Source organism: Dysidea avara, chromosome 3 (assembly GCF_963678975.1).
Source record: "Dysidea avara chromosome 3, odDysAvar1.4, whole genome shotgun sequence".
Lineage (NCBI taxonomy): Eukaryota > Metazoa > Porifera > Demospongiae > Dictyoceratida > Dysideidae > Dysidea > Dysidea avara.
The window spans coordinates 9,844,187-9,988,365 of NC_089274.1; the positions used below are offsets into that span (position 1 = coordinate 9,844,187).

Genomic DNA, 144,179 nt, shown 5'->3' on the forward strand with positions numbered 1-144,179 from the left:
TGAACTCTCTACAATGTAACTTCTTCTAGCTGAACTCTCTACAGGATGACTTGTTTCTAGCTGATCTCTCTACAAGGTGACTTGTTTGTAGCTGAACTCTCTACAAGGTGATTTGTTTGTAGCTGAACTCTCTACAAGGTAACTTCTTCTAGCTGATCTTTCTACAGGGTGATTTGTTTGTAGCTGAATTCTCTACAGGGCAATTTGTTTGCAGCTGAACTCTCTACATGGTAGTTTCTTTGTAGCCTAACTTTCTACAGTGTAACTTATTCTAGCTGAACTCTCTACGGGTGGCTTGTTTCTAGTTGATCTCTCTACAGGGTGACTTGTTTCTAGCTGAACTCTCTACAGGGTGATTTGTTTGTAGCTGAACTCTCTACAAGGTAACTTCTTCTAGCTGACCTTTCTACAGGGTGATTTGTTTGTAGCTGAATTCTCTACAGGGCGATTTGTTTGCAGCTGAACTCTCTATATGGTAGTTTCTTTGTAGCTGAACTCTCTACAGGGTGATTGTTTGTAGCTGAACTCTCTACAAGGTAACTGATCTTTCTACAGGGTGATTTGTTTGTAGCTGAATTCTCTACAGGGTGATTTATTTGCAGCTGAACTCTCTACATGGTAGTTTCTTTGTAGCTGAACTCTCTACAACGTAACTTCTTCTAGTTGAACTCTCTACAGGATGACTTGTTTCTAGCTGATCTCTCTACAGGGTGACTTGTTTGTAGCTGAACTTTCTACAGGGTGATTTGTTTGTAGCTGAATTCTCTACAGGGCAATTTGTTTGCAGCTGAACTCTCTACATGGTAGTTTCTTTGTAGCTGAATTCTCTACAATGTAAGTTCTTCTAGCTGAACTCTCTACAGGATGACTTGTTTCTAGTTGATCTCTCTACAGGGTGACTTGTTTGTAGCTGAACTCTCTACAGGGTGATTTGTTTGTAACTGAACTCTCTACAAGGTAACTTCTTCTAGCTGATCTTTCTACAGGGTGATTTGTTTGTAGCTGAATTCTCTACAGGCGATTTGTTTGCAGCTGAACTCTCTACATGGTAGTTTCTTTGTAGCCGAACTCTCTACAGTATAACTTATTCTAGCTGAACTCTCTACGGGTGGCTTGTTTCTAGCTGAACTCTCTACAGGGTGATTTGTTTGTAGCTGAACTCTCTACAAGGTAACTTCTTCTAGCTGATCTTTTTACAGGGTAATTTGTTTGTAGCTGAATTCTCTACAGGGCGATTTGTTTGCAGCTGAACTCTCTACATGGTAGTTTCTTTGTAGCTGAACTCTCTACAATGTAACTTCTTCTAGCTGAACTCTCTACATGGTGACTTGTTTGTAGCTGAACTCTCTACAGGGTGATTTGTTTGTAGCTGAACTCTCTACAAGGTAACTTCTTCTAGCTGATCTACTTTTCTACAGGGTGATTTGTTTGTAGCTGAATTCTCTACAGGGCGATTTGTTTGCAGCTGAACTCTCTATATGGTAGTTTCTTTTAAGCTGAACTCTCTACAGGGTGATTTGTTTGTAGCTGAACTCTCTACAAGGTAACTTCTTCTAGCTGATCTTTCTACAGGGTGATGTGTTTGTAGCTGAATTCTCTACAGGGCGATTTATTTGCAGCTGAACTCTCTACATGGTAGTTTCTTTGTAGCTGAACTCTCTACAATGTAACTTCTTCTAGCTGAACTCTCTACAGGATGACTTGTTTCTAGCTGATCTCTCTACAGGGTGACTTGTTGGTAGCTGAACTTTCTACAGGGTGATTTGTTTGTAGCTGAACTCTCTACAAGGGAACTTCTTCTATCTGATCTTTCTACAGGGTGATTTGTTTGTAGTTGAATTCTCTACAGGTGATTTGTTTGCAGCTGAACTCTTTTACATGGTGGTTTCTTTGTAGCTGAACTCTCTACAAAGTGACTTCTTCTAGCTGATCTATCTACAGGATGACTTGTTTCTAACTGAACTCTCTACAGTGTGATCTGTTAATAGCGGAACTTTCTACTGGGTGATTTGTTTGCAGCTAAACTCTTTGCATGATTGTTTCGTTGTAACTGAACTCTCTACAAGGTGACTTCTTCTAGCTGATCTCTCTACAGGATGACTTGTTTCTAATCGAACTCTCTACAGTTTGATCTGTTCATAGCGGAACTTTTTACTGGGTGATTTGTTTGTAGCTAAACTCTTTGCATGATTGTTTCTTTGTAACTGAACTCTCTACAAGGTAACTTCTTCTAGCTGATCTCTCTACAGGGCAATTTGTTTGTAGCTGAATTCTCTACAGGGTGATTTATTTGAGCTGAACTCTCTACATGATGGCTTATTTGTAGCTGAACTCTCTATTAGGTACCTTCTTCTAGCTGATCTGACTACAGGGTGACTTGTTTGTAGCTGAATTCCCTACAGAATAACTTACAATGTAATATAACTGAGTAAATTATAAATGCAGCTGAATGCTTTATTAGGGTGACTGTTCTATTAGAGTATCTCGATCTCGCATTTGCTGCACCTAGTTGCCTTTCGAATCATAACTCAGTGATTTGTAATCTGATTCTTCTGTACTACTGCAAGGACTTTCTATGATGATTATTCCAGCTACATACCGATTTTCAGCTCGTTGCTCTAAGCGGTTTGCCTGGTAGACACGAAAACTAATAGTTTTTTTATTCATAAAAATCGATCGCGTAATTTTGACACAGGTTGGGTTTTGTGTCATATCTCCGTGGTCTTTATCCCGATTCGTTTCAAACCACAAAAAGGCACTCCTACGATGGTTGCTCCATCTACATATCAATTTTCAACTGATTCCTCCAAGGCGTTTACCCTGTAGGCGTGACAGACCTTCGACCTTATTTTACGCAAATAATCGGTCATAACTCCGTGAATGTTCATCGGATTCCTACCAAAGTTGGTACGGAGATCCGCCTTAATGAGCCCTTTAAGTGTGCCAAATTTCAGCCAAATCCGAGCACGCATTCGTGTTTTATGGCGAATTTTGCGAAGTGTGCGAAATGAAGAAGATGAAGAAGAAAAAAACGAAGAAATTAAAACGAAATTTTGTTCGCTCGTATCTCGGAAATGGCTGGAGCGATTTTCTTCAAATTTGGTATGTAGACTACCTTAACTGGGCGGCACGTCTCCAGCAACTTTGGTTCCAATCGGATAAGGGATCACAGAGCTACATAGGTGTGAAAATTGCGTTTTCTTTCTTCCTGTTAATATACTCACGGTGTGGCGCGCCGGCTTCTTGGGCCGCACGACACACTATCGTGTGTCTTGATTTCTGGGCAAAAATGGCCGTAAAGGTTACCTATGATCAAATCTGCAGGCACTATATCAAAAAATACATGTCATGCATAACATTTATGTGGAAAGTTTCATGCTTTTATGAAAAAGTGCAGGAGCTACGCCATTGTACCATAGGCAGTGTATACAAGTGTTAAAAGCATTATCCAAGACAGTGACCCATTGGTTACATGCATGTACACTGAAACTTCCAACACCTCTGTAATCCAGAATACCTCCATAATTTAAATGACATTGTTTTGTATACCCAAAAGACTTTTCTATGTAATACTACCTCAATAATCTGACATCCTCACTAATCCAACACAATTTTCTTATCCCAACGAGCATCAGATTATAGAGGTTTCACTGTAGACTGGTACCAGACATATACTATCTCTACTAACACTAGCTATAGATCTAGCTAGAGCATTAATCATAATAATCAATATGCATAATTAATTTGCAAGCGTATTATTGTACATGTGGTCATACATAGGCCTAGCCTATTGATATATATATGCACAAGTAAGAATCGATCAAGTGGTCATTTATGTACTAAGATAATCAATCACTTACAATAGATCAGACAGATGAAGTTTCATGCATAGCTATAATAGTAGCTTATATTGACAAGGGAAGTCATAAAGTCATACATGTACTGTACATGTACATGTGGTCTGGGTAAAGTCATGTAATGTGCTGTGTGATGTACTGCAAAAGAAAACCATGAACACCAATAAAATTATTTGCACTGCTAGTATATATTAAAATTATAAAAATTTATGCAGTTGAATTTAAAAATCTTTATATAAGTCAGTTGTTTTTATAGCCCTGTAGGTCAAAATTACAGTAGCAATTAATAAAAAAGTGCTATAGTGCAAATCATAATAATTAATTTACAAAATATTTACACTTTAATTCCAGTCAACAGTGCTATTTTGTCAGCTTCACCAGTAGGTGGTTTCTGAGGAGAAGGAGAAGGTGACTCAGTAAAACTGGACTCCACTAAAGCTCGGTTAGTTGCTGCTGATGGTATAGTACTGTATTTCATGGTCCATCGCTTTGAGCACAAAGAACTGATGTTGGCTCGAAGTTCTTTCTCACGTAAACAATAAAGAATGAAGTTCACGAATCCCTGAATGTTATCACCAACAGTCTAGAAAAAACAACACAGCACATTTAGTAGTTTTATAGCATGGGCAAAAGTAATATACATGCTTTATGTGTCTAATAGTAAATAGAGCATTGATCAACCAGACCCTACATTAACTGAACAGCTATTAAAAAAATTAAAAATGTTAAAAGGAAGTAGGGATTGATATAATCCACAAGCTACAAAAAGTTAAGAAACAAGCTCAAAAATGTTACAGCTGTAATGAGAAACAATCCGCCCAACAAAAAGTAAGGAAACAAGATGAGATGGCTGCTTGCTAAAATGAGACACATTTTATTCTACTTTTGGCTAACATCTTGAAATGAGACTATCAAATTAGCCAAAAGTAGGGATTAAAATGTGTCTCATTTTAGCAAGCAGCCATCTAATCTTGTTTCCTTACTTTTCGTTGGGCGGATTATTTTTCATTACAGTTGTAACATTTAGAGCTCGTTTCCTTACTTTTTGTAGCATGTGGATTATAGCGATCCCTACTTCCTTTTTAAAATTTTTAAATAGTTAGTTTGTTTACTTTTTATGTCCAGATAGCTACATTACACTACTACATAGTGCAAATCATTTTCGTACATGATAAGCACCTCTAAAATAATTATCGTCTTTGTCTTTAGAGCTATCACAGCAACTGTTAAAGGCTTCAACAGGCCTAAATGGTAAGATTTAACAGTGGAACATCACTGGAGAGTTTATCATTAAGAGTGGAACCCCAATTTTAGAAGACTGTATCCACCCCTGAAAGGAATGATTACCTCGCAAATAACTAAGCTGGTAAGACTATAAAATGACTATACAGCATTAATAAATGTTAGAGACGACTCCTTGACTACTAACCTAGTCTTACGGTACACCTTGTTAAAATCACATGTTCAGGCAGTGATGCATGCCGCATATTGTACTTTGAGTGGGAGGATCAAGGTGTACTGTATTTTTGACACAGTACCAATTATCAACATAACTATATCTGCCCATATAGTACCAGTCATGTGGGTAATGGGGCAGATACAGTACAGTCATGCAAAAATAATTACAGTTATGAAAGGAATATTACCAAATCAATACCACTCAGACAGCAGTATAATAATATTCAGTTATGGAACATGTGTGATGTGTTCCTCTATCATGTGTATGCATACTTGTACATTTAATAATCAATTCCTTTTTATTCTCGGTACAATTAGTACATCATTAAGTTTCAATTACATTCAATATCACCAGATCAGTATTATGCTACACGTTGGATGACTATCAAAGTACAAACCATTTTAAGAAAAATTTGCATATGTCAAAGTGTAACATTGCATGCATTACTCTAATAGAGCAGTCAGAATAAAAACATAGAATAACCCATACAGTGTTTAATGCTCAATAGTGAGACCACATATCTTGCCATTCCTTTAGTAGCACTCCCCTATTTTGGTGACATAGTATTATATATTTTGTGCGATGTACAATTATACAAATATTATGAAATTAGTTTGCTCAATGGAAGTATAGGTGACACCAAGGTGTGTCAAGAAGCTATGAGAAGCCAAGTACTGTATTAGTCTTGAGACACCCCTCAAGTGCTGTATTTTTTGTACACACAAGCTAGATGGTCCTTTAAGCGATGCATTGTATTTCCTGATCATCTTGTTCAGAGCATTCATCCCGATCAATTTTTGGTAATTAGAATATTAATTGGTGTTCATACTGTACAATCTTTTTCTAGTTGTAGAACAAACTGATAAGTTTCGCTAGTTTTAGTGATCAACAATACCATACATGATCTATCACGCACTACACATGTGCACATGCACACATGCCTCACACATACACCACACACATGCACGCATGTAACACATACACACCACAAACACTCCACCGCACATATGCACACACACGCACACACAAACACACACTACATATCACTTACAGCTAACACTTTGATGGTGAAAGGTATTTCAGAGTGAAATATCTCCATCAAATCCATTATAATTCTCCACACTCTTAGTAGGGGAAATGCAAGAGGTATATACAAAAATCGATAATCTTCATGTTCCGCAGGTGTGATATTGGTGAATGCCTAGTAAAAAGCAAAAACAGTTTTTATACATGAGTAATACATCTGACACTTTTAAACATTATAATGGAAGAAATAACCGGTTTTTTTTTTTTTTTGAAGTTGGCATAGCAAATCATAAAAGGTTCTCAATTATATGGGTGACAGTGTATTATTCACTGTGTACTGTTCACATTTTGTATGTATCAGGTGATGTTCGATGCTAAAAAAGCTCAAACATGCCCAGCATATATTATAGTCACCTCACCTTTTTAAACAGCTGATATCTCACTCCAAGATACAGTAGTATGATGGCAATACATGACAATATGAGCCAACAATCACCACCTAAAAGTAGTCCTAATCCATCCCTGGAGCTTCTTCTCACATTCTGCAGTCTGATAGTACAATAAGGTATGGAGACACCAGATCTGTAACCAAACCAGTGATCAAACAGTAGCCAACTGGTTAGCATCAAAGTGACGATCCATGAGGAAGCAAAATAGCCATAAATAGCTGCACGGCCATTGTAAATCTTGTGCCAGGATAATGCTAGATAATAGTGTAACATAAATAAAAAGCACCAGAAGGCAGATAAGTTAAGTCCAGTGATACTAACTGATGCCTGTGCTACACAGAATGTACAGTACTCAGACTGGGGTCCAGGGTAATGCTTGTAGTTAAACCAAAGACCAATCCAGTTCCATGAAGCTGACAGGAAATTTGCTAATGATAAATGTACGAGTATTAGCCTACTGGACGAGTTGCCTTCACTGACTAGAAGGTGTACCAGTACGATCAGTGCTGATCCCAATAATGATAAGAGTGTTGCTACTATCGCGACAATCCTGATTGTATCATCTGAGGACGAATCACCAAATGTCGAACTGTTTTCGCATTGAAACGCCTTCACCACTTCGTACATCGCCTTCTCAACCAACCACCTGTCCTCGATCTGTCGATGTAACCATAGATATTATAGTAACCTCTGCATTAGTCAGGTTTCTATTCTGTATCACATGACCACGAGTGAACCACACCCTCACATGACTTGTTTTGGTGCGCATTAGTTAGAGAAAAATTTGGCGCGCACTATTAAGAATAATGTCTTATAAGCACGTCAAAGGAGGAAAGCTCAAGTTGAAAGGAGAAGCAGATGTAAAGAAGTTAGTTTTCTATATCTTGTACTTGTTGAGGGTATTGTTACTGGTACATGGAAATATACTAAATGTGTTATAGGGGTTTGTACTTTGATATAGGAAGAAATCAAGGAAGAGAAAGAGTACGGAAGCACAGCCAGTATATGGTGTGGATTCTACTGATGTTAGACATGGTGCGTTGATGATGTGATGTTGGCAAGTGCGTGCATGCGCGCGCATGTGTGTGTACATACATGCATGTACACACCCACATGCACATGTGTGGGGAAGGCGTAGTCTGCAGCAGCATGTTTACACTGCTATAAATGCATCCTTTGCTTCTGAAATAAAAGGTATACTTGTTCAAGACATTGGCACTGTTTGAATTAGCCATCCCTTTTTATTTCACAGAATTGCAAACGATGGGTATATAATGTGTCAACAAATAAACTATCATACTTGTGGCTCCTTCTAATGTGTTACTTCCTAATAACAATCATGACTAGGTAACTGTTATTTGAGATGGATAGTGATGTCTTGTTAATGTGTTTACTCTGAAATTATTAACTTTGCCTTAATTGATTTGACTATTGGTTTTGCAATAGTGTACTGACTGTAAGCCATGAACTCCTCCACTCAGTAAAGTTATATCAGCATGTCAGATCATACTTGTAGCACAGAGTGAGTAGTTCTTTAGTTCTATGACACATGCTTTTAAGCACAATGTCCGATAAGGTTTCTTCTTGGAACTGTAGGAACTAAAGTTAGGAGGTATCATCGCAGCATCCCATTGAGTTACAGTGTAGCATTCCTGGCTGGTTATTTGGTGTTTAGGACGTTTACTACTGTTGTACATAAAACTGTATGCATATGCTGCCAGGTTGTTGGTGTAAAGTGAATGCTTATGAGGGCATTCAAGAACACGGAGTACTTGAATTACATTCCGGAGGCTACATGCAAGCAGAGGTGCGTACACTTGTGTTTGTTTTTGTATGCACAACACACTGTGACACAAGCAAAGTCACAAGCAATATGCATGGAATACAACTACAGTGTTACTCATATTACACAGTGTGTGTATGGTGTGTATATGTTTGATCTGTGCACTCTCAGTATATGTGGCTTAACTATTCACATAGTACGTTAACTGTACTGCTCTCCCATAGGATACTGGTAAATTTACAGTGGCTGAAGTTGACGAAGGTAAGCATTATTTGATTAGTACTGCACATATTGCCACCTGTCAGTGTTAAGTCATGCGCAACCACATGCTAGTAGAGTTATTAATAACACTTGGTTTGACATATATAGTGAGGTAGTTGTTATCTGGGTGTGTAGTTTGCATAGGAAACATGAATATAATATGTGCACTCTATGAAATAGCATCATGTGTCCTTCCACAACTGAACTCTTCTCTGTACAGGTAATGGTCCTGAGCCACCACAGATCTTTACACTTGTCAAAGTATCAGACAGCAAGATAGCCATCAAGTCAGGGTTTGGTAGGTACATCAGTTGCAGTACTAGTGGTGAACTGGTCGGAAGATCTGAGGCCATTGGACCCAGAGAAGTGTGGGAGATAGTGTTTGAAAATGTATGTAATCCCAAGTGTACAATAAAGAAGCAGTATTTGTTTGCTTGTCGTTTGTGAATGATTGATATATCTCCTTATAATTACTCTGAGGGCATAAGTTGCTATATACTAATTTACCATATTAGTGAGACATTAATGGAATTTTACTCTGTATGCAATGTATCACAAACTGGATATATCATTGTGTAAAATGGTTATCATGCTTTTATTGTGATACAAGCAATATATCAGTAACTCTACTATGTGGTATTGTTGAAATTACAGATTTTCCTTCTACTAAGAATATTCATGATATCATTTACGAGCTTTGTGGGATACTTTGATTACTTTTAGATGCTTTTAGATGTTATATTTGTCAATGGAAGAGTCAGTTATTTGAGCTTGTGGAGGCTATTGGATAGGGACTATTATGTGTGTGTGCATTAAAATGATATGGTTTAAATGTTAATGTATTTTAACATTGTGAACTACCTTATAGAACAATCTTTTGGTTTGGACTACCCTGAGGTACAGTATGTAGATTTTCTCCTATGGAACAGAACCTTGACTTGGGACCATAATATTAATTGATCAGACCTCTTTGAAAAACAGGAACTATTTTATCAGGAGTGCATAAGTGCCACAAGGCCCACTACGATTGTTCCTAGTGGATTTATTTCATGAAGATTGGTTCACGATTTTATCGAGAAGCCATAACATACTTACTTTGGTTATTGAAGCCAATAAAAGTATGCCACAAATTATTGGTTTGCTGAATAACAGGAACTCAACCACAGTGTATTTACTAGATAACTCCTTAGCGCTTTTTGGGCTCCTGGTTTTGTGACAACTTTACCAGTGTATGTGCACCCATCAACTCTGATTTATTAAACTTTGTTGTTGTTTTATAAATGCTAGTACAGTATAGAAGTTCAAAAATACATTTGTACATACGTAGCTCACTGTGTATGTCATGTAGGACAAGATGGCATTGTGTGGGTGTAACCATCGGTTTGTGACTGTGTCTAGTGATAAGAAGGTCATGGCCACTAGTGAAACAGCTAAAGAAAATGAAATGGTTAAAGTATGTGTGCGTATACATAATGTGTTTGTTCATATTTATAGTAATGGATAATGTGAACTTCATGATCTAAGTAGTACTACATAGTACAACTGCCAATTTTTGTGTGGATATCATGAACCACTATAGTGAGTTCATAATAGGGATCGCCCATGTTTTTTACAAAAATCCTAATAGAACGCACACCTAAAAACCACCTTGAAAAGCATCCTTCAACTCAAAACAACCCTCTAGTGGTTCTTTGCAATGAGTATAGGTCCACTAGTAAGTATCAAGTGAAAAGGAAACAGTATGTGTATTTCAGACAACACTGAAATTTGCCAGTTTGTTCGTATCATTAAACCAGGCACGCGCCCACAGCCGGGTTTACTGAAATTGTTTTCGTAAAAGTGTGTGTGTGTGTACATCTACCTATGTTTGTCCGTACGCACCCACGTGAGCAAAATCGTTAAACAATGGTAAAAGCAGCTTCTCCGTAAGAAGTAAAAGCGAAATGAAGTCTGTATTAAACTTCTGCACAGGTGAACTTTGCTCTGAAGTGGTTTCTTTTCGGTGGACTGAACTACGGGTGTAGCGACTTTGCTCAGACTACCTTCCCCTTGAGGTTTTCAGGCGTTTAGCAACTGAAAAACAATGGTGCAGGCCTCGTACACTACTAGGAATAGCCTATCGCTTAGAGTTGAAAGGGGGCGTATCCCTTATTTACGTACGCGAACAAAAATGAAGAGCAGCTTTGAGACTTTGTCGAGAGAATTTGTGGGAAAAACCACATTAGTCACACTATAAAACAGTTTAGAAGATACCTCTGTGCGTAATATGTTGGTAAAAGCGGTTTGTTTAAGGTTACGGTATAGTCACAGGCAATCATTCAAAATTTTGAATGCCTGCATACCGACGTCATGACAAGGAAAAGAGACGTGAATACCAACAATGGGTTCATGAAGTAGAGAATGCCTCATTTACTCCCTTAATGTTTACTACTACTGGTGGAATGGGTGATGCTGCTACTCAGTTTTATAAGAGATTGGCCAACCTTTTGAGTGCAAAGCACAGTCTTTCTTATGGAATAGTGATGGGATGGCTGAGATGTAAATTGAGCTTCTCTTTGTTGAGGTCTGCAATTATGTGCATTCGTGGTGCCAGGTCCAGTTTGCGCTGTCCCATTGCTGAGGCACCGATTGCTGTGCAGGTCGCTGAGGCCCATATTTAAGATAATTTGTTTTTGTTTATTATGTACTGTTTTATCTAATGTCAAAAAAAATTTTTTTAATGGGTAAATTTTGAATGCCTATCGATACTTTTGAGAAGCCTATAAAACCAGGGTAGCAGCGTGAAAAGCTTTTAATGAACGTGAAGCCCTTCATATTTAATGTTTTTATGTAGCTACAGCGTAGTTTGAGGCAGATGGAACACCACAATTTGTTCTAGTAACACAAGTAAGCCAGCCCATACATCGCTCAGCTCCAGCTGTCACTACCATGTTTTTCTGCTGCCAAATACAGCAAAAGCTGTAGGCTCTATTGGCATTTCTGGGGTATGGTGATACTGTATATTAAATTTATTAGGTTTTTTTTTTTTTTTGAGATATTTAGAAGCTATACAGCCACAAAGATAATAGTATAAAACACTTAAACAGTGGACAGAGAGGAAAACTCTGCCCAGTCCTGGGATGATGGTATTGTTGCCATTACAGAAGCAGCTCCTGTGGAAGCGTTTTTGGCATGTTTCTTCCCAGTGACTCAGATACAAGCCTTCAAAGAGCTTGTTTCACTCAAAAAAAGTACTAAAAGTTCAATAAAACGTCTATACAACCAGTAGCTTAAAAAATCGCTTCCACAGGACCTAGATATTTTAGTTGTTTAGTCACTTGTGTTGAAATTATAAGGATTCAGTAATCTGTTAGTCTGGTTTTTGGGCATTAAACATCGCTCTATTGTGGACTACACACCCAAGAACAGTCATTGTTCTGTAGTAAAAACAAACAAGCACAATTAGTTGTATTGCTAACATAACACAGTTTTTGATATTATTTATCCCTGCTTTGGTTAAAGTAGTCTCGCGCAGCCAGACCACTATTTCTCCCCACGGCGCTTATCAATTAGAGATTATAAGCGCCTGCTCGAAATAGGGTCTGGTATACTTCCAATAGGCCAGTTGTGATAGCACCTCGATTAGAATTTATAGGTGTTGATAATGCACCCTTAAAATTTAAATAAAAAAAGAACCAGCATGCAATGGCGAATTCTTACGTGTGCTTGTTAACCCCTTTTCGAGCGGCGTAATCGACACCTCACATTCCTGCCGGGTGCTGTGACAACTGGCCTATTGGAAGTGTACCAGACTCTATTTTCGAGCAGACGCTTATAATCTCTAATCGGTGTGCCGTGGGAGAAATAGTGGTCTGGCTGCACGAGACTAGGGTTAAAGCAGGTTTTGTAATTTGTTCCGCCCATGCATTTAAACTATTCTGCCTTAACAAGCGCTTCCTTAGCAGTGCATAGCAATGTAATTGAACGAATTACGAAAATTTCATGAATTACGAAATACGAGAATTGGTTTAAAACAACCCAAAACTACCCTATTGTAAAATAGTAATACATAGTTGGCTAATTCATAGTAGCATATAATGTCTATAGTTAATTCCAGATGAGTTAGCTAGCTGCATGGCGCCTGGTTTTTAGAAGTAGCACAACATCAACTTGTTATTCTTATTATTCATAATATTATTCTTTCACAGGCATAGTGAAGTTTACAAGGAGAATCCTGGGATAAAAAGTAGCAAGGCTTGCTGAATGGATCATTGTGCATGTCCATGAGCTATTTTTGATTTTGTTTTCGGATGGAAACAGCCCAAACTGGGCCGTTTTCTTTTCCCAAAATGCCATTATGCTCGAGAAGCCATACAAGATCGCACTCAAAGTTAGTTTTTTTTGGTGTGTGCTGCTTGTGGCTAATAGAATCTGTCTTTATTAAACTCAGTATAGGCCAGGAAGCTTAATCTGGGCTGATGACTTTGTTGCAAGGTGGTTTTTTCGCTCCGTGATTATTGTACGTGGGCGGGTTATCCAGATTAAATACTCTAATAGAGCAGTCACTTAAATACTGTAATAATGCAGTCAAGTGTATAACTACAAACCTTGCACTGAATTTGACAGCTATTAAAGGCACCAGTAATGTAAATTGTAGCTCATATTAGGAGATTCTCAATCTGTATGCACACTGCAATTTGATCAGTTTCATGTGTGTACTGAAATGTTGACGGCGTTACTATGCAGAATGCAAAATTACACTATTCACAACAGTCTTTATTATCAAAATAAGAAATCTCATAATCCATTACTGGATTAATAAAAAAAGTACACAAACTAGATGAATAAAAAATTGAAAATTTTAAAGTGGGAATAGGGATTGCTGAAAAAAGCCACCAAACAAGAAGGGATCGCTGGGGTGGTAATGTAAACCACAAATCCCTATTTTGACTCACTTCAAAGTGACAGAGCATGTAACTAAAGATTTATGACAGAGAGTCAAAATAGGGATTTGTGGTTTACATTACCACCCCAGCGATCCCTTCTTGTTTGGTGGCTTTTTTCAGCGATCCCTATTCCCATTTTAAAATTTCCATTCATCTAGTTATTATTGGGTGTTTTATTTTCTAGTTGAAAATTCTGATTTTTTGTGTACTTTTTTTGTAATATGACTGGTGAACCCATGCATACCGCATCAAAAGAAAGAAATGGTGTTGCACACCCCAGCTATCAATTATCGTCTAAAAAGTGAAGTATCCATTATGCTTTGTTGTTAGCTATGTTCAACCCATTACACAGCATTACGAATCAAGAACTATTAAAAGCACCTCTACAATCAAAGTGGCCACTATGAAAAATACGAACAATTTCTGTTACAAAGCGAAGCCATGATGCGCTACCGCCAATTTGACACCTCTCACTGTCAGCAAAGATGAACGGGACACAAAGGAGGACACTGATAAATCCATGAAGAATGCATTGTACGTACTGCGGTATGCCAAAAAGCACATGTCCGGCTGACACGACAATGAACAGCGAAAAAAATCAAGCCCATAGCTTTAGCTGTTATCGAGTTGTGAGGCTGGTTTTGGATGACTTTTTCATGGGCCACGCCCTTACTATACTGTACTATCGTACTGTATGATGAAGAAAATGGGTGTTATAGATACTTGGTTAAACACCCTTCGTTCATAAAATCGATGTGGCAACTATTCGAATTTGACCATCACTTGATGCTCGAAAAGTTGAAGCTCTTATTTTCAAAATCGATCGTGGCACCACTCAGGTGCGGTGTTTAACCAAGTAAATATACCTGGCATTAAAATAACTGAAAAGTCCGTAACTCTGAACCTGTGTGCAAAACCACCTGAATAGTGTCTGAAATTTTTATAAAATTTATTCCGAAGTCTATAATCAACTACTCTAATAGAACACCCACTACTCCAATAGAGTAATTATTTTTGGTAACTGAGGTTCCACTGTGTATATGTTGCATTGTAACTTTGTGCACTAGGTAAGTCATCATGTACTGTATGATATTTGTAGATAAGATGTACTCACATGCCATCCAAGAGAAGAAAGTCTGAAGGTGATGAAGCTATTACTGACCTAAAATCATTTGAGCTGAATGCAGTGTAAGTGCTGTGTCCATGCACTATTATGTCTTGTACAAATGTGTATCTTAGGGATAGATCCAGGGTTTGACTATGGAGGGTGCACCATGACTAAAGTAGTAGCCCCCAGGTATTTTAAATGTTTTGGAATTGAAATTTTTGATGTAGAGTATAGTTAGAAATTATGATTCTAAGTGGTTTACATTGATCAATAGCTGCATGTAGGGATCAGTGACTCATAAGTTCAGCACTTCAGCTATAAGCCTAAAGTAAATTGTTATATAAGAATGACCATTAATACCATGGGATGACTGTTCTATTAGAGTATTTGACTGCTCTGACACGTGCACTCCTCTGGATCTGCCACCATATTTTATGTGTAGGATGTCATGTTCTAGCTTATGTTTTTATTTCTTTCAATAGCAAAAAGTTTCAGAGTTTTCAGCAACGTTTAAAAGTATGTAAAGAAGATAGAAGAGTATTAGATAAGGCCAAAGAAGATGGATCATTAAATGAAGCATTATTGGATAGGTAAGGTTCATTAATGACTATACTCTTTTTATATCATTTCACTTTCAGACGTGAGAAAATGAAAGCAGATAGGTACTGCAAGTAAAGCATGCACTAATTTACAAAAATCAATTTTATTAAAAATATATGATATGGATAATAACGTGTACATTTGTGTGATGATTATGTGTATGCAGATAAAACACAACAAGGCATGTCAGCAAACTCTCTTTTTATTTAACGTGTACATACAGCATTACATTGTGTCATCTTCTAACACTAGTGGCTCCCTCATCTCTGAGTATGCGTTAGCGTTTGTTGTAGTAGGTTTGAGTTTCACATCTTCCTGGTTAGTCATGGACAAATGTATGAATATTCCAGAATTGTTAAGTGCTGTGTTTACTTTGGAAAACATTTTTGAGTTCTTTATTTGATCCATCCTGTTACGATTAATTGCCCTGGTGATGTGATGGTAGCAAAGTAGTGCCCCAAATTTCACAAGAGATATACCAACAAGAACTTCGACCATAACAACATTTGCATCACCAAAATATTGACTAACACTAAACAGGACTGCCAAATTTAGCAAGAAGGACAAGTCCCACAGGTTACAATAAAAATTACGGAATGGCCGTAAATATCCTTGGATTATTGCTAGACCAGACAGTGTGATGGCATTAATTAGAAGCACAATTTCTGTGTCAAGTGCAGAGGTACTGAACAATAAAGCACGTATCAGCAGTCGGAAGCCAACCCAAAATCTGAATGGGTTTGCAAAAGGACTCTGATAAGCATCAAGTATTGGTGTTAGTTTTGTAATCCATCTAAACCGCAGTAGTGGCTTGGTAAACAACAGTAGAATTGTAAATGGAATTACAATTAGAGTGAACACCAGCAACGATACAGCAAACAGGATAGAAAACTTGAATCCAAAATATTCGACATTGGCATCAGGTGCCCAAACTCTCTCTGATCTTCCTCCAGGTATGTGAGTTATATCAACACCATAGAATAAGACTACAGAAGAAGTTCTCAACAGTTTAGCATAGGAGAGGAATATTAGTGTAGACAATACTGGGACTCCATTACTTTGCACTAATCTCTGTATTCGAGATGAATGACGGGTCAATACAATAATCACTACTACTATGATAATGAGGTATACTGGAAACACGTATTCCAACCATATTTTAGCATACTCATCCATTCCATCATAAAAACAAGTTTCAATTCCCAAATCAAGGTTTAGAAATGAAATGAAGGTTAGCAAAGGACGATATGTACCATCTTGTGGGAAAAGTGTTGATGAGTTTATACTGATAACATTGGCATAGAAAATTAAGCCATAGATCGTCCCATTTGTGATTGTAAAGTTCAGAACAAAGAAAATCACTACCAAAATTATTCCAATGAGTGCAAACAGTACTAAAAGAGACAACCAAGCATTAGAGCAGATTTTACACTGTGGTGATCCAAACACTGAGCTGTAGCCACTATGACACTGACCACAAAGAATTCCTGATCTCTTGTACCTACACTGTGAATCTGGATCTGTCAAAGGGAAATAAGTTGCACTAGATTTGCAGTAGCCATATGGACAGCTATCTCTTGCAATGATTTCTGTAAGAAAATCACTAGTGTCTGTGGCTAGTAACCAAGAATTAGCTGGTCGTTTGAAAGTCTGTGTAGTTAAGTTACAACTAGCAATCTTGGCTGGGTTTTCTGATGCTGTTAGGAATGGGTGACAAATGCATTCTCCATTTTGAATTATGACAAAACCAAAAGGACAGTCAAAGACCTCCACATGTACAATTGCATCTACAGAAGGATTATCAACTGTTCTAGTATTAGTTCTGATGGTTAAGTCACACACTCCAGCATTAATGGATGTTACAGTGTAGTAAAGAGTTGTGCAATTATTGGACAGTTGATGTACAATTTGTTGTACACCATTGATGGAACAAGGAGTTGTAGAAGTATCAGCTACCGTTGTGTAAATAATTGTTGGCACTGGATCATAATTTATGCCAGTTCCAATTACTGTAATGTTAATGATTTCTCCAGGATATACTGAAGTGCTGTATTCTTTACCATTAACAACACATGCAGTGATAATGTTTTGTGTTGGATTTGTTGGTGAACAAAAACATACTCTAAACGCATCTGAAGATCTTTGTACTTTGTCTATATCAGCGAAGGAAAATATTCTGTTATTCACCACATCTGATGCTGCTTCTTGGTAAGCAGTGTTTGGTGCCCAACTGCAAAAATCTAGTGTTGAGCTAAAAATTGAGTTACCAGCTTCACCCGCACTATTGTTAGCAAAGTAAATGTGGATATTGATAATTTCATCAATAATATCTTGAGAACTTAGATACTGGAAGGAACACAGTCTTGTAAGGCGACTTGGAACACCATACACATCTTCAACATAAACAGCGCCCCCTCTTCTCCTAGCAACATTGTTAATAAATGATACGTTTGTTCCTTCATGTAGTAAAATGTAAGAATTAGAGTAAATCCCTAGTCCTCCCCCAAGAGTTGCAAAGTTGTCACTGAAGTCAACTACACCATTAAAGGTAGCAACACTGTTATACAGAAATATACTGCTTCCTAGGTTACCCTTGAACACAGTAGAGCCAGTAAAGGTTGCTTGTTGAATATTGTGGAGTGCGACGACTGAAGCATATCTGTAATAGTTGACTTGATCAGTATTGTAGACTGAATCTGTAATAACCAGGCTGTTGTTGATGAACATGCAGTCATGTATACTAATATCAAAGATAAAAGCAGATGCTTCCAATTGCACAAGCGTTAAAGCAGAGGATACAAGGCCCAAGTTTCTAGTAAAAAGAATATTTTCAATAACCACTTTAAACGGGTGATCTTCATCAGTTGATAAGAAACTAATTCCACTTGATTCTGTAGATGTATTGTTAATAAACATGCAATCTGATATTATGAATTCATTTTGCTTGTACAAGTTCAATGGTAGTTGTTGAAATGATCTACCTGGTTTAAGATAAAGTGTTGGCATCAGTCGAGTAGCATAGCTTACTGCCACAGTTCCATGTAAAGAGAAACTTTGACTGTTCATAATGTTGTTTTTAAAAGAACAGTTATTTATTGACACATTTGTACTACTCACGCCAGTGTAATATATAAAGTTAAGCCCTGCATGGTAATATGCCTTGTTGTTCTCAACTAAACTGTTTTCTATATTTAGAGTTAATAAATACAAATTTTGGCCAAATATGGTAGAAACACCACCACTCCCTATTAAATCAACAGCATCAACATAACGATTCAGAAGTCTAGATCTGCTAACATTTCTCTGGTATAAGATGCTAGGACTGCAACTTGAGGAAAATGTACTGTCAGTCACTGTAAATGAATTATTACTACCAGATAAGTTACTGGGAGTGTTCTGAAATAATAAAAATATGCCACCTGCCACCTTACTTGGATCAGTTCCAATAATAGTTGAACAAAAGAAATATCCTGAGTCTCGAATAGTTACCAATTCCACTTTTGTGTGTCCAAGCATATTGATACCAATCACTCCAAACCCTGGTGACTCTGATATTAGAAGGTTGTGTAGTGTGGTAGAAAAACAATGCACAAATATCAATGCTGCTTGAGGAACTAGTGGAAATCTGTACCAATAGTTTTCAGCAAACAGTGCATCCATGTATGAGGTATTAATAACGTTACTACAATGGTCAAGTGTTACATCTCTGATAGTGATGTTGGAACAATTGACAAACGATATTGATGTACTGACACTGCATGCAATAGTAACTGAAATTTCTCCATCATAGGTGTCACCAAAAAAGGATACATCTGTTTTGTTCCACAATTCAATGATTTGATCAAGGACATGTACGCCAGGAAGAAACTTTAATACAGTACCAGATGACAACAGATCATCTAACTGAGATACATTGTTAAACAAACTGATACATGGTTCAGGACAAGGTTGAGTACTGCCATTCAATGGTCTCACATATAGTATAGTGTTATCAGCATCCACCAGTGTCGCTACTGCAGTGAACACAAGTAAAGTTAAGAGGCTACTGGCAGTTGACATCCTCCCGGATCAACAGCTGAAGGTAATGAATTGAATGCACAAATTTTAACTACCATGTATAGATAAGTCATGTTTTTGATTATATGCACCAATCTGTGAATACATCAAGGTAACAAAGACCATACAATACTCAGTAATGTTTATGGGTTTGTATGTCCTAATAGCAAATGTGCAGTTTAAAACTGGCTATACTAGCAATCAGTATACCATACTATAAGCTATACTGACACCGATAGCCTGTTTACACTGGAATTCTGGAGAGCTCAAGGTTTTCAGGTCAGATAAGCTATAATTACATGATCCACTCACACAGTTTACCACAAAACATATACATATATATAAAATACTGAACATCATAACACCAGGAGTATCCATTTTTAAAGTCCAACTGACTTTCCATATTAACCAATCTAAATTAGTGCAGCAGCATAGTCCAAAATATCGAACCTATTGTGCATTTTTTGATAAAAGCACCAAATTTGGCACACATGTAGGTTTAACACCTAAAAATCATTTTTGGATATGGAGGCACTCACAAATATACTCATGATGGCCATAGCAACTGTTTGCAAAATGGCTGCTTTGAAAACGCACTATTTCTTGTTGAAACAGTTAAAAAGTTTGCCACAACAGTACACAATAACCAAATAAAGATATAAATAAATAAACAACTACACAATAACCATAGGCAGCTCCAGGATTTTTGGTGACCGGTTTCTGATCAAGAGTATAGCTAAATTTTTGGGCGAAGACCAAAAAAAAGATGTAATCACCTGCTGAGAATAACTGCCCTCCTCTAACTATATAAAATATTACTGATAAAATACATAAAGATCCTTATTTGTAGCTATAAAGCTTTGCTACACTGCTGCTCTGAATACTGTGACTGCTTTATTAGAGTGATTGGCTGCTCTATTAGAGTATCTTGATCTGAACGTGACCGGTTTCCTGGAAACTTCAGAAACCCTCTGGGAGCCACCCCTGATAACAAGTAAACATATGCATAGAGAACACATGGCATCTATTCTAAACAGAGCACTGTCAAAGCACGTGGTATTTTTTTCTAATTGAACAGCTCAGCAGTATTTACGTAGTTTTCTTATTGAAAGTTCTAAAGTTAGCAGTTACAGAAAGGTTTGTGTGTATGCGTATATGCATAAAATATTATATCATTACACCATTGTGTATCAGGTCATTCTTAGTTCCACTGGACCTAGTGTTGCCTATCTTGTCAACACAACCATGTCATCCTCCAAGAAGTTTAAACTATATACGGGAAACACCTTCATCTCAACAGCCAGCTGTTACAAACCAGTAGTTTTGTGTTATATGTCAGGAAGTGACAGCAGAACTTCTCTTTTGAATTCAACAAAAGGAATGAAAGGGATATCAATCACTTGCTGAAAACCTGGTCAAATTTGGAAAGTTACCAAGGACCTTGCCATTAGATAGACTGAATGATGGACAAGGTATTGAAGCAGGTATGATTACAATAAGGCTAAGTGGCATAAGACATGTAGGCTCCATTACAACAACCAAATGTTACATACAGCAGGAAATAGGGAGCATCAAAGCCCAGAAATAGAATGCTCCACACGAGTGTAGTACATTGCAGTCTTTATTTACTAAAGTCTGGTGGGAAATTGTGCTTTTTTCTGTGGTGACGAATGTGGACAAGGTACTGATGGCCTACATGAGGTGACAACTTTTCAAGTATACCAATGTGTACGCAAGTGTGCTAAACTCACTGGAGACAGTTTTCTCTTGGCCAAACTGAGTTTAGGTGATATGGTAGCCTTGGAAGCTAAGTGCTACACCGAGTGTTTATTGGCTCTGTGCAACTGTGCAAGGAAGGTGCAGGCTGCTCAGCAACAAATAAGTAGTAAAGATGAAGTATCAGGAATCATGTTTGCTGAGCTTGTGATGTATATTGAAGAAGTTTGTTTGGAAGCAAGTATTTCACTGGTTTTCAAACTCACTGAAATAGCACAACTCTACATGTCTAGAATACAACAGTTTGGAGTCATGAGTGCCAAAAGAATGCATACATGTACAACCACATTGAAGTACAACCAAATTGAAGCAAAGACTGTTTGCACATTTTCCAGATATGCAAGCTCAGAGTAAGGGGAGAGATGTCATGCTTGTATTTTGATAAAGATATTGGTGCTGCACTTGACAAAGTCTGTTCATCTAGCACGTCTGCACAGATTGTATGCTGACACAAGTTTGACTTCCACATCCTTCACTGGATCATTTTGTCCGGAAAGTTCTGTACCATGCACACTTGCTGCTTTCATTAGTAAGTATGGTGTTGGAAGGCCCAAGTATCAAGGACCAACTTTGTGAATTTTCAAAACCAGCAGCACTTTCCATTGTCCAGATTTTGAAGTATAAAAGTGTTAAACACATGCGTAAACAGGTAGATGCCATCTCATCTCTCCATCACAGTTCTACACAAGAAAAAAACATGGCCATCATCAACTAGTACATACTGTTGATACAGATGTTGTGGTGTTGGCAGTGATGGTAGCCGAAACTCTACCAGCTAAAGATGAAGTTTGGGTAGCATTTGGATCAGGAAAAATTTTCCGATATATGGCAGCCCATCAAATTGAAGCACTCAACTGGGATCAGAGAAGTCGCGTGCTCTTCCACGTTCCATGCACTAACTGTATGTGACACCAGGTCAGTGTTTGTTGGGCGTGGCAAGAAAACCTGTATGGACTATATGGCCCGGAACTTACTAATGCACTGCTGGAGCTAGCACATGTACCAACTGAGATTTCAGAACAAACTATGCATGTCATCAAGAGGTTTGTCATTCTTATCTATGACCGAGCAAGTATCTGCACTGATGTTAACTAGGCTAGGAAGAAGCTCTTTGCAAAGACAACATCTGGAAAGAGAATTCCACCAACACGTGCTACTCTGGAGCAGCACGTCAAGCAATCTGCCTTCCAAGGGGTTCCCCCAGACCCTGTGCTTCCTTCTCCAAGTAGTTGGGATTGAATCAAGACAGATGGTGGCCTATATGAACCACACTAGACCACACTTCAAGACGCACTGACAACCTGTTAGGAGCTGATCTGTTGTAGCTACAAGAAGTTCAATGCACTGCTCTCTGCAAGTGTGAGGGAGAATGTCCAATAAACTGAACAAAAGTTCAATTTTGTATCACACACTCAGAGAGTTTATAGTATTATATTATTCTAGTAATTATAAGTACAATAATCAATCGTACAGCAATAGTCAATTTCAATATTAGCATTATTCATATTAATAAAGATTTAGTATGGTTCTAGCTACTAGAGGGAATGCAGTCATTTTTTTACAGAATTGCTGCAATGAACTTTCATTGGTGGCACTGAAATTTGTTTGAAATCATTTGCGTGGCAGCCATTTTGTAAACTGTTGCTATGACTACCATGAGTACAATTGTGAGTGCCTCCATATCCAAAAATGATTGTTAGGTAATAATCTACATGTGTACCAATTTTGGTGCTTTTATCAAAAAGTGCACAATAGTTTTGGTATGCCGCTGTACTAAATAAGGGAATAGTGTATTACTTTTTAAATTTTATTTTTAAACTATCAGTGTTCAGTGACATTCTGACCCTGTATGTACTGTTGAGATTTTTGCCCATGAAACAACTACTACATTCAAGCTTAAAACCATCGTTGAGAGTTTGAGATGCTTAAAACACAGATACAAAGTACCTCACCAGTCTTGGACGCATATTTGTAACTGAACTGCACAGCATTAGCATGGCAAAAAAATAATTTATACATAGTCTACAAAGCAGAGCGAGATACTTTCATGTGTTTGTACTGCTTAGTATTCAATCGTGCATGGGAAAATTAATTGCTAGCTGAAGGGCCTATGTGATTGCTAGAGGTGTCGTAGCTACCCTGGCCCTCTAGGCGAGCCCATAGGCTCAAGCACTTGATTATGTGAGTAATGAGGATCCTTACTGGCAAGGCTACTCAACACATGCCGAGTGGAGACTGACTACAAGAATAAACTGGAGCTAGTGATTACTTGATCCAATACCTGAGGGTCAAGTGCTTCATCCTTTTATGATTTAGCTACGTAGCCGGTTTAATTTTGTCCAGCGCTTTACCTAGTCTGGGGCGGCAGCGCCAGACTACGCTTTACCATGGAGTGCTGGCACCCCAGCCTATTTTCTGTTTCACCTCATTTAGCTTATAGCAAGTCCTTAATTCCTGTTTACTAGGTTAGGTAACTCACAGCTTGCAGCACACGTTGCTGTCAGACCTTCCGTGCTGGACACTGCCAGTGGAACGACTCTAGTTGGAAAATTGGCCATGTAACTAGCTTACCCTTTAGCTATCTACAATGCGGATCCACCAAACATTAGGCGTTGTCTTCGCAAACAATAGTAGTAGAATCAATAATTCACCTATCAATGTATTGCCCCAGTACCCCCCCCCCCCCTCCGGCATATATGGGGCCATAGTGGGGATTTGACACAGCCGAATGTCAAATGCCCCATAGTAGGGCAAACCTATCGTGTCAAATCCCCACCGTTGGCCCCAGTTGCAATGCGGGATTTGACATAGCGAAGGAAGTTACAACAAAAAAATATTTTGGTGCTTACTGAACGATCGTCAAATGCCCCATAGTGGGGCAGCAGTTTCGTGTCAATTCTCCCCTGTAAAGCCCCACTTACGCCTGAGGGGGGGGGGGGGGGGGGTGGGGCAATACATTGATAGGTGCATAACGTGTGCATGTATTTCCGGCAGGCAAAAGGCCCGAGAAAGAAGGGCGGGGCAAGCGATTGACCGCCACGAGTTCGCGACTGCCAACTCCATCAACAAGTCAAGAGAGTGTGTGCTCAAATACGTTTAATGGTGTGAACCTGCTCACCTTTCCAGATTCCAAGTGTCGCGTGGCCAGATCACTTTTTCTCGACAGGGCGCTTATCGATTACAATTAGCTAATACGCGCCTCGAAATCGATAAGCGTCGTGCTGGCGGATCTTTGATCGTTTAGCGCTGGAATTAATTTTAACGTGTTAGGAAAACACTGCATCTTTTTTGTTATTTTAACCCTTAGTTCCCACCAATATTTTGCCATAGTTTTTTTGAAAGAGCAGCCTTGGCCAAATTTGCAGAGTTTAAACAACTAGCTAAGAATGAAACTGATCAAGTGGCTTCATTCATAGCATGCATTTTTATTGGGTCAGTAACCTCTCAGCCGGCATACTTTACAAATAAAAGTTTTCTTATAAGAATCTATGAGAGCATGTTATATATATTCTTACATTTTTTTGCAACTAGCTATGTCATGACATTGTTGTACAATCATTGTCACTTTTATCTAGAATTGTTCACCATCAAGAGCCAGCCATACAAATGCCACAATATTTTTTGCCACAGACCTCCACCACCAGACAATTCCACCAACTACATTTTATATTACCATCATCACGCACCCAACATTATCAAGAATGCTTTTTTACAGAACTGTTAAAGAATGGAATGAGCTGCCACCATCTAGTTATGATGAACTCCTGGACTAACATTTATAAGTCAATTTATATTATTGGATGTATATCAGCACATTGCTATCTTTCCAATATAATATAATCATAACCATAACCATAGCTACAACAATCTTAAATTCTTTTCTGCTTGTGCTTAAATGGTGTAGAAATCCAGTAAAGTTGTAAATAGCATCACTCTATTATTCCAGTGGAGTAGCTACCCATTTTGCAAGACATCATGAATTTAATTGGATTGTTCAATGACCATCCCATTGATACCACCAGCTGATAAGCTCCACAAGCCTTTGGCACTTATAAGCTCCTGATACCACTAGTGCATAATTATGTAGAGAAGTGCTGCAAACCAAGGGTTAACACGCAGTTTGTATAAGCCTCGATAAGTTGCTATAAGCCATTAACTCTAATAGTTTAGCTTTTACATTGATGAATGCTTCATCTGACTGAACATTAGATGAAAATCTGTGGTGAGTCATTTTCTGAGATGAGCCGAGTCTTGTGTTAGAGGTACTGAATTGAGCATTCTCAGCAATGTTAAAACACGATGATAGACGTTTGTAGGATTTTATGAAGAACTAGATAATGTTGTTTATTTCATGAAAATACATTAACAGTACGGCCACTCCAAATTAATTCTCTATTTCTTGCTCTGGATTCAGGCATATTTGCATGCGGGTGGGTGGTCCATTTCCATTATTCCATATAGATTGGCAGTTTTTCAAGCCATTATTGCCTGGTACAACGCATAAAAGCATGCTTGAGCTTGTACGTTCCTTTTTAAGTTGCAAAATAACACAAACAAGAATTTGCACTGACTTAATAGCACTGCTGACATGTGAGCTGACACTGTTACAAGCTTTTATGAACCTATGTAGCAGTTGTAAACTGGAACTGCAATTTCATCATCTATAATTAAAGCACTTGAGCTCTTGACCATATCTTGCACAGTTAAGGAGTATAATGCACAAGAAGAGAATGTCATAATATCAAGCAATAGAAATACCAGATATCGTTTTCAAGGATAATTGTTTGTAATGATCATGTGATCAATAACTAACTTACTCACATTTAATTAATAATATTATTAATATTGCATGTATATACTCCTTTAGAGTCCTGCAACTTTGAGTGGCCAGAACAATCTTCGCAATGAATTGTGTGTCAGTGCTTTTGCAAAGTGTTCTTATTAACATGGTGAAACCTTTCCTATGAACCATGTGACACCCACGACCCTGTGTAAAATGGTGAAATAACTTAAATAGCTGCATGGATGTCAAATGGAGTTTTCAGATTTGGCAATTATTTAACTTGATTGGTAATCATCCTAACCTACCATAGCACTGGCTAACAGTGAGGATGGTTAGGTCATAACACTGATGCTTTCACACATTTATGGGTAAAACAGTGGATATATATAGAGAGAGAATCCACTAAATGCAAATCTTTCAAATACTGGTATGAATCAACTACATGCAGGATTCAAGAAGTGGAAAGCGTGAAAGTACATACGTAGCACTGACTTGTTATCACATATAGTTTGAAATAGAAATAAAATAAAATTCCAGTTCCATCTTCTCGTCCCAAAAATTTCTTGTACAACTCATTCGGCTTGTCTTTATCAGTGACCTCTACTGACTCCACACACACACACACACACACACACACACACACACACACACACACACACACACACACACACACACACACACACACACACACACACACACACACACACACACACACACACACACACACACACACACACACACACACACACACACACACACACACACACACACACACACACACACACACACACACACACACACACACACACACACACAAAGTCTGTTGACAACTGCTAAGTAACATTACTGAATACACAATATCTGCTGTAATCCTTGCTGGTTGCCACAATCAGTTGACTGAAAAGTACATCAAGTTAAATTAAAGTGAATAACAGATTTTAAAATGGAGAGTCTACATAACTGAACAATAATTTCTTATTTTTAAGTTGTGTTTATACATGCATGCTGCTTAGGCTCATTGCCAGAAAGACAGCCTTTTTGCATTAGCTTTAATTTAAATTTGGTTATTCTCTGCTTGACTTGAGCTAATTATACTTTGAAAATAGCCTATTAAGCTTTTGAGCAGTGTTCAAAAATCCTGCCTATTATGCTCAAACTTTAAACATTGTTGTTGAACATTGAGAGGTGGTCAAGTTTGAATAGCCACCAAATTAATTTTTGAAACTGAGGTAATAAATGCTGCAGTGTTTAACCGAGTAAATAAGGTATAAGATATGGCCAGTATAGAACAATAAAACCATTGTGTGTGGTGATTCAATTAAACTATTACGTGTCACACTTCAAGTTTACTAGCTAATTGGCTTGTAAGAACCACTTAAGGTCACCATACTGCATTAGTTCTAGTATCATTAATGGAGAGTTTAAAGTTTACACACTAAGACTAGAATAGAACCCTTCAGCTATAGCTTGCCTGTATATACCATTTTCGATGAAACTGACATTTTAGTGCATGCCGGTATTTTCAAAAAAATATTGTCTATAGCTATTGAAGCTGCATACGAGACATGAAACATGCAGCTAGTAGTTCCAGATCACTGTCCAAGCCTACATTTTCCACCATTGGTAGAACAGCTGTCTAACCCATACTCCAGCCTGAATCAGAGTATATAGATCAAATCATGTTTTATTATAGAACTAAGAAAACTATAGCCAACTGTTCAGTTGGTGTCATGGCCTCTGGAAAGTGGAGATGGAAAATTGAGCATTACAAGTAGGAATGAGGTTATTATGCTCCAAAAATTGAGCATTATGCTTTTGAGCAGTGCTAAAAAAATCTCCTATTACGCTTTTGAGAATTGTCTATTATTCCCAAAATTATGCAACCATAATTGGCTAATAATGCCAGTTTAATGCTGTATCAGACCATTTTCTTTGATGCTTAATTTTAATTTAATTTGATTATACTGGACAGCCAGTAGTTACTGATGTGTCCAGGGGGATCAGCCCCAAGAAAAATCAAATACACACGTACATGATTAGCTAACTACTTACATACACGCAATTATATACATTAGCTACAAATAAATCGACTGATTCCAACTCAAGTAAATGGTGGAGTAAATGATAATTAAGCCTTAGATGGTCTTGAATTCTTTAGCTGGTTGCTGTATTAGAGTATTTCATTTCAATGTGACTGCTTTATTAGAGTAAATCCAAAACAGCCAAGCTGTAAAAAACCAGTGCGGCCCTCAAAAAGGCTATGGTGAAAAAAGATGTGAAATCCAAGGTGGCGGCCAAGAAATGGCTGTGATGGTAGGTTAATGGTAAAAATTTTAATAATGACAATTCAGGTGAATTTTTGTGCCGCTTGGTCTTGGCAAAAATTCACCTAAATTGCCGTTATTAAAATTTTTACCATTAACCTACCATCACAGCCATTTCTTGGCCGCCACCTTGGATTTCACATCTTTTTTCACCACAGCCTTTTTGAGGGCTGCACTGTTTTTTTACAGCTTGGCTGTTTTGGATTAGATTTCATTTCTTTTTGTATTTGTATACCACAAATAGGCTGGCTTTGGGACTTTTTTAACCTGTCTTTTTTTTCTCTACCACAGGAAGAAGAAAAGATGAAGCAGATGTACTTTAAATATTTCTGATTTTATCAGTAAATGTACAAATTATATATATAATACATATATTTATTACAGAACTCTCCATGGTGGTTTCTTTGTAACTGAACACTCTACAAGGTGACTTCTTCTTGCTGCCCTCTCTACAGGGTGAATAGTTAGTAGCTCAACAATCTACAAGGTAACTTCTTCTATAGCTGATCTCTCTACAGGGTGATTTTTTGTAGCTGAACTATCTACAAGGTAACTTCTTCTAGCTGATCTCTCTACAGGGTGATTTGTTTGCAGCTGAATTCTGTGCAGGTGATTTGTTTGCAGCTGAGCTCTTTACAGAATGGTTTCTTTGTAGCTGAACTCTCTACAAGGTAACTTCTTCTAACTGATCTTTCTACAGTGCAATTTGTTTGTGGCTGAATTTTCTACAGGGTGATTTCTTTGAAGCTGAACTCCCTACATGGTGATTTGTTTGTAACTGAACTCTCTACAGGTTATTTCGTTGCAACTGAACTCTCTACATGATGGTTTCTTTGTAGCTGAACTCCCCACAAGGTAACTTCTTCTATCTGATCTCTCTACAGGGAAATTTGTTTGTAGCTTAACTCTCTACAGGTGATTTGTTTGCAGCTGAACTCTCTACATGATGGTTCTTTGTAGCTGAACTCTCTACAAGGTAACTTCTTCTAGCTGATCTTTCTACAGGGTGATTTGTTTGTAGCTGAACTCTCTACAGGTGATTTGTTTGCAGCTGAACTCTCTAAATGATGGTTCTTTGTAGCTGAACTCTCTACAAGGTGACTTCTTCTAGCTGATCTTTCTACAGGGAGATTTGTTTGCAGCTGAACTCTCTACATGATGGTTTCTTTGTAACTGAACTCTCTACAAGGTGACTTCTTCTAGTTGATCTTTCTAGAGGGTGATTTGTTTTTAGCTGAATTCTCTACAAGGAAACTTCTTCTAGCTGATCTCTCTACAGGAAAATTTGTTTGTAGCTGAACTCTCTACAGGTGATTTGTTTGCAGCTGAACTCTCTACATGATGGTTTCTTTGTAGCTGAACTCTCTACAAGGTAATTTCTTTTAGCTGATGTCTCTACAAGGTCACTAGTTTGTAGCTGAACTCTCTACATGATGATTTCTTTGTAACTGAACTCTCTACAAGGTGACTTCTTCTAGCTGATCTTTCTACAGGGAGATTTGTTTGTAGCTGAACTCTCTACAGGTGATTTGTTTGCAGCTGAACTCTCTACATAATGGTTTCTTTGTAGCAGAACTCTTTACAAGGTAACTGATGTCTCTACAAGGTCACTAGTTTGTAGCTGAACTCTCTATATGGTGGTTTCTTTGTAACTGAACTCTCTACAAGGTAACTTCTTCTAGCTGATCTTTCTAGAGGGTGATTTGTTTGCAGTTGAACTCTCTACATGATGGTTTCTTTGTAGCTGGACTCTCCACAAGGTAACTTCTTCTAGCTGATCTTTCTACAGGGTGATTTGTTTGTAGCTGAACTCTCTACAAGGAAACTTCTTATAGCTGATCTCTCTACAGGGAGATTTGTTTGTAGCTGAACTCTCTACAGGTGATTTGTTTGCAGCTGAACTCTCTACATGGTGGTTTCTTTGTAGCTGAACTCTCTACAAGGTAATTTCTTTTAGCTGATGTCTCTACAAGGTCGCTAGTTTGTAGCTGAATTCTCTACATGATAGTTTCTTTGTAACTGAACTCTCTACAAGGTGACTCCTTCTAGCTGATCTTTCTACAGGGTGATTTGTTTGTAGCTGAATTCTCTACAAGGAAACTTCTTCTAGCTGATCTCTCTACAGGGAGATTTGTTTGTAGCTGAACTCTCTACAGGTGATTTGTTTGCAGCTAAACTCTCTACATGATGGTTTCTTTATAGCTGAACTCTCCACAAGGTAATCTCTTCTATTGATCTCTCTACAGGGCGATTTGTTTGTAGTTGAACTCTCTACATGGTAGTTTCTTTGTAGCTGAACTCTACAAGGTGATTTCTTTTAGCTGAACTATCCCTTTCCATAGTTGCATGAACTCCCTATAAGGTAAATTTTTCTAGCTGATCTCTCTACAGGGTGAGTTGTTTCTAGCTGATCTCTATACAGGTTACTTGTTTCTAGCTGATTTCTTGAATTCTCTTCAGGGTGACTGCTCTATTAGGATGACTGCTCTATCAAGACAGTCGTGCGGCCCAAGAACCCGGCACGCAACACCCCTGAGTATATTGACAGGAAGAAAGAAAACGCAATTTTCGCACCTCCGTAGCTCTGTGCTGCCTTGATGAAACAAGACGATTTTTGCTGTGGACACTCCTCCAGCTTCAGCACTCCACATTCCAAATTTGAGCGAAATCGCTTCAAACGTTCCCGAGATATGCGACTTCAAAAATTGGCTTAGTTTCTTCGTTTTTTTTCTTCTTTATTTTTCTTCCTCTTTTCGCACACTTACAAAAACTGCTATAAAACGCGAACGCCATATCCGATCGCCTTGAAATTTGGCACACAAAGGGGGGGGGGGGGGGGGGGTATAAAGGCGCATCTCTGTACCAACTTTGGCTGGAATACGATGAACAGGCAAAGAGTTATGAGCAATTATTCACGAAAAATAACACCAATATGTTGTCACGCCTACAGGGTAAACCGCGTATGGGAAGAAGCTGAAAATCGGTGGGTGAATAGATTAACTATTGAACCTCAAACTTTTTGTGGTTTGAAAGAAATCGAGCTAAAATCCAGGAAGATACAACGAAAAAACCAACAGAGTGTAACAATTATGCAATCGAGATTAGCTAATAAAAAACGACTGCTTGCCACGCCTACCAGATAAACCGCTAGGGGTAATGCTTTGAAAATCGCTGTACAGATGGAGTTATCATCTTAGAAAGGCTCTTCAATGGTGTAGAAGAATCAGACTTAAAGCCACGGAGTTATAACACGAAATCCAACTTGGTGTAGCAAGTGCGAGATCGAGATACTCTAATAGAGCAGTCATCCTAATAGAGCAGTCACCCGAAGAGAATTCAAGAGATCAGCTAGAAACAAGTAACCTGTATAGAGATCAGCTACAAACAAGTCACCCTGTAGAGAGATCAGCCACAAACAATTCACCCTGTAGAGAGATCAGCTAGAAGAAGTTACCTTGTAGGGAATTCATGCAACTATAGAAAGAGATAATTCAGCTAGAAGAAATCACCTTGTAGAGTTCAGCTACAAAGAAACCACAATGTAGAGAGTTCAGCTACAAACAAATCGCCCTGTAGAGAGATCAGCTAGAAGAAGATACCTTGTAGAGAGTTCAGCTACAAAGAAACCATCATGTACAGAGTTCAGCTGCAAACAAATCACCTGTAGAGAGTTCAGCTACAAACAAATCTCCTGAGAGATCAGCTAGGAGAAGTTTCCTTGTAGAGAGTTCAGTTACAAAGAAACCACCATGTAGAGAATTCATTTACAAACTAGTGACCCTGTAGAGACATCAACTAGAAGAAGTTACCTTGTAAAGAGTTCAGCTACATAGAAATCATTCTGTAAAGAGCTCAGTTGCAAACAAATCACCTGTACAGAATTCAGCTACAAACAAATCACACTGTAGAGAGATCAGCTAGAAGAAGTTACCTTGTTGATAGTTCAGCTACAAACAAATCACCCTGTAGAGAGATCAGCTAGAAGAAGTTACCTTGTAGAGAGTTCAGCTACAAAGAAACCATCATGTGGAGAGTTCAGCTGCAAACAAATCACCTGTAGAGAGTTCAGCTACAAACAAATCTCCCTGTAGAGAGATCAGGCTGAGCTAGAAGAAGTTTCCTTGTAGAGAGTTCAGCCACAAACAAATCACCCTGTAGAAAGATCAGTTAGAAGAAGTTACCTTGTAGAGAGTTCAATTACAAAGAAACCACCATGTAGAAAGTTCAGCTACAAACTAGTGACCTTGTGGAGACATCAGCTAGAAGAAGCTATCTTGTAGAGAGTTCAGCTACAAAGAAACCGTTCTGTAAAGAGCTCAGCTGCAAACAAATCACCTGTACAGAATTCAGCTACAGACAAATCACCCTGTAGAAAGATCAGCTAGAAGAAGTCACCTTGTAGAGAATTCAGCTACAAAGAAACCACCATGTAGGGAGTTCAGCTAGAAGAAGTTACCTTGTAGAGAGTTCAGCTACAAAGAAACCATCATGAGAGTTCAGCTGCAAACAAATCTCCCTGTAGAGAGTTTAGTTACAAGAAGTTACCTTGTAGAGAGTTCAGCTACAAAGAAACCATTCTGTAAAGAGCTCAGCTGCAAACAAATCACCTGTACAGAATTCAGCTACAAACAAATCACCCTGTAGAGAGATCAGGTAGAAGAAGTTATCTTGTAGATAGTTCAGCTACAAACAAATCACCCTGTAGAGAGAATCAGCTAGAAGAAGTTACCTTGTAGAGAGTTCAGCTACAAATTTAAAGAAACCATCATGTGGAGAGTTCAGCTGCAAACAAATCACCTGTAGAGAGTTCAGCTACAAAGAAACCACCATGTAGGGAGTTCAGCTAGAAGAAGTTACCTTGTAGAGAGTTCAGCTACAAAGAAACCATCATGAAGAGAGTTCAGCTGCAAACAAATCTCCCTGTAGAGAGTTCAGTTAGAAGAAGTTACCTTGTAGAGAGTTCAGCTACAAAGAAACCATCATGAAGAGAGTTCAGCTACAAACAAATCACACTGTAGAGAGATCAGCTAGAAGAAGTCACCTAGTAGAGAGTTCAGCTACAAAGAAACCACCATATAGAGAGTTCAGCTGCAAACAAATCACCCTGTAAAAAAATCAGCTACAAACAAATCACCCTGTAGAAAGATCAGCTAGAAGAAGTCACCTTGTAGAGAGTTCAGCTACAAAGAAACCACCATGTAGGGAGTTCAGCTGGAAGAAATTACCTTGTAGAGAGTTCAGCTACAAAGAAACCATCATGAAGAGAGTTCAGCTGCAAACTAATCTCCCTGTAGAGAGTTCAGTTAGAAGAAGTCACCTTGTAGAGAGTCCAGCTACAAAGAAACCACCATATAGAGAGTTCAGCTGCAAAGAAATCACCCTGTAGAAAATTCTGCCACAAACAAATTGCCCGGTAGAAAGATCAGTTAGAAGAAGTTATCTTGTAGAGAGTTCAGCTACAAAGAAACCACCATGTAGAGAGTTCAGCTAGAAGAAATTAATTACCTTATAGAGAGTTCAGCTACAAAGAAACCATCATCTAGATAGTTCAGCTGCAAACAAATCACCTGTAGAGAGTTCAGCTACAAACAAATCTCCCTGTGGAGAGATCAGTTAGAAGAAGTTACCTTGTAGAGAGTTCAGCTACAAAGAAACCATGATTCTGTAAAGAGCTCAGCCGCAAAAAACTCACCTGTACAGAATCCAGCTACAAATAAATCACCCTGTAGAGAGAACAGCTAGAAGAAGTTACCTTGTTGATAGTTCAGCTACAAACAAATCACCCTGTAGAGAGATCAGCTAGAAGAAGTTACCTTGAAGAGTGTTCAGTTACACAGAAACCACCATGGACAGTTCTGTAATAAATATATGTATTATATATATATAATTTGTATATTTACTGATAAAATCAGAAATATTTAAGGTACATCTGCTTCATCTTTTCTTCTTCCTGTGCATGGTAAAGAAAAAAAAGATAGGTTAAAAAAAGTCCCAAAGCAGGCCATATAGGCCGGCTTTGGGGTATACAAATACAAAAAGAAGTGAAATCTAATCCAAAACAGCCAAGCTGTAAAAAAACTGTGCAGCCCTCAAAAAGGCTATGGTGAAAAAAGATGTGAAATCCAAGGTGGCGGCCAAGAAATGGCTGTGATGGTAGGTTAATGGTAAAAATTTTAATAACGACAATTCAGGTGAATTTGGTCTTGGCACAAAATTCACCTGAATTGTCGTTATTAAAATTTTTACCATTAACCTACCATCACAGCCATTTCTTGGCCGCCACCTTGGATTTCACATCTTTTTTCACCATAGCCTTTTTGAGGGCTGCACAGTTTATTTACAGCTTGGCTGTTTTGGATTAGATTAGAATATCTCGATCTCGCACTTGCTGCACCAAGTTGGATTTCGTGTTATAACTCCGTGGCTTTAAGTCTGATTCCTCTACACCATTGAAGAGCCTTTCTAAGATGATTACTCCTTCTATACAGCGATTTTCAAAGTATTCGCCCTAGCGGTTTATCTGGTAGGCGTGGCAAGTAGTCGTTTTTTTTTTTTTTATTAGCTAATCTCGATTGCGTATAAATTGTTACACACTGTTGGCTTTTTCGTTGTATCTTCCTGTTTTTTAGCTCGATTTCTTTCAAACAACAAAAGGTTTGAGGTTCAATAGTTAACCTATTCACCCATCGAATTTCAGCTTCTTCCCATACGCGGTTTACCCTGTAGGCGTGACAACATATTGGTGTTATTTTTCGTGAATAATCGATCATATCTCTTTTCCTGTTTATCGTATCCTAGCCAAAGTTGGTACAGAGATGCGCCTTTATATCTCCCTTCTGTGTGCCAAATTTCAAGGCAATCGGATATAGCGTTCGCGTTTTATAGCAGTTTTTGTAAGTGTGCGAAAAGAGGAAGAAAAATAAGAAGAAAAAAATACGAAGAAACTAAACCAATTTTTGAAGTCACATATCCCGGGAACGCTTGAAGCGATTTCGCTCTAATTTGGAATGTGAAGTGCTGAAGGTGGGGTGGAGGGAGTGTCCTGTGTCCACAGCAAAAATCGTCTTGTTTCATCAAGGCAGCATAGAGCTACGGAGGTGCGAAAATTGCATTTTCTTTCTTCCTGTCAATATACTCACGGGTGTTACGCGCCGGCTTCTTGGGCCGCACGACACACTACCGTGTGTCTTGATTCAATGACTGTTCTATTAGAATTTCTGACTGCTCTATTAGAGTATCTCGATCTTTTTAACGGAATTGTGCAATCTGTAGATTTTCCTACCGCATCCCTAATTACAAGTTTAAAACACACCGAAGTGATGGAGACTCCCAGAAGCTTTTTTGTAGCCTCTTCCGGAGATGCATCTTAGTGTTGTCCTGTCACACACTGCTGGCAACTGCATGTGGATGACTACATGACACTAAGCCATGTCATAGTGGTGATTGTACTATTAAAGTATTTGACTGACTGCTCTATTAGAGTATGTTGTGTTTGTATTTTTGAAAGGGGGATCGAAAGGGACACTGTAGCTGGTGCCCACAACGCGTTACACGAATTAAGCCACGTGCAAATGCAAAACAATGCATTATATGTTTAAGAACTGATAGGTCATGCATTACTCAAATTTCCCTTCACTTGTTCAGGACTCGTATTTCGCGGAGGGCAGTGCATTTTGATCAAGACGTTGAGCTAGTACTGACTGGGAAGCTGATAGGGAAAATTTCATTGGGGGAGGGGGACTAGCTGCAACAGGACGGACCATCCGCAGCAACCTTACATGGTCCGACCGGACTACTTGAGGCGCGGTAGTTGTTCCGGCCGGACCGCCTGCGGCGGGGGACTACCTGCAGCATGACAGGTCACTGCTTGTGTCGTGATAGTCGTAAATAAATTTATTTTCGTATCGTTTAGCGATAAAAAATTTAATCTACACGCTATGAATTCTTGGTCATTACTAGACATGTCACATAAGCCGTTTAGTAATCATCAAGTATCAATTACACTAAGATGAGAACAAATACAACCTGCTATACAACAGAAATGTATATCCAAACAGATTGATAACTTCTCACTAAAAATTGCCGACTTATCTACCAAGCAACAATCATTACAGCAGTGCGTTCAGACTGAAACATCAAAAATAGAAGGGTCTGCATCTCATATGGAGACAGATTTGCTGTTATCAACTCCCGTGGCCTCTGTAGTAGTGCCTTTGATGTTATAGATGAGATGGCAGATAGAGATTGAAGAAAAAACAATATTGTGGTGTATAATTTTCCAGAGTCTGCTGACAAGACTGATATCAAGTCTTTTAAGGCCTTATGTAACACTGTTTTTAACATTGGATTTGGATCTATCTAAGGCAACTCGCCTAGGGCCAAAAATTGCTAATAAACATAGGCCAATGCTTTTAACTTTTGAAGATGTTGGCGACAATATTTATTTGCTTTCTCAATCCCACTTTCTGAAATGTCATGAACAGTATAATAAGGTGTACCTTGTTCCTGACAGAACAAAACTTGAGCGCACTAAGCACAAAAGAGTTGTAGAGGAATTGAAGTGAAGAAAAGCTAATGGTGAAACTAACTTAATAATCCGTAATGGTGTTATTACTGAGAGACAACCCCGTCTTAATAAAAATGCTCAAACTACTGACACTCAACAGGCTAGTCAGTCTTCCTGATGAAAGTTTGGTTGGTACGGTAAGTAGCAAAATGTTAAGAGTTTTGTATACAAATGCCGATCAGTTTTTAAATAAACGCGATCTTCTTTCAGCTCAAATTACAGGCAATCACCCCCTGATATAATTATTATTTCTGAAATGCTTCCCAAATCACCAAATTCTATCATTAACTCGGCCCTGTTTGCACTTCCAGGATATTTTCTTTATTTAAATTTTGATCCTGACAATTACAACCCTACCACTTCTCATATACGTGGAGTAGGAATATTTGTCTCTAAGATGCTGCAGGCCTGTCAAGTGTTCTTTAACTCATCTGATTTCAAGGATCAAGTATGGACTAGGATCCAACTCTGTGGATCTGACTCGTTATTAGTTGGCTGTATATACTGCAGTCCTATATAGGTCATCTCAGTTCTAGTGTTTCATCTTTTTGTGATTTGTTTACTGGACTTAACAACTATACTCACTTATTAATTTGTGGAGATTTCAATTTTAAAGAAGTAACTTGGTCCGAGCTTTCAGGTTCAACCACTAATTCTCATGTAGAACCTTTTCTCGACTCAGTGGATGATCTATTTTTGTTCCAGCATTTTAATGAGCCCACAAGAATTAGACAGGGTGAATCTAATAAATTTAATATTTACAAATGAAGAGGACTGGGTCAGTAATTTGTCACACCCTCCACCTTTGGGAAATAGTGACCATATCTGCATACAATTTGATTTAACTTGTTACTCAGAGCCCAAGAAGACAGACAATTTCAAGTATAACACAAGAGCAGCAAATATTGATCTAATGAAGCAAACTCTTGGTGATGTTGACTGGGTATCCATACTGGATCTCCTCGATATGAATAATGCTTGGTTGCAATTTAAGTCTATTTTTCAAAATACTATTGACCAGTGTGTTCCTACGTATAAACCCAAGGAAAAGAAAAGTCTGTATAGTAACTCTGAAGTATTTAGTTTGAAAAGGAGGAAGAATCATCTTTGGAAAAGGTATCTCTCAACTCATTCCGCTGCAGATCTCTCAAATTTTAAATCAGTTAATAACCAGCTTAGGAGCTTAACTCATAACCTCAGAAAAGACTATGAAAAGCAACTATCCCAAGGTGTGAAATCTAGACCTTGGCAATATGTTAATTCAAGGACAAAAATATGCCATAGTATTACTGAACTGCTTTCTGCCGATGGTTCTGCAATACACCCTGATACCGAAATGGCTACCCTTTTTAATGAATATTTCTCCAGCGTGTTTACCTGTGAAGACGCCACAACTATTCCTGCAGTTGATCCAACCAGTTAAAAACGATTATTTCGTGATGCCTAGTAACTGAACTATGCAATGCTGACTCACCAATTATATGTCCTTCAAGAGAATGGTTATACCAACATGCAAAACTGTAAGCAGCTGTACATAAAGAATGAAAGGGAACTGATGGTTTGTAAATGATTCATATGTATCATCAAAAGTTAGACTAAAAATGTAGTTACTCTATGTAACTGGTGAGAATACCTGTGTCTGTGAAGATGTGAAGTACTAATGTCATGAATGTAGAACTTCGACTTCAATCATATAACAGCAATATTCAAATCTAGTGTATTTCTATTAATCTCTTTGTTCCTGACATGTACAAATTCACACCATCCATGCAGTACCTTCATCATTATCCTGTGGAGTGAGGGATGATGGGTTGTGCTATTATGCTAGTACTATTTCTGGTGTTCCCTGCTAGTCAGACATCAACACCTGATCAATGCTATGATCAGCAGTCAACAGGTAGTGCTAGTGGTATGGCTGATCAACAAGTCACCACACTACAATATTGCCTTATTGATGACAGTACCATCATGAAGACAGATACTGGAGAGAAACTGGACATTGTCTACATTACTGATAGTCAGCTCATAGTTACTACATTAGGTTGCCAAACTTCCTTGTGGATTCCCAAGAATAATCCAGGAATAATGTGCACAACAGAAGAAGACCAAACTATTGGAATTATAGCACTAATCCTTGGATTACTGGTCCTATTTTCTATTGGCTATGTTCTTATAATACATCTGATCTTCAAAGAGTTGTGGAAAATTCTTGGCAAACTACTGATCATCAACAGTGTTGTTGCTGTGATTGTGGCCTACATTGCTAACATATTTGTAATATCGACACATTTCAAGGTTGTAACCAGCTCCTTTTTGATCTGCAGAATTCTAATGCACTTTGGCCTCCAAGGATTTATAATTTGAAAGGCTTCTTCAACCTGCATCCTGACTTACATCACCCATTTGATGCATAGGAGCTACAACCTTAGGCCTGAAATCCCAAAATTCCTTTCAGATATTACATGGTGTATATTCTTGGCACACTTATCATGTTTGATATCATTACAATGAGCTACGATTTAGCCACAGGAAACAGAGCCCACTTATTTTCTCCTACTGGTTACTGTGAATTTGCCAGCCCTGATGTTTATAGTGTAGTACTGATTGTTGTTGGCTACAATAATCTAAACAAAGCATTTCAGGTGGGTATGTTTGTAGCTTACTTGTTCCACTTCTACTAGTTTTACAAATAAGGAGTTGTCTCTGACAAACAGCATCATCAGGAACTGACTAGAATTTCCATTACTGTTGTAGCCAGTGTTGGGATATCTCAGGTGGTGTGGGCACTTACAACTATTGTTGGATACACAAGCATTGCCACCATCTTTGGGTTACTGTCTTTCATTGTACAGCAGTGTGTATGGCTATATTATGTGCAACAAGATGGTGGTTGAACTCTGTAGACAGAAGATAGGAAAGGAATAGCGTATTAAATAACTGGCTTATTATAAGGACTGCAATTTTAGTATACTGCAAATATCCAAGTTTCATTATGTGTCCTCTTGTTATAGTTGAAGTGGGTGGGGTATGTATATCCATATTGTAAGAATTTGATATAGGTAGATCAAATCACCTCTTCGATGATGGTACTAGGTGTTGCAGAGACAGTATAGGTTTAGATGTCTCAATCTGTCATGGTATGGAAAATGGCAGGTAGGTGGTATACTTTACGTAATCTTTCAATTTTTGGATTGTCAAGTATATAAAAAGGTCCCCCATACAACAGTATTTATTCCACAATTGGATGGACAAGGGTTATTTACAACTTTACCATGACATCAGAATCTTTACATGGATTACACTCAAATGACTTGCAAATAAAATAAGGCCCAAAAACCTGATAATTATATATATAAGCCTTTTAACTACTATGTCTGTGTAAATATATTGAATCAATTTGTATACTAAGATCCCGGAGATTATCCAATAGTCATTCCTTCTATAATTGCTGGTGTATATGGAGCATTACCAATAATTATGTAGCAAGCATGACAGATTATGCATCAGGTGACAATATTATTGTTAAACTGATGAAGAGAGACAAGTATGCAAAGTTGATTGCTTTTCAATTGTTTTTACCCCTGCTTTTGTTTTGTTGACATGCAAGTTCCAGTGTGTTCCTATTTATGGTCTTATATTGATTGATGAATGATGATAAGTAACTGGGAAGGATTTTCTCTACTCCATTCAGCTACTATACATGTTTGGATTACTCGTCATTGAATTATTAGTGCTATATTGATTCAGAGTGAAGTATGTAGTGAAGTTATTATAATACATAATATTATTTGACATCATGTAGATTCGTTAGGTGCAGACATCAACAGCTGATACTAGTGCACTGCATATCAAGCTCATATTGTGAAAGTAGTATAGAAGTGTGGCAAAAGTTAATAGATGAAATACCAAGTTTACACATACACAAACAACTGTGAAATAGCTATGCCTATACAGTATATACAACTGTTCAAAAAATTAATCTAACCAAGGTGTCCACACTCTATTAAAGTTAGCAGGTTTGGATTTAGGATCAATAGGAGGACGTAACTGTTCAATATGTGTGGAATTGTAATATTCTATCCTCTCCTTCAACTGTTTAACTATGTCAGGATGTTGGTCTGCAACATTATTCCTCTCATTTGGATCTTCTTCGAGGCTGAATAGCCATGTAAAGGATGGAGTATGTGGTGGAAGTTCAATTGTTCTATTCAAGTAAATCCAACCATCTGGGCAGCGGGCCCCAACCTTTGGGTGTCCTAAACTAGTTAGGCAAGCCTGTAATAAGCTTCCAATTTCCTACCCTCATTGCTGCTTGACCCATAAAATGTACACTTGGAGGATCCAAGTTTATTAGTGGTTCTTTACGAGGAGTTTGACTATTCTCTGTGATCACATTGTATCCATCTAATTTCCATTTGTTCCCGTCAAGTTCTAATCCTGCAATGCCTACTACTATTGTTGGTAGCCAGTCAGTTACATGAATTAATTGATGATTGTCATAGTTCAGTTTTGGTAACTTGGAGCCCCATACAAATCCTGTACCACGAACACCTCCTTCAAATACAGTGTTTTTGTTACCCCTCAGTGGTAAGTTGTTACCGCCAAAAGCTGTTTTCCCTCCGTTGTCTGTGGTAAATATAATTATTGTATCATCTAACAAGTTCTTTTCTTGTAATCTCATAGAAATGTTTGCTATTCCTTTATCAGCTGCTCGTAACATCCCACAAAATGTACGTTGACTATCATAAGGTCTGGATTGACATGCAGGATCATTGATGTAATTAGCTGGAACTTCCAATGGGAAATGTACAGATTGATAAGTGGCATAAATGAAGAAAGGCCCCTTCTCACTATCATGTTTGGCAATAATCCTTTCAATAGCTTAGTAAACAGAAAGGTATACTGTAACTTCCATTTTGGTTAGTTATAGACATGGTATTGTTCCTAAAGTCTATTCCACCTTCCATGCTATGTGTAGAGTAGTCTTCAGCACCATCATAGTAGCCATAGAAGGTATCAAATCCCCTGTATGTTGGAGTGTACTCCCATTTGTGCATACCAAGATCCCACTTGCCTACGTAATGTGTAGAATAACCACCTTTCTTTAACTCATCTGCAACAGTGGTTTGGTTTAATGGCATACCAAAAAAACGAGGGTGTCCATTATTTTGTTGTTACTGTTCTTGCCAATGCCATGTGATAAGGATAATGACCAGCTAATATAGCCGACCTTGTTGGAGAGCATAGTCTTTGAACATAGTATTGTTGTAATCGAATACCTTCGTGAGTGAACTTGTCGATTGAATATTGGATCCTTTGTAGCTCACATCATTCCATCCTAAATCATCAATGATGAACATCAGTATGTTAGACCTTGCTGCATCTACTTGTAGTATCGAGGAAACCACGAAAGTGAGAGAGACAACATAATATTATTATGATAAACACGTGACATTACAATATTGATGTTATGTAATGAGTAGCCACACCCATGCTAGTATGGTATTATTAAGAGTCCATAATGAGAGGACTCTTGGTATTATGTAATGGACAAATCCAGATTCTGTCCAAAACTGTTCTTGAATTGGCTGATTGACTGAGCATTCGAGCTACAGATTTTTTTTTAAAGGGAAGACTGCTCAGTATAATAAAAATACTGCTTTTGAGCAGTGCCCTGACAAACATACAGTTATTAAGTACACATTAAATGAAAATGATTTAAAATCTGCCAGTTTCTTTGCTTCATACAGATGGGGGCTGTTCCATTGATCAATGATACGGTTGCCGAAGAATTTGGATCGGATAATTAAGGAGCTTTGATCTGGGCTTGAATAGTTTATAATCATGCATGACCTCTAGTGAAATTTATTGGTGATAGGGTTAAAAAATTATTAGGATCAATGTTTGAGTGGTTTTTAAAAAAAATTAATGCTAACTAGACCAGTGTTTATTCTAGCGTTGTTGGGGGGGGAACTCCCCCCCCCCCCCCCCAAAAAAAAATCTCTGACTCACCCCCTAAAAATTGTGAGTGACTGCTACACTATACTTAGGTTAAGCTTGCTTTTAAATTTAAATGAGTGTTTATTATGTAAAAATTTCCCAGGTTAAAAATCGCATATGCAATCTTAAAATGTTCTCAAATTCAGTATCAGATCATTTAGTTTTAAAAAGTCTCCTAGGGCACATATAAAACGAGAGCCCAAGTTTACTAAGTACATGCTAACTATCAAAATGTCCTCTCAGAGAATGTAATTTTGTAAAATATTCTAAGCCAAAATGGCATGCACAGCTAGCAAATATACTGCCAGATTATACTTCAGAAAGCCTGATTTAAAAAAAAAAATCCATAACCATGAAAAGATCCTAATATTCGATTTGAAATAGCCTGTAAGTTTCTTGGAAGACATCCACCCATGCTGTTGGTATTATACATGTAATGATAGTCAATACAATATCTTAGTGATCTTACATAGATTGTTTATTCACCAGATTTAACAAACGCAGTGCACTATTAGTAGAATAATTGTGTACATGAGGTGCACATGGTTGTTCTAGATATTACATCATATTATGTCATCACTGCATCGTGCTCTAGGTACCTACCATAGGATTTGGCTTCACCCAATCCGCACAAAAATCAAAATGAGCACTCATGACACAACTTAAATGACTAACCAGTTTCACAACTATTTCAACTTATAGTGAACTTGGACAATTAGATGTAGACTCTCAGGCCCCTGGTCACCCCCAAAATTCCTGATTCCCTCCCAAAGGAGAAATCCTAGAATAAACACTGCATGAACTAGACTGCTCAGTCGTGACCATATCTATGGCTCGACGAGATAGGTTATTTAGGATATTGTACAATTACCTAATTTTGTACAGTATTTTGAATAGCTGGTAACTAATTGTTTAGCTCAGATGATTGAAGTTAGGTGCATCATTGAATAGCTAGCTCCAAAAGGTTGGTGAATTTGGCACAAAGTCGCCTAAGTTAGAAGGCAGGGGCGGATCCAGGGGAGTTTTTCTGAGGTTTCCAGAAACTGGTCAAGTATATTCAAGCAATTAAAATTGTAAGTTTATTGGTGTCAAAGATTCAGATCAAAATACTCTAATAGAACAGTCAACTACATAGAACAGTCACATTTTGAAGTTACTTAAACCAACCGGCACAGGGCGCTAACGTGCCCTAGGCCTCTACTGTCTAGAACCAATTCTCACGATCTAGTACTGTAGGAATTCCAGCCCGATTTTTAAATTTTGGAAAAATGGACTTTTTATATGCTTAATAGATAGAGTATTGATTGCCGATCTCAGAAATATAAAGTTTGTAGGGTTGGAATTAGCTTAAAAACTGAAAAAAGGTACATTTTTTCTCCAGGGCTCTCCATACATTTTAAAGGGAAAAATGGCACAATTGAATTAGGAAACCATCTAGCAACCTGGACTGTCTTGAAACTACAGTTGCTTCTAGCCGCAAGTTTGTACATGTAATGAGAGTAACTTCAGGTCTTATTGGATCTCAGTGATCTTTATATGCTTTGTGGTGAGCAAATATGATGTTTCACACTTCTCAATACAATGGTGTATACCCATAGGCAAGAGGCTATGTCAATTAAGTAAAAACATCTAATTAACAACTGATAAAGGTAAACAACTAAAGAGGAGATGTCACAATGATGCAACAATACTTAAGGTGGAGTTGTGGTTTCAATGTTGGCATTCTAGTGTTATGCCGACTTTGAAGTGGTTTATACTTTCGAGCTGACACAGCCATCAGAAAATTGCTCTGGAGCTGAAAATCGCTAACCCGAGCGAAGTAACTACGCCCTTTACAGTAAGCACCAATGACTACCTTCCACCCGACAGTACGTTTTTTAAGTTTTAAAGTATTCTACATACATTATAAGGCTTGAGAAGATTACAAAACAACACAAAACTTACTTATAAGTAACGCACACGATAAAACTAAGATTTTCATGATAATCAGCGTGTGGACAAACCACCTAACGATTTTCATCCTCATTGGAACTAGGATCACGGAGCAATCCTAAGTTAAACACGAGTTGTTATTTTGTGCCAGGGTTCTATTGGGCAATATACGGAGAATTTTTTATTAAAAAATCTCGGATACTGGAATGCCTACTAGTAGTCCAAAGTTAGGGTTAGGGGGTTTGGGTTCAGCAATACCTAACTTATATCCCAGTTAGGGGTAGGGTTTGGGTTCAGTTTTAGGTATCTTCTTTGTTATAGGCTAGATCACTATTAATTTTTGTAATGTCTTGCATTTAAAGTATAGTCAAAAATTCAGGGAGCTGGCAGCTAGCAGCGGTAGCACAGTGGTTAGGAATCTGAGGAAAAATAGCTAGTGGGTTCAAGCTTGGAGTTTAGGCCACTCTAAATAAATTCTCTGTTTCCCGTCCACCGCCCGCATCTAGTTACTGTCAGCTCTAAATATTCCATTATTCCGTATTCTTCCATTATTTTCCGGTTATTGTTGCATACTGACAGGCTCACTTGAAACCATGTCAGCTCACGTGTTAGCAGTGCTATCAAGTCAGCACAAACTTCACGTTTGTGTTATTTTTGCAACTTAAAAAGGAAGGAACAAGCTTAAGGTGAAGTTAAGCATGCATTTATGCAGCTTTTTATGGTTGTGCCAGGTAAATAATGGTTTGAAAAGCTGCCAATCTTATAATGAATAATGGACCCCCGCATGCAAATATGCTTGAGCCCAGGACGGGAAACAGAGAATTTATTTGGAGTGGCCTTACCAAAAGCTTTTTTTCTTTTTTTTTTCTGTTTTTAAGTTGAAAGTGGGCCCCAAAAAAAATTAGCCCTCTACTATCCATGGAACCTCTTCTCTTTAATTAAAATAACCAAAGTGGACCAAAAAAAAATTGGCCCGGCACAGTAAAAATAGGCTAAAATCATACATCAGAGTGTTTAAGACCTGAAATTCCCTGGGGGCATTTCCCTAGACCCCCAGATTGACACACAGTTATTAACAAGTGCAAATGTAGTACATAGGTGTGTCATTTAACACATAATGGTGTGTTAAAAATAAAAGTGTGCTAGCTAAAACAACACATGCACCATGCAGATATCTAAAACAGAACACTAATGCACACCAGGATGCACACTCATGTGCTACTATAACACATCTCCATTAGCATGCACACTACATATACACATGCATAGGAACCTCATTTTAACAAAATCATAAACAATTATTTATTTTGCACATCATTGTCAGCCTTATTATTAAGTACACCAGCAGGACTGACTGCATGTTCAGTAAACATCAACAGCAATAACAATTATTAAGTTGTCAAAGACAAGGGCGGCTCTAGGAATTTTGGTTGACAGGTTCCAAATTTTCTGTTGCAAGCATATTAAACATGTGTTAGAAATTGATTGATATATAGGCTGCTTATACTTGCTTCCGCTGGCATCATAGTATCAGGAGAGAACCAGGTGAAGCTATAAGTTTGAAACATACAACAGACAGTAAAAAGTAAAAGTGTCTTCAGTTTCAGCACATGTGCAGCTCTATTTGTGCTAATTTAGCGCTTAGGTGTGTCATTTTAGTGCATCCGACAGTGTGTTAAAAAATGAAAGCTTGCTAAAACACATTAAACAACACACCAGATATCTAAAACAGCACATCGGTGTGCTAATTTTTATAAACTTTAGATTTTAGCACATGTGTAGTTATGCAGTTTTAACACACGTATACTATTTTAAGTGTGCTATATATACATACATATATATATTAATATTTATATATATTATATATATAGCACGTTTTGTGCACAATGAGCATATCTGAGTACAACACCATTATACGTTGATTACTAGTTACACTGTATGTACTTGTTTTTATTTAGCACACAAAACTATTTTAAAATTCCCTCGAGCTTGCTTTCTAAATACGTAGCATACTCAACAATTAAACTTTTATTCTCAACTGCTGAAAGTGTGTTAAAAAAGCAAGAGGTGCACATAGTTTGTCCTATAGATATCACGTCAATGTCATCATTATAACACTCCTGTATCAAGCTCTACAAAGTTATAGTACATATACCAACCATAGAATCTGGTTTCACCCAATAACACAATTACACTCATAACACAGCCCAATGGCAGATCCAGCATGAGGCATCCCTCCCCCACCCTGCCATTTCCTTTTAAAAGAACTGATATGCCAGTAAAACCAAAATCAGTTTATTGCTCATGAATTACTGACAAAGGCAGAATATGTCCTTCCCTTACTGCAAAACCAACTCTAAAAGTAATTATCATTTGACAGGCGTTAAAACTACTAATAGCTTTTGTATCTGCTTTTAAGACTTCACAACCTTCTGGAATATAGCCTAAATGGTAAAATTCAACACTGAATACTACTGTTAGGTGATTATTTGCTGCTATGTGTATGCATCAAAATAACTGATTATATATATATTAGCTGCTCAGAGTTTTAATGGTGTGGATCTGATCTTGTTTGTGCCCCTCCTCTTGCTAGCTCCTGAATCTGCCCCTGCAGCCAGCTTAAATGACTAGCTACAGTAGTCTGATACAGTTGTGAACTTAGATAAGTGTAGCTAGCTTGCTATCATAACGAATTTCACCACATACTGATAGTCACCCCCCAATTCCTCAGAGAAATCCTAGAATAAACACTGAAGTACACATGTTAATTCGGTATACAGTCACCCTCCTTTCTAGGGTGTATGTTAACAATTATTCTGTGTGTCCTTAATCATGCACTCCAGTATGCTTTCAAGGTCTTTCAAAGCGAGCTACACTGAAGTACATGAGAATCAAGGTTAGTCAAATGCCAATTTCATAGACTCTGCCAGTTGTATCCTGCATGCATCTACTGCATTTCTCATGATCAGTATGCATGGCTCAGGGGCGGATCCAGAGTTTGGAAAGGGGGGGGCACCTTGCTGAAAAACAGTTGAAGACAAAAAAAAAAAAAAAGGTCACAACAATAATAGCTAGTTATCCTTTACCAAATATATCTAAAATAAAATCCTATTTATAGCTTCATAGGTAAGCTACACTGCCTCATGAACATTGTGACTGCTTTATTAGAGTAATCGACTGCTCTATTAGAGTATCTCGATCTTGTATGCAATTTCTTGAAGGGAGGAGGGAGGGGGGCATTTGCCCCAAATGCCCCATCCTGGATCCGCCATTGTGGCTATGGAGAAGTATATATATACAACAAAAAATATGAATTACCATCCCTGTCTGTTGGTGGAATTCAATACAGCAGCCCAAATTAACGTTCTTAATAATTACTTTACATCAGTCTTTACAAGTGAAATTCCTAATGTGCATAGTCGCAACATTCCATTATCTACTGCTGGAATAGAATCACTTCTTTCAACCTTAATATGTATTATGATAGTCATACTACGAAAGCTTCAGGACCTCCCTTCCTAGCTATGTAATAGCTCCAATACTTGAGGTTATCTTTAAACAATCTTTGAACAGTGGTAATCTTCAGTGTTGGGAGTAACGCGTTACATAGTTACGTAATATTATTACTTTTGTGGTAACTATATCTAATCCAAAACAGCCAAGCTGTAAAAAAGTGTGCGGCCCTGAGAAAGGCTATGGTGAAAAAAGATGTGAAATCCAAGGTGGCGGCCAAGAAATGGCTGTGATGGTAGGTTAATGGTAAAAATTTTAATAACGACAATTCAGGTGAATTTTGTGCCAAGACCAAGCGGCACCAAATTCACCTGAATTGTTGTTATTAAAATTTTTACCATTAACCTACCATCACAGCCATTTCTTGGCCGCCACCTTGGATTTCACATCTTTTTTCACCATAGCCTTTCTCAGGGCCGCACACTTTTTTACAGCTTGGCTGTTTTGGATTAGATTTCACTTCTTTTTGTATTTGTATACCCCAAAGCCGGCCTATGGCTGGCTTTAGGGCTTTTTAACCTGTCATTTTTTCTTTACTACAGGAAGAAGAAAAGATGAAGCAGGGTGATTTCTTTGTAGCTGACCTCTCTGCAAGGTTATCCTTCTAGCTGATCTCTCTACCGGATGACTTGTTTGTAGCTGAACTCTCTACAGGGTGATTTGTTTGTAGCCGAACTCTCTACAAGGTAACTTCTTCTAGCTGATCTTTCTACAGGGTGATTTGTTTGTAGCTGAATTCTCTACAGGGAAATTTGTTTGCAGCTGAACTCTCTACATGGTAGTTTCTTTGTAGCTGAACTCTCTACAATGTGACTTCTTCTATCTGAACTCTCTACAGGGTGACTTGTTTCTAGCTGATCTCTCTACAGTGTAACTTGTTTCTAGCTGAACTCTCTACAGGGTGATTTGTTTGTAGATGAATTCTCTACAAGGTAACTTCTTCTAGCTGATCTTTCTACAGGGTGATTTGTTTGTAGCTGAATTCTCTACAGGGCAATTTGTTTGCAGCTGAACTCTCTATATGGTAGTTTCTTTGTAGCTGAACTCTCTACAATGTAACTTCTTCTAGCTGAACTCTCTATGGGGTGACTTGTTTCTAGCTGATCTCCCTACAGGGTGACTTGTTTCTAGCTGATCTCTCTACAATGTGACTTCTTCTAGCTGAACTCTCTACAGGGTGACTTGTTTCTAGCTGATCTCTCTACAGTGTAGCTTCTTTCTAGCTGAACTCTCTACAGGGTGATTTGTTTGTAGCTGAATTCTCTACAAGGTAACTTCTTCTAGCTGATCTTTCTACAGGGTGATTTGTTTGTAGCTGAATTCTCTACAGGGCAATTTGTTTGCAGCTGAACTCTCTACATGGTAGTTTCTTTGTAGCTGAACTCTCTACAAGGTAACTTCTTCTAGCTTATCTTTCTACAGGGTGATTTGTTTGTAGCTGAACTCTCTACAGGGCGATTTGTTTGCAGCTGAACTCTCTACATGGTAGTTTCTTTGTAGCTGAACTCTCTACAATGTGACTTCTTCTAGCTGAACTCTCTACAGGGTGACTTGTTTCTAACTGATCTCTCTACAGTGTAACTTGTTTCTAGCTGAACTCTCTACAGGGTGATTTGTTTGTAGATGAATTCTCTACAAGGTAACTTCTTCTAGCTGATCTTTCTACAGGGTGATTTGTTTGTAGCTGAATTCTCTACAGGGCAATTTGTTTGCAGCTGAACTCTCTACATGGTAGTTTCTTTGTAGCTGAACTCTCTACAATGTAACGTCTTCTAGCTGAACTCTCTACAGGGTGACTTGTTTGTAGCTGAACCCTCTACAGGGTGTATTGTTTGTAGCTGAACTCTCTACAAGGTAACTTCTCCTAGCTGATCTTTCTACAGGGTGATTTGTTTGTAGCTGAATTCTCTACAGGGAAATTTGTTTGCAGCTGAACTCTCTACATGGTAGTTTCGTTGTAGCTGAACTCTCTACAATGTAACTTCTTCTAGCTGAACTCTCTACAGGGTGATTTGTTTCTAGCTGATCTCTCTACAATGTGACTTCTTCTAGCTGAACTCTCTACAGGGTGACTTGTTTCTAGCTGATCTCTCTACAGTGTAACTTGTTTCTAGCTGAACTCTCTACAGGGTGATTTGTTTGTAGCTGAATTCTCTACAAGGTAACTTCTTCTAGCTGATCTTTCTACAGGGTGATTTGTTTGTAGCTGAATTCTCTACAGGGCAATTTGTTTGCAGCTGAATTCTCTACATGGTAGTTTCTTTGTAGCTGAACTCTCTACAAGGTAACTTCTTCTAGCTTATCTTTCTACAGGGTGATTTGTTTGTAGCTGAATTCTCTACAAGGTAACTTCTTCTAGCTGATCTTTCTACAGGGTGATTTGTTTGTAGCTGAATTCTCTACAGTGCGATTTTTTTGCAGCTGAACTCTCTACATGGTAATTTCTTTGTAGCTGAACTCTCTACAATGTAACTTCTTCTAGCTGAACTCTCTACAGGTGACTTGTTTCTAGCTGATCTCTCTACAGGGTGACTTGTTTCTAGCTGAACTCTCTACAAGGTAACTTCTTCTAGCTGATCTTTCTACAGGGTGATTTGTTTGCAGCTGAACTCTCTACATGGTAGTTTCTTTGTAGCTGAACTCTCTACAAAGTGACTTCTTCTAGCTGATCTATCTACAGGATGACTTGTTTCTCTCTACAGTGTGATCTGTTCATAGCGGAACTTTCTACTGGATGATTTGTTTGCAGCTAAACTCTTTGCACGATTGTTTCTTTGTAACTGAACTCTCTACAAGGTAACTTCTTCTAGCTGATCTCTCTACAGGGCAATTTGTTTGTAGCTGAATTCTCTACAGGGTGATTTATTTGAGCTGAACTCTCTACATGATGGCTTCTTTGTAGCTGAACTCAATATTAGGCCACACCAAGTCAAACCTTAGTTTCTGGTCACCCGCCCGCATGGAAAACTGGAACCCCAGTTTATGAGGACTATTATTAATATTACAGGCGCTTAAGTGTACGTGACCAAGGACAGTGATTTTTAAACACTGCAAAAGATCGAGATACTCTAATAGAGCAGTCACACTACCCTTAACTTTAATACTAGAATAGACAGATACTACTATAACGTTTTTGACTTGTCCTTGATTAGCTATATAATGCTTCTGTTGCCAGTAAGTAACTTCAGTACAGTATGTATGTAGCATTGATCACTAGCCTAATGATCAGATATACCACAGCTTAAACTTTCCTAACAATTCAGATGTGGTCCTCTAATGATTAATCTAGTAACTCTTCTAGTGGATCTAAACTTGGACTTCCTTATCACTGATCACTGATATACTGACTAGAAATCCGGTAACATTTGGTGAGCTCAAACTTCAACTTTTCCATGATTAAATAATTGCAAGTATGGTCCTAAATTAACAAGTGCATGACATCCCTTAGTTAAAACATTAACTTAGCTTTCCCACATGATCACTGAAAAACACTAGCCTGGAGCACTCAACAACTCAACTCAAAACTTTGACTGCTACTTTACTGAAGGTTTACTGTATAGAAGGCTGGAAACACATGCATATATAGTTGACTAAGACTTCACATTTGAAAGAGTTTCTGATGTGTTAATATAGTTTTGGATTATTATTAGCTAGCTAATAAATAATAATTTCCTGACATAGCTAATGAAACATTTCATTTGTAAAGCAAAAGTAGCTACATGAGCAGACCTTTCCTTAGTGTTAGCTACACATTGTTGTGCTCAGCAGTGTAGCTAGCCATCAACAATTTTCCTGGTGCACTTTGCAGAAGCATAATTAACTACTTATGCTATAAGAATGTTGGGTAAGCTTGGTTGTAAACTCAATATGAAATGGGTAAATTAAGCAAAATTAATAACATTACAGTATTACTGGTGTATATGTAAGAGTCTATGATAGTCCTGAAGTCCTGATCATCCGCCCGCCCGCATCCTTTTGTTGGCTAGGGAGTGACCAGAAACTAAGGTATGACTTGGAGTGGCCTTAGGTATCTTCTTCTAGCTGATCTGACTACAGGGTGACTTGTTTGTAGCTGAATTCCCTACAGAATAACTTGCAATGTAATATAACTGATGAAATTATAAATGCAGCTGAATGCTTTATTAGGGTGACTGTTCTATTAGAGTATCTCGATCTCGCATTTGCTGCACGTAGTTGCCTTTCGAATCATAACTCAGTGATTTGTAATCCGATTCTTCTGTACTACTGCAAGAACTTTCTATGATGATTATTCCAGCTACATAGTGATTTTTAGCTCGTTGCTCTAAGCGGTTTGCCTGGTAGACACGAAAACTAATAGTTTTTTTATTCATAAAAATCGATCGCGTAATTTTGACACAGGTTGGGTTTTGTGTCATATCTCCATGGTCTTTATCCCGATTCCTTTCAAACCACAAAAAGGCACTCCTACGATGGTTGCTCCATCTACATATCAATTTTCAACTGATTCCTCCAAGGGGTTTACCCTGTAGGCGTGACAGACCTTCGATCTTATTTTACGCAAATAATCGGTCATAACTCCGTGGATGTTCATCGGATTCCTACCAAAGTTGGTACGGAGATCCGCCTTAATGAGCCCTTTAAGTGTACCAAATTTCAGCCCGATCCGAGCTCGCATTCGTGTTTTATGGCGAATTTTGCGAAGTGTGCGAAATGAAGAAGAAGAAAAAAACGAAGAAATTAAAACGAAATTTTGTTCGCTCGTATCTCGGAAATGGCTGGTGCGATTTTCTTCAAATTTGGTATGTAGACTCCCCTAACTGGGCGGCACGTCTCCAGCAAATTTGGTTCCAATCGGATAAGGGATCACAGAGCTACATAGGTGTGAAAATTGCGTTTTCTTTCTTCCTGTTAATATACTCACGGTGTGGCGCGCCGGCTTCTTGGGCCGCACGACACACTATCGTGTGTCTTGATATAAGTAATATAACGAAATATGCTATAAAACAGGTACAAATGTAACGCGTTATCTAAGTAATATAGTTATTGTAACGAGTCTAATATTACGTAATATTATTACTACAAATAACGAAGTTACTAAACTCGCTAGTTATTCTCTGAGTATAACGCCTAGCCACATCGAAGTAACGAAGTCTACTGAATGAAGCTTATTCACCAGCTTCTTACTTATAACCAAGAGTTGCACATTGTCTAACAACGCAATCATGTCACGTGATAAGGTGGTAGTTTCACTTGACACGTGACAGCTTAAGGCTGTGGACACAAAGTAATATAATATGTTAATATTATTATAGTTACTTTATTTTATGGGTAATATGCAACTGTAACTAAATAGTTCAGTTGCAAGTAATATGTAATATGTCACTAGTTACTTTTACAAAGTAACTTACCCAACACTGGTAATCTTCCTATGGATTGACGGATTAATTGACTGCGAACATAACTCCTGTATTCAAAAAGGTGTACATAATGACCCCTCCAACTGCAGGCCTATATCATTAACATCTATTTGTTGTAAAACACTTGAGCATATTATATTTTATTCTATTATGGAGCATCTCAAAAGTATGTAATTGATAACCAGCATGGATTTAAATCTGGCCACTCATGCCAAACACAACTTGTTTCACTGGTTGAAGATATCACATATGTGTTGGACAATCATCTCTAGGCTAAGGCCATGAAAAGTTAATTGTATGTTTCTGGTTCCCTTCCTGGTTGCTGAATGAATTGCATAATCACCATACAATAATTTATGATATTTAATGTCTGTTGACAGGTTTTCATACTCTTTCCTTATAAAGATGCACTAACTTTATACGTTAACTTTGTTTCCCTGTATATTGCTATAGCTATGTCAAATGTGTACCACATAAAAAGTTGCAAAAAAAGAAACCTGGTCACCTGGTCAATTTTGGGGAACTGGTAGGACCAGAAACATGTATTCAACTTTGCATGACCTAATATAATATTATTAGATTTTGCTAAGGCTTTTGATAGAGGTCCTCATAAAAGATTCCTGCAAAAATGTTCATCATATGGAGTAGTTAACTGTACATATCAGTGGGTAGAAACATGGCTGACTCAGAGAACACAACAAGTAGCTAGTAATGGATGGTGAATGTTCACTACCTGCCAGTGGCGATTCTAGACCTGACCTATAGGGGGGGCCCAGTAGGGAACAGCATAACTATTGTTGTTTGGCTATAGTATAAAGTAGAATTTTCAGGGGGGTCTGGGGGTGCAACCCCCAGAAGCTGTAGGATTTTTGCAATTTAAAGGCTTGAAAACAGCCTAAATTTGTTCTAAAAACATGAAAAATGCTAAAAATAACAATGCCAATCTATACAGCAACTTTTCCCCAAGATTTTTTAAAAGTTATTTTTTAACAGGGGGGGCCTTGGCCCCCCCTGGCCCCCCCTTAGAATCGCCTATGCTGCCTGCTTCTGTCTTGTCAGGTGTCCTGCAGGAACAGTTTCAGGACCACGTGCACTAATGTTTCTTATTCATATTATAATTAGCTAATGACATTTCAGAGCAAGTATCATCTCCATTACATCTCTTTGCTGGCGACTGTTTACTATACAGAGCAATTTGCACAGAAACTGATGCACAACAACTATAAAATCAGATCTATGTAGACTGTTGGCTGAAATCTAGCAAATGTCTTTCAACGTTAATAAATGTGTGGTCATGAAATATAGCAAGTCATCATCTATCTGGTATCTCTTTTTAACTATTCACTTAATGGGCATGCATATGTATTGTACACATGCAAAACTGAACACACTTACCTGGGATCATCTTATACACAACAGTACGTCATTGGCTTCTCATTTATATAGCATTGCTAATAAAGCTTCCAGGGCACTAAATTTTTAAAGCAAAATTTATCAAGTTGTTCTTAAAACGTCAAAGAATCTGCATATTTTACAATTTTTATCCTATTTTCAAATATGCATCTGTTGTTAGGGACCCTTACCAGCAAGTACATATCAGCTCATTGGAAAAAATACAGAGAAGAAGTGCAAGATGAGTATGTAACAACTATAGCACATATAGGTAGTGTAATTGAATCTCTAAATTGGGTCACTCTAAGAGAACACTGTAAAATTGCTAGATTATTCTTTTTCATGATATTGCATATATTTTTGCTCAAAATCAGAAAAAATGGTTTGAAAATGCATACAAGGTGGATGATTGTTTTAGATTGTGTACTGAAAGTTGTTAAACACTAGTTCCTGCAAATCCAACACTATAAAGACATAAAATACTGCAGATTTGACTGCAGAAATAGCAAAATCTTTAACATGGCTGTCAAACACTATACAGAGCTAGTGTAGTAAATATTCCCGGCACAACAATACAACTATACTGACACACTCGCCACCGACCACCATCCACTTCATTTTATCCACCCAAATGCAAACACCATAGCATGTAAAAACAGTTACTTCCCAAGAACTCATTAATTGTACATTTGTAGCTAACTGTATATATAGCTAGTTGTACATCATGTTCCCCTTGTGAATCCCCTTCCCCCTTGTAAATTTCTTCCCCCTGCCTGCCCTGAAATACTGAAATAATTCAATTAAATATCAAATATCATGGACAGCTCTGCCTCTGGCCTCCAACACGCATTACTGAGCATCTGTCTAGTCATGATTATAAGCGCCCAGTGCCTGCGAAAAAACGCAGGCGCTTATTGTACGGACGGCTATGTATGCATAGATAGCATGGATAGTATGCCATGTAGGTATTACTACTGGAGGATGTAACTACGCCTTGAATTGCCGCTATGTCAGCTATTCCGCTACACGAAGGCTACAACGCTACATCGTTTTCCAGGATGAGCCCTGCTGATACCGACTTGTCTGATAATTTGTTAGTAGACAGTTTGCCTCATGAAGAACAGCCATTACTTGACAATTTGTTACATTGTAGCACTGAATCAACCGAATCTGAGATACCACGCAATTCGAGTGCACGCTCTAGTGTGACCACAAGAAGTGAGGCAATTACGAGTACGGCACGAAAGAGGACCATATATGTAACGTTGAAGTCAGTTCGAATCAAGACTCTCCTTTATACTAGTTTAGTTGCAGTGATGATAACCATGCTTGCGTTTGGATATGACATGGGCTTTTCTTCCCCAACTTTACATGACCTGGATCAAAACAATGGGGAACACGTATATTTCAAGAAAACCATTTACCATGATGTGTTTAATGTGAGTGACAATGTCTTGTAGTAAAATTCAAAAGTGTGTGACTATAATTGACCATCAACAGGTGGACAGTACAATTATATGTATTGTAGATACAGTGGATGTAGCTACCAAGTAGTGAAGCATATAGATCTGGACAATTAACTTACTAGTATCTATGGAGTGGCGGAGGAAGCACTTCACAGGTGTGGGTTCACCCTGCAGGGTTTAACACCATGTACATGCTCTGCCTTCTGTGTATGCCCTCCAGTGCCTAACCGGTAAAGTAGATAAGAAACAAACACTCCTTGAGCCAGCACATAGCTATCATACAGTATGATAGTATTGTATAGTAGTGCCAATGTCATGGGAACTCATTTTGCAAGGTAATCCAGTTGCTTTCACAATCCACAGCATAAAGACAGTTTACACGTGTGGCTAAAATGCTAGTTCAAAGTTAGTTATAGTTGGCTTGCATTTGCAAAGACCGCACAACTATAAATAACAATACATTAGCTGTTGTGTATTAATGCATAATGATAAGGTGCATGGATTATGTGAGCTAGCCAACTATTCATTTAGTTTAGAAAGTCTAAAGCAAATTGCTATTAAAACTAAATGAACTAAAATTCAACAATACGGTTTGCTTTACTATTACTGTATGTTCAACAGTGATTTAAGAGTCATGGCAACCTATAATATAAAATTATCTACGTTACACATTGAAAGGGAAAGAGGGGTGAGTAAGGGGTGGGACTGAAGTCCCTCTTAGAATTAGATCACTGAAATTATCTTCTTGAAGTGGTGCTGTAGAAAATTGATGTGCTTAAAAAGAACATTCAAATACCCTAATAGAGCTGTCAAGTGTTTCATAAAAGTTAATGTGTTCCTAAACATAGTATAAAGTGAATGATCTTTGCAAGAGATAAACCACTCACTTCTCATTTTAACACTTGCATCTCTTCCCATAGTACCAAGTATTTCCAAGTGCAGTGTAAGAGATGTTTTGTACTACTTTACAAATGCTGTATGAGTTTTTATCCTTACACAGATATACAGTGAAACCTGTATATTAAGGACACCTTGGGACCAACCAAAAGTGTCCTGATTATCAAGGTGTCCTCATTTTCCAGGTCAGTTTACATGCTAAGGGATACTTTAGGACCATTACAAAGTATTCAGTTTACACAGGTGTCCTTATTTTCAAGTGTCCTGATTAACAGGTTCCACTGCAGTAACACTAATAGCTCCTCCAAAGCAGTGGCTTGCAAAAGCTTTTTTCAAATACTTGCAACTAAATGAGTTGGTATTTTATTTATTTATTTATTATTACTTTATGGCAAGTATGCCAAGGGTCTGCAAGCAACTGGTGCTTGCAGCCTAAAACACAAGTTATACATACATTATAATTACTTTAACTAATTATAACTTAGCTATAGTGTTTGAAAGTTTGATGGTGGCGAGAGATCGTGACATTTGCTGCACGGACATAGATAATGGTAGGTACAGTGATTGTCATCGTCAAAATGAGTTACAAAATGATTCCACATAAATTTCTTTAGTTAAAACTACTTTCATGATCAGAAGCCGTAGCGTCATTTTAACTATGTCATTTTAATCAGAAGCCGTAACGTCATGATCAGAAGCCGTAGCGTCATTTTAACTATGTCATTTTAATCAGAAGCCGTCATTTTAATCAGAAGCCGTAGCGTCATTTTAACTTTCATGATGTCTTAAATTTCTTTTTTTTAGATAAAATGCTTCAAATTGCAATATAAATAGATTATTATGACGAACTTTAAGACATCATGAAAGTTAAAATGGCGCTACGGCTTCTGATTGAGGGACTTGCCTCACAGACCCCCATGCTGCCAGAGATTCTATATTCTGGTCAGCCCCTCACCTCAACTGCTTCCTCCACCACTGCTTTGTAGAAAGTCATAATAGCATTGTGATGTTGTAGAATGCCTTCTGAAGTACAATACAACTTTCTTCATTGTGTACAGAGTGTTTGACACTGCTAAGGATTGAATCATATTTATATACCATCTTCTCAGGCATTTGAATAGCTTCATTTCCATACATCTTCATACTAGTGGTTTGTGTGATAATGTGGCCAAAAGATTCCAAGTCTCTTCAGTCCTGTGTGTTTGGTTTACCATTATTTGCAAAATGTACACAAATCAGGGTACTCCAATAGAGCAGTCACTTACTCTAATTCTAATGTAACAGTGAGTTTCAAATTCATAATTTGTTATAGCAGTCACAGCTACAGGATTCCTGCTTATTTGTAATTGCGTGACAGTACTGTCGTCTTAGTTATGTTTATATATAATGCCTCACTAAATGCAGCCCTTTTATTGTGAATGCACAGTATATTGGCTATACACCGTATATGTCCTGCTGTTAGGTTGTCCCATTGGTATACAGTTTGGCTGTACATGACCAGGTCCCAATAAAAATGATAATTAATGGTGAGATGATCTATTATATAGTTATACAACGGTGACGGCCCGAAGGCAAGTGCGTTTATACAGGCAGAGCACGAGTGCACGTTGTATAACTGTTATGTACCACTCACCTAATAGGTGGGGAGAGTCTCACAAGACAGCTGTAACACTTATAAAGGCCAGGTTTCTAACATCGATTGTGGGTAACCAAGCCTGACGTTGCGATGTCGTCCCCCCTGCAGTACTGCAGCCACCTGAGATATTGAAAGCTAGTACGCTATGGGTTATATCACTAACCTGCATTCGCTGTTCGACTCTCATCATATAGTGCTCAGCATGCCAGCATGCTATATAGACTAAGCACCAGACTAATCGCCATAGTGATTCTCTTGAGCGAAAAAAGCAGCTAAATAGACGGTTTAAGTAAACAAAACCTAACTACTAAACGATACTAGTCTAATTCTTACTATTCACACTGGCTAAACTCGAATCTGGTGGCATGACAAAACTGGTTACCACAATCGAACGTAAAGGTTAGTATTATTTAGAATATATTTGTTTTATTGAGTCATTGTCGAAGTGGACTACAGTTTAATCTGGGCTAAGATGGCACCAGACTACTAAGGTGTATAAGTACATTTATGTATATGTAGACTAGAGTTGTGGCCACCTGTGTTGGCTTTTTCAATTGCCATTGGCTGCATGTAAACATTATACGTATTGGTGAAGTTAGGGCCCACAATCGACCTTTACATGCCAGGCTATAAAAAAATTCGAGTGATCTGTGAAGTGTCTTTCCACCTATTACGTGAAGTGTCGTAGTGGTCTTCGCCACCTGTACTATGCTGCACAAAACCGCAGCCAGTGCAATATCTGTATATTGCACTGTGGTTGGTGCATTATAACTTATAATGCACTCGTTGTGGTCTACAAAACTGCAACCAGTGCGTTATAAGTTATAATGCACTCGCTGCAGTCTGCAGCAGTGCATTATACAAATTATGGCACTGGTGGTGCCTTTGAACTGCCCACGCAGAGTAGTACATAGCTATATATGGTATTGCCCAAGAGCAACGTCGCACTTGCTCGCATGCGCAACTTTGCTTGAAATTTAAAAAATCACTAATTAAGGGGTGTGGCAACTGTTTCGCTTGTGAGACAATGTGGCAGCTGTTTTGCTCATGAGAATTGCAAATGAAACAGTTGCCATGCCCTTTAATTATCAATTTTTAAAATCTTGAGCTAAGTTGCATGTGCGAGCGAGTGCAGCATTGTGCTTGCGCAGTACCGTAGTTGTTACAACGAACTAAAAGGGCCATATAGAATATAGAAAGTCAAGGTGATGACTATTCATGTAGTGATATACCTATCCTTTGCAAATCCTTTAAATGACTATAACTTCTTTCACAAATCTAAGTACTTTTACAGCAATGTAATTTTTTTTCTGTGACAAACAGGTTGAAATACACATTATAGTTTTGTTATAATTGCCGTATTATTTATGTATAGGCACTTGGATCAGCTGGTGCAATTATTGGCACTCCTTTAGTTGGATGGCTAGCAGACTACAGTGGACGACAGTTCACCATTGTTTTGTGCAGTGCTCCATTGACCATTGGTTGGTTTTTGATAATGATAAGCAGTGATATAACTGGACCTTTGTTCCGACCTGTTCTGTTTATTGGACGATTTGTCAATGGAATGGGTATTGGTGGTATGATGCTAATTGTTCCTGTGAGTGTGTGCTTCAATGTTAATGTTCCAATTGCAAATTGGTTAATGATTTGTTATATTTGTAGATCATTTGAAGTGCACTAATGTGCTGTAAAAATGAAAGGCTTTGGCAATTGAATTTGTCATGTTTGTGATAGAATTTGTTATGTAGGCAAGTGAATTCATCTCTTTGTGTCACTTTAGCAACTAAGTTTCAAGTGAACTCATCACTTTGACATGAAATTTTGTTTGTATTTAATAGAATAAATGATAAGGTTGCTCCAGGGAGCTAGTGTTAGGCTTTTGCAGTGTGGTACTGTTTTATTTTAACAAGCTAGTTAATCAATTACAAGTAATGTTGTCCATATGGAAGCAGTGCGCATGAATTTTCACAACCTTTATTAATGAAAACTTTTGAAGACTGCACCCATTTTCACAGCTTGCCCGTTGTTTTTTTGCATGGATAATATTAATTTTGCTGGTAACCATATTTTTCTTTCACAGTTATATCTTGCAGAAATCTCCCCCAAAAGTTTGCGTGGGACGATAAGCACTTTGAATCAGCTGGCAATAGCTGTTGGAGTATTATTACCACAAGCACTGGGGACTGAACTGCACTATGTTTGGTTGAGTGTTGCAGCTTTAGCTATACTGTTGGTGCTTGTCCCTTTATCCACTACACTCAAGGAGTCACCAAGATGGCTGATTAGTCATGGAAGATATAGAGAAGCTAGAAGAGTACTAGTATGGCTAAGGGGACCAAATTATAATGTAGAGGTGGAGCAAAATGAGATTGAAACTCAGTTACTTGGGAAATCAAAATTGACAGTAATTGAAGTTTTCAAGGAAGCTACTACCAGACCTGTATTCTATCCAATGATTTTGTCTACTTTGGTAATGTTTATTCAACAATTTTCTGGTATCAAAGCTGTAATTTATAATGGCCAATCAATATATGAGCAAGGTGGAGTGAAAGATGCTGCTACAGTGACTGCTATTACAATAGGAGGTGTAATGTTTGTAGCCACTATTCCTGGTGCAATATTGGCGGATATTCTTGGAAGAAAGATACTCTTAGTTTCTGGAAACATTATCATGTGTCTTAGCATGGCGGCATTGAGCGTGTATGATCTGTTGAGGAATGAACCTTATTGTCGTCCACCCGATGATCCGAAATGCAGAGATGATTTGCAACCACTTGCCATTACAGCAATGATAGCTTACATAATAGGATTTTCAACTGCATGGGGTGCTCTACCTTGGCTGATAGCCTCTGAACTGATTCCATTGAGAGTACGTGGTATTGGAGTCGGGGTAGTAAGTTGTTTTAATTGGATATTTTCAATGATTGTCTTACTGTCATTTGGTAGTTATCAAGATGCAGTTAAACCTTGGGGAGTGTTTTTATCTTTTGGAATCATTAACTTACTGTCTGTTATATTTGTAGGAGTGTTCATTCCTGAGACTAAAGGAAAGTCATTAGAAGAAATTGAACTGAATTTCAATTCACGCCAAAAACAATACATTCCATTGTAGAATTTATTGTTGTCAGTGTTATGTTAGATTTATGCATTTATTAAGAAAACTTTATTACATGGAATGCTAGAACTCTGATGTATGGATATGTAAATAAATCATATAAAATCATTCACATTCCTTCCAGCTATAGAACAATAATCATCTATGTACGTATGTACATTGTGTTTATTTTTAGCCACCAAAAGTTGCTAAATCAGTATAATAGGTATTGTTTACAAGCAAATTATTCAACACACATAATTGAAATACTCTAATAATGCAGTCTAAAGTATAATTTGTCATCATGCCTAAAACCATGCCACTCATGTACAGCTGCCAACTTCACTGTTAACTCCAAAGGTACAAGTTTTCCTCACTATTGTGTAGATTTAAGATTTGATACTGGGCAGTCAGCTCAGCTGGTTTGCCCAGGGGGTGAAAAACCCCAAAAGGTACAATCACATGCATACCTTCTATTAAACTAATAACTACAATAATTAAGTAAGTAAATTCGTCTATGTCTCTTGATTCAATCACATTAATTGGTAAATTGTTCCAATATTTAATTGTTCTAGGATAGAAACTATACTTATAAGTGTTAAGGGTGGCTTGTGGCAGGATAAAGTGTTTCAGTTGGTGTTGCCTTGTGTGAAATTGAGTATGTTGGTAATGTGTGGGAATAGAGATAGGTAGTGAGTTGTGATTATTTTGTAGAACACTGTTAGCCTTGATGATTGACGACGCTGTTGTAACATGGGTATGTTAAGAGTGGATGATCATGATGTAACACTGATAATGTGTAAGTGTATCTCAAATTTGTACATAATTAAATATCTAACAAATCACTAAATTGCTGAAAAACTTTGATGGCTTCAATTTTTTATGCTCAAACTACATTATATATATTACTTTGCAAATAGAGTATATTTGCCAAAACTTAATGAAGCCTACATATAGCTATCTCAGTAACACCAGAAGCATATTTCAATTGCAAACAAGCTACTAATAAACAAACTATTAACTTTGTCAACCAACTTGATATCCTAATGATCAATTTCTGAAGCTTTCTAGAGAGTGCAAAATATGCACTTAAATATGGTGCACCTTTCTTTCAAAATTATTGTTATACACCTGTACATGCAACATGAAAATTGAGCTGATTTGTTTGCAAGAGGTATAAACCGAGTCAAATTTTGTATTTTGGATCCATAGCATGTATAATGATTTTGAAGCAAAAGGTTCTACTTAATTACAGTATCCGAGAATGACAATGCGACCATATTGATCCACATTAAATATGGCTATATATAGATATACTATAAGGTCCATGCGACAATTGATATAGAAAATAATCTTTTTCAGCTGCTTTATATACTTGGTCAGTATAAGACATGGGAAGAGTTTGCATGTATTGGATCATTGTCACTCTATGAATAAAAAGTTTATGGAGATCTAGAACTAAAGTATATACATGTACATGCAATTATGGCTTGGATAATCACCTAGCTACATCGAATCAACCTAATGCATGCACCAATGGTAAACTTTAATGAACCATAACATCATGCAACTTAACCTCAGCATGCATGGCCTGGGTTCATGTAATTCAGTTGATGCCTTGCTTAGTAGAAACTTCTGCATGATGCTATATACTCTGTCCTTGCCTGTAGAGAAATGTGCTTTCCTTTTTATCTGTATCTGCATCTAACCCCACAATAAACTACAGGTTACGTTTCATCACTTACATAATTACAGCTTTTGAATCCCTGAACCATTTGTGATAAAGCATGTGTGCATGCATGCTGTTTCTCATTCTTCTGATTCTAGGTGTAAGTATAAGACAATCCCAAACCATCTTTGGCTTGGACTTTTCTCCACATAAGTTTGCATGCTTTTCACTTATTCCGGTGTTTCCCATGTCACCAATTTGTACTACATGCTTATCTCATTGATCAGCAGTCTGGTGACTGCATGTCCCTGCCCAGTCTGGTAAATTTCATGTCCAATGTCATGATACTCTAGTCACTGTTACACACCGCACCATGTGATGCTCTTCATCATGGTGTTCTTAAGGGGCAATTGTCACCACTTATGACCATTCTCACCCTGGGGACATTTGCCATTCTAATTTCTGCTCTATAGGTTGTCCAGCTTATTTTGACTTCTCTGCCGGATACAGCACATAGCCTTTTCTCCACTACTTACTACAGACCACATGGAGGTGGCTGCATGCTGCTGTCAGTGAGGAGGCTCAGTAAAGACAACACCATGCAGGCACACTATTAACAATCAATGGAGGTAATTTTATTCGAGTAATTTGGTGCTTGGTCACCTTTTCTACTCTGTCTACAATCACTGACCGTACAACCGGTTTGTTCCAAAAGTTAGGTGGTTGTATGTGCGATCACGTGAAAACCAACCAATGATAGGCGGCCAGACTTTTCAAATTCTTACGAAATATCTGATTGGCTGTTTTTCACGTGATATTACCAGTGAAAGGAATCGTAACTGACAACTGTCTTGCAATTTACTGTAGCGCTATGAGGCTTGGATCTGGCCACGCGAGCTTGCACGTGCACGCCGTCACTCTGGACAGGGATACACCGACGTTTGTGCGGTCTTTGCAACAAGGCTGCTAAGCGAAAACCGAAAAATGTGATGTAACTATGAAAATGTGCCGAATTACGTAACAAGCTCACGTTTCCAGTGACTTCCTGTGTTGCATAGATTCCGCAATCGTCTGGCTGATCCAGATTTAACTACTGTATAGAATGGCGACAAAGACTGCATCGATGATTCCGTTGGCATTGGCTAGCGTCGATGATAATTATACGCCAACTGATTATGACGAGATAACTGCCACCTACACCGCTCATTGCTACAATTATGGTAGCTTAGCTACTAAAAATTTTACTGAGGCAATACCGAATCCAACTCGTTTATTCATGATAAAATCAATTCGCATCAGTACTCTGCTTTATTCCAGTGTGGTGGGTGCTTTGATAATCGCCTTCGGATTTGGATATGATGCTGGATTTCCCTCTCCTGCTTTACATGATTTGGATCAGAGTAAAGGGAAGCACACGTACTTTAAAAAGATCATTTATCATGATACGTTCAACGTAAGCTGCATATAGCTATATGGAGGGGGTCTGCATGCAAGTTTCCAAAAATTGATAAAGCAAGATCAGTCGAGATCAACGTTGAAACCGGGTCACTACTGCTGACCCGGATGACCCACTGACCCCGATGTGACCCGGATGTGACCCGGATTGACCCGGATTAATTAAAGCCGAGACGTGTTTCGGCTAGTGTCGGGCGAGCAAACGAGTCTACATTTTGAGCGTTTGATTCGTGTTGAGTAAATATTGCAACTTCAGCCTAGCTGTAGGTTGAAGACCAAAAAAAAAAAAAAAGGTCTTCACCTACTGACAATAGCTACCCCTCACCATAGATACCCTCAGTTTCGTGCTACATACTGCACTTACTAAAAAATAGGCGTGGCTGAGCATATGTTGGTAATGCGATAAGTGGGCGTGGCTCACGAAAGAGCTACGCGATAGCGTTTATAAGTTCCACGTCGTCAAACGAACAATTTCGTTTCTCACGTGATCCAATCCGGGTCTGATTGTAAACCGGGTCAGACCCGGATGACCCGGAGAAAATGTGACCCGGATGACCCGACCCGGTTTCAACGCTGGTCGAGATACCCTATCAGAGCAGTAGCTAGCTCTATATAATACATACAACAGTCACCCATGCATGAATTGCGGTCAGGTCTATATCAAAGTAACCAGTAGCTGTTGCCTAGATCTATATGCCTTGAAATCATTCAAGGAGCAAGCCAAGTGAGATTGGCTGAATTATAATAATAATAATAATATAGATTTAATGTACATACCTCCATAAGTGGAGTATAATCGTACATATCTGAATTACAATTATATGATTGTGTGTGAATGTATATTAACATTATTTTGTTGTCAGTTAATTACAAGTGTGTGCATGTGTGTGTGTGCAAGTTGGCTTGAAAATTTTCCACTGAGTTTTGAATTATAAATGGTATTATTTTATCAGTGCTACGGTATTCCGCTAATGTAGCTAATAAATAAAGTAAAATCCGATCAGTTATGTAAAAGGTGGATTAGGAGTTAATAAATATAAGGTGACTCATTTTAAATGCACCTAGCAGCCACCACAATAATACTAGTTAGAGATAATTACGTTATTCCTTAAGATGTTGGGTGATATTGAGTTTGTTGATGGGTTGAACCCATATGTATAATAAATACGTGGTCTATTATAAAGCACGGTAATGTAACAACTACATGTGATTGCAGATAGATACACCTAGCTACAGTGTTACTGCAATTGTAGGCACTATCATCAATTGGTGCTTTAATTGGAGCTCCAATAGCTGGATGGCTAGTGGATTACCATGGCAGACAGTTTACACTGGTCCTTTGTACTATTCCCATGACCATTGGGTGGCTCTTGATTGCAATAACTACTAGCATCACTGGACCGTTATTCAGACCACTTTTGTTTACTGGACGATTTATTACTGGTATTGGGGTTGGCAGTGCTACACTTGTTGTTCCTGTAAGTGCAGTACACTCACATACCTCTAGTTTGCATATTTATTGTCTTTATTCACAAAATTTTCCATTATGCACAAAATAAGTGCTACTTTAGAGTATGTAGGTAAGGTTACAGTTGGTCAAAGTCAAAAAGAATTTGATGTGTGTGGAAGGAAGCCTGGTTTTATCAAATTCAGTCACAATTTTCATTGTAACTAGCTATAGCAATATTTTATCAACGTCGTTGTTAACCATACACTATTTAGAACAACAGTAAAATAGAAATCTGCATGTACCTTAACACTTTTGAAGTTAGCTGTGCATAAGACAAATGAGCCATGAATCTTGTGTGGTCATTAGCACCTGCTGTAGTTTACAGTTTCCTACAAGCATTAAGACAATTAGGTACATTGTTATTTCACACCTGAGCAGTACTAGTGCATGTACTGTTGACAGAAATACAAATTAAAAGATTGAGGTGAGGTGTACTGGTGTTAATTTCTTAATTGCTGAACATCCATAACATTTACAAAACTATAGTTACTGCTCAGTTTGTCATTTTCTGTGAATCGTGACGCTTGAAGTTGTGCTAATGCCATCATAAACACATTAGCTATAATGTTGTGCATTACATTAGACAGGCTGCATACCTTTGCATATAACAATTTGATGAATGGTTTTGGTAATTATAACTGATTGCATGCATTAAGCATTAAGCATATTCCCTTGTATTCTTACATATAGCCATCATTAAATTTAATAACTGCCAGCACCAGTTTTTGCCATATATTAGATAACACTGCATCATCCAAAAGATTCTAAGAACTTTATAGCTCTTAATTCTTCATTTTTAAAGATATTTTATATTTCTATTTGACCGTATTTATTTAATTTATTTATTGATGCTTTAATTATAATGCATACATGCATGAGTTCAGATACACACAGGTACAAGAATGACAACACATTATATAGTATAATACCTGTGAATATGTGCATGCATGTGTATGTAGATTATGTGATTTCTTATACATGTATGTAGCTGTATACTGCAGAGATTTCACCTAAACAACTACGTGGAATGTTTGGTTCTGTGATTCAACTATCAGCTGCCATTGGAGTATTTGTGGCACAAGCACTGGGAATTGTGCTTCACTATGATTGGTTGTGTGTGGTTGTATTAGCTGTGTTGTTCATGTTTGTGGTTCTTGCATCATCAACGCTCAAAGAATCGCCAAGATGGCTGATAGCTCATGGAAAAGATTTACAAGCTACTAAGGTGCTGGCTTGGCTGAGAGGGCCAAATTTTAATGTAAGCCAAGAACAAAGAGAAATAAAAGAACAGCTTGTGTCTGAGAGAAAATTGACATTAGCTAAACAGGTGCAAGACTTTTCCACTCGACGTGTGCTTCATCCTCTAATATTGTCTATGGGATTGATGTTTTTCCAGCAGTTTACTGGCATTAAGATAGTCCTTGTGAATGGACAAGAAATTTTTGAGCAAGCTGGAGTGAGTGATGCAGCTGTGACAACAGCATTTGCTATTGGAGCTGCTCTGACTTTAGCAACTCTTTTTGGTGTCTTTTTGGCTGATATTCTGAAACGAAAGCTTCTTTTAGTTCTTAGTGCTACCATCATGTGCTTTAGTATGGCAGTACTGAGCATATATGATTTTCTACGAAATGAACCATATTGTGATCCTGACCTAACCGATTCTAAATGTAAAAGTAACCTGCAGCCTCTTGCTATTGTAGCAATGGCAGCATACACTATTGGCTACTCCATTGGTTGGTGCACTTTACCTTGGGTACAAGCATCTGAGCTAATACCTCTCAGAGTAAGAGGAGCTGCAGTTGGTATTGCTACTGGTGTTAACTGGGTGTCTTCAGCTACCATCCTTTTCTCATATGGGAGTTATCAAAGCTTAGTTAAACCTTGGGGAACATTCTTAACATTTTCAGTCATCAACTTTCTAGCTATAATATTTGTGATCATTTTTGTTCCAGAAACTAAAGGAAAATCTTTAGAAGAAATTGAGCGTTACTTCAACCATCATCATGAAAGCTATTCTACACTATAACACCACCTAAATGGTCCACTTACTCAGTGTAGATGATAGCTGTGTGCATTTTAGCCTTTGATGTGCACTCATTAGAGTATGATATAACTACACATTATATCTCCAGTCCACGTAATATGAAAGATGTAATTTATACGACTAATTTGTATAAATTCAATAGAAAACCTATATATACACAGCTGCAGGATGGAGGTCTTGACTCCACTCAAATATTGCTAGTATTCATTTTCTGTATTCCTATTATGTGATTGTTGTGGCTAATTCACCAGTAAGTCATGTAACTGAGACCCACAATTAAAAACGAGTGCTTCAAGTGGTTACTTCATATGAATACACCATAGCAATTAGCTTTGCACATGCACACACGCGCACAGGCAATAATTATTAATCTGTGATGGTCACTACATGTGCGTATATACATATAAACAAAATAATGTCTGTCAGTGAATAAATGAACATCTACAGCTATTGAGCTGATTAGTGTTGCTTTTGTTATTGGCTCAGTATGTACATGTGGTAGATCCTGGCTGATTATGTGATGTATAATTTAAAGCATATAATATCTAATCAAAAACAGCCAAGCTGTAAAAAAAGGGTGCAGCCTGGCACCAAATTCACTTGAATTGTCATTATTAAAATTTTTTTGCCGATAACCTACCATCACAGCCATTTCTTGGCCGCCACCTTGGACTTCACATCTTTTTTTCACCATAGGAGGGCTGCACTCTTTTTTTACAGCAGCTTGGCTGTTTTGGATTAGATATTATAAGGAATAACAAGGGAGCTATTCAAGTCATTGTACAATGCCCAAAAGTACAGCAGTTGCATAACTTTGGATTGTATTAGGGTCTGCTGCATTGTTAACATTACTGTATCAGTATCTCATGCACAGTAAGATATTTTCTGGCATATATGCAGAACTTTCAAATGTTTCACTGAAGTCAAACGTTCAAACATGACAGCATGTTATTTACATGTTATAAAAGTAGTATTGCTTATTGAAGGGTATATATATGCTAATTATGGATGCCACGACATAGAAATGTTTATGTCATATATCACAGGCATTTATATCATGATATATCATATGTCATGACACAACTTGCTCTAGAAAAAATCTAGCAAAACATGCTTCCCTTTTGTGAATTTCTGCAAAACTTCTATACTTTCAAAAATATGATACACATAGTTTTTTGGCCCACATTAAAGCAGCCAAATGTGTGTGCTATTTCTTTGTTAATGTCACGATATGTCATATATCACGACTATCGTGGCATCCCTAATGCTATGAAAATTAAGCTATTCTTTTGTGCTTATTTAGGCAAGTGAATACTTAGTGACTGAATTGCCCAATTGCTTGCATGTCTCATGGTCACCATTAATTAAACCATCAGACTATTATACACCATATGTGTTTACTTCCTACTGCAGCTACAAAATATAGACAAATTAATAATTTCTGTATATATAGTCACAGTCCTTGGTCAAATGTACATAATATTTTTCAGAGTATTGGTTGTTGGAAATAGGCATTGTTTTAAATAGTGGTATACATAATACAGAATGTACAAGTATATAGATAAAGTTTAAAAGTAAATATACGACATAAATCACCAATAAATTATAATACTCTAACAGAACAATCACACTGTTAATGGATATGATTCCACAATGTTTATAACGTATAAATGTACATGTAGTTCACTTCTTCCAGTTAGATAATGGAGGGTGTCAGGGTGTATAGACAAAAGTATAATACAATATAGCTAGCTACGTGTTGTGTTATGCATGGAAACAAAATCTCAAAATTAAGGTGTAAATTATATATTTTGGAGTAAGACTTATATTGAAGCTGCTAAAAACTGAAATACTCTAATAGAACATCCAAAACAATTTATTTAAAGTCTTAAGCCAATGTGTGGTTGTGAGTGAATTGTAATTGAATGACTTATCCCATGCTGGCCATGCAAAGCAATGCTATCTTAATTGTCATTATGTTAAACATTCTGCATGCTATACTAAAGTAATTGCAAAGTTGAAATTGTTTACTTTTATTTATTATCACTTCTTTGGTTGTGCAAAAGGACAGCCAGCAAACATACTCTTCATGAACAAACACACATACATACAGTAATAAGAGCCAGTACAGAAATAATGGCCAGCACTGAGCATAATTTGGAGCATGATAGGTAGCCAAAGCAATGGGCATAATGCCAGCATAATAGGCACAATTTTTGGTGCATTGGTTTATCAGAGAAGCTGAAACTCTGGCTATTCTGCATAATCTCTGCCTATTCTGCATGATACAAAATTGGATAGTGTGTAAACACAGTAAAATCAGATTTACAACTACTTGTTAGTTAAAGATCGATATACTTTAACAGAACAGTGACCACATGTTGAAATATCCTAATAGAACATCTACAGTAGACATATTCTAAGTCAAGACACAATTTTATATGAGCATATTTGGAGCATAATGGGACACAAAATGGGCATAATTGGAGCATAATATGGGGAAACTTTGGAGCATTGCTTAAAATAATAGCATGACAGGCAATTTCAAAAGCATATAGGCTCAGGCCTATAAAAAACTGTAGGCAATAATTATCACAGTAAGACCTAAAGACCTATACAGTGGTTACATAATGCCCTCTGTTTTTATATTTGCCAACATATTGGTAAGGACTTATAGTCTATGGTTTGTCCAATACTGGTACGTGTATAGCCATACAGATATGGGATTTCAAATACATTTTGCTATCAGTGTAACTGGTATGTTGTGCTACTATCCCGCCATTTCAGATGGTGAGATGGAAAACAGTCGGCATGCACTAAATATCTGATCCCTAACCAACACTATTCAAGATATATAGTTCTTTACCCAAATATAGCTTGACATGAATAGACTCCTATTAATTTTCCTTTTTTCATCCACTGTTCAGTTACGGAATTCTCTCTCATTTTGAAATTTATATTAAACCTTAAACATTAAACTGGCAGTTTAAAAGTATAATTGTAATTCTTAGCTACTGCAGAGTTACTATAGTCTGTGACCAGTGAAGGACAGAAGTGGCCCTCACTGACTCACAAACCAAAAATTAATTAGTATTCACTTTACTGAAGTAACAATTCAGAACTGAATTTTTTGATTATTCCAGTTCATTACGTACATGTTGTAATTTATTGATCTGTTTATTTATTTGATGACTTTTAAACACTACATATGTGCAGGTCCATTAGTATAAATTGATGTCTTATTAATGAGCCATCACATGCGGTACATATTGACCTAGAAGGATCCTGCAAATAGTGAAACCTCACTATAACACCCAATTATCTGTGACATCACCATTTATTTCCACAAACACAAGTATTGTAGATAAATATGGTCACTAACAGAAAGCTCTTGATAAAAAGTGGATAGTTTTTATATTGTAGCTATATTATGTAAATACTCACAAAATAGTAGTTTTACACAATTTGTACAATAATCAATTTAACTGAGCATTTCTATATAGCATATAACTTAAGAATTGCTGTAGTTAAACAGTTGGTTGCTGTTGCTGGGTGCTGCATGGTAACTTGTCAGTATAATTGGCATTGTATTGGCATTTTGCATTATGTATGGCTACAAATTATACCTTTAGAAACACAATTATGGCTATAGACTTCATAATGTGCTGCAGCTGGTGCTACTGAGCAACAACAAGTCTAGATATTATATATTGCATGCATAGATGGATATGGTATAGGCTAATAACTTGTTGCAAAACATTACCAAATGCATGGAAATGCTCTAGTTTTGTATACCATCTGTGATCCAGCATCCATGCACCCTTTTGTACAGCAACAACACATTGAACACATATATGGGTCTTTCCATACCAAATCAACAAAAAAAAATCCGGACCCCTTTCAATTTTTGTAAAATTTAGCATAAACATGGACCCTTTCATGAAACTTTCTGGCACCAAAATTTGGCTCATTTTATTGGTCTCCCTTTAAGTTATGACCACTCAAAGTTTCTGCTGAAAATTTTATTTTGCTTACACATCTTCAATGAAATGGCCATAACTTTGCTAGTGATTTGCATAGAAACTTCTGGTTTAGATTTTTGAAATCCTTATTAAATATTCTTTCAGGTGATATATAATTGTCTATAATTTCTAAAAGGAAACCACAAAAATGTAGCCTTTTCCTTTGATCTTAATTTTCAAAAATATATATTCTTTAATTAAATTTATTTTTGGTCTAAATGTTGCTCTAATACCTATCATTCATCACTGTGAGTTTAAAGTTAGGACCAATAGTAGGTCATGAATTATAGGTGTTAATGTGTAGCCTTGTAGTTACTGTTGTTTGTATGGTTCAAGTACGCAAAGATGCAGTACCAATTTCAAGTAACTTTATATAATACTATGTCACAATCATTTTATACATTGTTAGTTTGTAAGTAAGGTTAATTTGTTTATGTTTTGTAAGAAAACCCAGCAAAAGCTTATGCTTACATACATATACTTAAGTAGTTTACCCCTTGTCAAGTTTGTTCCTGATTATGATGCCAAGTCTATTATATAGTAGTAAAATATTGAACTTGACAACCTTTTCACTAGCTACAGTAACTGCTACTGCTATTGTTAGCATTTAATGCTGACTGTTGATATGCAAGTATGCATTTTGATACACAAATGTAGCTATAGTGGAAACTGTCTAAGCCAGTCAGGGCCAATTTTTTTGGCCTTAATATGCAGGTGGCTATTTATATAGTTTGATGTGTATAAATGTCTTACTAAAACAATTTAAAGTTGGCCCTTAATAATAGAAAGGTGGCCTTTCGTTACAGGTGACCATGGCCACTAAGACAAGTTCCACTGTAATTTGAAACACTTACAAATAAAACATGATGTTATGTAGCTGCATTCTTTGTTCTTAACACAGGCATGAGTGTTTCAATATTGTAATCCACTAGAGATTTTCTAACAAGTAGTAATGAATGACCGATGCAGTATTAACAGTCTTTTCAACTTACACCTTCACAGATTCAATTGTGTACTGATATCAATACATCAGATTTCATTGCATATCAAAGTTACATGTGAATGATTGTAGAGACCATCATGCAATATGCACCTCTTTCAGTCTCAACTTTTACTATAACACTCTGATTTAACTTTGAAGTTAATTGCCTTGACCCTTTCTTTAATCGATTGTTGATGTATTTCACTTAAAGCTATAGATATGTATCAGTGCGCAATTGCTGTAGTGAACCTTTGTACAATGTAATTTCTATGGAACATTTCTATGATTCTATGATTCTCAATTATAGAATCAAATTATGAGCTACATTGCGATTTTTATCATGATACAGTTGATGTATGGAGTTTAAGTCAGTTACCTTAGTGCCAAAATTTCTGGGCCTTAATGTGCAGGTAGCTGCTTAATGCATTTGCATAACTGTATGGCAACAATTTAAAAATTGGCCCTTATGGAGTGGTGGCCTTTCTATACAGGTGGCCACTTTTCACTCTATTCCATCAAAATTTTGATGAGTAAATGGTTTTAGAAGTGTACATTTTTCCAGCAAAGGCATTACAGTGTAACATATCTTAGTGGCTACCTTAAAGGCCACCTTTTATAAGGGCCAACTTAAAATAGGATATTTTTACTCTAATGCAACTATATGAAGCAGCTATCTACCAAAAGACATAGCATTTCGATTCAACAGTTCCACTTTACATGTACATATGTATCAATAACTGTGTCGTTTGCATCCATTATATACATGTATAAGATTGGAAACTATCATCATAATCTGTGGCTGAATATTATTATTATACAACAAGTAAAATTGAAAGAATAGATTGGAATATCATTAGTTGTACAGTAAATCCCTTATAAATATAGCTACCTCCATAATAAGACCACCTTGTTAAAGTGGCCACCTCTGTTTTATAGGACACTGAACTTACAGCAAAAACATAATCAGTGATTCCTTTATTAGGCAGCCTTATTATTGTTCCAACTTTCTTAGCTTTAAAAGTGGCTCTGTTAATATGGTTTCACTGTAGTGAGCCCTTGTCAATACAAACCCTAACTATTTTAATGCATAAAATGATATTTAACATACCATTATAAGGTTGGTACGAAATTACACTGTAAAAATACCATACAAACAGCAGTGATTACAAGGCTGCACATTAACACTTATAACTCATGATCTACTATTGGTCCTAACTTTAAACTCACAGTGATGAATGATAGGCATTAGAGCAACATGTAAACCAAAAATAAATTTAATTAAAGAATACATATTTTGAAAATTAAGATCAAAGGAAAAAGCTACATTTTTGTGGTTTGACATTTTCCTTTTAGCAATTATAAACAGTTATATATCACCTGAAAGAGAATTTAAAAAGGATTTCAAAAATCTAAACCAGAAGTTTCTACGTTAATCACAAGCACATGTACAGTTATGGTTGTTTTATTGAAGACATGTAAGCAAATAAAATTTTCAGCAGAAACTTTGAGTGGTCATAACTTAAAGGGAGACCAATGAAATAAGCCAAATTTTGATGTGAGAAAATTTCTTGATAGTGTCCACGTTTGTGCCAATTTTCATGAAAATCGAAAGGGGTCCGGATTTTTTTTGTTGATTTGGTATGGAATGACCCATATAGGAAATATCAGGATAGAGGAAATGGATGATCGCATTATTTTATTGGATTAGCGACGTAGCATAGTTTGCAGTGAATACCAACTGGTGAATACTATTCTTGATATTTCCTTCACTTCTGAATTATAGCTATGTACACAAAGTTTGACAATAGCTATACATATCTGTAATCAGTACAAGTATGAGAATTATGTGTCACCAATCATAAAGATTCTCGTGTGTATACCTAATTAGTTGCCCTTCACCAAAATAATGTGTTGTAATTGAGTGTTAGTCGTTTAATAACTGGTATCATTACGTACATTTTGATTCATGGCTCTGTGTAAAATGTTAAGGTGGGTATATAGCATTAGGTCAAAGACTCAAAGAACTTGGTGCATGGAGGGTAGTGATGTATGACCAGGAAGCTAGCTACAGCTATATGCTGTATCTGTGCACACTAGACACCAGACCATTATATATGCATAATTTTGAGAATGATACATGCGCTGAAGCATCAAGCATTATTATAGCATAGTGGGTAGATACTGTAGCTTTATGTTGCTATATCAACCAAAAAAATGTGAAAAGATTAACCACTACTTTCCTATATTTTCTCCCACACAGCTAGCTGGTGCCTAGTGAATTGATATGAAATTATAATTGATGGTCTTGTATATTACATCCTGGGGTGTGAACTGTTCAAACATTCCAGGTACTTACCACCTGGGGTGTTACCACATCAATTAGTATGCTAACAAATCTATATGCAAAATACAATAATCATAGTTATTAATATTGAGGGCAGTTACCAAAGTTCTCCTTACAAAACTCGACCCATAGTTAGATTTTAAACAGACATTTAATTTTAACCCAGGCATATATAGCTAGAGAGTCAGAACTTGAACCCAAATTTGCAGATAAAAAGTCCCAGATGTCCAAGTGGTGACATAGCCTGGAAACCAGAAATTCCTTTGTATTTAACCGGTATAATTATTTGAACAGCATTACTTCTCTTATTAATAACTATCCCACAAGGGACCTGTAGGTAGACTACATGCAGTAATTCTGTAAAGCATTGAGTCAGAAATTTGAATACTGAACTATGTTGAATGCAGAAAAAAATTCTAGGCATCCATTGAGGCTAACTTAACCTATACAGACAGCCAGCAGGCCAGGAAAGCAAATGTCTAGGAAAAAACAGGAGAATGGAACAAGAATGGAAAATGGGAATGGGAATGACCAACGGAAGCATAAACATTTAAAAGATTCAACCATTAAACATGAAGAGATTGAAGTATTCTAATTAACTGATAGCACAGGCTTGTATAATGATGCTGGAAGTTGTACCTGCAATCACATGGTGAAAGTTAACATGATGAGTATGTGGCAGCTGCAAGTATATGTAAAGAGACTCTATGATCTGTCATGAGGACTCCTCGTGAAGCACTGCAGCCTGACACATTGTTATGACTTCTTATCTGGAATCAGCATGTGCACTTTATAGTAGGCAGTGTCAGTTAATTAGAGTACATCGTGAACCTTTTCACCAGTGTTTAATATTTAATAGTTGAATCTTTAAAATATTTATATAAGTAACTAGCTAACTTTCAGTTCTGATGACTCAGCTAGCCTATATATATCTAGTTCTATATAGTCCATCAATTCACATTATGCATTGACATGATGACCTTTATCAGGCAATTTCCGTGGTATGCAATTTCTGTTTGAGATCCTGTAACTACTTTCTATTCCCATGCCATCACTAGAATTTTACTTACCCTGCAGACGTGAGGAGCAAGATTGTGTACATGTTGATTGAAAGATAAGTTGGAGCTGATTGACACCCCTACTTATTATGTAGTTTGCACACTCAGCTACAGTGACCTATCTCTTGTATTATGTAATTGGCATTGATAGTGTTTCTTTTCAGAGTCAACAGTACCATTCACTTCAGTATTGACGTACTATATTTAAAGCTGTTACTTTGGCTCATCTTTCCAAATATAATTTGCAATGTTTCTCATTTGCATGTAGTGACATTTAAAAAGTGTACATGTCAATAACCGAATATTTTCCGAATGTTCAGTAATATTAACAATGATAGCCTCTACTACCTTCATTGATGTCCCAATACATTCAAACACCATTCCCCAGCCCTACTGCCCCTGGGCTGAACTATAGTGCTGCTGCTATGCACTTCTGGCTCAGTACGGTGTAATCCACAAAAAAAAAATGCCGATTAGCATAGTCAGGGGTGTGTATTATATATAATGATGTTTCAATCACATTGACAAGTGGACAGCCAGGGGCGGATCTTCAGAGGAGTTTTTAGGTTCTCTGGAATTGCAACCTCAGCCTAGCTGTAAGTTGAAGACCAACCAAAAAAAAAAAGAAAAAAGTTTACTATGTAGTTTTGAACACTGTGAAGGTGATTTCAAAGGCAAAAAGTATGAAGTTTTGCAAATAGAAAAGCCATAATATAATACAGTATGTATAACTCTTAGTAATTTTTATCACCCAGACGAATTGTAGGGGCACGCGCTATTTCAGGGGGGTTCTGGAAACCACAGAAACGGTTTTAAGGGGGTTTCTATGGTGCAGAGATAGTTTTAAGGGGGTTTCTGTGGTTTCCAGAACCTAAAATTTTCATCAGAGAACACTCAGTGGAAGTTCTTGCTAACTGTTGAGTTATATAGGTACCGGACTGGTTTTAATAAAGTGTAAAAAAGTTCTCAATAAACTTAAGCAGCAGCAGGCCACATCTCAAAGAATATTCTTAACTCGTTAATATCTTGTTTTCATCCTTTACATATCTTTCATCTCTGTAGCTAGTTGCATAGGAATTTATTTTATTAATAAATCATGTTATTTTATTTTTATTTGTCTAACCATAAGGGTAAGGTAATTATAAAAGGCAAATTCCGAGGAGTAACACCTACAAAAACACAACATACAAAAACAGAGAGAAAAACAAGCATTACAAGCACAATACTGTAACTAGCATGCAAGAGGAAAAAAAAAGACTAAAGTGTTATAAAAATTTATGCAACTCTCGTCTAAAGTGAGACCGATGAGGAAGAAAGGGAATATCATGTGGGACAGAATTCCATAAAAAAATTCCATTAACAAAAAAAGAAAACCTATAAGAGTGTATTGTTAACTGCTTACACTGTAACGAAAGGGAGTGAGATCTTGTACAAGAGTTGGTAAGTGAAAAGTAGCTTGAAAATGGTAAGGAAATGTGGCAGTGATAAATATCATAAATGGTAACTATTGTAAGATACTTCCAACAAATAGAAAGAGATGGCCAGTGAAGCTTGTGACAACATTCTCTAAATGACTTTGACCATGTGTGACTATGACGATTGTACCTGCTGCGTCACACCCAACAAGCCCCACGATCTTGGATTTTCTCCAGAGCAGAAATGTTTTTCTGAGTGTGAGGATTCCACACAGTACTTGCATAATCTAAAACTGGTAGGACAAGTGTTCTGAATGCCTTCCTCTTGGCTGAAGAATTGCATGTGTGCATGTTACGATACAACAGATTCAAAGTTCGAGAAGCTTTCAATGAAACATGCGAGACATGTTTATTCCAAGATAGTTTAGAGTCTACAATAACTCCTAGATACTTGACAGATGACGAGCACTGAAGAAGATGGTTGTTCAGGTAGTAAGAGTGATGGATATAGGTGAACATTTATTAGAAATGCATAAAAACTCACATTTTGAAGGATTCCGGCAGCCTCATTTGCCATGTGGAACACCAAAATAATATTAAATCTAGATCTTTCAGTAAATTTTTACAGTCAGCTGTGGAACCCACTGGGCAGTAAATTGCAACATTGTCTGCAAAAATCTTCATAGAAGATGAGACAACTGATGTCCATCCTAGATAGCTAGCTAGGTAGCCTAGGTTAATTTTATGTGACACATGCACAGTGTTTCATGCAAATTGATGTAATTCCATAGAGATACCACAAGCAAATTGACGCCATTGACTCGTTAAAAAGAAGCCAAGTTGGTCAAAGTGATAAGGTAAGTGCGGATAATTCCGGACACTTAGTTCGTTCTCAACAATGGTAGAATCCCTGGGCCTATAATTTGGTATGCTAATGCAGTGTCCTATGGCCTATCTACAAATCAAATTTGAAGCGAATCCGTTATTCTACCGTGAAGTTTGACACGAATTTGCAGCGCAATCACGCCTGAGTAATTTTTAAAACTTTGAAAATGTTAGTCAGTCCAAGCTCATATTTTCGATTTTCAAAGATTTATAGAAAGAGCATACCCTCGGTAGGGTCCGCAATCCGAAAAATCAACTTTCACAAATCGATCCCCCTACCATTGTGGGATGTTCATTGTAGTATCCCATTGCTAGATCCACCATGAAACCGGAGGCACGGTTGTTGTCTTCACAGAACTATCGATTTTAGTATTTCGTGAGATGAAAAAATTCTTTTTAAAATTTCGGGCTCCACACAAAGAACAGGATAGAACTTGCTGCTTAGCTAGATATTATCTAGAGTTAATGTAGTTAAAAAGTACGCACAGTAATAAGCAAATGATTCACTGGGTTCCCGGCACAGGGTTGCTTTCTCTCAAAAAGCAGAAAACGAAACACAAATTTTCGAATTCAAACTGCCCTACCAGCCAAGACAAGAAAAGCCAACTCTTCCTCATAGTGATGTGATAAGGTTGGATGCATAGTCTGTCTATGCTGTTAGTCTGGAAAGGATCTGAGACTTCTCACCATCTGGGTGAAGAACGTCAAAATTTTCGTGCGTCATTTCAAGGGATTCTCTCAATGGTACCAAAGTACTTTCCAGTACTTCTGATGCCACACTGGTCACTTAATTTTGTTTAGAATGATGATAAATGATGGATCAAAACGTTTGGTAGTAGTAGTAGTTGATGTTTCTGTGATTTCATATGATGCAGTATACCAGCAGAGCTCACCAGGAGCTCCACCCAGCTCGAATAAAAAATGAAAGATTTTGTGCATTTTTCGGTTTGTTTTGGGATGTTTTGCAGCATAATGGTGATCTAGGATGATCTAGTGAAGATTTGAAACTGCTGTGGAGCGTTAGAGGTGAAGTCAAATTTGGACGATTTTGCTGCCTCCCTTGATGCATAGCTTAGAGCGAGGCGTGGAAGCTGTGGATGAAATAATAATTGACAACCGCTGTTACCAAACGTTCAGGGACATCTTTTGCCATAGTTTTAGTCTATAATTGGTGATTGTTGTGGCTGCAGAAGCGCTGGAAATGGGTAGAATTCGCAACACAATTCTTTGATGCTGCAAAAATTTTTTACGCTCGTCACCCAGATGGTGAGAAGTCTCAGATCTTTTCCAAACTAACAGCATATACAGACTATGCACCCAACCGTATCGAAACACTATGAGGAAGAGTTGGCTTCTCTTGCCCTGGGTGGTAGGGCAGTTTGAATTCGAAACTTCGTATTTCTTTGTCTGTTTTTTCAAAGAAAGCAACCCTGTGCCGGGCACCCAGCAAACCATTTACTTATTTCTGTGCGTAGTTTTCAACTACAACAACTCTGGATACGATTTGGCTAAGTAGCAAGTTTCATCCGGTCCTTTGTGTTGAGCACGAAATTTTAAAAATAAATCTTGCATCTTGTGAGATACTGAAAATGATATTTCTGTGAAGACAACAATCGTGCCTCCGGTTTCATGGTGGATCAAGCAATGGGATACTACAATGAACATCCCACAATGGTAGGGGGATTGATTTGTATAAGTTGATTTTTCGGATTGCGGACCCTACCCTCGGCTAATTGCATACCAAAAATCATAAGAATCCATGCAGCACAGGCGGAGTGGCAGTCGATTTTTCAGCAGCTTTTCGGTTGAAATACAAAGAAAATATTCGCGAATTACATAAACTTTAAAAAATACGCATGCTGCTTTCAAATGGTATGAACTTTCTACTTGATTTATAAGCTTCAGATGAGTGGTACTTTAGTCTCCATACTTGTAAAAGAGGATTGGTAACCTGTGGAAGGCTCTACTTGCTTGTTATTCGAAGTGTCCGGAATTAGCCGCATGTTGCAGTTTACACGCTGTTAAATCTCGGTTCATAATTCCTCAGCAGTTGATTGTATCGAAACCAAATTTGTACTGCAGATGCACCATAAGATTGGCTTTACAACGATTCCTAGAGTTTGTCTTAATTCGTTGTGAGTGCAATGTTAGAGCGATTTTATCAAAGAGTGTCCGGAATTACCCTCATTTACCTTAGGTCATCACGTGATGAACATGTGGTTTTAGTTTTTAGACATCTCAACGTTAAAATATTTCATATCGATGTATTTAAATTCGTAGCGGGGTGCCTAACTGTCATTATCTGTGCTCGTTTAATGCAATACGCGACCGGGCCACAATGCAAATCAGGTTTACTTTGGTGATCACTTGTACCGTTTTAGTCAGTCTGTTACTCGTAAGAGTCTCAGACGCTCAGAGCGATTTGATGGACGGTTGTCCTGCGTGCTGTTACCTAGATGAAAGCCATCTAGCAACTATTATGGACAGACAAATAAATTGTAAGGATAGTGCAGATGGTGTTGTAAGGGAAGGAAAGTGTCTATCATTCTGTGTTAAATCGGTAAGTACGTACGTAGACTACTATATTATTGATGAAAATCGATATACAGCCCGCCTTGTAAATAGATATCTAGCGTGTGTGTATAATTACAGCTAATGTATGCCACTTAACCTATGTAGTGATACAGCTGCATTACAAGAGCCATGTGGCTAATTTGTACAGTGAAAACTTATATGCTGACAGTGGCTTTGATTCTAATGCCCCCTAACTCGATGCATCTATGTAGCTAGTACAGTATATGGAATAGTGGGATCATATAGCTATTGGGGCGTATGTATGCATGTAATTACACTTGCGTATATGTATGTTGGTTATTGTAAAATGCCTTTTCCCCCTTTTATGTGACTTCCTGTTTGCAGCTTCCATCACCAAAGGTTAGTGTTAACTGTTGTTACTGTTTGTGATGTCAGCACTCCTCAATATACATGTTATATGGTTGAGTAACTGAGACAAATAATTATGTAGATGAGATGGGTCACAGGGATTAGTGGTTAAAATGTTAGCAATTATGATGATCCAGCACATACATATTCACTGTATAATAGTTTGGTACTTATACTTAAGTAGTTGCTTTATAACCAGGATATACAGATATATATGCACCAGACTAACAATAATGAATTACAAAGAAATCGACGCAGGCACACAGAGGAGTGGACTAGATGTGCACTAAATGTGCACACACGCATTGCATACATGCATTGCATATACACACATACAGTACATGCGCACACTGGTTTGGCAGGTGTGTTTATGTGACATAAATGCTTCTTGTATCCTAATATGGTGACAGGTTTATATAATCTGTAGTTGTTATCAGGCCACCAACATGTGGCTAACCACTAGGATTGTATTGTTTACTTGGGGAGTTCTTGTATGGTCAGACAGGTTTATTGCTAGTACCAATTGAATCAAGAGTTTGTAATCACCCTTGAACATTTTAAGTGATCCCCTGTGTGATGTCACAGGATATTGAGATACTGTATCATACATGTAACAGCTTCTAGTGTATGTAGTACATTAAAAGTCCTATCCAGGTAGTATGACATATCACCTATCCACCCACACTACATAATCATTGTCATAGAAATTAATCTATCACTACCTTGGATTTTAGTGGCACAGGTGACACTATTGTTTGATTCAAATGAATGGCACTGTTTTCATTAAGGTGCTTGTCTGTTCAAACCTGAGTGATTAATAAGCCACTGCATGCTGTTTTGATATACAATGTTTGTGCTAGATACACCTGACTGGATCAATATTACTTGTTTGAACACAAATGAAAGCAGTTCATTTCCATAAGATCTACGTTCCTCTGTCACTGTCACTTGACAGTATGCTGGTACCTATGATTACTTTTAGTAATGGTCATACTTGTGTGCTATAATAATATATCTCATAAATTATCTTTGTTTGCTATAATTTCCTGTCTTGATATGGCTGTAAAGTGCACCTTAGCTCACTCATAGTTTAGTTTTCTACACCTCTATAGAATGCTTACAAACTTACTGTCACCACCACACTGTTAGCTCATCCTGAACCAGCTATGAGGTTTCCAGCAGTCTGTCTCCTCAATGTCCTGTCTTTATCTCACCACTGATCTTAAAATGAATTTCACTATAGCTGTTGATAATGATATTCATGTGGTGATGGTTCTGGTTACAAATGATATTTACACTGCTGGTGTAAGTACTGTGGTACTATTGTGCCTGTAGTACATTTATGTATTCTTGTTTGGATATACTTGCACCTACTAGTTACTAAGTTTTAAAAAGCATAATTCTTGTTGATTGTAAGAGCCTGTGTCCTGTAACATACTGGTTAAGTAGACGAGATGCTGTTGGAATCTGCTCTACGGGAGGCTGGAATGTTATCTTCTCACAGTTTAAGTAAATCTTGGTTGGCACGTGTTTATGTTCATTAGTCTATAATTTTGTTACAAACAATTAATCATGTGTTGGCTTACGTGATTTGTGTGTTATTGTAGTGTAGCACCTTTAACTGGGTTAGATCACACTGTGCCATGGTAACACGCCTAGTTTAATAAAGAAACTTTTAATGGCTTTACTATCATAATGTAATCAAGCTTTGGAAGATCAATAACTGTTTAGTTTTTGTAAATCACACCATTTAGAAATCTACATACAGATGTGAGCAGTTATAACAATACAAACAACGTATAAACAGTTACCTTATATAGAAATAGGACTATAGAGAACAGTAATTGCTTCTTTATGAGTTATTAAAGCCACACTTTACTGTGGCTGCTTTTATCAACCACTCATAAGTGGTATTGTAGTACTTCCTATAGACTGCTGGTCTTCTGGTCTTTAATTGCTTTATTGTACATCATGGTATACTTCATTAACCATATAAGGTAGTTATAATCACCTAGCCTGAATGCATTGTGTAATTGGTGCTTATGTGAAATCTAGTAAACATAAAATTCTTGTACATACATATTGTTTAGTGGGAAAGTTTGGTAAATGTCTAATAAATAGAAATGGTCTTGCATAGCAGCAAAATGTATTTGCCAATCTTTCTAACTGTGCAGTGCAAAACTGTATTTAACAATTCCAAATCTTTTTAGTTTGAAGGTATTAAGTATGTACCATGGCCTATTGTGGACTTAGAAAACCTTGGAGATCATGCTGCAATGGTAAGAATACCTTAAGTAAAATGTCATGTCTTCTCACTTATGCTAATAAATACTAACAAATAACACCTGCTTTGATAAAATTAATGTGCCAGGCATTTTTGGTTATAACTTTTCATCACACCTGTGTATGTGTTTGCTGCTAAACATTTTAGATATAAGGACAACAGGTTTGGTAAATTGAAGTAAAGAGCCACACTTTGTTTACTAGATTTTTTGCCCGTTAAATGGCTACATGACATAATTATTGCCTATCTTTTGTATACTGACTAATTACATAGGTCTACCAAAATGCCTGTATGCATTATGTGTGTGTGTGCGTGCGTGTGTGTGTGAGAGAGTAAGTAAATAAGTAAGCAGGTGTGTCAACTACTGGACGGTGTTGTGGTGAATCTATATGTCTGTATTTTTAGCTCATCTCATGCTATCAAGAATGCAGGCTAGTTAGTGAGGAGTACTGCTCTAACTGTAGTGTAAGTTGCATATACACATTAGTGTTACTGCAGAGTTTGTGTGGCTTTTACTAGTAAAAAAAAATAATACAGTGCACAAACAAATTTTTATCCTTCTGTTTCTGTATATATATATATAATACATCTGTTAATTACTACACGTAATCAGTGCATCGCAGAAATGATTTCATAATTGGCAGAAATAATTCTAAATTCATTCTGTAATGAAGAAGACATTTATCATGCAGTTGATATTGACAAAGATAGTATGCCACATGTCTTCAAAGTAGATTTATGTCAGTACACTGTTCAATAGAGAAAAAATTTACCTTGTCTGTCTTGTGTATCAGGTGAAACCATCCAAATGCATGGTAATGTTATGGTTGGACTATACATTATAGAAGGAAACCAAATTGTTGAAAAGGAAATGGGAGACAGTATTCTGAACTATATAAATAATATAAACAATTTTGCAGCAAAGCTTAGCAAACAACTTTTTTTTTTGTTGTGCAGAATTTATAAAATGAGGTGAAGGAGATTCTCAATGGAACTTAAAATAAATTGTTTTAAGTATCAATTTTGCTAGAGTACATGGTTTAATTGGTTTGATTGGTTTGATGATTTGATAGGCATGAAGTCAATATAGCAAAGGTGCTGTTTTCTGCCAAAACATAATTCCACTAATGTTGTTAATGATTTCACTGCTCCATACCAATGGGTCAACTATTTTGCCATATGTTATATAGTAGTCTGCCATAAAATATGCATACATGTCACTATATCGCATTTCATATGTAGTACATTCAAATTGTAAAAGCGCTGCCATTGAAATTGTTGTATGGTGTCAAATTATATCCCACGGAAATTTAGCTGTTGCAACATCGCTAATAGTAATGGCCAATGATGACACAAAATTCTTGCATGCAATTATTAAGTAAACTTATGATTTGTACGTGTAGTTCATGAGCTATGTATGTGTAACGCTTTAGAGTGATGCTACTTGTTTGTCAGCATGTGATAACTATCAACATTTACTGAACGACACCATGAATTGTAAGTAATAATGCGTATTTTTGTGCTATATGCTGTAAATATGATGAACTGCTAGGTGTACACATGTGTAATGGATGCCAAATTTCTTAAAATATTAAATTTTTTAACTAGTTTATTTTTCGAAAAATCCATGCACTCACTACATTGAATTTGACTGACTATGTATATCATTTACAGCTGATAGGCCAAATGCACCAGTTAATCCAGCCATCTACCGTACATCTCAAAATAACTTCAATTTTATTATATTTGAACCAAAAGACAATGTCATGACTGATATGAACATGGGTGACATAATGTCTGGATCGGGAATGATTGAACAAGAAGTAATATACAGTTTCATACTGAAGATACATAGTCCATTGACTAACAAGACATCATATTGTCCTCTGGTATGTACATGACCTTGTGAATCTATTCACATACATTATTAGGGTGTATTGTATTGTTCACATACATACGTACTTTGTATGCGTTTCCCACGCGAATGTTTGAAATTTTAATAACTCATGAATGTGCTGTTGTAAACCATACAATATTCTTAATGCACTTGTATTTTTGTGGTGTATTGTTGTTGTTCCATACTCCTATAGTGGGACAACCTGTTACGTCCTGCAGTTACAGTTGATCCTGATCATTTCTGTGTACCTACTGAACTATCGTACGCAGTCATCAACTTGTATGGACAGTCTGATTACTCTCCAGTTACCACCCAATGTCTTGGTATGCTACTAAACATAGAGTAATGGTAGTACTGTATAGAAGCCTCCTTAAGAAAAATAACAGCCCCAAAATTCTCCTTAAAAATTGCTATAGAATGACAAAAATATGCATTCACAGAAAAGTCTTAAGTGTATGTATTGTTGAATTCTAGTGTTTAAAATACACCCCCTCCCAAAAAAGACCACTTTTTGTCTGCCTACTTGCCTGCTTGACCACAGTGGAAGGCTAGAAGCTAAACACTGCTTTGTACAACCTCCGTTTATTTGACAATAACAAGTTCACACTAAGGATGGACAATTATTCGGTTACCGTGATAATTTTGTTGGCAATAATCAACATTGTCTAATTTTCATCAACTAGTGATAATCGAAATTGGCAATTATCGTGTAATAATAATGATAATTGAGGAATTTTTAAAAAGAATAATCATTTAACTTAAATATTTTGTGAATGTTTTAGTGTTTTTTGTTATAGTGGTTAAGTGGACGATAATCGTGATAATGGCTCATGACAATAATTGTATGCCGGAAATGTAAATACCACCCATCCTAGCTCACATGTGGGCATGTTCAAGTTACTTTTGAGAATAGATAGCTATTTATGACATTCTAATAGAACAGTCGCCCACATACTCTAGTTATGCTATACCAAAAAAATGAACGATAACAGACAATCAAAATATTCCCTACGTGACTGGATCTGCGAAAACCCGACACAATAGCACATTTTTCGAATTCCTGTTTATTAAATGTTTATAATCTACTTAGCCAAGTGTATTCTCTAGCAAAGTTTCAGCCTCATATACCAATAGCTTTCGGTGTTACAGTCCTACAAAGTAGCAACAACAGAAAAATTGATTTGTACAGCAAGTATTGGGAAAATAAATTACAGGCGCTTATTAAAATGGTTGTAACTTATGAAAGGATGGAAGTGCTGGGCTGAAATGTTCACCATCATGTTCGCCGTGGATAGGGGAATCATTTACTGGGTAAGTTTGTCCTTTGATTGTCTTTTTTCACTGGATACAAAGGCAAAAGTCGTGAAGAAAAATTGATCGCGTACGATCACTTCGACATGACATAAACAAACACTCATAACTTGCATATCCTTGAGTTTACTGCAACGAACCAAAGCTTTTCTAACTCTTCTTGAGTAGGTCAATACGGTGATATCTAGGTTTTTGTTAGTCCCTTCTTTCACTATGAACGGAGTGTTCAAAAGTTTACAGAATTTTTTTAATAATACTCAAATATTTCATCAATTGTTTTCAATATTTTATAGTGGAAAATTAGGCTTGCGCTATTGTGCCGGGTTTTTGCAGATCCAGTCACATATGATAAGGAAGTTAAATTCACAGAAGCACATAATGTATTTTTGTGTATATTGGCAATATTATGTAGTAGGTATTACATGGCTAATGCATTGATAGGCGATTACAATGCATCTGGTTTTTCGATTTCTGAATTGGACACATGTGTGAATAAGGACTTGAGACCAGGATTTGAGGGTCATCCAACAGTTACAGTTAGTTGGGACTTACATCCTGCTAGTGGTATGCTTATTGCTTGTATTGTGTGTTATGATGCTGTGTTTGGGTGGATGGGTGGGTGGGTGTCCCTGTATATCAGTAAAACATACATACAATTACTTTCAACAAGTGTGTGACATTTAATGTGTTATGCAATACAAGGTAACACTGTAGCTCCTCCGGTATAAACATAGACCTTCAGTATGATAATAATGTTATGTTTTTTTGTGTACAACAAACTTGTTTAAATATAAAATACTATTACAAACTCGTTACATGCATTTTATCATAAAAGTTACTGTGTGTTGAAGCATAATAGCTACACAGCATGTTTGTAACTATGTTTTCCTGGAATATGCATATACATATATACGTATAAGTGATCTAATGTTCTCGCAATGAGGATTTTCTGTACGACCTATGTGTTGAATGGTATGATATTCAGATATACCATTCAAGGTTGTCCCATATAATATACTACAAATACAGTTATACAGAAGTGATGCTATAACTGTTTTCTGTCTACTTTCACCACATTACCATACACTGCTCATTTTCTGAGCTTTACTAAGAAATCCTTTCTACAATGACCATATAAAGCAGAAAATAAGTGGCTTAATAGTATATAATTGGTTGACAACTGTTCTTCATAATGATAACAAAGGTCACATCCCCATAATCTATTGACAAAATCACATGTCTTTGTGTATGTGTTTCCCATGTAAGTGAATGTTATGAGAGACAAAAGAGAGCTTCATGAAGGCACAGTATCAAATTCCCAGCAAAGCAAATTTCTTACAAGGTGTTTTCCTTATGCCTGCCATGAAGGGTGGAGTGCATATGAAAACATTGTTTGGGTCAAATTGTATTAGTGTTTGTTAGTGAAATACTGAAGCCCTTTGACCAGAATGGTAGAAATAGGGTCATGATATGAAAGGGCTCTGTATGGCAATGTAACCACTAGCTAAAGGATTTGAATAATGATAAAACATGTTAGAGGAAAGTAGTTATATGATAGTTTAGAAGTCATTTCCTTTGTGTTTTAAAATTGTTCTTTTTGTGAACTCCATAGTTGCCACATAATTAAGTAATTTCATATTTTTATAACTAGACAATTAGTACAAGCTATACAAGCACGTGTTATTTAGAATTAGCACAACATCATCTTGTTTATAATTCTCAATGTTCAAGTTTATGTTCAGTGATATTCACTAAAAGCCTTCATTGCCGTCAAATTGTAAACATTACAGCCACACATGTACATACATATCAAGTAACAGAGCACACGATCAAGTGTCATGCAGCAGTACTAATGAAATGGAATCCTGATTTGAAGAATTGAAGAATCCATAGAAGAAGGAATAACTAAATGATTGCTATGGATATTCTTATCATAGTGTATGTAGTTTCTTGGTATAATGTCTTAGTGACATATTGCTGCTTTGTGAAATTGTCACCTGCTTTGCGTAGCTACCTTAAATCATTGTCTCCTTCATTTTTGGAGTTATCTGGCATGTACCCTGCCACCACCAGCCTAAGTACACATTGTTACTACAGCTTTGAGTCTTGATATTCTGTCCTGCTACTTGGCAGAAAGTACGCATGTACAAATTGTGGCCTGAGCATTTATTTCTTTTTGTCAGTAAATGAGACTGGCTACCACACAAGACTGTCGTTATGTATGAAACCAGCTATCATGTACATACTAGGATGCTTTTTCACTTTATAGCACTTTACAGAATTGTTAGAGCTGAACTATGTCTGTGCTTGGCATTTAGTTAAGATGTTATATAATAAACTTACTTACTGTTCCAATAGCGAAGTTAGTTGGCTTAACTTAGTACAAAAATGATAGCAATATAAACTCCATCCCACAATCGCAAGTTTTCTAACATTGCATGTTACGTATTAATGACGTTTTAACGTATGGACAACGTTTTGATGGCTATTAGCACATGCTATTAAAACCATGATCGATCTTCAGATGCTACTGTATAAAACAAATGGGATGAGTTCTCATTAGTTCTTTCACCTATTAGGTGAATGCGCCCCAAGTGATATATATCCTTTACACCTTGGGATTTTGCTGACATATACACCTGCAGCTCTTGGGCCTGCGGCATTCGGGCTTTGGGTGTATATATCAGAAAAATCCCTCACAGCCATGGTATAACTATTATATACAGCAGATACAACATGTGCTTGTTTAATGCATAACGTAAAGTTTGTATCTAAGGGATTGTACATATGTACATAATACATAGTTACAGTATATAGATAAAGCTGTATGTATATCAACTTCATTGTGTTATGTCCATACCTGCTGTTTAGATCCTAGATGCATCAGAGCACTTGGGATTGACATCACACCTATACCTAATGATGACTGTATGGCTCCAGCAGATCAATACATTACTGCAGTGATTGATAAAGTGTGTCAAATGTTTCTGTATTATATTGAACAGCTGTGTCAATGTTTTATGTAGTATATGTGATCTGCTGAGCAAAAATCGGTCATTTTGCACATTCCTCGAATTCCATTTTATTGTTTTCTGTTACCTATAGTAACAAAGGAGTGGACAGCCAAAGTTTCAGCCTTTTGTGATGAATGGACTTGGAGTTATAGTGCTAGACAGTTGTAAACTCGATTTTTACAGCAACAATACAACAAATATATTACAGGCACTTATTTAATCGACCATAACTCATGACTGAAACAAGCTACGAAGATGAGGTTTGGCTCAGTATGTTCACCATGAACCAGCACACCAATCAGAGTATAGTGTTTTCCCTGTACATCTCTGTGGGGACAAGGAAGAATGCCATTTCAACTATTAAATGACGATGGTAAACTTTGTTTCTACTGCATCATAAATAAGCACTCATAACTCACATATCATAAGCTGCACGAACACGAAACAAAGAGCTCTTACTTCCAGTGAACAAGAGAATCTGGTGATAGCCTTTATCGATCTGAGCTTTGCTTCAGTACATAATGAAGTGATTGAAACGTGCATAAAATTTTTATGTAGCACGCATATTTTTACCCAGTTTATTTCAATACGTTTTTATAGTAAATATAAAATTTTGCGAAAATGGCTGGTTTTTGCTCAGTGGGTTACATATACAATAACACATAATGATAAACTTGCTTAGCTATGTATATGCTGTGTTTGTAATGCTTTTCTTTCTCATTTCTAAACATATTATTGTTATCATTTCTTTGCAGAACAGTGACTCTTATATGTTTCAGTCTAATGAATCAAATACTACATTTTTTCACGAAGACTGCCAATACAGGATTGAAGTTAGTAAACTCAATAGTATGATATGAAAGTGCATTTTTGTGTTTTATTTATCTTTCAGATGTATGTCCAAAATGAGCCTGTGGTATTGGCCGAGGAAAGGTTTAATGCTAAACTAGGTTGGTTCTTGATTTTTAATAATTATGTTCTGTTTTAAAAAACCATTGGTTTTTTATTCTACAGAATGCTCTGACCATCCAGCTAGAATGATTGTGAAAGATATAAAGCCTGTCAGACAACCTGACTGTACTTACCGAGTAGTTGTGGAATGGAGTGTGGATTATGACATTGACTTATTGGAGTCTTTAGACACATTTAAAATATCTGTTCTTGAAAAGAATAATTTATTCAATGTAGCTTCTCCATTTGGGGTCCTAGCAAAAAATATTGTATGTTTTAATGTAATGTAACATTCATATTAACCCTGTGTTTACACTGTAGAGTGAACAGTATAAACCAACTTATCCTGATGTGAAGAAGTTTACTTATCAATGTGGAACCCCATATGTGGTAAGCACATCTTCCTATAACAATAATTTTAGCAGTAATAGTATTGGCTTCAGTATACACAGAGTCTATAATTGTGGGTGATAATGCTTTATGAGATAAATTATTATTATTATTCTGGAGGATGTATTTTCTTAGTAGCTATACGTATATATGGTATGTATCTCTTTTCAGCAATACATTGCATTGTTTACCAGTGTACACTGTGATGCATTTCAGTAATACTATTGCGTTAATTAAATAATATACTATTATATCTTTCATCTGGTGAAGGCGTTTATATGTTATCTAATAATAGGACACCTACCACACTTATAAAATCACTTACAGCATTGATGTGTCCATGCATGCATGGACATTTGTAAATTTCTGTATGTTTATATTATGTAGCACTATACCTGTGAAGAAGTCTGTGATGCTATGAATTATTCTTCTAATACAAGCTGCGTCTCACACTGCGTATGTTAACTTGTTTGACACATTTACTTTAAAATGAAAGTGAGTATTTCTGCAGCAAAATGTTACATTCTATCAAGCAGTAGTAGACTATAATTTTGTGCCTGCAACTGGTGTGGAATATCGCATTGAGGTAAACATATAAGGGAATCTATCTTAAGTTGTATGTAGAATGTCTGTGTGTGAACACATGCAGGTAGATCCAGATGAAAAGCTTGAAGCTGTTGCTTGTATTCCTCATCATGTCCCTGTATTCTTTACTATTGAAGGTTTGATTGTTTTACATATTATGTGTAGAGGCAGCGTTATCTCCATATAATTCTCTCAAACAGAATGTCCACCCAGTGCTCCAGCTAGTATATCTGTTGATGTTATATACTTTAATGGCAATGATTTTAGAGCCAATGTTTCTTGGAATGCTGCTACTTTTTTTGGCAATATTTATCGTTATGTTGTTTACATGGCAAGAAAGGGGGAGGAACTATTAGCAAATGACACAGACGCGGATGTTGATAGTGCTAACAGTTATAGAATGGTAAGTATGTTAATTGAAATTTTATGCATATTTCCTTTGACGTCTAGAGGTTCAATGAGGTTACTATCAAAACCTGCAACAGGGTTACCAATGAGTTAGAAACCTGTGGTTTACTTCATGGTTATTTACTACATTCATCAAAGTGAAAAATCACAAAAATGAAATAGCCTTATAGTTAGCTTACTTTCTGGACAAGACAAATGTCATTGGCATTGATGCACTAATGTGACAGTGTGGTGCTGACACCATCAAGTCAAAGGGTGAATCTTGATATTGTATAGCGGGCTTTTACCATGAGGACTTTGATCTCGCGTTTGGGGCACTTTGCATGCAAGAATGAAATTTGCGACATATTTCATCACATAGCATTTTGCTTATTGTGATGTTTTTGGTGCCTGTAAGACCATTGTATTGGACATTTGCCAACAAACCAGGTGTTTGTTTATGTACATAACAGCTTGTTTATTATTTATAACAGCTTGATCAGTTGCTCATTTTCAATGTCACAAATTTGTCACCTTGTGAACATGGTTTTATTTTCCTATAGGGTATCAGCAACTACAGTTTGTTACTTTCTACTTTTTCTCTTTACCCACTTTACTTGTGGAGAACTATTTAGAATGACATTGGCTTTTACACTATAGAGCATCTCAGACATTGTGGGCTTGGTTATTAGCATTGTTACTTTTGCCTGTGGCCTCAATAATTTAGTTTGTACAAGTAGTCTTGCCCTCTCTATATAGCGTAGAAACATTGTCAGCTTGTTCTGACTGTAACATAATTGTGAAATATAATCCAGGAGTCTTTGTATTGTTAAACTAATAATTGTAATGAGCATAATACAGTATGTAGTGTACACTCAATTGTGTAGTATTGTTTTCTAATTGTGCTATATTCATTAATGAAATTTACAGCATTGATAGTAGAGTCATAATAGTTCTTGACAAACTATGTCACCCCAAAACCAGCCTCGTGTCTCCTTCACGATAGTTTAGCAGTATACAGCCTAAATGTGTCTCTTCGGAGTGATTGTCAACACGTTTTATAAAAAACAACATTTTAATGAACTTTTCTGTTGACTATCTAACTGACTAACTGATTCCTTCTGCTAAGCATAACTAAATTATGGTTAGGGGTGCGTTGATTTTGCCAGAATAATTTATGGACATAAACATACCAACTTAACACAATAATCAAGCTGAAGTGTGTAATTCTACGAACATCAAGATACTAAGCACTAATGACATTTACTCCAAAAGAACAGTCACCACAAAGATTATAATGAATCAAGGCAGTTGTTAAACCCTAAGCAGAAAGAAATCACACCTGTATCCTTAACCATAGTTAATGCGTTTAGTACTTTTGCTTTTTCCAGTAATCCTTCATTTTAGCTGATTTTTGTTCATAATTTTCTCTGGAAGTATTCTGTTTTACTTAACATAACACATGCAGGTCTAAGTTGAACTTTTGCTTACCACTGTAGCTATAATGCATGCATCATGTACTTACCCTGTCCTCCTTTTGTGTCCCATTTCTTTTTTGTACTACCAAGTAGGTGCTCATTCACAGGTAGCATGTCAATGATTTTGTACTGGCTATCACATTTTAACAGGAAGTGTCTGTCTATAATTTGAGTAGTGAGTGGATTGATTGCAGAGGTGCTTTTTTTACTTTTCTTTGTTTGTACTGGTGGAACATAGCTAGTAGCTTTTTGCTGCTGAAGCTTTAATTAAAGACAACCAATTCACACATAGTAGTATAGTGCAGCTTCTGAAGTAATTATTGTGTAACATTTTATTTTTAGTGCTTACTATGATGCTAATAACAATGATTGTTGCTTCTCTTCTCTAGACTAACAGTACATGGATTGATGTTTCATATTTTGTCCATCGTGATCTGGATCTAGTAGTCCAAGTTAGTTCCTGAGATGTTATCTCATCTTCTGTATTTGCTTTTTACTCCTACAGGTTCGAGCAGACACTAAGTATCCAAAAACACAGTTAACAGAAGAACATATCACTGAAGGCCTTTGGAGTGAACCTGTCATCATTAAAGCACCATCATCACCATCTAGTAGTGATGATGATGATGGCCTTCCTGCATTTGCTTATGCCATCATTGGAATTGTAGTGGCTTTAATTCTGCTGATTGTTATAATAATGATAGTTTGTTTATGTTGTCGCAACATGGGAGATCGGTATTATGATAAAAGTGATTATGTAAGTAACACACTAAGTGTTGGTTAGTATTAATGCGGTACTTTTAGGAAGATACATTGTGTGGGCTATCAGATATACCAATGGGACTGTTACCTCCAGATTGGGGCTCTGAAGTGTTAGCATTAGATGAATGGGAACTGGACCCGGATGCTGTAGTCATGCAGAACTTGTTAGGAACTGGCAACTTTGGTGAAGTGTACAAAGCAATGATCTCAGGCCCAGTAAACATTCCTGGCTACACATCTCAAAGTGTGATGACACCAGTTGCAGTAAAACTTCTACAAGGTTGTTGATAACTAACTAAACAGTAATTTAGGTACTATATATTATACATGTACAGCTAATGCTGCCAGTGACATGAAACATGATTTTCTTCAAGAGATTGCTATGATGAAGAAAGTTGCTTCTGGCAAAAACCGTTACGTAGTGAATATGGTTGGGTGCTGTATCAGACAAGAGCCATTAGCTCTTGTATTGGAGTATGTACCCAATGGAAATCTGCTTGAGTATCTTAGAGCAAGTAGAACATATGTAAGTGTTAATGCCAACTTTGGTTAACACAGCCGTAAGATTGTATTGTTGAGTACAGGCTGGTGGTACTAGTGATGCCAAGAAAGGATTAAAGTCAGCTGATGATGATATCTGCAAAATGAAGGTATATGAGGTATGTTATAAAGCTTCAGTGAAGAGATGAGAATAATTATTTTGCTTCTACAGAATTCTAACCTTGCTACTACTGCACCTAAAGCAGTTGAGAATGATTATGTTGAGGACAGGATTAGGAATGGTCATGTCAATGGGCCAGTTGGTGGTGACTATCAACAAAGTGCTACAGAAACATATGCAAGTATTGGCAATTTAGAAACTGGAGATTTGGTGCAGTTTGCATGGCAAATAGCCAGTGGAATGGTATGCTATTAATAGTAGTCACTGGTGTATTGTGTGCATATAGTTGGTACACACCTGACACAATGATTGTGTTTCTGTAGAGCTATTTAGAGTCACTAAAGATAGTTCATCGTGACTTGGCATGCAGAAATGTTTTGGTGGGCGATGGAAAAAGACTGAAATTGTCTGACTTTGGTCTTGCTCGATCTCTGGCATACACTGATGTGTATGTGAAGACAAGTGATGGCAAATTGCCTATTCGTTGGATGGCACTTGAATCAATTATGGACAGGACATTTACACATCAATCGGATGTGTAAGTGTGTGCATGTGTGTGTGTGTGTGTGTGTGTGTGTGTGTGTGTGTGTGTGTGTGTGTGTGTGTGTGTGTGTGTGTGTGTGTGTGTGTGTGTGTGTGTGTACGTACGTGCATGTGTGTGTGTGTGTGTGAAAGTGTACATGAATAATAACTATTATTACCTGTATGTATGTATGTATGTACATATTTCTATATAGGTGGTCCTATGGAGTTACTCTATGGGAAATAAGCACTTTGGGTAAGTTCCATCATACACTGTTATATAAAATATTTGGTACTATCCTTATAATATTGTATTTTAAACTGTAACACCAAGGTTGTAATCCTCTTCCTCATTAATTTCAGAACTCCTTTGGTGCTTATAAGCTCCTAACAATTTGACAGGTTAATATACTGTAATAGAACACTGAAGCTTTGCACTTAGAAATGTACAAAAGTTAATCCTGAGCAAAATATGAAACATGCATAGTAGAAGAATTAATTGCTGGAAAGGAAATAGGTAGGAAAAAGTAAAATAGACTTGTCTTTAGCAAAGTCATAGCATTTGATAAGTTAATAATAAAGAACCGGTGCTTATATTATGTCTAAGAGTGGCAGCAAATATGATGAGGTTGTATACAGTGGTCCATATTGCAGTAATGCTATGCAAGAAACTTGTCTAAGTATAAACAATAGTTAGACCCTTTTTGTGGTGAATTTTGGAGGTGTCTAAGTTACTTAGACCCTTTTCATGTTTACTTAGACCCTTTCATGTTTACTTAGACCCTTTTCATGTTGATTACGCACACCCGGACTGGTAGCGTTGGCAACGCATCGCCACGTGAAAATTAATTAAATTAATTTTAAACCCGTAACTGTTGTTACGGGTGGAGTAATGGCTTGTTTCTACTAATGAACGCTACATTTCTCTGTCACAAGCAGCTGTCAACAATGTTAAGGTACAACAACTACATAAAGGGTCTAAATAACTTAGACTTCAGACCACAGGGGTCTAAGTAATTTAGTAACCCTCAGGTCCTGTAGTAGCGCCTTCGCTTTGCTCAGGCGCCACGACACAGGGCCATCAGTTACTAAATTACTTAGACCCCTGTGGTCTGAAGTCTAACTATTACTTAGGCCGTGCAAAGTTAATTATATGTTTCTGGTCCTACCAATTCCCCAAAATTGACCAGGTGAACAGTTTTTTGCAACTTTTTGATGTGGCTACACATGACATAGCAGTATACAGAATTATAGGTGAAAAATAAAGTTAATGTATAAAGTTAGTGCATCTTTATAAGAAAAGAGTATATGAAAACCTTTCAACAGATTTAATGTTATCAATTATTGTATGTGTGATTGTGCAATTCGTTCAGCAAAAAAATGACCAGGAAAGGAACCAGAAACATATGTAACTGGATCTGCGAAAAGCTGACATAATGGTGCAAGCCTGCATTTTCAGTATAGGATATTGATTGCAATGCGTAAAATATTTGTGTAAATGAAAAAAAAAAAGTTAAACTTTTAAATGCTTTATTCTTTATGAAGAAAGGTGCAATGATAAACACATGGGAACCATCGTATTTGCCTACTCAAGAGGAGTTTGAAAATCTTTGTTTTGTAGCAGTAGCCTAAAGGATACGTGAGTTATGGGAGTTAGTTTACATCATGTCAAAGCAGTCGTAAGCGATCGATTTTTCTTCACCGATTTCGTCTCTGTATGTAGTGAAGAAAGGTGCTAGGAGCAAAAGCTCACCATGTAATGGACTCCCCTATTCATGGCAAACACGATGGTGCTAGTTGCAACTCTGTACTGCATTGCAGTTGTAAGTTACAGTCGTTTTTGTAAGCACCTGTAATTTATTTTCCCAATACTTGCTGTACAAATTGATCTCTCTGTTGCTGCTACTTTGTAGGGCTGTAACTCCAAAACTTGTTGGCATACAAGGCTGAAACTTGGCCAAAGCATGTACTCGACTAAGTAGAGTATAAATATCCAATAATAAATAATTTGAAAAATGTGCCATTATGTTGGGTTTTCGCAGATCCGGTCACATATAATAACTTTTCGTGGCCTTAAGTAGACCTCATTGAATACCTATAACATAGGAGGCAGAAGGGTGCTAGAGTTGGGGGTACCCAAAATTTATGTTGGTAGCAGTAGGTACTTGTAGGGGGGCCTGGGGGCATGCCCCCCAGGAAAATTGGGTATCAACAGATTGAATGTGGGTGTATTTATGGTGGATTTAGCTGTTGATGAAATGCTATCTATTTTAATACATGTTTGACTGTTGTATTAGGGTGACTGCTCTATTAGAGTATCTCAATCATGATTGACCAGTTTCTGGAAATCTTGCAGTTCACGTGACGACTATTGCACAATGCAACTTTGAGTTGGTGGTGCTCAGCACTCCCAGTAAAATAGTTGGGGTTAGCACTCCCTCTTCCGCCACCTATGTATAAGAAAACAAATGCAAATGTTGCCTGGGTTTAACTTTTTGGCCGAAATGATGTCTTTTATCATGGTGTTTATTGATCTGGCTACTTCTTGTGGATGTGTAGATTTTATTGCTAAATACTGTGCATACATTTATTTTTAAGAAAATTATTTAGAGATACAGTTTTATTATGTAGGAGGCTATCCGTATCCATCAGTTAGCAACAGTGAACTACTCCCTGCACTATTAAATGGTTATCGGTTGGAATGTCCTAACAATTGTGGCAAACAAGTGTAAGTTTTAAGTTTTGCAAGTGTTGTATGTGCATCTTTTGTAACAAATTTTAGTTATGAAATAATGCTTCGTTGTTGGAATTTTGATCCTCTCCGTCGTCCAAAATTTGATGAACTACAAAGTGAACTGGACACAATGATATCTGCAGAACAACGTGGTGACCAGTACATCCAAATTAACAATGTGGATGAACCATACTGCCAAATGTTCCCAGCCCAGACCAGTGAGGTATGCAGATAATGTAACCTATACCCATGTTGTTAGATACTGTATAGTACTTAAATAAGTGTTGCTGTGTATGTAGTTAAGTACACTACATGTTTGCTATGGTAGGAAAAGAATAATGAACCTATCGAGGTGAAGAAACAGAACGGTACAAATGGAAAAATTGTAAGTGTAGCAGTTCTATTGTGGTAGGTCTATAGTCAGGGTCATTCTGTAGGCAAATGGTGATGCTGATCACAGTGATAGACACAGCATAACTGAGGAAGACGTGATAAGAATGCAGCCTGAAGTGACAGATACAAGTGTTTAAATTTACATCATTAGCTTTTATTTTATCATCAATTGCAACGTATTGCTATTTTAGCTACATGACAGTCAGTCATTTCTCATGTATTTAGCTTGGTATATAGCTACATTACAGTCAGTCATTTCTCATGTATTTAGTTTACCCTTCATAATATTTTTTTTTGTAATTGCAAACTATCAATAAATTGTGTTGTCAATGTATTAGTGGACCGATACCTGCTTAATACCATCAGAGAAGGGCGTGGCTAGTTAAGTGCAGAATGTTACTTTTCTTAATCTCTTTTTAATAGAGATTTCCAACCTACCAATTTCTCACATATATATTTGCTAATCAAATTACACCCCTTCAACAAAATATTGTTTTCATGAGCTGCTGTTCTAGTATGTAGCAGCCAACACTTTTTACTTCGTACTACCACCAGGGCAATGCAAGATGTCACTTTTTCAGTAAGAGCAGTAAATCCTTGGAACAGTTTAACAGTTTGTGTAGTTACGGCACAGTCTCTAAATGTATTTAAGAACCAGCTTGATGATTTCTCAGATCAAATGACTCAAATTGATTTTTACTTATAATTGTACTAACTTTAGTCTTAAGTTAACCTTTTTTGTAAAGGTATCACAGGCTTTTGCCTTCTTTCCTTTTACACATAATAATCATAGAGTATGATAGTATCATACAGTACAATAGTACTGTATGGTAGGGACCACAAAGGAGTAGGTGTGGCCCACAAAATAATATCACCCAAAAACCAGCTTCAATTTTCCCAGACGACGATGAAACAGTATTGGTTAGGTAAAACTAAGCCCAAACAAGCTTTCAGATCGACCTGAAACACTTTCAACAAGTTGATACGGAATTTTAAAATTTTTTTATTCAACAGAATTTTCTACTGACTGTGACTGAGTAGCTAACTGACTGACTGACTGATGCCTTCAGACAAGCGTAACTCGATAACGGCTAAGGCTACAGGCTTGATTTTTCACTGTTCGACGTCGCTTCGGCCCAACAGTGCTCAGTTTGGCATACCGCAGTATGTACAATGCATTCTTCATGGACTTACCAGTGTCCTCTTTTGTGTCCCATTCATCTTTGCTGACAGCCAAAAGTGTCGATTTGGCGATAGCACGTGATGGCTTCCCTTCGTAACAGAAATATTCCGTATTAACTTTCATAGTGGCTATTTTGAAAGCAGAGGTGCTTTTCAAACAGTTCTTGATTCGTACTACTGTGTAACGGGTTGAACATAGCCAACAGCGAAGCGTAATGGATACTTTACTTTTCAGACGATAATTAATATAATTGGGGCGCGCGGCATGATTTCTTTCTTTTGGTATGCATGGATTGCAGAGGTGCTTTACGAACAGTTCTTGATTCGAAATGCTGTGAAATGGGTCAGGGCCGGAACCCGCGGTCACTTTTCAGCTACTTGATTTTAGTGAAAAGATCGACTCGGATACTCTAAATAGAACAGCCATCGTGATACTCTAATAAAACATTCAGTATAGAGTATACTATAGCTTATAGTCTAAGCCATGACATCTTATTTAACTGTCTTAACATTACCCGGTGAGTCATCTACATGGTACACTAATTGATCATGTATGTCATACATTAGCATGCAGTTACAATCTAAAACTAAACTTTCACGTTGAGAATTTTTTGTATAATCTACATCATGAAAATAAAATTAGCTACTAGCTATAATAGTCAGATATGAAACTCAATAATTGGTAATGTAGCACAAAATTACGATTGATGTTAACAAAAAAAGAGAGAGTTTGCATGTAAAATAGCCTCCAGATGCCATTTCAGAGCATCTATTTTCAAAAGTTTCCCTGGGGGAGCACCCTTCTAGCTTAGCATGCTGTGTGTGCTTATAGCACATGCAGTTAAGTAACACACCAAAGCAGTGGCGTAGCTACCATTGAGGCAACCGAGGCAGCTGCCTCGGTAAAAATGCTCAACAACAGGCTGAGCAGGACTGAGTTTTGGCACTCCTGATTTTCTACTCAAACGTTATTAGACACTGCATTACTGTACCACACATAATAGAATCTATGGCTGCAGGGATGGAGCCCATGGTGAAACGGTGCTCAGTTTCAACTATTCAGTTGAATTCAGTTGTAAAAAGATCGAGATACTCTAATAGAGCAGTCATCGTAATATACTCTAATAGAGCATTCAGTACAGATTATAGCCACTGTTCTCATTACACTGCTTGGTCTAAATCATTTACATTTATGTTAATTGTCTACTTTTCAAAAGTTCCAATGAGCCAACTGCATGGTATTGCATTGAGCTAATTGATCATGCATATCATATGCATTAGCAGTTACAAGTAATAGTTATACCATGGCTGCGAGGGATTTTGCTGATATATACACCCAAAGCCCGAGGGCTGCGGGTGTATATGTCAGCAAAATCCCAAGCAGCCATGGTACAAGTGATATATATCACTTGGGGTGTACTCACCTAATAGGTGAAAGAACTAACGAGAACTCATCCCATTTGTTTTATACAGTAGCATCTGAATATCGACCGTGGTTTTAATAGCGTGGGCTAATAGCCATCAAAACATTGTCCATACATTAAAAGTCATTAATACGTTACTATACTTCAACACACAATGTTAGAAAACTTACAATTTGGGATGGAGTTTATTATCATTTTTGTACTAAGTTAAGCCAACTAACTTCGCTATTGGGACAGTAAGTAAGTTATTATATTAAGTTAAGTATTTAAGACTGTAAGTTACTAACCTATTTCAATGTAGCAGTAGTAGCATTGCTGTTCCGTGGTCTGTTCAAAGGCTGATACACGGTGGGTAGAATTACGCACCCACAATTGCCCACACGATTATTTTATGCCTTCATTAACCTTTAGTAACAACCAACTACCCTATCTTAACAAATGTGCTAAGCTTAGCAACTACTACAAAAACGAGTCCCACAATACAAAGCTCTATGTCGCTCAATATAATGAGTCAAAGTGCATCGATTCTTTGAACTGGCTGGGTATCAAAGCCATTGGCAAACCGCTTTCCCATGATATTGCCCGGGCAATATGCGAGTTAAACACCGAGCGGCACCTTTGAATGCCCACGCTAAAGTGGTATATTCAAAACTATAGCCTCCACATGCCATTTCAAAGCATATATTTTCATAATTTTCCTTGAGGGAGCATGCCCCCAGACTCCCTAGCTTGACATGCTTAGTACATGCAGTTGAGCATCACATGAAAGAGATAATCTCTGACTTAAACATTACATCAATAAAAAGTATAGTGTGCATGACTATGATCTCCGTTGCAGTCTATGGATGACCTGACCACTCAAAATATCTCTGTGTTGAATGCATATAAACTATTCTAATAATTGAAGCATGGTATACTATAGCATTAACTAAGCTGGAGCATTACTTATGACATGTAGAAAAATGCCCAGAGTCTTTCTTCCATCCAACCAGATAATTAGCCTGCAAATGCTGTACCAACCATACCAACCATATACTTGCAGACCCTCTCAATTAGGTCAATGACTCAATGTATAAACTTTGCTTTGGTAGAAATTTTTCCTGGCTACGCCACTGCACCAAAGCAGATAATCTCTGATTTACAGATCATATTAGATCAATGAAAACTGAGTAGTGTGTATGACTATGACCTTCATTGCAGTCCATGGATGGCCAGACCAGTGAGAGCACTCAAAATCTCTGGGCTCCAGCCCTGCAATGGGTTTAACATAGCTGACAATAAAGAGTAATGGATAGTTCACTTTTCAGACGATAATTGGGGTGCGCGGCGCCATTTTAGATGCTGTATGCATGGGTTCACAAATCATCAATAAAATTATTTACAAAAAAATGTCAAACAAGTACACAAAAAAATTAGGAATTTCAACTAGAGTAGGGACCATAGCACATTGATGAAACAAGTTGTTATTGTAATTAGTGCTTTACAGTGACCAGCACTGAAGGTCTGACAGCAACATGTACTGCAGCTTTAGGATTACCTAACCTAATTTCAAGGACTTAGACTTAGTGACTTATAGATGAAAAGGTGTTACAGAAAAGGGGCCAAAGTAAGGAAAAAAAACCCTCCAACCCCAGGATTCAAACTGCAGTTGGAGTAGTCCATGATATTAAAATATAAAATCACAGTAAAACAATAAGAAGTGTTATATCCCTACTGTGCATTTCCATTATGGTATCTTGAGCACAGTAGCTAGGGATATATTAGGGTTTCCAACTCAAAATATGAAAGTGTCTCTTTTTGTTGTTTTTGGCGATTTTCACACAGGCTGACCTTTAAGATATAACAAACAACCATTTATTTGTTGTTAAAATGCTTTAGCACTTGGTATTAGTGTAGTTTTTAGCATGCGTAAATACTCAAAAAGTGGTCACGTGACCAGCAATTTAATAGGCGATATTCAAACAATAATTATGGCTAAAGCCAGTTCATAGGGTGAACTAGGACACAATTGTCATGTTTCTTACCTCAGTAACATTTTCTACATCTTGTAGTTCCGTAGCATGCACAAAGTGTGTAACTCGAACTATTGTGGGATCTTTGGTCATGTGACCACTTTTTGAGCATTTACGCATTCTAAAACTAAGCTGTTACCAAGCACTAAAGATATTTTAACAACAAATTAACACTTGTTTGTTATATCTTAAAGGTTGGCCTATGTGAAAATCGCTACAAATAATATAAATGAGCACTTTCGTATTTTGAGTGGAAACCCTAGATATATTGTTTTACTGCATATGATTTAAGGCCACTCCAAATAAATTCTCTGTTTCCCGTCCTGGACTCAAGCATATTTGCATGCGGGCGGGCGGGCGGGCGGTCCATTTCCATTATTTCATTATAAGATTGGCAGCTTTTCAAGCCAGTATTTGCCTGGCACAACCATATAAAGCCGCAATAAAGCGGTGGGGACTATTCTACGGAACGGAACAGAACGGAACGGAATGATGGACTAGACTACGGAACGGAACGCTTTCTCAAATTGAAGCTTGCAACTTACCATTGCTGAAACTGCCCTTACGAGTTATCAGTGGCACCTCCAGTGAGTGATTAAACATAAGATAAAAAGAATTAAAGGATCGATTGTGGGTTCTTGTTGGTTGTCATTAGTAACGAAGTATTAATTGTGGGATGAGCTGTATCAGTGATGTTCATCCTTGGTTCATCTACGGATATACCAAGAAGGGCACTTTATGTGAGCTGGTTTGCTCATTTTGACTTTAGAAAACAGTCTGAGCCGGCTTTTCAAGTCATATGTCAGTGTACAAATAAAGCAAGCAGGAAGACACTGGTAACAGGAAAGAGCCAGCTGAATTAAAACTTGAAGAATTTTGTGCAGTGTGAGAGGAGCAAATATTTTGGCAGATCGCAAAGGGGCTATATTCTGCGAACATCACTGAATTGTATGCATGGAGTTATTAACAGCCGGTGCAGTGGACTAATGCTGTATTCAATAGTGAACTGATTTTTTTCTGTTGCACAAATTCAAGGATGTGTCTGACTGCTAGCCTTGAATCAGGCCAAATGCCAAAACTCCAAGATCAACCAAATCTCAATTATAAGCCTAGCTATGCATGTGAAACCATGCCCATAGCCACCAGGCAAATGTGATTTGGACCAAGATGTGTGTGTAATTTCAATGTATCTAGTCAGACCGGAAATGGAACACTCAAATTAATTACATACCACCTAAGAATCCTAGGATTTCTTAAGTGTAACATTTCACATGCTTCACTTCAAACAAAACAGGTTAAATTTGTTCATCTATTTTCAAGTGATTCCCAGTCCAGCTGCATGGTCCATGAAATTACAGTGGGATCACATGTATTTGTTACAGTGTGGGCTGCTCTGTGTTGGATCTACTCTAGAGTTGAGATTTCAAGGTAGACTGCCAATGTACCGACACTGTTGTAGCATATTTAAATGGAGGACAAATGAATACAGTAATGCTAGATTATTTAAGTATACAATTTTTTCATAATGAAATTGATATCCTATTTTGATTTGTACCTCCGCTTTGCAACATATTCAAGAACAAGAAGTTACTACCCTTTTAATGTCCAACCGCTGTCATTAAATAACCAAGATCTCACCAGTCCTTGTTTTTTCCATCTACAATTTTGCTTTGGAACAATAATTATCTAAAGGCTCTAATTCATATTTAGTATTTAAATCTGTAATTCACCTTGTTGTGGTTTTACTAATTTTATTCTTCATTTCCTTTGAAGTTGTACAGTATAGGTAAACAAAGATAAATTTTCTCTCCCATCTTATTCTAGGACTGAGAAAAATTTAATTATTTGTATACAGGCTCAAAATTGAGAAAATATAAAGCAAGTGAATTAATATTATACAGTCAGTTTGCTTTTGGATATTTAATGTCTCCAACTGTAACAAAAATTCAATGAATCCATGCATGCATCTCATCGCTGGTTGTCTGAACATTCTGCAAGTGATACCTCACTCAATCAACCATATATATTATTCTGTTTATTGGACTGAATAAAGTCATGATCACCTAGACTTTTCCTGTCACCAGTAACTTTCTAGTTAATTTCTCTGTGGATATTATGCTCTGAAACTGAAGAAATCGAGTGGTCTTCTAAACTATTTATCTTGTCAAGATCACCAGAAGCAACTGACATCCAATCAGCTACTGTATTGTAGTAACAAAACTTGCCTTGGTCATGCAATAAATGAATTGAAGAGACCTGCTTGATATATCAGGTAAAAGAACAATGCACTGCATGAAACAGCTATTAATATTTTATATTCCATTTCCTGGAAGTTCCACTGATGAATGCAACTTCAGCAATGATAGCGGCTAGACAAGCTGTAAGTTTTGATTCAGAAAACATTCCATTCTGTAAAATAGACCCCATCCTGGATTCAACTCACTACTCAGGCTAAGATATCTGACATTATGTAGTCCACTATTCTGTTAATGAATCATTGATGTTCACACAATATAGCATCCTTGAGGTATCTGAATGTTTGCTCCTCACACACTGCACAAAATTCCTTTAGATTCTGTTTAGCCTGACAGAGTTGATTCAGCTTGTCACCATACTCGTTTCCTTCGTAGTGTAGCTACATACTGCCGGATTTATGCCTATTAGAAAGGCTGAGCCCCAGATTGTACATTCTACAGTCAAAGTAAGCAAAAACAACTCACATATTAGCAAAAATAAGTCATGCATTTTTTTTTTCAATTTATTTAAACAGGGAAGGTAGCATCAGCAAAGCTGTTTTTCAGCTACGCCCTGTATTAAGTTCCCTACTTGATACATCCGAAGATAAACAGCAAGAACCCACAATCGATCCTTAAGTTCGTTTTATCTTTCTTGGGGTACGTTTGTTTACCAGCTGGAAGTGCCACCGATAACTTGTACAGCAATGGTAAGCTGCAAGCTTCAATTTGAGAAAGCATTCCGTTCCGTAGTTTAGTCCATCATTCCGTTCCGTTCCGTTCCGTAGAATAGACCCCACCCAATAAAGCATGCTTAGCCCGAGGGGTCACCAACTGATTCGAAATCTCGTACACCTTCAATGAAATCCTGCCTGAAATATGAAATCTTATGTTCTTATCGTGATTCTGCTTACATACTCGTTCTTGTACCGTAGCTTACGGCTCAACTGCTCCTGCACAAAAGTAAGAACAAAATCCGATGTTCCGCTCCGTTTCGGATTTGTATTAAGCGAGTTGTGGAAGCCAAACAAAACCAGGAGCTGTAGGAAAGAAACCGCACTAAACCAGGAGAGAATCCATACAAACTGCTCAAAGGTAAGAATGAAATCCGATGTTCCGCTTCGCTTCGGATTTGTATTAAGCGAGTTGTGGAAGCCAAACAAAACCAGGAGCTGTAGGAAAGAAGCCAAACAAAACCAGGAGAGAATCTGCTCAAAGGTAAGAATGAAATCCGATGTTCCGCTCCGCTTCGGATTTGTATATTAAGCGAGTTGTGGAAGCCAAACAAAACCAAGAGCTGTAGGAAAGAAGCCAAACAAAACCAGGAGAGAATCCATGCAAACTGCTCAAAGGTAAGAATGAAATCCGATGTTCCGCTCCGCTTCGGATTTGTATTAAGCGAGTTGTGGAAGCCAAACAAAACCAGGAGCTGTAGGAAAGAAGCCAAACAAAACCAGGAGAGAATCCATGCAAACTGCTCAAAGGTAAGAATGAAATCCGATGTTCCGCTTCGCTTCGGATTTGTATTAAGCGAGTTGTGGAAGCCAAACAAAACCAAGAGCTGTAGGAAAGAAGCCAAACAAAACCAGGAGAGAATCCATGCAAACTGCTGAAACGTAAGAATGGAATCCGATGTTCCGCTCCGCTTCGGATTTGTATTAAGCGAGTTGTAGAAGCCAATCAAAACCAGGAGCTGTAGGAAAGAAGCCACACAAAACCAGGAGAGAATCCATGCAAACTGCTCAAAGGTAAGAATGAAATTCGATGTTCTGCTCACTTCAGACTTGTATTAAACGAGTTGTGGAAGCCAAAAAAAAACCAGGAGCTGTAGGAAAGAAGCCACACAAAACCAGGAACTGTGAGAAACCGCACAAAATCATATAAACTGCTCCTGCACAAAAGTAAGAATGAAATCTGATGTTCCGCTCCACATTTACTGAGCAAACTACAAAAACTTAGCAACACTTTATAAACTTAGCAACACACAAACTACAAAAGCAACTAAAGCATACAAATGCTCCTGGTTTTGTGGGGTTTCACACCAGATAGGGCTTCGACAGTTGCTCCAGGTTTTGAGGGATTTCTCATGGGATTTCCCCTAAATGATTGGCCTTGTTTCCCGGTTCTTACAGGGCTTCAGCTGCAAGTCGCTCATGGTTTTGTATGGTTTCATTTGATGGTTATGTCTTCGCTTTGCTCCTGGTTTATATGGCTTCGCAATTATTCTCAATTTCGTGAGGCTTTGCTCCTGCATGAACTTCTATTTCTTTCTCCCATTATTTTTTAGTGTTTCAGAACTTGTTACTCTACACCAACCTGTAAGGTTAAAATCAGATTTTGCAGCTGTCATTCGGTTTTGTGAAATCCTTGAAGAAATTTGTGAAATCTTGAGAAATTTGTTCAAGATTTTGAAATCCGTACCCCTTTTTTGTGAGTTAGTGACCCCTCGCAAACGCGTGCTGACTTGATAGCACTGTTGACATAGTCTCGCGTGGCCAGACCGCTTTTTTCCGTGTATTGGGTGGGGAAAAAGGGTCTGGTGCAACTCCAATAGCTGTTTACTTCTGAGCCGTTCCCAGACGCTGGGGACGCTAATGGTCACAAAGGAGGTGCCATGACGTCAGTAAACAATGAAGTATTCCTACACTCCTGCTCCGGTTGTGAGTCTTGTTACACGATGAAGAAAAACTTTCAAGACGCTATAAAAGAAACATCGGAGCAAATTAGGATTCGTGTAAAGGATAACCAGATATCGAGTTTACTTACTGACGTCATCGGCGCCTCCTTTGCGGCCAATGTTATTCAATTAGTGTCCCCAGTGTCTGGGGATGGCTCAGAAGTAAACAGCTATTGGAGTTGCACCAGACCCTTTTTTCCTCACCCAATACACGGAAAAAAGCGGTCTGGCCACACGAGACTACTGTTGACACGTGAGCTTTACTGAGTCTGTCAGTATTTCATTAATATGCAAGAATAACCGGAAAATAATAGAAGAATACGGAATAATGGAATATTTAGAGCTGACAGTAACCATATGCGGGCAGTGGACGGGAAACAGAGAATTTATTTGGAGTGGCCTAATATCATGGACTACTCCAACTTATTTCAGTACTTTTTATTGATGTGCTATGGTCCCTACTCTAGTTGAAAATTCCAAACTTTTTCGTGTACAGTACTTGTAATAGTAATGAAATATTTATTGAAATACGCGAAATTAAAGTTGAAGAAATAAATTAATGGGAGCCCATACAAAAATTCTGTACGACGTGATGTATGGGAAAACACGGGATTTTATGGCACCATTTATAATTAGTGGTCAAATGTTATCGAGTTTTCCGCGAGCTTCTGTGACCTGTAAGGCTGAAAGAACAGTGGTGTAGCCAGGAAAATTTTTTTACCGAGGCAAAGTCTATTCATTGAAATAATTGAGAGGGTCAGCTTCTGACTCAACTGATTCACACACACTTTCAAGATTGGGTGGTACAGCATTTGCAGGCTGACTCTCTGTTTGGATGGAAGAAATTGTTTCAAAAGACTCTGAACACTTTCTAAGTAATGTTCCAGCTTAGTTAGTGCTACAGTATATGCATACCATGCATACTTCAATTTGTAATTGCACTCAACACAAAAACTGAATCAGACTACTCCAGAGATATTTTGAGTGATCAGGCCATCATGGACTGCAATGGTAGTCATAGTCATGCATACTACTTTTCAGCATTGATCTGCTGTGATGTTTTAAGTCAGAGATTATCTCTTTGATGTGATGTTCAACTGCATGTGCTAATCATGTCAAGCTAGTGAGTCTAGGGGCATACTCCCTTAAGGAAATTTTTGAAAATATATGCTTTTAAATGGTATGTGGAGGCTATTTTCTATTGTAACTGCTAATACATGATATGCATGATCAATTGATTAACATAAATGTAAATGATTTAGACCAAGCAGTGCAATGAGGACAGTGGCTATAATCTGTACTGAATGTTCTATTAGAGTGTATTACGATGACTGCTCTATTAGAGTATCTCGATCTTTTTACAAACTCAAGTAGCTGAAAAGTGATCCATCCAATGCCGGACTGTGTCACCAAGGGTTCTGGCCCTGCTTAGTACTACAGCCATAGATATTATTGTGTGTGGTACAGTAATGCTGTCTAGTCATGTTTGAGTAGAAAATTCGGGGTGCCAAAACTCAGGCCTGCTCATCCTGTTCAGTTGAGCATTTTTTTTTTACCGAGGCAGCTGCCTCGGTTGCCTCAATGGTAGCTACGCCACTGAAGAAGTGATCCTAGGCAAAGTAGATACGCTGATTCTGATTTTGACATCGGTTTTGTGATGAAAAGATGTTTTGTGGTGGTGAACGACGAAGAGTTGTCTTGTAAAGGGGTACAGCACCAACTAGGACACTTCAGAATTCTGCGTTACAACCATGCGTCCTTGCATTCAAGACATCCGTACTTCTTTTGTGGATCTCTCCGCTTTGCAACCTTTACTCAACAGTCGCCTTATTGCCCTGGATAAAAATCCAGGTGTTCGACCTATAGGGATTATTATTATTATATTGTTTAATTAGCAGAGCCCGCCTGGGGCATAAGTACTAATGTACATTAAATTAAAAGTGATTGTATAATAATTGTTTGAGATAGGAGAAACCTCCAGGTGGATCATCTCTAAGGCTATCCTAAGTGTATTGAAGCAGGACATCTTAAATACATCAGGCTGCCTTCAACTTTGTGCGGGCCAGCGTGGGGGCTGTGAGGCTGCAGTGCATGCCATGAGAGATTTTTAATGATCCACATTCCAAAGGGGTCCTGCTGATTGATGCTGATTCCAGTTATTCAACGTCTAAGGGGTATTGCCAAGCAAGTTTGGTACGCGGATGCTGCTGCTGCTGAAGGTTCGCTTTGTCAGCTGAAGAAATGGTGGAATACATTGTGTTCTTTCAGTGGCTCTTTTGGGTATAACATTAACGCAGTCAAGTGCTGGTTAGTTGGCAAGGAAGGTTTGTTGCAGAGGGCTAATCATGTTTTCATAGGGACTGGCATTCAGGTCACCTCTTCTGGTCGCCCATACTTGGGTGCAACATTGGGTTCCACTACCTTTATTGACTCGTTTACTGAGCAGCGTGTTGATGAATGGATTCAAGGAATCTCTCGCCTATCTTCTTTTGCTGAAACACAGCCTCACGCATCTTATGCCACTTTTGCACATGGTTACCTTTCCAAGTGGAATTATTTTTTTTGTACCACTCCAAATATTTCCAACCGGCTTTCACCTCTTGAATCTGCTGTTCGCAGCCATTTTCTTCCTAAGTTAGTACTATATCCTGTTGGTAACGTTGAGCAAGAATTGCCTTCCTGTGCGTTTTGGAGGTCTGGGCATCAGTAATCCTACCTTGACATCTGATGAGCAGTACACTTTTTCAAGGGAGCTGCTGCATGGCTTAACAGATTTGATTTACCATCAAAACCCTGCTTTGTCTGAAGATGTAGTTCATCATCAGCATGAGATTTTTCGTCATCTTTCTTCTGTCAAAGAGCGATCCTTACCTAACCAATTACAGTCCACACTTTCCAGCTGCCCTCCACCTTTGCGTTGGGCTGTTGAATGCTGCACCGAGAAAGGTTCTTCTTCTTGGCTTACTGCTCTTCCTCTAGAGCAGTATGGCTTCATAAGGGTGAGTTCATTGGTACCATTGTTTAAGGTATGGCTACATGCCATCACGACTACCATCTCACTGTGTGTGTGGCAAGGATTTTAGCCTATCCCACGTCCTTAGCTGCCCACATGGTGTCTTTCCGATTATTCGGCATAATGAAATTAGGAATCTGACAGCTAGTTTGATGTCTGAAGTCTGCCATAATGTCCAGATTGAACCACAGTTGCACCCTTTGTCTGGTGAGACCTTGCATTATCGCTCTGCCATTCAGGATGATGACGCGAGGGTAGACATCAGGGCTTCTGGCTTCTGGAGGTGCCTATACCATCATACCTTCTTTGATGTGAGGGTTTTTAACTGCTTTGCAGCTTCTAATCATTCCTCTACACTATCTACTGCTTTTCGAAAACATGAACTAGAGAAACGTCGTGCCTATGAGGAACGGATTCGGGAGGTGGAGCATGGGAGTTTTACCCCCTTGTTTTTCCACTTCAAGTGGCATGGGAAGGGCTGCTACCACCACTTATAAACATCTTGCCTGCCTGCTGAGCAAGAAGTGGAATTCCCCATATTCTGTGGTGATGGGCTGGCTCAGTTGTAGTTTGGGGTTTTCCTTGCTCCGTTCTTCGGTTATGTGCATCAGGGGATCACGCTCAAGATTAAAGTGTCCGTGTGTGCCTCCAGCAGTTGATCTTGCTGTTGCTGATGGGCACCTGCCTGCCCATTGAACCCTGGGCATGCTGTAGGTTCTATGTAGGTTCTTTTCTGTAGGTTATAATTAATTTTTCAAATATTTTCTTAGAATTCTATAGAGATGTGTGGGAGGAAGGGAGTGCCATTAGGGCCGGAGGATAAAAAAAAAAGTTCAAGACATCCATCCACATCAATCCAAGTATAGTTTAAAAGTGAGCAGTTTGTTGTGTTGCGAGGAATTGCTTTATAACATGCAAGATGATGCACTGGTAACTTTTGAAAAAACCGGCAGTGCCGTTTGGCAAGTGATACCAACCTTGTAAGGTTTCACAATTACCCAGGGGCGGATCCAGGAGGGGTTCAAAGGGTTCCACGGAACCCCTTTTTGAAAGAGATATTCTAATAGAGCTGTCAAGATCTAGATATTATTCTAATAGAGCAGTCACAGTATTCTTAAGAGAAGCAGTGTAGCAGGCTACACATGGAGTTCATATATAAATAAGGAAATATAGTGGGTATCTATGGTGAGGGGCTGTTATTGTCAGCAGCAGGTAATGACCTTTTTTTCTTTTTTGGTCTTCGACTTAAAGCCAGGCTGAAGTTGCAATTCCAGAGTGGAACCCCCTTTTTAAAAAGTCTGGATCTGTCCCTGCATTACCTGTTGTGATTTTCTGATATGCACACTACTATTTTGTTGCAGCTGCATGACTGCATGTAATTATAGTCAGAGACAGTTTATTGTTTCCCTTTGTTATATAATGATATCGTCATATTATATAATAATTACTATCTTCTGTACTTACAATAATACTGGTTGGAATCCGATTGTAATATTTTGTACAGTAATTGTTAATTGTGCTCTGTAATGTCAAAGGTAACTCTGTAATACAATATCACTAGTTAATCATCTGTAAATATGTGTGGGGTGCACCTGTATATAATTTGTATTTACAGAACTCTTAGCAAATTACCGATTTAAACATTAAATATTACAAGTGGTCATTCTACAAAGAGTGATCACTTTTGAGAGGTCTTACCTAGCTCATACATTTTACTACATTAAGTGGTTTATGTGATGAAAATTTCATGTCATTAGGATATTCATATTCAAATTTATGGCACTTTGGATACTGTGCTTGGTGCCATGCTAATGTACAGAAAAGCCCTGATAATGTCGTACACATAAATCACCGCTCTGCCGACTTCTTTTGCTTGTATCTTTGGCAGGAGCCACCGATCGAGGTGCAGTTTGCACAAAATGATTCTAATAGATAGCACAATATTTGCCATACCAAAGAATTTAAGGAATGTAAAATTTTTAATTTGGTTGGAAATCTCTACAGTGGGATGAAATTGGTGCAGCTTCAATGCCTAATATATTGATGTTCATTATTGATGATCTGGGATGGAACGATACCAGCTACAAAGGATCTGACATTAAAATACCGACCATTGATAGGTTTGTCAACGAAGGAATCTGATTACAACAATACCACGTTCAACGAGTATGTTCTCTTACGAGATCTGCTATAATGGCTATCCTTATCACATGGGATTCATTAGCTAAAATAAGTGATTACAAATGGACATCCCTTTGCCTTGCCGTTAAACCAAACTACTATTGCAGATGACTTAAAGAAAGCTGGTTATTCTACACATTGTGTAGGCAAGTGGGATCTTGGTATGCACAAATGGGAATGCACTCCAACATACATTTTCTATGGGTTCTATAATGCAAATGAAGACTACTGCAACCACAGTGTTATAGAGGTTAAGGAACAATACTACACCAGTTATTAATGAAAATGGAACTTACAGTACCTACTTGTTTACTGAAGCTGTTGAACAAGCAGGGGCGTAGGGAGGGGGGATTCCGGGGGGTTCAGGAACCCCCCTGTAAAATTTAGACTTCTGCAAGCAGGATCCTAACACACCATTTAGTGTGGCAGGACAAAATGAGTGAGCAATATAGTGTAATGGCACAGCACAACAATATTATTGATAAAACTTACATTCATCTCTCAGGGAAGGATTTACAGAGGTAACATGAGCCCTCTTCAAAACTTGTTAAAAAGATCGATATACTCTAATAGAGCAGTCAGGTATATACTCTAATAGAGCAGTCAGGTATACTCTAATAGAACATGCATTTAAATATCCATGTCCATATGAAGTTTTTCAGACATTCCAACATTAAATGCAAAACTTAGCATGACCTTATACTGCTATAGCTTTGGTGTGCAGTGTTTAAAGATATAGAGCTCCAGTAATTTATCACTTGTGTTATGCAAAATGAATTCATGCTATGCATATTTGTATAGTTATATTGTTTTGATTGTCATTTGTATCAGTGGATTCATGGCTCCTATACCACAGTGAGATATAACCATCACTTACAGATTACTATATGTGTCTCTATGTGTTATGCTCTCTGTTTCCACTAGGTGACTTTATCTAGTACTACCTTCATCCCAGGGGCACTTAATGCATCATAATTAATGTACTTTTTGCATAAAATATAGCAATTTGCTGAGTTTTGATTTATTAAAATATTGAAAGTCTCTCAGCAGCTGGGGGCTGCGCCCCCAGACCCCTGCTTCTAGTAACTCAATGCTGGCGCTGGAACCCCCCTTCAAAAAATCCTGGCTACACCCCTGACAAGCTATTACTCAACATGGCATATCATAGTGACAAGGGACCTTTCTTTATTTATGCTGCTTTCCAGTCTGTACATAATCCATTGGAAGTCCCACAAAGTTTGGGTGTCAATCTATACCTTACAAGAACCGTTCAATATTTTGTGGAATGTTATGAGCAGCTGATGAAGGAATAGCCAACATTACTATGAGATTACAGGAAAGAGAATTATTAGATGGTACAATAATTATATTTACCACAGACAATGGAGGGTGGACTATATTTGGTAGCAGTAATTGGTGGTAACAAGGTAACTGTATTTGAAGGAGGTGTTTGTGGTACAGGATTTGTATGGGGCTCCAAGTTACCAAAACTGAACTATGATAATCATCAATTAATTCATGTAACTGACTGGCTACCAACAATAGTAGAAGGTATTGTTGCAGGATTAGAGCTTGACAGAAATATGTGGGCATTAGATGGGTACAGTATGTGGCTATCTATTACAATGAACAGTGTCTGACACCTTGTAAAGAACTGTTGATAAACTTAGATCCTGAATCCAAGGGAAGGTTTTATGGGTCAAGCAGCTATCAGAGTTGGAAGCTTATTACAGGTCAACCTAATTGCAGTTATTGTGAGGGATTGTAGGAGACAAGTGTCCTGATGGCTGGATTTATTTGAATTAAACTATAGAGCCCAGTGGCGGATACAGGGGTGTTGCAACGGTTTCAGCTGAAACCCCTTCTGAAAATTGCGTGCACCCCAAATTTATTGACGAGTCGTTGTGTGGGTGATAAAATCGCCACTAGTTACACATAGTGCGTTATAGAAGGACTTTCTACTAGTAAAACTTCATACTTTTGCCTTTGAAATTGGTGTTCAACAGCAGGTTGTGACCTTTCTTTTTTTCTTAGTTTTCAACTTTCAGCTAGGCTGAAGTTGAGTGGAATCTGAAACCCTCTCTGAAAATTTCTAGATTCACCACTGGAGCCTCCACCATATACTCCATCCTTCACATGTCTATTTAATATTAAAGGTGGTCCAAATGAAAGGAATAATGTTGCAGACCAACATCCTGACTTAGTTAAACAGTTGAGAGAGAGGATTGAATATTACAACTCCACACACATTGAACAGCTAAATCCTCCTCTTGTTCCAAAATCTAACCCTGCTGATTTTGGTGGAGTTTGGACACCTTGCAATTGGTTAGATATAGTTAGTTATGACAATCATATAATATATATTATGTATTATGATTATGGCTGTCTTTGTTATACTCATTGTATTCTCTTATGCAAATAAATATAAACTGTTAATGTGTATACACACACAAAACACAGGAGTGTTATATATCTTAAAGTATGTAAGAGATCTGGGTGTGACTCTGGCAACTTAGTTCAATACACGATGCTAGAGTTAACCAGTAAAACAACCACAAAATTGATTCTATACCTAGAGTATTTGAAATTGGGTTCATCTGTGAGTTGCCAGATTAGCTAAAATCATGCACCTTTTTGTTTTACAATGGTGCATATTTGTATATGTAATAGGACGGATGGCTGTGATATTCGGGATTAATAGTTCTCGCATTGTAAACAGGAAGGAAATAGTGCTCGGCTTCGCCTCGCACTATTTTACTCCTTCCTGTTTACAATGCTCGCACTATTAATCCCGAATACCACAGCCATCCGTCCTATTGCAACTTAATCCGACAACCATAACAACTGTTACTAGGCAACAGAAATTCAAAAAAATAACCATTGCAAAAGACCAATCACACTTAGCAACTATTGCCTGGCAACTACTGCTGTGGTCTCAAAATGACTTTTACCTTAGCAATGGTTACCTAGCAACCGTTGCTAAGCAACCATATTGTGTCATACCTTTGGGGCATCTATCACTATGGTAACAATAGTTGTCAAGTCAGACATTTACTTCTAATATGTGACCCAGTCTGACAAAACCGGGCTTATCGCCTATTTAAAAGTATCGAGAAATGCCGGTTTTAAGTATTTAGTGTGTTGTAGCTCGCCAATGGTTGAAGCTATGTGTACCAAATTTTCACATGTTTTACACCAATTCCTTACCTTCCAGAGCGTCCACTGTGCAAGTAGCCAACAACTAAGTTTCCCGCCATTTTAGATAGTTTTTAAACCGAGGTTGACTGTATCAGGCGAGCTGCACATTGGGTGGGAGGTGGGGGCCCTAGAAGGCAGGCAAAATGATGTTCAAAAATTGAAAAGGAAGGCCAAGGGATGAATTCGGCCAAGTTTTGAGCCATTGAGGTCTCAAAACTGGCTAAAATGAAAGGAAATTCACAGCAGAGGTAGTTATTCAATACCACAGAGCTGTACAGCCACATACAGTCATTCCCAGGCTGACCAGAGCTCCATTAAGGTCCCACACCACACGTACGGATCGCCACTGGGCTTGGGAAAAGCAGCCAGCAAAACCAGACCACTCAAGTCTAGCTGATTTTAAATGTGGAATTAGATAGTTTATTCATGTGGCTGTGTGTCCTGGGTGAAAAATCGAATCTGCTGACATGGACGATAAGACCGGTTTTCTCAGACTGGGTCACATATAAACACACCACACTATTTTAGCCAATCAAATTAGTATTATTGATTTTTGTCATGGGACCTTGACAAACAAGTGTAATACTAATTCTATTGGCTATTCGCTTGACGTATTTCAATATAATACGTCAAGCTGCTATTGAGAGTATTATACAGTAACACATTCAGTTGTTGGATTAATACTTGAAAACGTCAATTCCAATGCAGAATATATCGTTGAGGGCTGGACAATAATATAGGTAGTGAACAAAAATAGATTTTTTTAAACTTTCAGAACAACTGAAAGGTGCATTCATACTGTGGTACATATATGGATGATGAATGATAATTCCAAACACTGTTCTAGATTGTTTTTGTATTAAATATCAGTAGTGAATGCATGCACAATATTCAATTGAAAACAAATCAGTGGGATTTTAAATTTTAATTTACACCATATATACACACCTACATTCGTGTTCTTGCTTATGATCAGTATAACTACATTGGGTATGCTTATTGCATACATGTACAATTATTGTATGTGTTGACTATACCTACTAATACAATGTATATATTGGTAGCTGAAGATGTAAAACTAATATTATTATGTTTACATTTATATGAAAAGAGATTGCAAAATATCAGCCCATGCAGAATCAGACAGGGCATAGCTAGTAGTCTTCACAGTGGTTTCCGATTGATAGTGAATCACAGATTTGGCCTTGCAGTGGCATGCAGGATTGTACAAATCATTTGCAGAAACTTGCGGAGAGGGTGTTACCTGAATCACAGTGTGGGTTAGCTGAAAAGGAAATTGAACATGATACAGACAGTAATTTATTTTTGTGAAGCTTTGTAAGGCCTATGTCTCTGTCTCATTAGAAGCACTGAGGAGGTCTTTGCTGAAGTTGGGATACCTGAGGGGTTGGTGGAGCTTGTGAAGTCCTTTGCCCCTACTTCGTCATAACATGTGTAAATATGTATGTAGCCTGAAAGGGTTAAGTGATACTGCACAAGCAGGACAATCGATTGTTTCAAAGGTCCACTAGTTATACCAATGAACTGTTGCTTCAGAAGGAGAATTTGCTGATGATATTATATTGTGCCATTAGCACACTCAATTAAGTGTTGTACCCCTGCTTTTAGTGAGGTTTCTACTTACGGTACAGTCCAACTTGTCCAGCTCTGAGGTACCACATCAAAGAATTCCGAAGTGATTTACAAACAGGTTTTGAACACTAAAATTTGCTAATTCCCTTATTCCATGGAATGACATTTAAATTCTTAGTACTATATTATATTTATGCAAGTTATGGGTATAAGTATTGAGGTTAGTGGAGAATTGCAATTGTATTTACACTGGCACATTTTGATAATAATATTATGTGTGCAAGGAAGAATAATTTTGTTTTAATCATCAAATTTGAAAATGTATGTCACAGAAAAAGGTTGCATGCAAACAGGACAGTTAATATTTCTGGAAAACTGAAAGGAGCAATTGACATGACTGCTTTATTAGAGTATATTACCTGTATTAATAAGTCATTTAACAGCTGAAGAAACTAAATTGATAAAAAGTTCCCACACAAAACAATACTTACTTAAACAGCTGCTCCAGCACAAGCCATAAGCCATCATTATCAATTCAAAAATGCAAATTTCATTATTGAAACATGGGGAACTCATGCACAAGCATTGAGTATACGAATTAGGCAGAACTTTTCTTTTTCAAGCATTACAGTATAACAGAATGGGTATAAAATTAGAGTACAATAGGCTGGTTCATATGCATCTAAAGTCTCAATTAAAAATAGAAAACTCAATATTTAGCTACTTATATTATACTTATTTGAAGGGAATCATTTTTTCGATTTCCTTAACAGCTACACAGGAGAGGGTGGGACAATAGACATGGTCTATGAAACTTTCCATTAAGTCTCAGAGTTTTATAACTTGCTAACCTCTACATTTTAAAAAGTTTACAGTTATTATTATTAACACTTCAAAGTGACCAGCACTAAAGGTCCAACAGCAACTTGTGCTGCAGCCCTAGGATCACCTAACCTAATTACAAGGACTTACTCTTCAATGACTTATAGCTAATAAGGTGCAACAGAAAAGGGGCAAAAATAAGGAAAAAATCCCTCCAACCCCAGGATTTGAACTAGGTCACCCAATGTCTAGTTGGGAGTCTTCCTCTAGGAGGGATGGATTTTCTTCCTTAAACCTAAAGTATTTAACACTTTACAGCAACCAGCACTGAAGGAAGACTGAGACAGCAACTTGTGCTGCAGCCTTAGAATTACCTAACCTAATTACAAGGACTTAAAGACTTCAGTGACTTATAGCTAATAAGGTTATGGAAAGACTGCTCTAGTAGAGAACTGTATGAATCTTTAAATATTTTCTTCTTTGTGGCATACCCTTGTTCTCCTTTTATGAAATCACTTGTTCTTCTGTTAGCTAACATAGGAAATTCTTTGATAGTTCTCAGTTAATTGCTTCTTAAATCACGTATATTGATTTTAATTGTTATAGAAGAACTTTAACTTCATATCAAATTTCTAGCCAAATATTAATGCAGTTTAAACATAATCATTTAAGCCAAGACTGTTTAGTATCATGGTGAGTGTTACAAAATCTCAATAGCTAATAGAACCAGATTATATAAAAGTAATTCTGTAGAGAGTTTAGCTACAAATTAACAAATTACCCTGTAGAGAGTTCAGCTACAAATTAAACAAGTTACCCTGTAAAGAGTTCCAGATAAAGTTTTACATAGTGGTAGGATTAGAATTAAAGGTAAACGATTCAATGCACAAGTTGATGTATTGCAATGATTTCATTTCAAGTTATGAGTATAATTCTATTTTAAAAGTAGTACAGTAGTATTAAAGCATAGTTTAATAGAATTTGAGGCATTATGAAACTAAACTGTCTGTAGCTTTCACAACAAGAGGGTGTTTCTCCTCAGCAACCACCACCTTGCCAACTTGGCACAGTGTTTGAAAAGCTCACAGTCATCGCCAGAAAACCTGCAACCCCCATGCACAGAAAGAACAATATGGAGGTCACTCCTGAATGCAAAGCAGAAGGTAGCCAGCATTTATAACACCTGGGCATTGGCGGTGTTCTATTACTAGCAGTTGCCCAACAACATCAAGTAACCCCTCTAGTTTTCACAGCACCAAATTGTACTTGCACTGATAACCCTCTCTCTTCAATACACATAATTATGATATGAGTTTTATCACATTTCCTTATAAATATTCTTATACAAATGCTGCACTACTGGACATGGAGGAATTTTGATGACTGGTTTCAGTCCAGATATTCTGTATAGCTAAATGTGCATGCCATCATGTAGAAATGAAATTTTGCATGTGAATAGGCAGGCTCCCAGAGAAATTATGAAAGTTATACATGCTGAATCTGAAATTGAAAGTGATTTTAGTACTTTATTAAAATAGTCTGTCAAATTTATTGCATCAAGAGTTCACTGTGAAAAAAGAGGGATATAAGATGGTATTTCCAGTGGCTTATTGAATACAAAAAAGCTTGATATAATCTGTATTATACTAACAATCTCATGTAAGGCTTTAGTAAATGTGTTAAACATACTGAAACCATATATGTGATGGTATAGTGTGGGCATTATACTAGATATAAGCTATTTCAGGTAATGTGGTAAATAAACTGAAACCATATATGTAATAGTATAGTATGCATTATACTAAAGTATAACATGAGTATAATACAGGGTTTATATTAAAGTTTATTTGTATTCAATAAGCCATTGGAAATACCATCTTATATCCCACCTTTTTACAGTGGTTCACAATATAAAATCATCTAAAATTTCATTAATATGTGCTTGACTGTTGTATCAGAGTGACTGCTGTTGTATCAGAGTGACTGCTCTATTAGAGTATCTCAATCAATGAGTTGCTCGATTGGTTTCTGGAAGCCTAATCATATCAGGTAGATATTTCAAACTATGGAGCTTAATTCCATGACGTTAGATTGATACTCCCTAATAGAGCAGTAAGTGGACATTGCAAACTGCAACAGAGCACTCAAATACATTGTACTTAGCTGCTTAGACAAATACTCTCTAGTAGAACGGTCATTTTGCAGTGAAATACTCTAATAGAGCATTCACTGATTAAAATAATTGTAAAAAAATGTTACTAACCTAGGAGCATAATGTAAGCATAATGGGAACACTGAAGAGCATAATAGGTGAAAATGTTGGGAAATTCCTGAAATCATTTTGGGCTTAATTTTGAGCAAATTTGACTCAGGGTTATATGTAGAAAATCATGAGAAACAGAGTCAAAGGCTTTTCTGAAATCCATATAATATATATAACATGTACATAAACTTCACACTTGGGTTCTACAACTTTTCCAGCAAACACTAGTAGTTGTTGTGATTGATACCAGTAATTGTTGTAATTGAATTTTTTTACGTAGGAAGGAAACCAAATTGATTCTTGGTTAATAGTTAAATTGCTGCATAATCTTTCTTTCCAGTACCTTAGAAAATGCACAACAGAAAAACTGGTCTGTACAACTCTATCTTGCAACACTTTACAACATGGCATACTCACTGTATAGTCCCAGTTTTTGAATTGGATGCAAATCTTCCATTCTCACATGGAAGATTTGCACCCAATTTAATTGTGTTACTCATTTTGTGATTTACTGTGCTTTCTATACTTATTTATTTATTTATTGATTAGCAAAACCCATCAAGGATATAATGCCAATGTATATTTTCTGTATAATTACAAATACATAATTAATGACCACATGTATCAGTCAAGTTAATTATAATTTATTTGTACACTGAATGTATTTTAATCTATATACCAAAGGAACTATACTTGGAAAAGTTCAAGAAATGGTTGCATACCTCACAATGATGTTAATGTCAACTTGTAGTCACTTAGTGATGCTGTTATCATTGGAATTAAAATGCGTCACTGCAAGCCATGACTGCCACCTTTGTATAAGTTTTATGACTGTTTGGCTTCCTACTAATTATGCATGTAAAACATTTAGTGCAACTTATTTTTGCAAGATACTGTAGTCTACATGCTCATGTCAGTCATGTGTGGAGAATGCATGATTAATTTAAATGCATTCTATTAGTTTAATTATATTTCATTATGTTGTACATACTTTTAGTACGGTATAATATATCTACTTCATAAAACGTCTCATGATATTAATTTTGTTGTTAGTAATAATAATAATTATTATATTCATTAGTGCCATAGCTATTAGCTATGTGGACATTAATGATGCAAGCATGCAAGAGAATTATATAGTCAAAGTATATCATTTGAAAATTGGTAAGATGTTGTTGATGTTGCATGCTGGGAATATGAAATACTACTGATGATATACTGTTTGGCTTCTGTGTTTATCATATTGTATAATTATTGTGACATTTGGTCATGCTATTGGTGTTCCAGGCATCCAATCTCTATGCATTGACTTATCAACTTTTGAATCAATGCATGAGAACATGCAGGGTGACCTCCAGCATGCAAATTGACCTAATATATTTTCTTCATAACTATATAACACATACTATAAACAAACAAAATAAAGTGGACAAGAAAACACATCACAGCCAATTGCAACATGCAAGAACTCCTTTCCTAATAAACTATATTCATTCTATGATCATTTTAGTGTGAAACCAAGAGTAATATACATATAATTTGATAAGGAGTGCTATGAAATTTTCATCCGACCTATATATTTGCATATACATTTTGAGTTTTTAATCAAAATTCTAAACCACTTGATTTTGGGAGCCAAATTTATTAGAGTATATATTGATTTGCTGGCTATATCGAAAGTAACTACTACAGTATAGTCATACCCAGTGTTGGGCAAGTTACTTTGTAAAAGTAACTAGTTACATATTACATATTACTTGCAACTGAACTATTTAGTTACAGTTACATATTACCCATAAAATAAAGTAACTGTAATAATATTACATATTATATTACTTTGTGTTAAGCTGTCACGTGTGAAACTACCACCTTATCACGTGACATGATTGCGCTGTTGGACAATATGCAAATTTTGGTTATAAGTAAGAAGCTGGTGAATAAGCTTCATTCAGTAGGCCTCGTTACTTCGTTGTGGCTAGGCATTACTCAGATGATAACTAACGAGATTAGTAACTTCGTTACTTGTAGTAATAATATTACGTAATATTAGACTCGTTACAGTAACTATATTACTTAGGTATAGCGCGTTACATTTGTAAGTAAAGTAGCTTGCGTTATATTACATTGTTATATATAATGCAGAAATGAAATCTGTTGTACTTCTGGAACTTACCTGCCCATTTAATTCTCGTGCTGACCTTTCTGCTGCACGAGAACGTAAGCAGGAGAAGCCAGAATATCTGCAAATTATTGCTGAGCTTGACTGCTTGGGTTTTGTTAGTCATTACCACACAGTTGAAATTGGTTGCCTTGGCCATTACCTTACAGAGACAGTAACATCTATGAAAAGAGTTTCAAATCTGAGTTTTTCCAAGACGAAAGCATTGCTTGATAGAGCAGCTGCTGTGGCTATAACTTCCTCTCAGAGAATCTTTTATGCACGTAGTAATCCAACCTGGACACTTTAAGTTAAGTTTTGTAGTTAATTATTTTTGTATGTATCCTTGCCATGCCTACGCGGATCTTATCTTTGTAGTCGCATGTGTCCGAGGCTCTGTATGTAATTTTGTCATTTCATCATTATTCTGATGGTTAAAAAACGTAAAAACCTGTTTTTATAGCGTATTTCGTTATATTACTTTGTTACCACAAAAGTAATAATATTAGGTAACGCGTTACATAAGTAGCGCGTTACTCCCAACACTGGTCATACCTTATTTATGCATAAAATACTTTTGTAAATTTGTGCTTCATAAGTGATCAGGGAATACATCATGATTATGGTCAAATTTTGGATCATGTAAGATCTCATAAACTATAAATAGTCTACATTTTTAATCATAGACAGGACAAGTTGGGAAAAGTCTTACATAAACGGAAATCTAATTTTCAAACAGAGATATTTATGATGCAGCTTGTCCATGCATGTACAACCATACAAAACAATGATGTCCATAAACATGTTTGTTATCATGTTCTATGGATAATATATACCACTTTCACACCTCACTTCAAAGGGAAGAGAAGGTGTATAAGTGGTATAATAGCACTGCTCAGGAATGCAGTAACGAGAATAGGAGGTAGTATATACAAGTTATATCCCTCCTAGGAGTGATATAACTTGTATATGTACCACTCTGCGTGGGCAGTTCAAAGGCACCGCCAGTGCCATAATTTGTATATTGCACCGGCTGCTGCAGACCGCAGCGAGTGCATTATAACTTATAACGCACTGGTTGCGGTTTTGTAGACCACAACGAGTGCATTGACCGCAGTGCAATATGCAGATATTGTACTTGTGTTATGCTGCACAAAACCGCACTGGCTGCGGTTTTGTGCAGCATAGCTCAAGTGCCGGTGGCGAAGACCACTACAACACCTCACCTAATAGGTGGAAAGACACTTCACAGACCACTCGAATTCTTTTATAGCCTGACATGTAAAGGTCGATTGTGGGCCATAACGTCACCAATACGTATAATGTTTACAAGCAGCCAATGGCGATTGAAAAAGCCAACTCGGATGGCCACAACTCTAGTCTACACACATATACGTACTTATACACCTTACTAGTCTGGTGCCATCTTAGCCCAAATTAAACTGTAGTCCACTTCGACAATGACTCAATAAAACAAATATATTCTAAATAATACTAACCTTTACGTTCGATTGTGGTAACCAGTTTTGTCATGCCACCAGATTCGAGTTTAGCCAGTGTGAATAGTAAGAATTAGACTAATATCGTTCAGTAGTTAGGTTTTGTTAACTTAAACCGTCTATTTAGCTGCTTTTTTTCACTCGAGAGAATCACTATGGCGATTAGTCTGGTGCTTAGTCTATATGGCGATTGAGTGATCACGCTGGCATGCTGAGCACTACATGATGAGAGTCGAACAACGAATGCAGGTTAGTGATATAACCCATAGCATACTAACTTTCAATATCTCAGGTGGCTGCAGTACTGCAGGAAAAACGTCATCGCAACGTCCAGCTTGGTTACCCACAATCGATGTTAGAAACCTGGCCTTTATAAGTGTTACAGCTGTCTTGTGAGACGCTCCCCACCTATTAGGTGAGTGGTACATAACAGTTATACAACGTGCACTCGTGCTCTGCCTGTATAAACGCACTTGCCTTCGGCCTGACGGCCCTCAGGCTCGTGCGCTTATATCAGGCAGAGCGCTCGTGGCCGTTGTATAACTATATGTGACTGTCTCTGGAAAAACCGGTCTTATCGCCCATTTAAAAGTATCGAGAAACGTCGGTTTTAAATATTCTGTGTGTTGTAGCTGGCCAATGGTGGTAGCTACGCATACCAAATTTTCACACGTTTCACAACAATTTCTTACCTTCCTGATCATCCACTGAAGAAGTAGTCAACAGTTAAGTTTCCCGCCATTTTAGATAGTTTTTAAACCGAGGTTGTCTGTATCAGGCGAGCTCCAGAAGGGTGGGAGGCGGGGGCCCTGGAAGGCGGGCAAGATGGTGTTCAAAAATTGAAAAGAGACGTGCTGGGATGAATTAGGCCAAGTTATAGGCCATTCAGCGCTCAGAACTGGCTAAAATGAAAGGAAATTTACAGCACAGGTCATTGTCCAACACCACAGAGCTGTACAGCCACACACAGCCATCTCCTGGTTGGCCAGGGCTCCATCAAGACCCCAGACCACTCGTACGGCTCGCCACTGTGCTCTAGAAAAGCAGCCAGCAAAAGCAGACCACTTTACTCTGGTCGACTGTGGTAGTGAAACTTGATAGTGCATTCATTAAGCTTTGTGTTTGTGTGAAAAAATCAAACTTCCTGTCTTGGGCGATAAGAACGGTTTTCGTAGATCCAGTCACATATAATACTACCTCCTATTCTCATTAATACATTCCAAGCATTCTCAGAAATCATTTGATTTCTTTGATGAAACTGTGTGATCTCCTCTCCTTTAATATAGCGACACTTCACAGGATCGATAGTGGGTTTTAGTTTTTGTAAAGTGAGCCAAGGCATAGATCATGGACTAGGGGAAGAAGATAGTTCATTGTTTTAATGAAGACGGTCACAGGTTAGTTTATATTAAACATGTTACATTCAATAGTCACGTGAGGATGTCCCACAGACATTGGGTGTAGCGCTTAATTGATTTGGCCATTGGTGTTAACAGTATTCACTACTTTAGTTTATTCATGGCTAGTAAAGTAAGTACTTTAGTGTAGTTGAATCGTCTTTGCATTGCCGTTTTGACACCTGGCGCGATGTCACACACGCGTAGTGACTGGGCGTGGCGCTTAATTGGCTAGGCCATTATAGCGCTGTAAACATATTCACTGCTTTAGTTTATTCATTGCTAGTAAAGTAAGTACTTTATAGTGCACTTAAGCTTCATTATGAGCTGTTCAGCTCGTATTTGGGCTTCCTGTGTTTAATTGCGTACCCACAATCGAAGCGATCTGCATGCTTGTGACGATACACTTACGTTCGGCCACTTGTCGTTGCTCTTACTACGTTACCCACAATCGAAAGTCACATGGTCCCATATAAATACACTCGCAAAGCATTCCTACAGTTTCCATGTACACTTGCAGGTGATTCACTGGCAAGTGGAATATATTAGTTGTAACATGGGCACTTGTGATTTGCCTGAAATATACACACTCGGGCTGCGCCCTTGTGCTCGTGTGTATTATATACTTATACAACGGCCACGAGTGCTCTGCCTGATATAAACGCACGAGCCGGCCTGAGGGCCGTTAGGCCCGAAGGCAAGTGCGTTTATACGGGCAGAGCGCGAGTGCACGTTGTATAACTGTTATGTACCACTCACCTAATAGGTGGGGAGAGTCTCACAAGACAGCTGTAACACTTATAAAGGCCAGGTTTCTAACATCGATTGTGGGTAACCAAGCTGGACGTTGCGATGACGTTCCCCCTGCAGTACTGCAGCCACCTGAGATATTGAAAGCTAGTATGCTATCGGTTATATCACTAACCTGCATTCGTTGTTCGACTCTCATCATGTAGTGCTCAGCATGCCAGCGTGATCACTCAATCGCCATATAGACTAAGCGCCAGACTAATCGCCATAGTGATTCCCTCGAGCGAAAAAAAGTAGCTAAATAGACGTTTTAAGTAAACAAAACCCAACCACTAAACGATACTAGTCTAATTCTTACTATTCACACTGGCTAAACTCGAATCTGGTGGCATGACAAAACTGGTTACCACAATCGAACGTAAAGGTTAGTATTATTTAGAATATATTTGTTTTATTGAGTCATTGTCGAAGTGGACTACAGTTTAATTTGGGCTAAGATGGCACCAGACTAGTAAGGTGTATAAGTACGTTTATATATATATGTAGACTAGAGTTGTGGCCACCCGTGTTGGCTTTATCGATCGCCATTGGCTGCTTGTAAACATTATACGTATTGGTGACGTTATGGCCCACAATCGACCTTTACATGTCAGGCTATAAAAGAATTCGAGTGATCTGTGAAGTGTCCTTCCACCTATTAGGTGAGGTGTTGTAGTAGTCTTCGCCACCGGCACTTGTGCTATGCTGCATAAAACCGCAGCCAGTGCAATATCTGTATATTGCATTGCGGTCAGTGCATTATAACTTATAATGCACTCGTTGTGGTCTACAAAACCGCAACCAGTGCGTTATAAGTTATAATGCACTCGCTGCGGTCTGCAGCAGTGCAATATACAAATTATGGCACTGGCGATGCCTTTGAACTGCCCACGCAGAGTGGTACATATTTCAGGCAAATCACTCGTGCCCATGTTACAACTACTACATATGAATAAATAAACAAAGAGTACATTATAATAGGGAGGGTTACACATTGATAGCTATAAACCTAATGGAAATAAAGTACAACCTACGTATATGTACTAGAGTTATTACAAACCATGCATAAAATGTGGTGGGTAGCATTAGTAGCTCAATCTATAGCACATGAAGTCAGTCTTGCCAAGGTGTCCAAACACCACCAAAATTAGTAGGATTTGATTTAGGATCAAGGTGTGGAGACAATTGTTCAATGTGTGTAGAGTTGTAATATTCAATCCGCTCTTTCAACTGTTTAACTATGTCTGGACGTTGGTCTGCAACATTGTTCCTCTCATTTGGATCTTCTTTGATATTAAATAGCCACGTGAGGGATGGAGTATAGGGACCATAATCTATTGTGCCATTCAAATGAACCCAGCCATCAGGGCATCTGTTCACTCCTTTTAATGGAGTTAAACTGCAGTTTGGTTGACCTGTGATAAGCTTCCATTGGCCAACCCTCATAGCTGCTTGACCAATAAACCCTTGAACTGGAGGATCTAAGTTTATCAGTAGTTCTTTACGAGGTGTCTGAATATCTCTTGTAATAGCTGGCCACACATTATATCCATCTAATTTCCATTTGTTTCTGTCAAGCTCTAATCCTGCAATACCTTCTACTATTGTTGGTAGCCAGTCACTCACATGAATTAATTGATGATTATCATAGTTCAGTTTTGGTAACTTGGAGCCCCATACAAATCCTGTACCACGAACACCTCCTTCAAACATGGTAGCCTTATTACCTCTCAGTGGCCAGTTACTACTACCATATGCTGTTTGCCCTCCATTGTCTGTAGTAAATATAATTATAGTGTCATCTAATAAGTTCCTTTCTTTTAATCTTGTAGTGATGTTGGCTATTCCTTCATCAGCTGCTTGTAGCATTCCACAAAATATACGTCGACTATCATAAGGTATGGATTGACATGCAGGATCATTGATGTAATTATCTGGAACTTCCAAAGGCTCGTGTACAGCTTGATAAGCACCATAAATAAAGAAAGGTCCCTTTTCAACATTATGATCAGCAATCACTCTTTCAATAGCCTCAGTAAATAGAAAGGTACTATATGACCCATTTTCACTGGTAACTGGCATAGTATTGTTCCTAAAGTCTATCCCACCTTGAACAGTATGTTTGTAGTAGTCCTCAGCACCATCATAGTAACCATAAAAGGTATCAAATCCCTTGTATGTTGGAGTGTACTCCCATTTAAACATGCCAAGATGCCACTTTCCTACACAATGTGTAGCATAACCACCTTTCTTCAACTCGTTTGCAATTGTTGTCTGATTAAGTGGCACACCAAAAGGATGTCCATTTGCAATTATCGACTTGGCCAGCCCTATGTGATAAGGATAACGACCAGTCATTATCGCAGATCTTGTGGGCGAGCATACTCGTTGAACGTAGTATTGCTGCAAACGAATTCCTTCATTGGCGAACTTATCGATGGTCGGTGTTTTGATGTCGGATCCTTTGTAGCTGGTATCGTTCCATCCCAGATCATCAATGACAAACATCAATATATTAGGCTTTGCAGCATTGTGCTGTTGGACTGAAGTTGATAATAAAAATAAAATGACTTTCCCCAACATCGTAATTACCACCTTCAATACGTAATTTACGTATAGCCACGCCTTTAGTCTGGCAGTAGCTGTTGATTGTGGAGAACATTCGGGAGAACGCATACACTGTCAATTATGTAGTAACACTAGCTATAGCTGAAGAAAGAGCTCATCTCATAGCTATACTTATCGCAAAATATGTAACAATGCCAACAGATCTTAAGACGTGAAAAATCTCGGCGTATTCAGTGCTATGCCGTAAATTATCGCGTAAATTATCACGTGTTCTTTTGCAGAGCAAGAATGATTACTTTGATTTTCATATCGTTCTTAAGTTGGAACGGAGTGTTTGCAGCTTCAAAGCCTAACATATTGATGTTCGTCATTGATGATCTTGGATGGAACGATACCAACTACAGCGGGTCCGACATTAAAACACCCAACATAGACAGGCTTGCCAATGAAGGAATCCGATTACAGCAATACTACGTCCAACGAGTATGCTCTCCTACGAGATCTGCTATAATAGCTGGTCGCTATCCTTATCACATGGGATTAGAGAAAGTAGTGATTTCTGATGGACAATGCCGTTAAATCAAACTACCATTGCAGATGAGCTGAAGAGAGGTTGCTATGCTACACATTGCGTAGGCAAGTGGGATCTCGGTATGATGAAATGGGAATACACTCCGACATACCGGGATTTGATACATTTTATGGGTATTACAGTGCGGCTCAGGACTACTTTAACCACAGCGTAAGAGGTTATGTAGACTTTAGGAACAATACTAAGCCAGTCACTAATGAAAACGGATACATATAGTACTTTCCTGTTTACTAAAGCTGTTGAACAAGCTATTGACCAACATGGTAGTGATGAGAAACCTTTCTTCATTTATGCCGCTTATCAATCTGTCCATAAACCACTAGTCTCCCCAAAGCTGCATTGATTATCCTGCGTGTAAATCAATACCTTATGACAATCGTTGCATATTTTGTGGGATGTTACGGGCAGCTGATGAAGGAATAGGCAACATTTCTATGAGATTACAACAAAGGAACTTGTTAGACGACACAATAATTATATTTACCACAGACAATGGAGGGCAGACAGCAGCAGGTAGTAGTAATTGGCCATTGAGAGCTAATAAGGCTACTGTATTTGAAGGAGGTGTTCGTGGTACAGGATTTGCATGGGGCTCCAAGTTACCAAAACTGAACTATGTGTCTATGATAATCATCAGTTAATTCATGTCACTGACTGGCTACCAACAATAGTAGAAGGTATAGCAGGATTAGAGCTTGACAGAAACAAATGGAAATTAGATGGATATAATGTGTGGCCAGTTATAACAAGAAACACCCAAACTCCAAACTCCTCATAAAGAATTACTGCTAAACTTAAATCCTCCAAGTGAAGGTTTCATGGGCCAAGCAGCAATCCGAGTTGGTGATTGGAAGCTTATTGTTTTGTTTTGTTTTATTGTATTTTTTTGTTTTTTTTATTATTTTTTTATTATTTTTATTTTTATGTTTAAATAATAGTTACAATACAAATTACTCTACAACTAAACTACAAACACAATTAATTACAACAGGGGTTTGGGGAAAGGAAAATCAGAGTCCTCACACTACAAAGCCCAGTACCATAAAATCATACGGGCATTGTTCGTCCATAAAGAAACTGAAAGTTGTTGTAACAAATGTTTACGAGCCTGTTTGGTTGATGCACCACTTCTGGCTGTGGTGCGTTCAGCGATGGTACGAAGGGTTTGAAGTGCAAATGGTGACCAAAAACCAAAAGTTTCTACAACAAGTGGGACAAAGTCACACCCCGCCTCCTCTACAGCATCTTGATGTCTCTGGTCCTTGGCTAACTCACCAGCTGCAGCAGCTACCCCAGCACAAGAAGAAGAAAAAGAAATGTGAGAAGGCTGGGTAGTGCTACGAACAGACACATCAAAATAAGTTGGACGACCATGCTGAAAATCAGGGTGGTACACATCACCTGGACGAGAATTATCTTCATAAGAAACACGTTGTTCCTTCAAAACTCCTGAGTGACTCTGGGACAAAGCATGACAAGCTTATTGTTGGTCTTCCAAATTGTAGTTTAAGGCCAGAAAAAACAGGAGATGGTTGTCCTGATGGTTGGGTTCACTTGAATGGGACAATAGAGCCTCCTCCATACACTCCATCCTTCACATGGCTATTTAACATTAAAGAAGATCCGAATGAGAGAAAAAATCTTGCAAGTGAGTACCCTGAAATAGTGAAACAGTTGAAAGAAAGGTTAGAATATTACAATTCTACTCATATTGAGCAGTTAGATCCTCTGCATGATCCTAAATCTAATCCTGCCAATTTTGGTGGAGTATGGACACCATGGCTAGATTAATACTTAAAGTGTGCCTTACAATACTGCATTAACTTTGTTGTTTGACTAGTAAGCAAAGCATTGAGCTTTGGCTATAGTGTTTCTAAGTAGCTATGTGGTTATTTTATTGTAACAGGTTTTTGTACACCCACATGATCATGAATGTTTACATTTGTCAATGTGATTTAGTTCAGCAACATGGTATTTTTTGGTTAACACAAACACCAGTCATCTGCTGTTTTGTTGGAGACGGCATACAGTATATGGAAATATTGTTCACCAAGGCTCTGATTAATCACAATAGTATGCATGCATGTATACCAATGCTAGGATAGAAATCATGCAAGCCATGTATACATAGCTCTATTCAATCAAGTAACACATTGCTACATTCCTAAATTAAAGTTGAGAATTAATTACATGAACTCTTTTTTGTAGGCAAAAAAAAACTTTCTGCTGTTCCTGTAGGTTTTAAGAATAATTTGTGTCAAAGATTAATTAGTATCCACTATAATAGCTTAATTAAATTTTCTTGGTACCGTGCCCTACATACAGTTTAGATAGCTATTATGATTTAATAATATACTGTAAGTAAGATTGTGTGTTAAGGGTTTTGGATGTTTAGTACATAAAGGGGCAACAATTATATTATATATTTTGCAAAAGTTAGTGTATGCAGTATAGCTATAGGGAGTGAATGCAAATCATAATGCACTTATGAAGAGTCTTATTGCAGCACATGGCCCATGGGTAATATATTATTGTAGCCCAATTAAAGTATGAAAGCAAAGTTATCCTACAAATCTAAATGATCTGTGCATGCATAATAATCTCAAGCTCTGCTTGGCTAATAATAACTCTCATTATAAAATACATTGTAATTATTAAAAGATAGTTATATACTTGGGCAATTGATTTTGCCATCAAGGGCACGTAGCTTAAAAGTGTATAGTTGGTGTTGGATTAATACAAATTTAGTGCTTACAGCTTCACATTCACACTCACCAATCATGATGATAGATAAGTACATCAATGAAAAAATCATGACTCGTTGTAGCTACTGCTTTGCTGAACTATTATACTGTTGATGGTTTACATAGGTTTGCCAGCATTTGTATTGTTGACTAGTTGTGTAGCTAGATCATACCTTCATTTTAAGTAAACACTGGGTACTTCAGTTCATCTATTATAGCTACTACAGTTAAGTTATGTGTATCTCTAATCAGGTTTCAACTTACATGTTGCTTTAATTTCCCATGGCCATCTGGCATCCATATTTAGTAAAAGACGTCAATAACCTTGAACATCTTCAGAGATGAGCCACGAAGTATATTCTGAACAATAATATTACATTTCCAACTAAATTCTCAAACTAGAGCTTCCTTCATTATTGTACACCTCAGATACCATGTTTTTCATCAAATCTATCAAAAATCCAACTAAAGTAGTTTTAATATCAGTTCCTTTTCTACCAGTGCCTTCAAATTACATTACAATCCCTGTACTATGCACAAACAAGCAATAACACTTTTACTTTGTGAGGATCTGTCACTTATGGAATGCCCTTCCCCATTAACTGACATTAATCTGTCTATTGACACTTTTAGGAATAAGTCACATTTCTGGAATCATTTTACTTGTAACTTTGACCCCTTCAATCCTTATACACACTACCTTTGTCTCTTTAGTTGGTGTGTTATTGATTATTTCTCCATTAACTACACTAGTATATAGTGGCAGAGTCCCCAAGATTAGCTGAAGTGTGCACTCTTTCATAAAAGCATGAAACTTTCCACATAAATAGTATTCTTCATGATAGCTACATATTTTTGATATGGTGCTACGATCAGATTTGACTTTTGTGGCCATTTTTGCACAGAACTTTGACCATTTCTGTCTTTATCTCCCTAGGATTTAATTGATGTGTTAAAGCATAGTACCAAAGTAACAGTCTTGTTGAACAAAACAACTTGGTTTTATTTGAAGGAAGTTAATAAGTAATTCCATTTTTGAAGTTATGATCACTTTTATTAGCTGCGTTATTCTTGAGTTTACCTGCCATAAATTACCCATGGGGAGGTAAATTATCTCAAAAATTCGTGGGTAATACAAATGATCATAACTTTGAAATTAAATCACCTATTAAGTAGTATTAACTACTATCTAAACAAAAACAGCCAAGCTGTAAAAAAAGGTGCAGCCCCCAAAAAGGCCATGGTGAAAAAAGATGTGAAATCCAAGGTGGCGGCCAAGAAATGGCTGTGATGGTAGTTTAATGGTTACATTTTAATAACGACAATTCAGGTGAATTTTGTGCCGCTTGGTCTTGGCACCAAATTCACCTGAATTGTTGTTATTAAAATGTAACCATTAAACTACCATCACAGCCATTTCTTGGCCGCCACCTTGGATTTCACATCTTTTTTCACCATGGCCTTTTTGGGGGCTGCACCTTTTTTTACAGCTTGGCTGTTTTTGTTTAGATATCACTTCTTTTTGTATTTGTATACTGCAAAGCCGACCTATGGCTGGCTTTGGGGCTTTTTTAACCCATGTGTTTTTTTCTTTACTACAGGAAGAAGAAAAGAACTTAAAGAAGAATTTTAGTACTTCAATTATTTTTGATTTTATTAGTAATTATACAAATTATATACATATATTTATTACATGCCCATTATTCCCCACAGGATATTTTTTTGCAGCTGATCTCTCTACTGGGTGACTTGAAATGTAGCTGAACTATATACAGGATGGTTTCTTTGTAGCTGAACTCTCTACAAGGTAACCTCTTCTAGCTGGTCTCTCTACAGGGTATTTTGTTTCTAGCTGAACTCTCTACAGGTGATTTGTTTGCAGCTAAACTCTCTACACGGTGGTGTCTTTGTAGCCGAACTCTCTACATGATGGTTTCTTTGTAGCTGAACTCTCTATAAGGTGACTTCGTCTAGCTGAACTCTCTACAGGGTGATTTTTTTGTAGCTGAACTCTCTGCAGGGTGATTTGTTTACAGCTGAACTGTCTACATGATGGTTTCTTTGTAGCTGAACTCTCTACAAGGTGACTTCATCCAGCTGATCTCTCTACGGGGTGATTTATTTCTACCTGAACTCTCTACAGGTGATTTGTTTGCAGCTAAACTCTCTACATGGTGGTTTCTTTGTAGCTGAACTCCCTACATGATGGTTTCTTTGTAGCTGAACTCTCTACAAGGTAACTTCTTCTCTACAGGGTGATTTGTTGTAGTTGAATTCTCTACAAGGTGGTTTGCATGAGGCTGAACTCTCTACATGGCGGTTTCTTTGTAGCTGAACTCTCTACAGAGTGATTTGTTTGCATCTGAATTCTCTACATGATGGTTTCTTTGTAACTGAACACTCTACAAGGTGACTTCTTCTAGCTGATCTTTCTACAGGGTGAATTGTTGTAGCTGAACTATCTACAAGGTAACTTCTTCTAGCTGATCTCTATACAGGGTAATTTGTTTGTAGTTGAATTCTGTACAGGTGGTTTCTTTGTAGCTGAACTCTGTACATGATGGTTTCTTTGTAGCTGAACTCTTTACAAGGTGACTTCTTCTAGCTGAACTCTCTACGGGGTAATTTCTTTGTAGCTGAACTCTCTATATGATGGTTTCTTTGTAACTGAACTCTCTACAAGGTAACTTCTTCTAGCTGATCTTTCTACTGGGTGATTTGTTTGCAGCTGAACTCTCTACATGGTGGTTTCTTTGTTGCTGAACTCTCTACAAGGTGAATTCTTCTACCTGATCTCTCTACAGGGTGATTTGTTTGTAACTGAACTCTGTACAAGTGCGTTTTTGTGGGTGATCTCACTGCAGGTTGATTTGTTTGTAGCTGAACTCACTAAAGGGTGATTTGCTTGTAGCTGAACTCCTTACATTGTGTCTAGTTTCTAGCTGATCTCTCTACAGGGTGATTTGTTTGTAGCTGATCTCTCTACAAGTTGATTTGTGTGTAGCTGATCTCTCTGCAGGTTGATTAATTTGCAGCCGATCTCTCTACAAGGTAATTTGTTTGTAGCTGAACTGTCTGTAAAGTGATTTATTTGTAGCTAATCTCTCTGCAGGTTGATTTGTTTTAGCTGAACTCTCTACAGGGTGATTTACTTGTAGCTGAACTCCTTACATTGTGTCTAGTTTCTAGCTGATCTTTCTACAGGGTGATTTGTTTGTAGCTGATCTCTCTACAAGTTGATTTGTGTGTAGTTGATCTTTCTACTGGTTGATTTGTTTGTAGCCGATCTCTCTACAGGGTAATTTGTTTGTAGCTGAACTCTGCACAAGGTTTTTTGTAGGTGATCTCACTGCAGGTTGATTTGTTTGTAGCTGAACTCACTAAAGGGCGATTTGCTTGTAGCTGAACTCCTTACATTGTGTCTAGTTTCTAGCTCATCTCTCTACAGGGTGATTTGTTTGTAGCTGAACTCTCTATAAGGTGATTTGTTTGCAGCTGAACTCTCTACATGGTGGTTTCTTTGTTGCTGAACTCTCTACAGGGTGTTTTGCTTGTAGCTACTCTCTACAGGGTGATTTGTTTCTAGCTTATCTCTCTACAGGTTGATTTGTGTGTAACTGATCTCTCTACAAGCTGATTTGTTTGTGGCTGAATTCTCTGCAAAGTGTTTTGTTTGTAGCTGACCTCTCTTCAGGGTGATTTGTTTCTAGCTGATCTCTCTACAGGGTGATTTTTTTGTAGCTGACCTCTCTTCAGGGTGATTTGTTTCTAGCTGATATCCCTACAGGGTGATTTTTTGTAGCTGACCTCTCTTCAGGGTGGTTTGTTTCTAGCTGATCGCTCTACAGGTTGGCTTGTTTGTAGCTGAACTCTCTACACGGTGATTTGCTTGTAGCTGAAATCCTTACATTGTGTCTAGTTTCTAGCTGATCTCTCTACAGGGTGATTTGTTTGTAGCTGATCTCTCTACAAGTTGAATTGTGTGTAGCTGATCTCTCTGCAGGTTGATTTGTTTGTAGCCGATCTCTCTACAAGGTAATTTATTTGTAGCTGAACTGTCTAAAAGGTGACTTGTTTGTAGCTGATCTCTCTGCAGATTGATTTGTTTTAGCTGAACTCTCTACAGGGTGATTTATTTGTAGCTGAACTCCTTACATTGTGTCTAGTTTCTAGCTGATCTCTCTACAGGGTGATTTGTTTGTAGATGATCTCTCTACAAGTTGATTTGTGTGTAGCTAATCTCTCTGCAGGTTGATTTGTTTGTAGCCGATCTCTCTATAGGGTAATTTGTTTGTAGCTGAACTCTCTATAAGGTGATTTGTTTGTAGTTGATCTCTCTGCAGGTTGATTTGTTTTAGCTGAACTCTCTACAGGCTGATTTGTTTGTAGCCGATCTCTCTACAGGGTAATTTGTTTGTAGCTGAACTCTCTACATGGTGGTTTCTTTGTTGCTGAACTCTCTACAGGGTGTTTTGCTTGTAGCTGATCTCTCTACAGGGCAATTTGTTTGTAGCTGATCTCTCTACAGGGTGATTTTTTTGTAGCTGACCTCTCTTCAGGGTGATTTATTTCTAGCTGATCTCTCTACAGGGTAATTTTTTGTAGCTGACCTCTCTTCAGGGTGATTTGTTTCTAGCTGATCTCTCTACAGGGTGATTTTTTTGTAGCTGATCTCTCTTCAGGGTGATTTGTTTCTAGCTGATATCCCTACAGGGTGATTTTTTGTAGCTGACCTCTCTTCAGGGTGGTTTGTTTCTAGCTGATCGCTCTACAGGTTGGCTTGTTTGTAGCTGAACTCTCTACACGGTGATTTGCTTGTAGCTGAAATCCTTACATTGTGTCTAGTTTTTAGCTGATCTCTCTACAGGGTGATTTGTTTGTAGCTGATCTCTCTACAAGTTGAATTGTGTGTAGCTGATCTCTCTGCAGGTTGATTTGTTTGTAGCCGATCTCTCTACAAGGTAATTTATTTGTAGCTGAACTGTCTAAAAGGTGACTTGTTTGTAGCTGATCTCTCTGCAGATTGATTTGTTTTAGCTGAACTCTCTACAGGGTGATTTATTTGTAGCTGAACTCCTTACATTGTGTCTAGTTTCTAGCTGATCTCTCTACAGGGTGATTTGTTTGTAGATGATCTCTCTACAAGTTGATTTGTGTGTAGCTAATCTCTCTGCAGGTTGATTTGTTTGTAGCCGATCTCTCTATAGGGTAATTTGTTTGTAGCTGAACTCTCTATAAGGTGATTTGTTTGTAGTTGATCTCTCTGCAGGTTGATTTGTTTTAGCTGAACTCTCTACAGGCTGATTTGTTTGTAGCCGATCTCTCTACAGGGTAATTTGTTTGTAGCTGAACTCTCTACATGGTGGTTTCTTTGTTGCTGATCTCTCTACAGGGCAATTTGTTTGTAGCTGATCTCTCTACAGGGTGATTTTTTTGTAGCTGACCTCTCTTCAGGGTGATTTATTTCTAGCTGATCTCTCTACAGGGTAATTTTTTGTAGCTGACCTCTCTTCAGGGTGATTTGTTTCTAGCTGATTGCTCTACAGGTTGATTTGTTTGTAGATGAACTATCTACAGGGTAATTTACTTGTAGCTGAACTCCTTACTTTGTGTCTAGTTTGTAGCTGATCTCTTTACAGGGTGATTTGTTTGTAGCTGAACTCCTTACATTGTATGTAGTTTCTAGCTGATCTCTCTACAGGGTGATTTGTTTGTAGCTGATCTCTCTACAAGTTGATTTGTGTGTAGCTGATCTCTCTGCAGGTTGATTTGTTTGTAGCCGATCTCTCTACAGGTAATCTGTTTGTAGCTGAACTCTCTATAAGGTGATTTGTTTGTAGCTGATCTCTCTGCAGGTTGATTTGTTTTAGCTGAACTCTCTACAGGGTGATTGCTTGTAGCTGAACTCCTTACATTGTGTCTAGTTTCTAGCTGATGTCTCTACAGGGTGATTTTTTGTAGCTGAACTCTCTTCAGGGTGATTTGTTTCTAGCTGATCTCTCTACAGGTAGATTTGTGTTTATTTGTTCATTGCTGATTGCTCTAAAGGTTGATTTGTTGCAGCTGAACACCCTGCAAAGTGTTTTGTTTGTAGCTGATCACTCTAAAGGGTAATTTGTTTGTAGCTGAACTCTCTCCACAGTGACTTGTGTGTAGCTGAATTCTGTGTAACTGAATTCTCTAGAGAGTGACTTAATTGTAGCTGAATTCTCTACACAGTGCATGACTTGTTTATAGCTGAACTTTCTTCAGTGTGACTTGTAATGTTCTGAATCTCTATAGTGATATATTTGCTTAACTCTCCACATGGTGACTGTCTTCTTGCTGAACTGTCTATAAGATTAACTGTTTGCAGCTGAACTCCCTACAGAATAACTTGTGATGTAATAAAATTCTATAATGGAGTAAATAAATTAGCCGAATGCTCTATTAGGGTGACTGTTCTATTAGAGTATCTCGATCTCGCATTTGCTACACGGAGTTGGCTTTCGAATCATAACTCAGTGGTTTGTAATCCGATTCTTCTGTACTACTGCAAGGACTTTCTATGAAGATTATTCCAGCTATACACCGATTTTCAGCTCATTGCTCTAAGCAGTTTGCCTAGTAGGCGTGAAAACTAATACTTTTTTATTCATAAAAATCGATCGCGTAATTGTGACACAGGTTGGGTTTTGTGTCATATCTCCGTGGTCTTTATCTCGATTCCTTTCAAACCACCAAAAGGCACTCCTACGATGGTTACTCCATCTACATAGCAATTTTCAACTCATTCCATGAAGCGGTTTACCCTGTAGGCGTGACAACAAATCGATCTTGTTTTACGCGAATAATCGGTCATAACTCCTGAACCATTCATCGGATTGGTACCAAATTTGATGCTAGGATTCGCCTTTGGACTCCCTTTCTTTGTGCCAAATTTCAAGGCAATCGGAGTACGCGTTTGCGTGTTATAGCAATTTTTGCAAGTGTGCGAAAAGACGAAGAAGAAAAAAAACGAAGAAAATTAAACGAAACTTTGGCAGCTCGTATCTCGGAAATGGCTGGAGCGATTTCCTTCAAATTTGGAATGTAGACTCCCTTGGCTGGCGGGCAACTGTGTAGCAAATTTGGTTCCAATCAGATAAGTGATCACCGAGATACAAAGGTGTGAAAATGACGTTTTCGTTCTTCCTGTCAATATACTCACGGTGTGGCGCGCCGGCTTCTTGGGCCGCACGACACACTACCGTGTGTCTTGATATGTTGTTTCATTCAACATGGGCTATATTTTTGTACCATGTTTTAACAAATTAATTAATGCCTCAGGGAGATAAAACAGAAATTGTCAAATTTCTGGGTAAAATGGCCATAAAGGTCACCAAAGGTTAAATCTGTGATGTCACTATATCAAAATAATTATGTCATAAGGAGTACTACTTATATAATGAAAGTTTCATGCTTTTATGAAAAGTGCATGATTTTTGCATTGTGCTGCCCTGCATACTATTAATATTTTGCCACCTAATGTTCAGATTGATGGTGTTCCCTTATCCACAGTCACCTCTTAGAAGTACCTGGGAATAATATTTGATAATAAACCGGATTGGTCAACTCATGTAACTGCTACTTGTAAGATGTCGTTTTATTTATTCTGGATTAATTCCCACAGGAAAACTTTTACCAACTGAAGTCATCAAGATGTGAGTAGATTTCCTTGTGTTATTTTGCCTGATTTATGCTTTACCGGTTAGGAGTCCTTTGTTGTCTCATTCAAACATTCATTACTGACAACATTTACATAACTGGGGTGAGCGTATCACTGCTTCATTGCAGAAATTTGAACATGTGTCAGAACATTGTGCCAACTTTAATTGGCTGACAGTTTCATATAAGTACCATTGCTTGTGTATACTTTACACAAGATCTTATATGGGTGGTGGTACTGTGCTGGATCCTCCAGTAGTATTTGGGACTAATCATCATACTAGATCCTCACAAAGATTTATTCACCCAACCTAGTCAATGGCGGATCCAGGATGGGGCATTTGGGGCAAATCCCCCCCCCCCCCCCCCCCCTCACTTTGTGGAGGAGCCATACTTAATTCTGATTAAAGCACTAAACTTTATGCCAGGCAAAGATCATCTCGAAAATATGTACATTTTACTAGCATTTATTACGAATTCACCTGAAACTAAAGTGAACCAAAGCCAAACTAACTACGAAACCGTCACCCAGCACCTTCGTGAGTACTAAGCGCTTTTAAAAATAATTATCGTGTTGCTGCTGTTCAGAGCCTTTAAACAGTTTTAAAGACTTCACAGCCATCTGTAAAGGCCAAAATGGCAAAAATCAACAGTGAGATACTACTAAGGGGTGTATTATTTGCTGCTTCAAAAATGCAGCAACTAAACAAGAGGATCTGGCTCTCCCTAACCAACTACAACTTCCCTGTTTGTGCCCCTCCCCTAGCCAGGTGCTGGATCCGCCCCTGCTAGTTTCTGTATAGAATGTCTTTTTACTAATTATAAGAAACTGCTTAGACATTCTGCCGCACTCTGGAGGATTGATCTGCCTGATGAAGTTGCCCTGTCCTCCATTTTTCCTTTCTTGGTGTATAATTTTACGTAATGATGTGTGTAATTTTTTGTGTGGTGTATTTGTGTTGTGTACAAATAGTACCTGTATCTGTATGCTTGTGTTCTACTTATTACTTATGTACTCGTGTGATTATTGTAGTTGTACACTGTTTTGTATTTGTTCTTTGTATGTACGCTCTTGGATGGGAGAACGGCTATGCCAAATATTTGAGCTAAAATCAAAATCCAGCTGTCTACAGACCTTTAGTACAGTAAGTACACCATATGTATTTCAATACTCGTGTACGTGCGTGCGTACGTGCGTTTTTTTAAATTTTATTATTAATTATTAATAATTTTTTAATTATTCAAACACACACACAAAATTGCATATAGTTCATCAATCAGAAAGAGGGAGCTTTCCCTCACTCACAGCAAGAGAAAAGTCAGTGAGATCTTTATGAGGCCGACCAGCAGCAGAACGACTTCCACGAAGACAAATGATAGCTGAACGTAGTAGGGAAAAAGATAATCTGCAGCGAATAAAGGTGATCATAACATTATATTGTTGATTCTTCTTTGTAGCAAGGAGTGAGGCTAATCTTTTGTAGGTGGTTTCTGCAGGCTTGCTCATTCCTCCCAAAGCTGAGAACACAAGAGGTGTGAATGATGCCCTTTCAATTTCACGCACACGTTGTTCGTAAGTCCTACGCTTTTCTCGATCATGAGACCGAAAGTAACTGGCAAGAAAATTGCAGCGATTTGTGTTGGCCAATGGATTAAACACACGAACATCAAAATAAGCTTGCTGATGACGAACACCCCAGAATCCCTGAGCTCTCACATCCAAACGAGCACCACATTCAGTATTTGCAGAGCGATGAAAAAATCGTTCACTAGAGACAGGCTGCAAAGTAGGCTCAGTGGCTACATTTGGACAAACTTCTGAAATTAACTGGGCTGTAATATCTCTAACTTCGTTATGGCGTAATGTTGGATAACCACCATGGGAACAGGTAAAAGCATGTTCAACTGTAAACGAAGCCCCACAGATACACTCAGTAGGCAGATGGAGTAGAGGCCAGCCATAACGGAGGCAAACAGCATCACGGAAATCACTCTTATGCAGAGCAAACCCATGCTCATCAATCGGTAAAGCAGTCAACCAGCTGGATGCTCCCTTCAAACAAGCAAATTCCCTAGCACGCTGCAGATCCAGAGAAAGCTGGGGATGAAGAGCAGAAGCCAACTCTTCACAGCTGTGACGGTTCTT

General features: G+C 37.6%; 6 protein-coding genes and 3 pseudogenes across 7 annotated transcripts; 5 read left to right on the forward strand and 4 right to left on the reverse strand.

Moving 5' to 3' along the window:
* Positions 1-3,907: 3,907 nt before the first annotated feature.
* On the reverse strand, positions 3,908-7,547 carry LOC136249283 (G-protein coupled receptor 157-like). Its single transcript, XM_066041242.1, has 3 exons — positions 6,762-7,547; positions 6,368-6,517; positions 3,908-4,440 (listed from the first exon to the last, which is right to left on the reverse strand). Exons 1-3 carry the CDS (start codon positions 7,416-7,418, stop codon positions 4,192-4,194), a joined length of 1,056 nt encoding a protein of 351 aa, XP_065897314.1. The 5' UTR covers positions 7,419-7,547; the 3' UTR covers positions 3,908-4,191.
* On the forward strand, positions 7,526-15,662 carry LOC136249284 (protein FRG1-like). Its single transcript, XM_066041243.1, has 9 exons — positions 7,526-7,659; positions 7,753-7,826; positions 8,513-8,598; positions 8,799-8,835; positions 9,056-9,225; positions 10,184-10,288; positions 14,860-14,948; positions 15,351-15,458; positions 15,507-15,662. Exons 1-9 carry the CDS (start codon positions 7,598-7,600, stop codon positions 15,541-15,543), a joined length of 768 nt encoding a protein of 255 aa, XP_065897315.1. The 5' UTR covers positions 7,526-7,597; the 3' UTR covers positions 15,544-15,662.
* On the reverse strand, positions 15,566-24,489 carry LOC136249282 (uncharacterized). The gene is made up of 2 exons (XM_066041241.1): positions 24,419-24,489; positions 15,566-19,543 (listed from the first exon to the last, which is right to left on the reverse strand). Exon 2 carries the CDS (start codon positions 19,525-19,527, stop codon positions 15,694-15,696), a length of 3,834 nt encoding a protein of 1,277 aa, XP_065897313.1. The 5' UTR covers positions 19,528-19,543; positions 24,419-24,489; the 3' UTR covers positions 15,566-15,693.
* Positions 24,490-40,724: 16,235 nt separating this feature from the next.
* LOC136248308 (arylsulfatase B-like) lies at positions 40,725-43,203 on the reverse strand (annotated as a pseudogene).
* A 12,918-nt stretch (positions 43,204-56,121) lies between these two features.
* Positions 56,122-62,420, forward strand: LOC136249285 (uncharacterized). 2 transcript variants are annotated; one of them, XM_066041245.1, is made up of 4 exons: positions 56,122-56,302; positions 56,363-56,648; positions 60,584-60,808; positions 61,292-62,420. In XM_066041245.1, the coding sequence occupies exons 1-4, from the start codon at positions 56,217-56,219 to the stop codon at positions 62,321-62,323; spliced, it is 1,629 nt and encodes a 542-aa protein (XP_065897317.1). In that variant the 5' UTR covers positions 56,122-56,216; the 3' UTR covers positions 62,324-62,420. The 2 variants fall into 2 exon arrangements, with proteins under 2 accessions (XP_065897317.1, XP_065897316.1); XM_066041244.1 differs by having other exon boundaries at positions 56,122-56,648; positions 61,292-62,419.
* A 2,617-nt stretch (positions 62,421-65,037) lies between these two features.
* Positions 65,038-69,277, forward strand: LOC136251709 (uncharacterized). The gene is made up of 3 exons (XM_066044144.1): positions 65,038-65,427; positions 66,683-66,907; positions 67,928-69,277. The coding sequence occupies exons 1-3, from the start codon at positions 65,077-65,079 to the stop codon at positions 68,963-68,965; spliced, it is 1,614 nt and encodes a 537-aa protein (XP_065900216.1). The 5' UTR covers positions 65,038-65,076; the 3' UTR covers positions 68,966-69,277.
* Positions 69,278-81,936: 12,659 nt separating this feature from the next.
* Positions 81,937-100,335, forward strand: LOC136249286 (uncharacterized). Its single transcript, XM_066041246.1, has 29 exons — positions 81,937-82,249; positions 82,609-82,623; positions 84,843-84,911; positions 85,322-85,381; positions 86,350-86,413; positions 86,591-86,805; positions 87,007-87,136; positions 88,566-88,688; positions 90,996-91,096; positions 91,894-91,971; positions 92,031-92,088; positions 92,153-92,358; positions 92,411-92,479; positions 92,867-92,935; positions 92,991-93,065; positions 93,129-93,201; positions 93,265-93,467; positions 95,319-95,381; positions 95,435-95,686; positions 95,734-95,971; positions 96,027-96,217; positions 96,276-96,350; positions 96,404-96,595; positions 96,676-96,890; positions 97,090-97,130; positions 99,506-99,602; positions 99,657-99,831; positions 99,937-99,993; positions 100,046-100,335. The coding sequence occupies exons 1-29, from the start codon at positions 82,028-82,030 to the stop codon at positions 100,136-100,138; spliced, it is 3,519 nt and encodes a 1,172-aa protein (XP_065897318.1). The 5' UTR covers positions 81,937-82,027; the 3' UTR covers positions 100,139-100,335.
* A 29,041-nt stretch (positions 100,336-129,376) lies between these two features.
* On the reverse strand, positions 129,377-131,028 carry LOC136251710 (arylsulfatase B pseudogene; annotated as a pseudogene).
* Positions 131,029-131,299: 271 nt separating this feature from the next.
* On the forward strand, positions 131,300-133,394 carry LOC136248309 (arylsulfatase J pseudogene; annotated as a pseudogene).
* Positions 133,395-144,179: the final 10,785 nt, after the last annotated feature.

Excerpts from the sequence above, each read along its gene's own strand:
- LOC136249283 (XM_066041242.1), bottom strand. The coding sequence starts at position 7,418 with ATGTACGAAGTGGTGAAGGCGTTTCAATGCGAAAACAGTTCGACATTT. Across the intron at positions 6,518-6,761 it reads GATATCAGCTGTTTAAAAAG|GCATTCACCAATATCACACC; the intron begins GTGAGGTGACTA and ends GCTTTTTACTAG. Across the intron at positions 4,441-6,367 it reads TCACCATCAAAGTGTTAGCT|ACTGTTGGTGATAACATTCA; the intron begins GTAAGTGATATG and ends TGTTTTTTCTAG.
- LOC136249284 (XM_066041243.1), top strand. The coding sequence starts at position 7,598 with ATGTCTTATAAGCACGTCAAAGGAGGAAAGCTCAAGTTGAAAGGAGAA. Across the intron at positions 7,827-8,512 it reads TTCTACTGATGTTAGACATG|GTTGTTGGTGTAAAGTGAAT; the intron begins GTGCGTTGATGA and ends ATATGCTGCCAG. Across the intron at positions 8,599-8,798 it reads GAGGCTACATGCAAGCAGAG|GATACTGGTAAATTTACAGT; the intron begins GTGCGTACACTT and ends GCTCTCCCATAG.
- LOC136249282 (XM_066041241.1), bottom strand. The coding sequence starts at position 19,527 with ATGTCAACTGCCAGTAGCCTCTTAACTTTACTTGTGTTCACTGCAGTA.
- LOC136249285 (XM_066041244.1), top strand. The coding sequence starts at position 56,217 with ATGTCAGCTATTCCGCTACACGAAGGCTACAACGCTACATCGTTTTCC. Across the intron at positions 56,649-60,583 it reads TTTACCATGATGTGTTTAAT|GCACTTGGATCAGCTGGTGC; the intron begins GTGAGTGACAAT and ends ATTTATGTATAG. Across the intron at positions 60,809-61,291 it reads GTATGATGCTAATTGTTCCT|TTATATCTTGCAGAAATCTC; the intron begins GTGAGTGTGTGC and ends TTTCTTTCACAG.
- LOC136251709 (XM_066044144.1), top strand. The coding sequence starts at position 65,077 with ATGGCGACAAAGACTGCATCGATGATTCCGTTGGCATTGGCTAGCGTC. Across the intron at positions 65,428-66,682 it reads TTTATCATGATACGTTCAAC|GCACTATCATCAATTGGTGC; the intron begins GTAAGCTGCATA and ends CTGCAATTGTAG. Across the intron at positions 66,908-67,927 it reads GTGCTACACTTGTTGTTCCT|CTGTATACTGCAGAGATTTC; the intron begins GTAAGTGCAGTA and ends ACATGTATGTAG.
- LOC136249286 (XM_066041246.1), top strand. The coding sequence starts at position 82,028 with ATGCAAATCAGGTTTACTTTGGTGATCACTTGTACCGTTTTAGTCAGT. Across the intron at positions 95,687-95,733 it reads ATTATGATAAAAGTGATTAT|GAAGATACATTGTGTGGGCT; the intron begins GTAAGTAACACA and ends CGGTACTTTTAG. Across the intron at positions 99,832-99,936 it reads TCCCAGCCCAGACCAGTGAG|GAAAAGAATAATGAACCTAT; the intron begins GTATGCAGATAA and ends TTGCTATGGTAG.